The 135,255-nt window shown below is 41.1% G+C and overlaps 1 protein-coding gene across 2 annotated transcripts; it reads left to right on the top strand.

The window, feature by feature from the left end:
• The first annotated feature begins 33,019 nt into the window (after positions 1–33,019).
• TNFRSF21 (TNF receptor superfamily member 21) lies at positions 33,020–110,512 on the top strand. Of its 2 annotated transcripts, none has more exons than XM_054491952.2 (6): positions 33,020–33,583; positions 55,190–55,841; positions 57,354–57,848; positions 88,270–88,535; positions 106,699–106,927; positions 109,069–110,512. In XM_054491952.2, the coding sequence occupies exons 1-6, from the start codon at positions 33,488–33,490 to the stop codon at positions 109,296–109,298; spliced, it is 1,968 nt and encodes a 655-aa protein (XP_054347927.2). In that variant the 5' UTR covers positions 33,020–33,487; the 3' UTR covers positions 109,299–110,512. The 2 variants fall into 2 exon arrangements, with proteins under 2 accessions (XP_054347927.2, XP_054347928.2); XM_054491953.2 differs by having other exon boundaries at positions 33,031–33,583; positions 106,819–106,927.
• Positions 110,513–135,255: the final 24,743 nt, after the last annotated feature.

Below are 135,255 nucleotides of genomic sequence, written 5' to 3'. Positions count from 1 at the left end.
ATTTAGAGACTGTCTTGTCCAAATGCTTTATTTTAGAAACATATTTTAGACTCAGAGAAACTTATCTAAAATTAACAAGCTCTGGAGTTGGAAGCAACAGAGGCATATCCTAGTTCCCTTACTCAAGGGTGGGTATGTAGGTGTGTGTGTGTGTGTGTGTGTGTGTGTGTGTGTGTGTGTGTGGCTGTGTGCACATGTATAGGCATTAGAGGGGATGTGTGGTGGCAGGTCCTGGTCTAGACAGGGAAGTGAAGAAGGTCAGCCGCAATCCCACGTACCTGGGTTTTGTGGCTGCTGGAACACTCCTGCAGGAGCTGAGACAGCAGAGAATCCAGGCCATCTGGCCACAAACCCAGCAGCAGGGATCCCTTCCTGTCTGCTCGAGGGTTAAGCTTTGCCATATTCCTGCTCCTTTCAGTCTCGGCTTTTACTGCTCCTGCTACTTCTATGGACGCAGAAGGTTAATAACTTGAAAGAAACTAACTCATCAGTGTTTACAGCTTCTGCTGACTCTCAGGCTTTCATGGTTAAGGTTCCTGACTTCTGATTCTCTCTGGGGTTCCTTCAGCTTGTGCCCATTGCTGGCTCTCTTTCCTTCTGTCTATCCTTCACACCCCTGAAGACAGAGGGACTGGTTGGTTCATTTAGTTTCATAGTTATTTCTTATGGACAAAGTTCTTATGCCAGCCACTCATGAAGGCTGCCACCGGGCCTGTGGATCAGTTGTCCTAGGGCCCATCCCACATGACCAGGATGGCGATAGTCTGCCTTCTTCAGAAGGGACTATGGAGATGGCAGGCCCTAACACGTGTCAAACCTCCTCTCCAAGCAGACTCTGTTAGTGACTAAGGTGGAGCCTAAATTCAGGCATTCACATACCTCATTCAGTGTTCTTGTGAGGCCCGTCCCGCCCGCTCCCTAGTTCTTCAAATCTCTTCCTCACCAGTGTCCTGCCTCTTAGCTCCTCATTCTCCTGGGGCATCCTGTTGTTTCCCCTCTACTGCAGAGCAAGGCCCCCTCTCCCAGACCTTGGTATTATTGAAAAGGATCTACTTAATTAATTATAACTGAGAATGGCTCACTCTATTTCTTTGGGTATTTATATTTTTAATGATACCTTAAGCTGAACAAATTCTCCTCTAATGTGATATTTCAGACTGTGCTAGAAGGAAAGAAAGATTTGGGAGGGAGCACATTTCCCTGGACTACTCCAATTATCATATAAACAAACAGTCATTTATTCTCCGTGTCAATCAATGCAGTTCTGAACTTCTATTAAGTATCTCACTATCACCTCTATTTCTTGATGATGATTGATAAATTAATGAGTTTTTTTTTTTTTTTTTTTTTTTTTTTGTGAGCCACACAGAATAGGGATATTGGGACTGGCAGAAATAATCACATTTTATGCTCTGAAAGAGGCTCAGAAGATACAAAATAAAGGACAAGAAAATCTTTTTATAAAGGGGAAATGTTTCTAATTTAAGGATTCTTAAACTTGCCATCACCCATTGCACTAAAGCAAAGCTGTCATTCACATATCTGGAATTAGTTCTGTATTCTCAGGGAGTTATTCTTTAGTCAATAATTATTACCCTAGTGTCTACTACAGACTGGGTGATATTCAAGAAACGTCAATTAGTATCTTATACTGAGTAAGGAGCAGCCATGGAGATACCCATTGTAAATATTTTTATTTTTACATTCACTTGCATTTGTCTTAAATGAAATAGAGAATATGTTTATGTACATATGTGGTTATATATTTATTAATAGTTTATTTATCTTAACTTCAAGTTATATTAGCAAGATTTTTATATAACTAAACATGTAAAAAGATGTCATTCTCAAAAGATAGTATTCTAATGACTATATAATATTCTATCGTTTCAATAGACATGATCATTCCCCCCGTTAATATTAGGGTTGTTTTAATATTTTCACTATTGCTATGATGCTACAATTATCCTTCTACATAAATCAGTATTTACATTTATTATTATTCCTTAGAATATATTCCCAGATCTGGAAGTACTGGACCAAAAAGCATGAAGGTTTTTAAAGTAAGAAAGTTATCTTTGATGTTAGTTGTAAAGAAGCTGCAATGGCAGACATAGAAGCAATGCCAGAACCCTCTTCTCAAGTCTGGAGAAAAATGCATTAGTAGTATTGAGTTTTCTCCATCATGGGAAGGAAACCTACTTTTAAGAAGTGACTTCCAGCTCACACCTATAATCCTGTAATCCCAGCACTTTGGGAGTCTGAGAAGGGTGGATCACCTGAGGTCAGGAGTTCAAGACCAGCCTGGGCAACATGGTGAAACCCCATCTCTGCTAAAAATACAAAAATTAGCTGGGCCTGGTGGTAATCCCAGCTACTTAGGAGGCCGAGGAATGAGAATGGCTTGAACCCAGGAGGCAGAGGTTGCAGTGAGCCGAGATTGTGCCATTGCATTCCAGCCTGGGAGACAGAGTGAGACTCCATTTCAAAAAAAAAAAGAAGTGATTTTCACTTTAGCCTACACTTTTTTGTTCAAGAAACATGTAACTGGGGTTTGGAGTCCTTTAATATCATTAACCACATTTCACTGTCACATTAACATTATTCTCCTGTCAGTGGACTCTGTCTACTCTTAGAATAAAATCCCGAGGCCTTTCATGACTTGAAACATCCACATAATCTGGCCCCTGCCTGCCTTTCCAGCCATACATGTGACATTTTCTCCTTCCTTACTCTGCAACCACACGCTCCTCCTTCAGTTCCCGAGTGTGCCAACCTCTCTCAAAGGCCTTAATCTAGTCATTTCTCTCTGTCTGGAATGTTTTCCCCTCATGCTCTTTACATGGTCTAGCTCTTTCTTTTCCTACAGAGCTCAAGTATTTTTTCTCTCTTTTTTTTTTTTTTTTTTTAATTTCAGTAGCTTTTTGGGGACAAGTGGTGTTTGGTTACATGAATAAGTTCTTTAGTGGTGATTCCTGAGATTTTGGTGCACCCACCACCTGAGCAGTGTACACTGTACCCAGTGTGTAGTCTTTTATCCCTCACCACTCCTATCCTTTCCCCTGAGTCCCCAAAGTCCATTGTATCATTCTTATGCCTTTGCATCCTCATAGCTTAGCTCCCACTTATGAGTGAGAACATACTATGTTTAGTTTTCCATTCCTGAGTTACTTCACTTAGAATAATGGTCTCCAATTCCATCTAGGTTGCTGCAAATGCCATTATTTTGCTTGTTTTTAAGGCTGAGTAGTATTCTATGGTATATGTATATGCCATAATTTCTTTACCCACTTGATTGATGGGCATGTGAGCTGGTTCCATATTTTTGCAATTACAAATTGTGCTGCTATAAACATGCATGTGCAAGTATCCTTTTCGTATAATGACTTCTTTTCCTCTGGGTAGATACCCAGGAGTAGGATTGCTGGATCAAATGGAAGTTCTACTTTTAGTTCTTTAAGGAATCTCCAGAGTTTTCCATAGTGGCTGTACTAGTTTACATTCCCACCAGCAGTGTAAAAGTGTTCCCTTTTCTCTGCATCCATGCCAACCTCTATTATTATTTGATTTTTGGATTATGGTCATCCTTGCAGGAGTAAGGTGGTATCACATTGTGGTTTTGATTTGCATTTCCCTGATCATTAGTAATGTTGAGCATTTTTCATGTTTGCTGGCCATTTCAATATGTTTGTTTTTTGCAAATTATCTATTCATGTCCTTAGCTCACTTTTTGATGGGATTGTTTGGTTTTATCTTGCCGATTTATTTGACTTCCTTGTAGATTCTGGATATTAGTCCTTTGTCAGATGTATGGATTGTGAAGATTTCTCCCGGAGTAAACATGTCTGTTTACTCTGCTGATTGCTTCTTTTGCTGTGCAGAAGCTTTTTAGTTTGATTAAGCCCCATCTATCTATCTTTGTTTTGTTGCATTTGCTTTTGGATTCTGGGTCATGAAGTCTTTGCCTAAGCCAATGTCTAGAAGGGTTTTCCCCATGTTATCTTCTAGAATTTTTATAGTTTCGGGTCTTAGATTTAAGTCTTTGATCCATCTTGAATTGATTTTTGTATAAGGTGAGAGAGGAGAATCCAGTTTCATTCTTCTACTTGTGGCTTGCCCATTATCCCAGCACCATAAACTCTGAAATCCCTGGAGACCAACACAGTGACTAGCATGTACTAGTAGGCACTTGATAACTATTTGTCATTACATTTCTAGTGAATTTTACCAGTTGTGGCACTGGGACAAAGTGTCCTATAAGACGAGCTATTCAATCTAAAGCCAGATTTTAAAGGCAGAAACTTGGCCTTCAGGCCCAAGGTTGAAGTTGATCTGCATTACCTGGTGTGGTAGCTAAACAATGTCCACCAAAAGACATCCATGTCCCAATTCCCAGAACCTTTGAATATCTCAAAATGAAACACTGAGGTTTGCTTGGCCAAACAGCCAGTCAACAACCCACCCAAGGGTTGGGGTAGCTGTGACCTAGGTGTAAAGGCCTGAACTCCAATTTTTAAGTGCTTGTCTCAGGAGAAATCTGAACTGCAGAAGGCACAGCATCCACTGAAGCCCAAATAAAACCAGCAGAAGAACCTTTGTGATTACATTTACGGCCCACTGGATAATCCAGGATAGTCCCCCCATCTCAAGGCTCTTTACTCAGTTATACCTGCAAAGTCTCTTTGGCCTCATAAGATCAGATGCTCAACTCAAATCTGGGTATAAATCTGAAATGGATCTCAACATGTGCTCTCTGTGAGCTGGTTGTTAGAGAGTGGCCTAGAGTAATTGAAACAATATAGATGATGGCATCAGCCTTTGGTTTGAATCTGAGATTAGGCATTTACTAACTAGCTGGGTAGCCTTGGACCAGTCATGTAACCTAGCTGAGATGTAGTTTTCTTATCTGAAAAATGTCAGTAATATCTACCATGCAAGATAGTTGTGGAGAATAGAAAGTCTACTAATAATGTGCTGAGTACATAGTAGCTTTGCAAAGTGGTGATTATTATTATTACTGGGGTCTGTTCCAGAAAACCATTGCCAGACTCATGGATCAGGGACTAAGATTTGTCTTAGGTTGGTGTGCCTGCTCCCCAACCCCAAATACCAAAGAGAGAAGCAGATATCAGAAAGGGAGATACTAAGGGATTATGTCCATTACTCTGCCCCCTCCCCTACTCCCGGTTTCAAACCCTGTTCAGCACCATCAGGCAAACCATAAAATAGGAAATGTGTGTATTTCCCCACCTGGTAGAAAGCCTATGAAACTTCTGTGCAAAAATTTACCTTTTAGTCCCATTTTCTTCACCTCTAAAATAAGGTTAATAATGGTACCTCCCATACAAGGTTATTGTAAATACAAGAATTAGATCATGTGTGTAAAACACATACCAAGGAACCTGGTATAAGGTAAGTGCTTGATAAATGTTAGCTGTTGCTGTGGTGGTAGTGGCATTGGAATCCCAGAGGTGCTAATAATGAGGAGGAGGATGGTGATGATGATGATTCAATGAGAGTGGCTTCCTGGTTAAATTCAGCAGACACCTTGGCAATTGACAGCTCTCACACGGCCTTAAGGCAGAAAATTCTCTCTCTCTCTCTCTCTCTCTCTCCCCCTCTCCTTAAAACAACACAAATTTATTCTCTTACAGTTTTAGGGGTCAGAAATTCGAAATCAGTCTTATTGGGCTACAGTCAAGGCATAGGCTGGGCTGCATCCTGCTGGAGGCTCTAGGGGAGAATCCATTTCCTTGCTTTTTTCAGCTTCCAGAAGCCACCTACATTCCTGGATTCATAGCTTTCCTCCTCTGTCTTCAAAGGGCATCACTCTTGTTGCTGCTTCCATCAACATATCTTCTTCTTCCTTTGACCTTCTATCCCCTGTCTTATAAGGACCGTTGAGATTACATTTATAGCTCAATAGATTACCCAGGATAATCTCATCTCAAGATCCTAAGCTCAGCTACACCTGCAAAGTCTCCTCAACTCAGTTACACCTGCAAAGTCTCCTTGGCTATATAAAGTAACATTCATGGGATCTGGCCATTTAAGACGTGAATATTTTAGGGGGAGGTTATTCAGTTTACCATAACCATCCATGGTCTGTCTCCACTTCCACACTTCCTCAGGTAGCCTTCAAAATCTGTCTTTGTGAATCTTCCACTGCATACACCCTTAACACCCTTGCCCTGACCCCTTTCTGTTATAAGCTTCACCCCTGTGTAACCTAGCCCTCCACCTCCTACATGTCTGCACCCAGGCAGCTCAACAAGTCTGGACTGAAACACAATTGTGCTAGTGGGTCCCACTTGACATTTTAAACCCCAGCTCTCAGGCAGGCTCTCAGTGCTAAGGCAGAATTCTTGACATAGGCAGGGCACAGACAGGCTGGGGTGAGGTAGAATAATTCAGGCTTGAGATAATTCACAAAGCCAATGAATGACAGATAGGGAGGGTTAAACAGCGGTAGGAAAATCCTATCTGGATTTAAAAAATGAATTTTGAGGAACATTTGCCCTGATTGTGAAGAATTTGTGTGTGAAGGCTTCTTGGTGATGAAATTCTAAGGCAAAGTGAAAAAATTGTGCAGCCAGCCCAAAACAAAGGAATCAATTCTAAGTCTGCTAAGAAGCTTGTGGGAAAAGGTCTTGTAAGTACAGGGCTTAACTTCTTATGGGGGAAGACAGAAAATGGTAAGATAAACACAGAAGGAAAAAATGTAATGCCAGGTAGAGAAAAATGCTGATAAAGACAAAATAGGAAAGTGGATGGAGAATGACAGGGATTGCTATTTTAGAAGGGGGGCCAGAGAGGGCTTCTCTGAAGTGATGGCTGTGAGTGGAGGATACAGTGAAGGAGTGAGAAAAGAGATTAGCAGGCAGACAGAACAGCAAGTGCAAAAACCTTCAAGGCAGGGTTTGCTTGGCAAGTTTAAGGAAGAGCATGGAAGTCAGTGTAGCTGGAGCAGAGTGAGCCTGGAAGGGAGTGATGCATGAAGTTGGAGGGAATTCCAGAGGTCACACCATGGCGGGGCTTTGAGGACTTCATGTCATTGTTTGGCTGCTCCTTTGATGGGGGAGACAGATGCCCTTCTCCCTGTATCCACAGGAGAGTCATAGTGCATTCAGCAATAGCCTGCTCATGTGTTACCTCTGCCGAGAAGCCCACTGGTATCTCCTAGAGGCATTACTGACAGACCTCCTGCATTCTCCCCTGGCTCTGGGAGTATGTGATGGAAAATCAAGTGTTTTTCTTACACACCCAATATAGAATACATCACCTCTGGTCACCAAAATGTGTGTGGAGATTTTTTTTCTCATACACCAAAAGCAATTTTCCAGTGAACACTGTTAAAGCAAACTAAATATGGGCTGAGAAGGACTCCATAATTTTATATTTGAGACCTGGTGGATGAACTGTAACCTTATTAAGATAAGCAGACAAGTTGAAAACCTAACTTACGACTATGTGCCTGTAACAATAGCTGAGTCTTGGCCAATCCCAGAGGCCATACTTCAACCACTCATAGACTGCTAAGTGTTCAAATAAGGCAAACACCAACCTATAACCAATCCAGCTGTTTCCGTACCTCACTTCTGATTTCTGTACGTCACTTCCCTTTTTTGTCTGTAAATTTGTTCTGACCACGAGGCATGCTTGGAGTCTCTCTGAATCTGCTGAGTCTGAAGGCTGCTCTATTCTCAAATCATTCATTGCTCAATTAAACTCCTTTAAATTCAATTCAGCTGAAGTTTTTCTTTTAACAACAATTTAATTCAATAATGACACTATCTACCTGGAATTGGAGTCAGATTCCACAGGTTAAGAGCGCAGTCCCACAAAACTGCCCTCCAACTTCAGATGCCCATCGCAAGTAGTAGGTCACCTATACTTCTGACCAAATGGCTGTAAATCAGAATTCCTCCTCCTTGAGTTGGATTAATTTGCTAGAGAGGCTTACAGAAGTCAGGAAAACACCCTACTTAATCTACCCATTTATTATAAAGGATATTACAGAAGATACAGATGAAGAGCCAGATGGATGAGATGTATACATAGGGCAAGGCATGTGGGAAGGGACACAGAGCTTCCAGGCCCTTTCTGGGCAGGAGCCTCTACCTGTTCAGCCACCTGGAAGCTCTCTATACCATGGTCCCTTTGTATTTATATTGAAGCTTCATTACACAGGTATAATTGATTACATTTCTGGTCATCGAGGATCCATTCAACCTTCAGCCCCTCTTGCCTTCTCTGATATCAGGGGATGGGGCTTAAAGTTTCAGCCTTTACTCATATGGTTGGTTCCCCTGGCAAACAGCCTCCATCCTGAGGCTATCCAGAAGCTCACCGTAAGTTGCCTCACTAGAACAAAAGATGCTCCTATTACCTAGGAAGTTCTAAAGGATTTAGGAGCTCTGTGTCAGACACTCCTATCAATCAGGAAATTACAAAGGTTTTAGAAGCTCTGTGTCAGGAACTAGGGGTCAAAGACCAAATATTAGAACAAAAGATTCTCCTAGCATCTCTATCTACAAGATAGAGCACTTCTATCAAATCAGGAACAGAGACCAAATACATGTTTCTAACTAGATTGCGGTATCACAAGTACCTTACCTTGGGGGAAGTTATCACTTCTCAAGATCACAGTCTTTGCATAGGACAAAGTTACCTTCCTGTGAGAGTTGAAATGACCCATCCCTCCCCAAGCCCCAGTATCAGAGTCACCACCACGTAATAGGATCTTTTAGAGGATTTGCTTTTTCCTCTTATATTTGAAAAACAATTTTGCTTCCTTCTCCATTGTCTGGTTCTGTTTACATCTTATATTTTTGCCTTTTTATATAATTCACATTCTTGGCATTTGGGGTGGTAAGGAGTTCACAAGTATAGGAGGGGTCAGGGAGGAGGAGGGGTGAGAGAAGAGGGAGGAGCTTGGACAAAGAAGCTGAGAGCATAAGATCAAAAGAAGAGTAAAGAAATAAAATAGAAAAAAGAAGGGGCAGTCTGATCCCTGGGAAATCAGCTCTCACGCCATTGCTGTCCATGGGAGTGGGCCTCCTTGACTCCTGCCTGCTATAGCTAAAATGCCAGAGGGCTGGGGGGCTCATATTTGAGAATACAAAGGGGAAAAATGAGCCTCATGTTTTAAATGCAGTCATTAAACTGGTTAACATTAAGGACTAAAAAGGCAAAACCCAATATTAACAATAACAATAATAAAGATAATATATAAGTTTTTTTTTGATGGATCTCATCACTCTGGTGTTTTTTTTTATTATTATACTTTAAGTTCTAGGGTACATGTGCACAATGTGCAGGTTTGATACATAGGTATACATGTGCCATGTTGGTTTGCTGCACCCATAAACTCGTCATTTACATTAGGTATTTCTCCTAATGCTATCCCTCCTGAGGCCCCCAACCCCTGACAGGCTCTGGTGTGTGATGTTCCCCACCCTGTGTCCAAGTGTTCTCATTGTTCAGTTCCCACCTATGAGTGAGAACATGCAGTGTTTGGTTTTCTGTTCCTGTGTTAGTTTGCTGAGAATGATGGTTTCCAGCTTCATCCATGTCCCTGCAAAGGACATGAACTCATCCTTTTTTATGCCTGCATAGTATTCATGGTGTATATGTGCCACATTTTCTTAATCCAGTCTATCATTGATGGGCATTTGGGTTGGTTCCAAGTCTTTGCTTTTGTGAATAGTGCTGCAATAAACATATGTGTGCATGTGTCTTTACAGTAGCATGACTTATAATCCTTTGGGTATATACCCAGTAATGGGATTGCTGGGTCAAATGGTATTTCTAGCTCTAGATCCTTGAGGAATCACCACACCGTCTTCCACAATGGTTGAACTAATTTACACTCCCACCAACAGTGTAAAAGTATCCCTATTTTTCCACATCCTCTCCAGCATCTGTTGTTTCCTGACTTTTTAATGATCGCCATTCTAACTGGCATGAGATGGTATCCATTTTGGTTTTGATTTGCATTTCTCTGATGACCAGTGATAATGAGCATTTTTTCATGTGTCTGTTGGCTGCATAAATGTCTTCTTTTGAGAAGTGTCTGTCCATATCCTTTGCCCACTTTTTGATGGGGTTGTTTTTTTCTTGTAAATTTGTTTGAATTCTTTGTAGATTCTGTTTAATAGCCCTTTGTCAGATGGGTAGATTGCAAAAACTTTCTCCCATTCTGTAGGTTGCCTGTTCACTCTGATTGTAGTTTCTTTTGCTGTGCAGAAGCTCTTTAGTTTAATTAGACCCCATTTGCCAATTTCAGCTTTTGTTGCAATTGTTTTTGGTGTTTTAGTCATGAAGTCCTTGTCTGTGCCTATGTCCTGAATGGTATTGCCTAGGTTTTCTTCTAGGGTTCTTATGGTTTTAGGTCTAACATTTAAGTCTTTAATCCATGTTGAATTAATTTTTATATAAGGTGTAAGGAAGGGATCCAGTTTCAGCTTTCCACATATGGCTAGCCAGTTTTCCCAGCACCATTTATTAAATAGGGAATCCTTTCCCCATTTCTTGTTTTTGTCAGGTTTGTCAAAGATCAGATGGTTGTAGATGTGTGGTGTTATTTCTGAGGCCTCTGTTCTGTTCCATTGGTCTATATATCTGTTTTGGTACCAGTACCATGCTGTTTTGGTTACTATAGCCTTGTAGTATAGTTTGAAGTCAGGTAGCATGATTCCTCCAGCTTTATTCTTTTGGCTTAGGACTGACTTGGCAATGCAGGCTCTTTTTTGGTTCCATATAAACTTTAAAGTAGGTTTTTCCAATTCTGTGAAGAAAGTCATTGGTAGCTTGATGGGTATGGCATTGAATCAATGAATTACCTTGGGCAATATGGCCATTTTCATGGTATTGATTCTTCCTATCCATGAGCATGGAATGTTCTTCCATTTATTTGTGTCCTCTTTTATTTTGTTGAGCAGCGTTTGTAGGTCTCCTTGAAGAGATCCTTCACATCTGTTGTACGTTGGATTCCTAGGTATTTTATTTTCTTTGTAGCAATTGTGAATGGGAGTTCACTCATGATTTGGCTCTCTGTTTGTCTGTTATTGGTGCATAGGAATGCTTGTGATTTTTGCACACTGATTTTGTTTCCTGAGACTTTGCTGAAGTTGCTTATCAGCTTGAGATTTGGGGCTGAGACAATAGGGTTTTCTAAATATACAATCATGTCATCTGCAAACAGGGACAAATTGACTTCCTCTTTTCCTTATTGAATACCCTTTATTTCTTTCTCTTGCCTGATTGCCCTGGCCAGAACTTCCAATACTATGTTGAATAGGAGTGGTGAAAGAGAGCATCCTTTTCTTGTGCCGATTTTCAAAAGGAATGCTTCCAGTTTTTGCCCATTCAGTATGATATTGGCTGTGGGTTTGTGATAAATAGCTCTTATTATTTTGAGATATGTTCCATCAATACCTAGTTTATTGAGAGTTTTTAGCATGAAAGGTTGTTGGAATTTGTTGAAGGCCTTTTCTGCATCTATTGAGATAATCATGTGGTTTTTGCTGTTGGTTCTGTTTATGTGATGGATTACGCTTATTGATATGCATATGTTGAACCAGCCTTGCATCCCAGGAATAAAGCTGACTTGATTGTGGTGGATAAGCTTTTTGATGTGCTGCTGGATTTTGTTTGCCAGTATTTTATTCAGGATTTTCACATCAATGTTCATCAGGGATATTGGTCTAAAATTCTCTTTTTTGGTTGTGTCTCTGCCAGGCTTTGGTATTAGGATGACGCTGGCCTCATAAAATGAGTTAGGGAGGATTCCTTCTTTTTCTATTGATTGGAATAGTTTCAGAAGCAATGTTACCAGCTCCTCTTTGTAACTCTGGTAGAATTCGGTTGTGAATCTATCTGGTCCTGGACTTTTTTTGGTTGGTAGGCTATTAATTACTGCCTCAATTTCAGAGCCTGTTATTGGTCTATTCAGAGGTTCAATTTCTCCCTAGTTTAGTCTTGGGAGGTTGTATGTGTCCAGGAATTTATCCATTTCTTCTAGATTTTCTAATTTATTTGTGTAGAGGTGTTTATAGTATTCTCTGATGGCAGTTTGTATTTCTGTGGGATCAGTGGTGATACCCTCTTTATCATTTTTTATTGCATCGATTTGATTCTTCTCTCTTTTCTTCTTTATTGGTCTTGCTAACGGTCTATCAATTTTATTGATCTTTTCAAAAAACCAGCTCCTGGATTCATGGATTTTTTGACAGATTTTTCGTGTCTCTATCTCTTTCAGTTCTGCTCTGATCTTAGTTATTCCTTGCCTTCTGCTAGTTTTTGAATTTGTTTGCTCTTGCTTCTCTAGTTCTTTTAATTATGATGTTAGGGTGTTGATTTTAGATCTTTCCTGCTTTCTCTTGTGGTTATTTAGTGCTATAAATTTCCTTCTACACACTGCTTCAAATGTGTCCCAGAGATTCTGGTACATTGTGTCTTTTTTCTCATTGGTTTCAAAGAACATCTTTATTTCTTCCTTCATTTTGTTATTTACCTAGTAGTCATTCAGGAACAGGTTGTTTGGTTTCCATGTAGTTTTGTGGTTTTGAGTGAGTTTCTTCATCCTGAGGTCTAATTTGATTGCACTGTGGTCTGAGAGACAGTTTGTTGTGATTTCTGTTCTTTTATATTTGCTGAGGAGTGCTTTACTTCCAATTATGTGGTCAATTTTAGAATAAGTGCAATGTGGTGCTGAGACAAATGTATATTCTGTTGATTTGGGGTGGAGAGTTCTGTAGATGTCTATTAGGACTGCTTGTTGCAGAGCTGAGTTCAAGTCCTGGGTATCCTTGTTAACCTTCTGTCTTATCGATCTGTCTAATATTGACAGAGGGATGTTATAGTCTCCCATTATTATTGTGTGGGAGTCTAAGTCTCTTTTTAGGTCTGTAAGGGCTTGCTTTATGAATCTGGGTGGTCCTCTATTGGGTGTATATATATTTAGGATATTTGGCTCTTCTTGTTGAATTGATCCCTTTACCATTATATAATGGCCTTCTTTGTCTCTTTTGATCTTTGTTGGTTTAAAGTCTGTTTTATCAGAGACTAGGATAGCAACCCCTGTTTTTCTTTTTGCTTTCCATTTGCTTGGTAGATCTTCCTCCACTCCCTTATTTTGAGCCTATGTGTGTGTCTGCATGTGAGATGGGTCTCCTGAATACAGCACAATGGGTCTTGACTCTTTATCCAATTTGCCAGTCTGTGTCTTTTAATTGGGGCATTTAGCCCATTTCCATTTGAGGTTAATACTGTTATGTGTGAATTTGATCCATCATTATGAGGTTAGCTGGTTATTTTGCCCATTAATTGATGCAGTTGCTTCATAGCATCAATGGTCTTCACAATTTGGCATGTTTTTGCAGTGGCTGGTTGTTTCTTTTCATGTTTAGTGCTTCCTTCAGGAGCTCTTGTAAGGCAGGCCTGGTGGTGACAAAATCTCTCAGCATTTGCTTGTTTGTAAAGGATTTTATTTCTCCTTCACTTATGAAGCTTAGTTTGTCTGGATATGAAATTCTGGGTTGAAAATTCTTTTCTTTAATAATGTTGAATAAGAATGTTGAATATTGGCGCCCACTCTCTTCTGGCTTGTAGGGTTTCTACTGAGAGATCCACTGTTAGTCTGATGGGCTTCCCTTTGTTGGTAACCTGACCTTTCTCTCTGGCTGCGCTGAACATTTTTCCTTCATTTCAACCTTGATGAATCTGACAATTATGTGCCTTGGGGTTGCTCTTCTCAAGGAGTATCTTTGTGGTCTCTGTATTTCCTGAATTTGAGTGTTGACCTGCCTTGCTAGGTTGAAGAAATTCCCCTGGATAATATCCTGAAGAGTATTTTCCAACTTGGTTCCATTCTCCCCATCACTTTCAGGTACACCAATCAAACGTAGATTTGGTCTTTTCACATAGTCCCATATTTCTTGGAGACTTTGCTCATTTCTTTTCACTCTTTTTTCTCTAAACTTGTCTCACTTTATTTCATTAATTTGATCTTCAACCACTGATACCCTTTCTTCCACTTGATCAAATTGGCTATTGAAGCTTGTGCATGCATCACGAAGTTGTCGTGCCATGGTTTTCAACTCCATCAGGTCATTTAAGGTCTTCTCTACACTGTTTATTCTAGTTAGCCATTCGTCTAACCTTTTTTCAAGGTTTTAGCTTCCTTGCAATGGGTTCAAACATGCTCCTTTAGCTTGGAGAAGTTTGTTATTACCGACCTTCTGAAGCCTACTTCTGTCAACTCGTCAAAGTCATTCTCTGTGCTGCTTTGTTCCGTTGCTGGCGAGGAGCTGTGATCCTTTGGAAGAAAAGAGGAACTCTGGTTTTCAGAATTTTCAGCTTTTCTGCTCTGGTTTCTCCCCATCTTTGCGGTTTCATCTACCTTTGGTTTTTGATGTTGGTGACCTACAGATGGGGTTTTGGTGTAAATGTCCTTTTTGTTGATGTTGATGCTATTCCATTTTGTTTTTGTTTTTTAGTTTTCCTTCTAACAGTCATATCCCTCAGCTTCAGGTCTGTTGGAGTTTGCTGGAGGTCCACTCCAGACCCTGTGTGCCTTGGTATCAGCAGTGGAGGTTGCAGAGCAGCAAATATTGCAGAACAGCAAATATTGCTGCCTGATCCTTCTGCTGGAAGCTTCGGCCCAGAGGGGCACCTGCCTATATGAGGTGTCTGTTGGCCCCTACTGGTAGTTGTCTCCCAGTTAGGCTACAGGGGGTTCAGGGACCCACTTGAGTAGGCAGTCTGTCCTTTCTCAGAGCTCAAACACAGTGCTGGGAGAACCACTGCTCTCTTCAGAGTTGTCAGACAGGGACGTTTAAGTCTGCAGAAGTTGTCTGCTACCTTTTGTTCAGCTATGCCCTGCCCATCGAGGTGGAGTCTATAGAGGCAGTAGGCCTTGCTTAACCGCAGTGCCTCCACCCATTTAGAGCTTCCCGGCCACTTTGTTTACCTACTCAAGCCTCAGCAATGACAGACACCTCTCCCCAAGCCAGGCTGCTGCCTCACAGTTTGATCTCAGACTGCTGCGCTAGCAGTAAGCAAGGGTCCGTGGGCATGGGACCCGCCGAGGCAGGCATGGCGGAGAATCTCCTTTTCTGCTGGTTGCTAAGACCTTGGGAAAAGTGCAGTATTTGGGCAGAATTGTCCTGTTTTTCCAGGTACAGTCTGTCACAGCTTCCCTTGGCTAGGAAAGGGAAATCCCCTGACTCCTTGCACTTCCTGGGTGAGGAGATGCCCTGCCCTGATTCAGCCCGCCCTCAGTGGGCTGCACCCACTGCCCAACCAGTCCTAATGAGATGAACCAGGTACCTCAGTTGGAAATGCAGAAATCACCTGTCTTCTGTGTCGATCATGCTGGGAGCTACAGACTAGAGCTGTTCCTATTCTGCCATCTTGGGACCAATTGACCCACTCTGGTGTATTTTTAAAAAACAGTATAAGGCCAGGCACAGTGGCTCACACCTGTAATCTCAGTACTTTGGGAGATTGAGGCAGAAGGATCACTTGAGGCCAGGAGTTCAATACCAGCCTGGGCAACATAGGGAGTCTGCATCTCTGCAAAAAATTTTAAAAATTAGCTGACCATAGCTCATGCCTGTGGTCTCAGCTACTGTGGAGGCTGAAGTGGGAGGATTGTTGGGCCCAGGAGTTTGAGGCTGAAATGAGCTGTGATTGAGCCACTGCACTCCAGCCTGGGCAACAGAGTTAGACCCTGACTCAAAACAAAAACAAAAACAAACAAACAAATGAAGGGTACAAATTTGCCAGCTAGGCAGACCTGGGTTCAAGTTTTTTTTTCTTTTACAAATTTATTTATTTATTTGTAGAGGCAGGGTCTCAATATGTTGACCAGACTTGTTTTCCACTCCTGGCCTCAAGTGATCCCCCCACCTTGGCCTCCCAAAGTGCTAACAGATTTGAGCCACTGCACTGAGGCTTAAATATATTTATTATTAAATAACAGATAAAATTGTGTGTATTTGTATTTACAACATATTTTGAAGTATGTATGTATATATGTATATATGTATATGTATGTGTATATATATATATGTTTATACACACACACACACACACATATATATACACAGTGGAATGACTAAATCTAGCTAATGAACATGCATGACCTCACAAAGCTGTCATTTTTGTGAAGAGAATACATGCACACTCAGCATTTTTCAGGAGTACCATATATTAATAACTGTAGTCACTGTGTTGTACAATTGATCTCTTGAAATTATTCCTCCTATCTAAATGAAATTTTGTATTCTTTTACCAACATTCTCCAACCCACCCTCCCCCACAACCCAAGGCCCTGGTAACTTCTATAACTTTCCACTTATATGAGATCAACTGTTTTATGTTCCACAAATGGGTGAGATTATGCCGTATTTGTCTTTCTGGGCTTGATTTATTTACCATAATGTCCTCCAGCTTCATTTATGTTGCTGCAAATGATAAGATTTTCTTCTTTTTTATGGCTGAATAGTTTTCCATTATGTGTATTTGCCGCATTTTCTTTATGCATTCATCCACTGATGGACACTTAAGTTGATTCCATATCTTGGCTATTGTGAATAATGCTGCAATAAACATGGGAGGGCAGACATCTCTTCAACACACTGATTTCATTTCCTTTGGATATATACCCAGTAGTGGCATTGCTGGGTCATAGAGTCATTCTATTTTTAAGTTTTTAGGAAACCTCCATGCTTTTTTCCCATAATGACTGTGTTAATTTACATTCCCACCAGCAGTGTGCAAGGGTTTCCTTCCCCCACGTCCTGGATAACACTTGTAATCTCTTGTCTTTTTTATGCTAGCCCTTCTAACAGGTGTAAACTGATGTCTCACTGCAGTTTTAATTTGCATTTTTCTGATGATATGTGATGTTGAGTACTTTTTTCATATAGCTGCTGGTCATTTGTATGTCTTAAGAAATGTCTGTTCAGATCTATTTGACCATTTTTAAATGGGTTGTTTATTTTCTTGCTATTGAGTTGTTTGATTTTCTTAGATATTTTGGATATAAACCCTTATCAGATGCATAGTTTACAAGTATTTTCTCCTATTCTGTAGGTTGTTTCTTCACTCTGTTGATTGTTTCCTTGGCTGTGCAGAAGCTTTTTAGCTTGATATATCCCAATTGTCTATTTTTGTTTTTGTTGCCTTTACTTTTGAGGTCACATCCAAAAAGCTGTCACTCAGACCAATGTCATGAAAGTTTTCCCCTATGTTTTCTTCTAATAGTTACATAATTTCAGGTCTTACATTTAAATGTTTCATCCATTTTGAGTCTATTTTTGCATATGATATGAGATAATAATCTAATTTTATTCTTCTGCATGAGAATATTCAATTTTCCCAACCCCATTTATTGAAAAGAGTGTTCTTTCACCCTTGTGTGTTCTTGATGCCTTTGTCAAAAATCAGTTGCCTGTAAATACATGGATTTATTTTTGGGCTCTCTATCCTGTTTCATTGGTTTCTATGTCTGTTCTTGTGCCAATACCCTGCTCTTTTCATTACTGTCTCTTTGTAGTGTAATTTTGAAGTCAGGTAGTGTGATGTTTCCAGCTTAGTTCTTTTTGTTCAAGATTGCTTTGGCTATTTGGGATCTTTTGTGGTTCTGTATGAATTTTAGGACTTTTTTTTGCTCTTTTAGTGAAGAATGTCTTTGGTATTTTGAGAGGGATTGCACTGAATCTGTAGAATGCTTTGGGTAGTACAGACATTTTAACAATATTAATTCTTCCAGTCCATAGAATATATTTTCATTTATTTATATCTTCTTCAATTTCTTTTATCAAGGTTTTATAGTTTTCAGTGTAGAGATCTTCAATCTTTTTTGTTCAACTATTCATAACTTTTCTTGTAGGTATCATAAATGGGATTTTTTCTTGTTCTTTTTTTTCAGGCAGTTTGCTGTTGGTGTGTAGAAATGCTGTGTGTTGATTTCATATACTGCAACTTTACTGAATTCATTTATTGGTTTTAACTTTTTAATGGTGTCCTTAAAATTTTCTATATATAAGATCACGTCATCTGCAAGTGGGGCAATTTAAGTTCTTCCTTTCTAATTTGGATGCCTTTTATTTCTTTGTTTTATTTAATTGCTCTGGCCAGGACCTCCAGTACTAAGTTGAATAGAACTGGCAAGAGTGGGCCGGGCATGGTGGCTCACGCTTTAATCCCAGCACTTTGGCAGGCCGAGGCGGGTGGATCACAAGGTCAAGAGATCAAGACTATCCTGGTTAACACGGTGAAACCCTGTCTCTACTAAAAATACAAAAAATTAGCCAGACATGCTGGCGGATGCCTGTAGTCACAGCTACTCGGGAGGCTGAGGCAGGAGAATGGCAAGAACCCAGGAGGCAGAGCTTGCAGGGAGCCGAGATCACGCCACTGCACTCCAGCCTGGGCGACAGAGTGATACCCTGTCTCAAATAAACAAACAAACAAACAAAAAAACTGGCAAGAGTGGGTATCTTTTCTTATACTGGATCTTAGAGGGAACGCTTTCAACTTTTCCTCACTGAGTATAGTATTAGCTATGGATTTGTCATAAATGGCCTTTGTTTTGTTGAGGTACATTCCATCTATACCTAATTTGTTGAGAGTTTTTATCATAAAACGGTGCTGAATTTTATCAAATGCCTTTTCTGCATCTATTGAAATGATCATACAGTTTTAGTCCTTCATCCTGTTAATGTGATGTATCATATTTGTTGACTTACATATGTTGAACCCTTCTTGAATCCCTGGGATGAATCCCACTTGTTCATTACATTTTTATTACTTAAATGACTCTGGATCCAGTTTTTTTTTATTGCTAATAAAGCTGTTTCTCTGTTCATTTGTCAGAGGCTTTAACTGCTCCCTTACCAATTAGAAAAGCTGACAATATTGCTCAAGAGAGTAGGTGTAGTACCTGTTTACCCACAGGATCTTCTACAATAACCAACAACCAACAATCTATTACTGTGAGGCAGTTCTCTGCGTGTTAGCTAAAGAGATGAGCTATACAAAGCCACAAGACTTAGGTCCAAATTTTGTCCCCATCAGTGCCTTATGTTTGTCACAAAATCTCTTTAGGCCTCAATCTGCCCATCTACAAAATGGGAATGATGATACTAATAATGCATATTGCAAAAGTGTGCTGTGTGGATCAAATGAGATAATGTATGTAAAGGACTTATATGGTGCCTGGTACATAGTAAATGTTTCATAGATGCTGTGATTAGTAGTACTTCAAACTATAGCATCCTAAAGCTTTTCCTAGCTCTCATCATAAATGGAGTCAGATTTCTTCATTTGGAGTTATCAAAAGGGAAAAACTACTCCTTTGTTTTGAAAAATGTCTAATTGAAATGCAACATCCATGATATCAAGACAAAGGAAACCAAGGAACTCTGTATAACAAAGTGAAACTTTCTTCTCTATCATATGAAGGTTTTTCTATGCAAAGTAATTTGGAATTTTCTTGGGACAGATCCCAGATGGGTTTGGGGAAGTCCCGGATGCTGAGAAGAAGAAAGATGTAAGGAAGAATTCTATAGAGAGGGCAGACTGGAGAAAAACTGTGAGAATCTTCAGGAGAGAGAAGGTTGTTTCTTCCAGACTCTCTTTATCAGGCAGATGGTTCTCAGAATAACGGCATCTAATCTAACTTTCTGTCGAGCCCGTGATCTTAACCACTAGACTGCAGAGCCTCCCTCTGCTGGAAATCCAACTTCTTTTTTAGGCTTTCCCAGGTGGTCTCTCAGCTGAAATGAATCCTTACTTCATGTACACTGGTATTGCACTATTTGCATCTCATAAAATGCTTAATTATTCAATCATTCTACAAATCTGTATTGCATAATCTATGTGCCAGGCTCTATGCTAGACATTCATTACAGAACATGAAAATATAAATGTATTTATATATATGGCTGTCTTCCCAATATTTTTGCCAGTGCCCAAAGGTAGAATTTACCTTTATACACCTTTGTATGGCACACATTTCATAGCAAGTCCTCAATAAATGTTTGCTGAATTGAATGGTATCAATAATAGAAAAATATTAAAATGAGTTTTGCTTGATAATTTCAACTGATAGAGATTCCACACACAGAAAATGGAATAAACAAAATCATTTAGTAGAAAAATGCAAGGTATTCTCTGGGGACAATGTTTTCTGTAGCTGAGAGTGGTGGATGATGAGTTTGAAGCTATATTGTGAAGAGCCTTGAATGCTACATTGATAATTTCATACATAGTTTTTCAATCAGTGGGGAGCTATTGAGGGTTCTTGAGCACTGTGAGAAATAATCAAGTCCGTTACTTAGGAAGATTAATTTAGCTATGGTGTTTAAGTATCTTAGAGGAGAGGGACTAGTGAGAAGTAGCCCAGGTATAAAGCTAATGAATTTAGCTAAGCAACGTTGTTAAAAATTTCAGTGAGTTTGTTGCTAGAAAGAAATGGAAAGGCATATAAAGATATAAGAGTCTTTGTTAAAATACGGGTCTTAGCAGCAGAGTAGAGGTAGGAGGTATGAAAAAGCAATGAAGGAGGAGTCAGAGACAATTCTGGGAGCCAGGCCTATGAGTGGGGAAGAAATGTGTTGTCACTAAAAACAAACAAACAAATGAAAAAAACAAAACAGAAACAGTGACCGCAAAAAGAGCTGTTGGCTTATTTAGAGCTGTGGCCTTGTTAACAGGAGAAGGGCTTCAGAGATGTTGAGTTTTTTTTTTTTTGATGGAGTTTCGCTCTTGTTGCCCAGGCTGGAGTGCAATGGTGCAATCTTGGCTCACCGCAACCTCCGCCTCCTGGGTTCAAGCGATTCTCCTGCCTCAGCCTCCTGAGTAGCTGGGACTACAGGCATGCACCACCACGCCTGGCTAATTTTGTATTTTTTAGTAGAGATGGGGTTTCTCCATGCTGGTCAGGCTGGTCTCGAACTCCCGACTTCAGGTGATCCACCCGCCTCGGCCTCCCAAAGTGCTGGGATTACAGGCGTGAGCCACTGTTCCTGGCTGAGATGTTGAGTTTGAGGGCCATTTCCATATTGCAGAAGTGGCATTGAGCAAACCACTAGAAATGAAAATGGGTCTTGACTGAAAGAGCCAGAGGTGAAGAGCTGAGAGTTAAAGGAATAGCAACATTGCTGAAACTGTAATAATAAATGCATAACCATGGAGAGAAGGCATGGAGAGAAAAGAAAGGGCTGAAAAAAGAACATCAGGGGATGTCTATATTTTTAGGGAGAAAGAAAACTGAAACAAAGAATAAGGCAGAAACAAAAAGAGAAAATTAGACACCTTAAGGTAATGCTACAGCAGCGAAAGCCAATAGATGGCAATGCATACTCTAGAGGGAAGATGGATTCAGCAGCACAAATGCTGAAGGATCTGTGCAGCAGGAGCACTGGGGACATGACGGGGTGTGGGGGGTGGAGACTGTGGTTTGATGAAAGGAAAACCAAACTCAAGAGAGATAAGAAAACTGACTTGGAAGAAAACAGTTACTTTTTCAAAAAGTTGGTTGCTAAAAAGAAGAGGAAAGACCAAGGAGTAACTTGAAGAGGTTGAAGGGTAAAGTGTAAGGGATCTTACACTTTTATTTGTTTACATGTTTGTTTATTTATTTATTTGAGATGGAGTCTCCCTCTGTCACCCAGGCTGGAGTGCAGTGGCACAATCTTGGCTTACTGCAACCTCCACCTCCCAGGTTCAGGCAATTCTCCTGCCTCAGCCTCCTAAGTATCTTGGATACCAGGCGTGTGCCACCATGCCCAGCTAATTTTTTTGTATTTTTAGTAGAGATGGGGTTTCACCATGTTAGCCAGATGGTCTCCATCTCCTGGTCTTGTGATCCACCTGCCTTGGCCTCCCAAAGTGCTGGGATTACAGGCATGAGCCACCATTCCAGGCCTACTTAGACTTGCAAAGAAGGAAGTGGAGGGAGCTTACACTACAGAATCATGATCATCAAGATTATCTGATGAGAGTGAAAGGGCAAAGGAGGGTGGGCAGAGGAGTTGAGAAAAACAGAAGGTTGGGGCAATCAACATGCACAATGCCATGAGAAGTCAAAGACAAAAGCTTGATTGTGGCCGGGTGCAGTGTTCATGCCTATAATCCCAGCACTTTGGGAGGCCAAGGTGGGTGGATCACTTGAGGTCAGGAGTTGGAGATTGGCCTGGCCAATATGGTAAAACCCCATCTCTACTAAAAATACAAAAGTTAGCCAGGTATGGTGTCGTGTGCCTGTAATCCCAGCTACTCTGGAGGCTGAGGCAGGAGAATTGCTTGAACCCAGGAGGCAGAGGTTGCAGTAAGCCGAGATTGTGCCATTGCACTCCAGCCTGGGTGACAGAGTGAGACTCCGTCTCAAAAAAACAAACAAACAAACAAACTTGATTTTCACTGAGCAGTGAGGATCAAGTTCAGTTAAATAGCTTGGAGTTCTGTTAGTGTAGACAAGACTTCTTTAACAAGCCTGATGGTTCACAGGGTAAGATCTGAGAAAATAAAGGCAGGGCTATGCCAAACTGGATGAACCTTGTAAGATAGGAATGGTAGGCCACAGGGAGAGGACTTGTAGCATGGCTCTGGGGCAAGTGACTTGACAATAGGAGAAGGGATAACTAACAGGGAAAGCAGAGAGATAGACAGATTAGAAACCATGATGAGAATACATGTCAGGCTCAGCAGGGCTGAAGGACAGAGAAAAGGGCACAGTGTTTAGTTAGATAGGAAACATCTTAGAGTGTCAAATGGCAAAGTCATGTCTTCCTTGTTTCTGCACCTTCACTTATTTTGCTTCATTGGCTCAGAAACCCAACTGACTTCTTCCAATACAAAATTTCCTCATATTCAAGAATAACTATTCTGCCTTCCCTAAGTAATCCAACCCTCAGTAATCTTTTTTTAAAATCCTTCTATACATGTGTAAGTTGGGTCACATATCTCGGTACTAAATTATGGGTCTGTATACTGTATGCTTTCATGTATGTTAATCTCATCAATCTGGTTTTGTTGAAAGCTTCTGGAAGGCAGAGACCTTGCCTGATATTCTGCTTGCAACTCTGCCTCTTAGCACAGCACTGGGCCAAAGCAAGCCCTCAGTAACTACTTGGTGATTGAGCAGATGAAAGGAGATCAGAGAGAGATAACAAGTAAAAAGGTTGGAGATGCCAATGACTTGATAACTCCTGAACTGGACAAACAACTCCTGAACATAAGCTAATTATGTTCCATGATCCTTCTACACTTCAAGGCATCTGTTTGGACCTCCCACTCCTCAAATAATTCCTTCTTCAATCTACTCTTTTCCTACTTCAAACAGCCCACAATTCTCATAACCAAGAGAAATATACCACATGATCCAATTAGTATCCTAGCACTTCAGTGACAGAAAAGGATCATAAAAGATCATTTAGTCCACATTTATCATTTTTCACATGAGGAAGCTTAAAAATCCAAGCAGATACAATGAAGTGCGGCGACTTGTCCAAAATCACACCACTGGTTAATGCCAGAGCCAAGACCAGAAGTCAGATCTCCCGGCTATTACACCTTTTATGACATCACATTGCATCAATATCTGAGTAAGCAATTTTTCTATTCATCTTAATCCTAAATTCTAATGTGTCTGAAGAAGTTTCAAACTTTCCAACCCAGTGTTTCTTCTCTAATCAGAGTAGTTTATAAAAGACTATCCTTTCAAAAAGGGATTCCAGAAAGGAAGTTAATTTATCAAGTAAATACTAAGGGACAAGCCCTGTGCTGGAAATTTTATAGATTTTGTCTCATTTATTCCTCATATCTCCACTATGAGATAGTTTTTAACTGCCTTACGAGTGAAGAGATGCAAAAAGATTAAGATACTTGCTTAAATTTACACAGTTAATAAGTAGTATAATGGAGATTTGATCTAATACCTGGTGGCTCCCCAAGCCCACTGCCTTTTGAATAAACTGTTAAAATTTCTTTTAGCAAGAGCAGGGAATGGTGTAGAACAAGATCTATTTTCACACCAACTCTTGCAATAAGGGACAAATGATTTAAGATTGTGAGAAAAGCTTATGGCAAAATGAAAACATTACACATGTGGACTCCAAAGCAGATACAGAATGGACAATTCCAGATGAGCTCTCTTTTCCACAGTGCTTTACCTTTTGCAGCTTCTTTCCTAAAAGAAGGGAAATAAATTGCCCCACTGTTCTTGGGAGTGGGACAGAGGTATCTTATCCTCAAGGGATTGGCCATCTTAGTTTTCAAATTATTCCTTTCTTATCATCCAAGAGAGAAGGAAGCTTCTGGAACTGTGCCTGCTTTGCAATTCTATCCCTATTTTATCTTATCCAAGAGTGCCATCTTTGTAGCATGTCACCATGGAGACTTGATCAAACTCATGCTCATGCACTTAATCTTGCAATCTGTTGCTGACTGGCTGATGTTCCTTCTTAGGCCAAAGAACAGCAGGTTCTTAAATGAATTCTTTTAAAGAACCAGAACTGCCGACAAATGTTTAACCAAAGTCTGGTACATAGCACTTTAGTAATACACAATATTAAATCTGTTGTTGTATGGATAGCACAACTCAGGATGCTTGAATTAAGACCTGGAAAAAGAAAAGGCACATCGTGTGTGTTAACTCTTACGCTGCTTGTCAGACTTTCCAAGTTTGTTTCATTCAACAAATATTTATTGAGCTAGGTAACTATCTCAAATCTCAACTATGGAGATATGAAGATAACTAAGAAATGGACTTTGACCTCAAAGAGCTCAAAGTCTGGCTGGGGACACACAGAAATAAAGTAACTATAGTATAATATCATGTATGCTATAACAGAGACACATGGAACACACGAGAGGAACAACTAGTTCCAAATGGAGGTAGAGTAGGTGAAGAGAGAGCATTAGGAATGGCTTCTCAGATGAGGTGCTATTTGAGTTTGATCTTGAAGGGTTGATTCATGGGAAGGGAAATGAAAACAAAACAACTCCCAACAAAGGCTTGGAAGCACAACAGGAAAAACGTAGTTAAGGAACAGAATAATCAAATGGGATTAGTGTGTAGAATTTGGGGTAGGGATCCCTGGGGATTGGCAGGCAGTGGGGATGGAAAACTAAACTGGATATAGGAAGTAAAGGCTCTATGTGCCATATTGTAGCAATGCAGAGGGTTGAATCATAAGCAGTGATCAGAATATGGGTAGTTTTATTAGGACTTTGAGCGTCAAATTAAGAATAATGATGATTCTGCTGGATTTTTGGTGGGGGAAGAACATGATCAGTTTTGTATTCTGAAAAGCTCATTTTCCTTAGCATATGAAGAAGAGATTTTTGCAGGACTAGGAGGTCCAGACAACACTAGAGGCAGGAAGAACAATCATGAGGTTTGTGTACTCATCTAGGAAAAAGACCTAGAGCAGAAGTGATATTGTGAAGGGGTAGGGGACACAACTGGTAGGGATATAATTAAATTACAATCGATTGAGATAAAATTATCAGGTCTTGGTGACACATGGAATGAGAGGGATGATGGATAATTAAGTCTTAGCCAATGAGAAGGCTTCCCAGAAGGCACATATGACAATTCAGCTTGACCAGAACTTCAGTCACATGGCCATGCATAGCACAGTTGGAAGCTGGGAAATGTAGTCTTTTTTTCTGGGGAGCCATGTGATCAGTTGAAAATAGGTATACACTTATCAGGTGGGATAAGGGCAATCTCTACCACCCATATCTGTATTATAGCTGCAGTATTTTAATCATCCTTTTACTTTCTCTCCTCTGGAGATTTTGAAGGTGAGACTCTTCAAGGGGAGATATTGTTATCTGCAGTAGCCAATAGTGCCAGGCACACAGTAGATACATAAATACTTAGTACGCATTGCAATGAAACAATCTTGCCATTGCTTTATTTCTTTTTTTCTTTTCTTTTCTTTCCTTTTCCTTTTCTCCTCCCTCCCTCCCTCTCTCTTTCTCTCTCTTTCTTTCCTTTTTTTTTTTTGACAGAGTTTCACTCTTGTTACCAGGCCAGAGTGCAGTGGTGCAATCTTGGCTCACTGCAACCTCTGCCTCCCAGGTTCAAGTGATTCTCCTGCTTCAGCCTTCTGAGCAGCTGGGATTACAGCTGCTTGCCAGGATGCCTGGCTAATTTTTGTATTTTTAGTAGAGACGGGGTTTCACCATGTTGGCCAGGCTGGTCTCGAACTCCTGACCTTCCAAAGTGCCGGAATTACAGGAGTGAGCCACCATGCCCAGCCTTGCTTAGACATATTTCAAGTTCTTCCATTTGAATTTAGCTTCAGCTAATTCATGCACTTTTTCTATGCTCACACCTTTTCCTGTTGGGAACAGGCTCCCAAAATCTGGTCATAAACTGGCCCCAAAACTGGCCATAAACAAAATCTCTGCAGCACTGTAACATGTTCATAATGGCCCTAACGCCCAAGCTGGAAGGTTGTGGGTTTACAGGAATAAGGGCAAGGAACACGTGGCCCGCCCAGGGTGGAAAACCGCTTAAAGGCGTTCTTAAGCCACAAACAATAGCATGAGCAATCTGTGCCTTAAGGACATACTCCTGCTGCAGTTAACTAGCCCAACCTATTCCTTTAATTCGGCCCATCCCTTTATTTCCCATAAGGGATGCTTTTAGTTAATCGAATATCTATAGAAACAATGCTAATGACTGGCTTGCTGTTAATAAATACGTGGGTAAGTCTCTGTTTGGGGCTCTCAGCTCTGAAGGCTGTGAGACCCCTGATTTCCCACTTCACACCTCTATATTTCTGTGTGTGTGTCTTTAATTCCTCTAGTGCTGCTGGGTTAGGGTCTCCCCAACGGAGCTGGTCTTGGCAAGTGGCATCCATTGTGGGGCTTGAATCCAGGTCAAACGGTCGCCGGAGTGATGGTTGGAATGGAAAACTAGCTGGAGGATACCTGAGTACTCTTAAAGCAATCCCCATGGAGAGTAAGAAGGGGAGCTAAGAAGCGTCAGGGTAACAATGGGACAGGTGTGGGGTCTGGTTCGTTTCACCTTGGAACTTTTTCACACTGATGATGAGGAGGAACGAGAGTATAATGAAGTAACAGAAGAGGTTACAGACCAGGTTTATTTGCCAGCTAAAGCTAAAGCGGCAAAGGAGGGAGAGGTTCATCCCTACCTATCTGCACCCCCTCCTTATTATTTTGAAGAAAAGACCCTCCAGATCTTTGTTTTCCGGAGGACACTGGACAAAAAGTTGTTGCCCCAGTGACTGTTAGTGCAGCGCCTTGAGCCACCGCTCTTAGTTCTATTCAGGCAGGAATTCAGCCTGACGAGAGGGTGATTTAGAGGCTTGGCAGTTCCCTGTTAGAATACATCCCCCAGATCAACAAGGAAATATTATAGCTACATTTGAGCCTTTTCCTTTTAAATTCAGGAAAGCACATTTAGTTGATTATATCAAGGCTTGTGATGGTATTGGAGGTAATCTGCATAAAGCTACTCTGCTAGCACAGGCAATGGCAGGACTGAGAGTGGATAAAGGAAATACTCCATTTCCTGGACTTTGTTTTAACTGTGGGAAGCATGGTCACACTAAAAAAGAATGTAGAAAAAATCAGTGAGTCAGGCTGTCAGATAGGGGAAGAAAGAAAACTGCTGATCCTGAAATATGTCCAAATTGTAAAAAAGGAAAACATTGGGCTAATCATTGTCACTCTAAGTTTGATAAAGATGGTAATGCGATTTCGGGAAACAACATGGGGGCCCATCCCGGGCCCAGTTCTAAACCGGGGCATTTCCAGCTCAGGCCATTCCCTCACCCCCGTACAATGTCTGTCGCCTGCCATAGCCGGTAGTGCCATGGTAGATTTATGCTGCACAAAAGCTGTGAGCCTTCTGCCTGGGGAACCCCCGCAAAAGGTTCCAACAGGAAGCTGTGGACCCTTGCCAGCAGGGACGATAGGATTACTTTTAGGAAGGTCTAGTGTAGGTTTAAAAGGGGTACAAATACATACAGGAGTCATTGATTCAGATTACAATGGGGAAATTCAAATTGTTATATCTACTTCTGTTCCCTGGAAAGCAGAGCCAGGAGAGTGTATAGTGCAGCTTCTGATTGTGCCGAATGTGGGAATGGGAAAAAGTGAAATTAAATGAACAGGAGGATTTGGAAGCACAAATAAACAAGGCAAAGCAGCTTATTGGGTAAATCAAATTACTGATAGACGGCCTACCTGTGAAATAACTATTCAGGGAAAGAAATTTAAAGGCTTGGTAGATACAGGAGCGGACATTTCAATGATTTCTCTATAGCACTGGCCATCCATGTGGCCAATTCAACCCACTCAATTTAACATGGTTGGAGTTGGTAAAGCCCCTGAAGTATATCAAAGTAGTTATATTTTGCATTGTGAAGGGCCTGATGGACAACCTGGGACTATTCAACCAATTATAACTTTCTGTACCTATAAATTTATGGGGAAGAGATTTATTACAACAATGGGGAGCACAAATTCTAATTCCAGAACAATTATATAGCCCTCAAAGTCAACATATGATGCATGAAATGGGGGTATGTACCTGGCACAGGACTAGAAAAAAAATTTGCAAGTTTAAAAAGTTCCCGCCAAAGATTAGGATATCATTTTTGATGGTGGCCATTATTAAGCCTCCAGAACCTATACCTTTAGAATGGTTAACAGATAAGCCAATTTGGATAGAACGATGGCCACTAAGTAAAGAGAAACTGGAGGCTTTAGAGAAATTAGTCACTGAACGATTAGAATATGGGCACATACCTCCAGCATTTTCTCCTTGGAATTCTCCAGTTTTCGTAATTAAGAAAAAATCAGGTAAATGGAGAATGTTAACTGACTTAAGAGCTATCAATTCAGTTATACAACCTATGGGAGCATTACAGCCAGGATTGCCTTCTCCTGCTATAATTCCAAAAAATTGGCCTTTAATAGTCATAGATTTAAAAGATTGTTTCTTTACTATCCCTTTAGCTGAGCAAGACTGTGAACGGTTTGCATTTACAATTTCTGCAGTAAACAAATGCAGCCTGCTAAGAGTTTTCATTGTTTTACAGATGGGTCTAGTAATGGTAAAGCTTCTTATTCTGGATCAAAAGGTAAAGTTTTCAGACTCCCTATACTTCAGTTCAAAAAGTGGAGCTTGTAGCTGTAATTGAGGTATTGACTGCTTTTGATATGCCTATTAATGTGATTTCTGATTCTGCTCCTATAATTGGGGCATACTGCCCTCAAAAACCTATTTGTAAACAGGATTGGACCCAGTTAGAAAAAATGAACCTACTTGTTTAGGAAGATTGCATTGCAGAACAGCCAGAGGTGCTGCACAACGATTCCTATGGAATCATTATTAATTGGTCCCCTAAGGGGATATTTAGCTTGAATTGCACCTCTCAGTCTGTGTGCCATGGCCACACTATGTTCAGATGATCTGAACAAAATGGTCAGATGGTAGAAATGATAAGAAGTACAGCAAAAGTTCCTATTATCTGGAACCATGGCGGTATAGCAGCACCTCAACCTCAAATGATATGGCCTGCTCTAGGAGCTTAACATAAGCATTTAAAATTAAAAGAACAAATGTTTACAGCATCCCAGGCACACCTGACTTTAATGCCAGGAACTGGAGTGCTTGAAGGAGTTACAGACAAATTAGCAGCTAGCAACCCATTAAAATGGATAAAAACACTTGGAAGCTCTGTGATTTCAATGACGATTGTGCTTTTAATCTGTGTTGTTTGTCTTTGTATAGTCTGCAGATGTGGATCCTGACTCCTGCGAGAAGTAGCTCCCCGTGACAAAGCTGCCTTTGCTTTTATCGATTTGCAAATCAGAGAAGGGGGACATGTTGGGAGCAGGCCCCCCAAAATCTGGCCATAAACTGGCCCCAAAACTGGCCACAAACAAAATCTCTGCAGCACTGTAACATGTTCATAATGACCCTAACGCCCAAGCTGGAAGGTTGTGGGTTTACAGGAATAAGGACAAGGAACACCTGGCCCACCCAGGGCGGAAAACCACTTAAAGGCATTCTTAAGCCACAAACAATAGCTTGAGCGGTCTCTGCCTTAAGGACATACTCCTGCTGCAGTTAACTAGCCCAACCTATTCCTTTAATTCGGCCCACCCTTCGTTTCCCATAAGGGATGCTTTTAGTTAATCGAATATCTATAGAAACAATGCTAATGACTGGCTTGCTGTTAATAAATACGTGGGTAAATCTCTGTTTGGGGCTTTCAGCTCTGAAGGCTGTGAGACTCCTGATTTCCCACTTCACACCTCTATATTTCTGTGTGTGTCTTTAATTCCTCTAGCGTCACTGGGTTAGGGTCTCCCCGACTGAGCTGGCATTTTTCTGTCAACTTTCTGTCATTCCTTCGTAGATCGGCTCAGGATGTTTGTCATGCAGCAGTCACTTCTCAAAATGTGGACAATTGTTATTTTCACTATAAAGAATGAGTACTTAGATTTTTAAAACATGAAATTTTACTAGACCTTCTGAAAGTGTGCAGGATAAGTTAAAAAAATAAGAAGGCAAGATGGTAAATCTGGTGATTTCATCAGTATCCAGATGTATATATCAGGTTTTTAACAAGAAAGACAGATAAAATAGAAAAAAATGAAAGGTTAGAAAAGCATTAATTGGAATGTACTAAGGAAGAGGAAAGAATTAGCAATGATTTTCGAAGTTGGAAAACTAGGAAAATTGTACAACATTGGCAGAAAGAGAGAAAGTCCAAAGTTAGGATGGAGGGTGGAGATAGAGTAATTTTTATGGCAAAGATGACATTGGATTAACTCATTTAGGCCTTACTTTAAAATTTAGCTATAATTATGATTTATCAACACATATCTCCTCTTTCCTTGGAACTTTGGAAGAAACTTCCTTATGTATCATTGAATTTTATCCTTTCCCAGAAAACAGACATGTCTAAGTTACCATATTGAAAATGTGGCAATGAATTATTTAATGGTTGTAGCATTGTTACTTCAAAATGGAAGGCATGTATACATTTCAATTCAAAGTAATAAAATTTCACACTGCATCTAGATTCAAATTATCTATAATCTATCACTTTATAGAGGGACATGTATTTAAATGTTAGTAGTAAACAGAATTGAGTAAATTTTTTCATCTCTCAAAATGTATATTAAATTTCAACTTGATGTGATCAATGGAACACCAGGAATTCATGAAGTTTCAAAGTGGTCCAAGCACAAATAAACAATTTTTTTTTTAGTTTTAGGAAGACAAATAGTTGAGAGAACTTCTTATACCTGCATAGTAACCCAGACACTAAACTCTAAAGTTGCCCAACTCTTTAGAGCAAATCAATCAGATATTACCACGAAAAATGTGAGTTTGGATGCAACGAGTAAAATGGACTAAATAAAAACGTATTTGAAACAATTCCTCCTCTTTAATAGTTATGTAACTTCTTAAAAAAAAAAAAAACCCAACCTTATAATAGTATTGGCCAGTCATTTGAATTTTTGAAGAAAAAATTGATACTGTTATGCATGAAAACACAGCAACTATCCCTCACTCTTTCAACTTCTGAAAATATCTAGAGAGTGGCAAGTCCAACCATCATCCTCTCCCCAAAACTCCATAATTAGTGGTAATATTTTCTAGAACTTCTTTGAATTTCACTAGAGGTTATATATTGTAGCTTTTTTCCCACTCTAACATTTATAGACAATACTGACAAATGTTTGAAATAATAGATTGGAATTAACCCTCATATTAATTTTAGCTTCTACCAAAGTGTGCATAGAACAAAGAATCAAAGGACAACATGTTAACTAATAAAGCAAATAGTTGGTACCTATGACTTAGCAAGTTACCTTCATTAGCACTGGGTGTTGGATCTTGAAGCTGATAGTTTAAAAAGTGTGATTCTTTTGAAATGGGACCAAAGAAGGCTAGGATAAGCCCAGCATCATAGGGCTCCCAATTGAGGGGTGTGGACTGGATGGCTGAAGAGGTAATATCAATACAGTGTGTCATGTGCTGTCAGTACCTAGATGATGGATAACACGACACCAGAAATGGTGGCCACAGTCAGGAGACTCAGCCTTCCCCCAGGTGAAACAAAGAAAAGGATAACAGGTGCTCTCTTACATTCAGAAGTGTGTGAGATACCAACATCCACGAGAATATTCCACTTCTCCTTCTGAAGCAGAATGCTACCTATTCCACCACCCACATCCTGACAAGGCCTTTGGAAATCAACTAAAAAATTTTTAGCATTATTTTTTGGGGGGAGGGTGATTAAAAAAAAATCTCAGGGATAATCCGATTCAAAACTCTTGATTTTTAAATTAGGAAAATGCATCTTTTGATACATTTCAAGGAGTTCAAAAGTCCCTCCAAGACCATCCATGGACCCAACACCAATGACTCTGGGTTTTAAATCCTTTTAGTTTGGATTTCCTTAATTGCATTATAAGCCCAGAGGTTCTCAAACTTTGCCCCATATTAAAATCGCCTTGAAAACTTAAAAAACAAACAAACAACAGCAACAACAAACCTCAATGCCCAGGCCAGATCATGTCCTGTTCCAATTAAATCAGAGTCTCTAGAGGTGGGGCCCAAGAATCAATATATATGTTTTGAACTCTCCAGGTGATTCCACAGGGCAGCAAAGTTTGAGAAGCAACACACAGGTCTCCTTTTTTGTCACGCAGTTGATCTATGTGCTCTGTGGTCTATTCACTATCGCTCTCTGATTTAATCATCGTGTCCGAAACAATGGAAAGGCGTCTGCAGCTGAAATAATTTACTTGGAATTATCTTGGAAAAAATAAGTAAAGTTAGATCAGGGGTGAGATGCTTTCTCAGAGCTTTCCCTGGGTCAACAGGCGCGTGCAATTTCCTCAGCGAACGCCAAGGGGCACCCTCTCCCTCCCCGCTCTACCTGGAACGCCTTCCCCTTTCCAACCGCACAAAGAGCCCGGCCTCTTCCCGGGTGACATCACAAAGGGCCGGTCCCCCGCCCCTTCGGCGCCACCACGTGTGTCTCTGCGCCCGGTGGCTACCGACTCAGTCTCTCGCCAGCCAGTCTGGGCAGCGGAGGAGGGTGGTTGGCAGTGGCTGGAAGCTTCGCTATGGGAAGTTGTTCCTTTGCTCTCTCGCGCACAGTCCTCCTCCCTGGTTCTCCTCAGCCGCTGTTGGAGGAGAGCACCCGGAGACGCGGGCTGCAGTCGCGGCGGCTTCTCCCCGCCTGGGCGGCTGCGCCGCTGGGCAGGTGCTGAGCGCCCCTAGAGCCTCCCTTGCCGCCTCCCTCCTCTGCCCGGCTGCAGCAGTGCACATGGGGTGTTGGAGGTAGATGGGCTCCCGGCCCGGGAGGCGGCGGTGGATGCGGCGCTGGGCAGAAGCAGCCGCCGATTCCAGCTGCCCCGCGCGCCCCGGGCGCCCCTGCCAGTCCCCGGTTCAGCCATGGGGACCTCTGCGAGCAGCAGCACCGCCCTCGCCTCCTGCAGCCGCATCGCCCGCCGAGCCAGAGCCACGATGATCGCGGGCTCCCTTCTCCTGGTGAGCGCTTGCGTGGACCGGGGGTGGCGGCGGCGCCGGAGCAGAAGGAACCGCTCTCCGGGAGCCGGGCGGGTCTCTGGGCCGGGGCTTAGGGAGGCGCGGGGCCCGGCCGACTGGGTTACGGGCACTGAGGGGTTTGCAAGGCAAGGCAACACACCAGAGGGCCTCGACTAGGTTATTTGGGGGAATCTGAGGGCTCAGCCGGGGCTCGGGAATGAAGACGAATTGTTTTCCTTGCAGTCTGGCTTTGCTGGAGGAGACGCTAGAGGTAGCCGCCCGGCTTCTGCGCATTTGAGGGCTTTTCCCCCTACTCGGCCTACCTCGCGCTCCCCACGCCCGCAGCCACAGCCCCCCACCCATCGGCCACTGCCCCTCTGCGTGGTGTGGGGCCTCGCCGCGGTGTGGGGCTCCGAGGGCCGGCCGAGGCCGGCGCTTTGTTGCAGCTGCAATGTCATGTCGGGATGGTACCGCAGTGGAAGAGAGTGGTACCGGTGCGCGCCGGACACCGGAGACCTCCGGGTGCTGTCGCGCGGTGCATTCCCGAGCAGGGCGCAAGCCGCCCCCTCCTCAATCCCTTTACCCTCTCTCTTCCCTCTTGGCTCGGGTGGGGTCTCAGGTTCTGCATGCCGAAATATCACCCTTAGACCCACTCTCCGGCGCCTCCAAAGCGCCGGCTTCCAGCCAGCCAGCGCGCTGGCACTGGAATGGGGGGAGGGGGAAGGAGATGTGTGTAAAGGAACATGAATTTTCTACAGTCTTTCCGATCCCTCGTTTACCTGTGGCTAGGCAGGTGACCCTGCAGGGTGGTGCAGTCTCCCTCATCACCTAAGCTGCATCCACATCTCGGGTCAATCATCTTGACCAAAAACTTACCCTCAACTTCCCCCAAATTCCCTCCCTTTATTTCCAAATATGGGGGTGAAGGGGCAAGTTAGGTGGAAGAAAATTTGAGATCAAACCCTTGAGCTTCCCTTGCCTATCTTTTATCCCTGCAGGAGGGATGGAAATTCTTAGCTAAAAACCGAATAAAAAAAAAAAACCCCAAAAAACAAGAGCTTGTTTTCACGGCAGGGCTGTGTAAGGGAAAAGCAGGCTTGCTGTCTCCTTCCCCAAAAGGGCTTAACGCCTGGCCAGCCAAGAACTGCTTAGATCTCAGGACATTGCAGTTGCTATGGCCTGGGAATTCATCCTACAGACACTCTGGTTCCTTGTGTGTGTGTTTTAAGAGGAAGAGAGAGACTAAAGAAAAGTTTGTTACTGTTAGCATTTATAATGAGGCAAGTCCCAGTCTCCCTTCAGAAACTCTTTTCTGCCCACTTATTAATGGCATGGCCAAGGTTTATATCTTTGAAACAAGTATGGTGGATGGTAAGCAGTAGTCGGGGAGTCTCTTGGGACAATGAACCTGGATTGACAGTCTTGGTGTGGAGAGAAACACATATAGGGTCCATGGGAACACTGATCCTAGTTCAGTGGAGTGAGAACTATCATCATTTCCGTTTTCACGGCCTTAGATCCACTACTATCCACTACTATGTTTCGGGTGCTTCCAACACATCTGATTATTATATGCCTCATAGAGTCCATTCCCAGATTAAATCTTAAGTCATTGTGCAATACTCCATTTATTTTACCTTTCAGCATGAGGTAGGTAATTAAACAAAGGTCTTGATGTAATCAAAGGGTAGGTTGCTTTAACCGAGAAAGGGCCCAGCTCCTTTTCTTGAATCATCAGGCTAGGCAGCCTGTCTTATGCCTGTAATCCCAGCGTTTTGGGAGGCCAAGGTGGGAGGATTGCTTGAGTCCAGGAGTTCGAGATTTGCCTGGGCAACATAGTGAGACCCCATCTCTACAAGAAATTAGGTGGATGTGGTGGTGGTGTGCGCCTGTATGCCAAGCTACTCAGGAGGCTGAGGTGGGAGGATGGCTTGAGCCCAGGATGTTGAGGCTGCAGTGAGCTGTGACCATGCCACGGCACTCCAGCTTGAGTGACAGAATGAGACCCTGTCTCCAAAACCAAAATAAACAATAAGTTATCACACTCAACCTACCTTAAAAATTGTGCACTGGATTTGCAACTAAAGACCTGACAATTTAAGTTTGGCTACTTTGAAAAAAATAAAATTTATAATGGGGCTTAGGAGCAGTCTCAAGCTGATAACCAGTACAGGATTCCTTATTCTTCTGCTAGCTATGCTAAAAAGACTTCAGGTAAATTCATGGAATAGCATGAGGTTGAGCCCTTCATCCTGACGGGTGACTGGAGGGTGTGCCATGAATCAGTAGAGACTATGCTATAATCCCCATCCAGGGTGGGGAGGAAATGCCTTTTGTCTTTCACATTCTTATACTGCATGCCCAAGTCCACAGGACAGGCTTTGTTAATGTGTAAAATGATGATCTCATGATACTGTTCCAAGAAGTATTTATCCCATTGGGATCCTTGGCCATGTGAACATGACGGACACCAGGTACTGGAGCCTGGGTGCACGTGGCAGGGTACTCAGAACACTACTGGGGGAGGTGGGCAAGTTAGTGGCCTGCCTACGTATTACAGTTAGATTAAAAAGTAATAATCCCAGTAAAGTGTTCTATGTATTATGTCTTTTAATGCTCTTCTTTCAAATATCTCCCTTTTTGTGTGATAATATTTATTGTCATCATTTTTGTGTTGTGACTTTTTGTTTGTCATGACCAGCTAACTGCATGAAAAATAGCTTACTATAAGCTTATAAAAATACAAATATATAGGTACACAATATGATATAATATATACACACGTATATAGCCATTGTATATGTATAGAGACAGCAATTGCTACATGCCAGGTGCTTTGTATACAGTATCTCATTTATTCATAGCATCTTTGTGAAGCAGATGATATTATCTCCTTTTTATAGTTGAGAAAATGGAAGCTCCCAGAACTTCATTGGTTTGTCCCAGGCCACACAGCTTGCACGTGATATTGCTGGGGCCAGAACCCAGGACTGCCTGGCTCTTCAGCTCATGTCTTCCCTTAGCGCTGTGCCACACTGCGTGTTTCACAAGTCCAAATTGCTTGATAATAAAATGTAACAACAGAGAAGGCTCACTGGGGAAAAGTTAAGGAGGTGGTTTGGTTTGTTACAGAACGTGAATAAGAATTACAGGAATGCCTTTGGAAGGAAGTATTCTTGCTGCTTGCACTTCTATTTCTGATGAGTGTCTGCATGTTAATAGAAAGTAAAACATACACTGAAAGACAAGAGCTGGGTTCAAAAGTCTGGGACTCAGGTGGACAAAACATTCTTGTTGCTCGACACCCAGTAAGTCTGGTGTGCATGGTTGTGCTTTGTCTTCATAATCTAAGCTTACCTTCCACCATCTTGACTTTACCAATTGTACTATTCTGCCTGAGACACTCACCTTTGCTATATCATATCTCTGGAAGGCAGAGACAAGATCAATGAGAGCTTTAGGTTTGTGCCAGTGATAAGGAATGCTCTAGAATGGCTTGCCCAGCGTGACACTACTTAGTCAGAGATGCCCCTTGCCCTCGGGGAGCTCGCTTTAACTGCATAGATAGGATTTTGGCAGTGAGGCCGTCAGAAGAGAAGGGAGCCATAATTGGTAAGGATATGAGTTCTGAAGTTTTAGAAAACACTCTGTTGCAAGCATTATGAATTCCACATAGAGGGCTATTTGCTGTTATAGCCTGTCCAGCTGTGCGTTTGCCTAGAAAGTGCCAAGTAATAGTGTTTTTCTCTGTTACTGAAACTCCATGTGTAGCTTAGTGCTACCTCCTGACCATCATTTATCAAAGTACATTACCTGGTACATTGGCAATTCACTTTGGCTGCTTGGGCAGGTGTGGAGTGGTCTGGTGGGGGCTGAAGTTCTGAATCATGTCAAGACTTGGTGGCAAATTCAAGCAGAACTTTAAATTAGAGCTGATATTACATCTAAAAGATTTTCTCCCTCTTATATATCTTAGCTCTACAATCCTAGAATGTGAAAGCTGGAAGGGAGCATAAAAAATACTGATTTAACACCCTATATTTTTTGGTTGAGAGAAAAAAAATGCTCTACTGGGGAAGTGACTGCTTTTTCATGTTTACAAATGAAACTGCATCGAGCACCCTTTCTAAGTGAGGCACTCTTCTGGGCAGTGGGAACCCAGGGATGAATTGGGATTTGGATCTTGCCATGAAGGTACAATTTGTATGGTATATAAAATGAGCATGGCCATCACCAGTGCTGGTTGGGTTTTACTCACTCATATGGAATCAGTGGATGAATGTAGTATACTTACCTTAATACACAAAATATGATTGATGTTAAAATCTTTAAAATACCTGAAGTAACTTTGGCTCTTAGTCTGAGAATAAGAAAACAAAAAACAAAAAAAACACAACTCTTTCAAATCTGAGAATGACATACATTATCCTCGGTAGAGAAAGCAACTTCTAATCAGAGAATGGGGAGCGCAGAACCTGTGCTGGAATGCATGAGTCCTGACCGACCCCATGAGTTATCATTACAGTCAAAATGTGTGTAATGGAATTGAGCTCTGTCATCTGAACTGTTTCTGAAGACATATGTTTGAATCTTCCTCAAGTCTAGTCCAAAGCAAACACACCTCTAGTGTAAATAAACTACACAAGTAAATCAAATCAGCAATAAAAAAAAAAATTCCTTGTAAATGGGATTTAAGGACTACCTTAAGTTGGGAAGGGAAAAAAGGGAGACTTGAAAAGGCATATATCCACCAAATGCCTGCATGACATGTTTTAGTGTGGCTAAATGTAGACAAAGTCTATCACGCAGGATATGGTAAGCACAGTTAATGCTGTATTTTCTGGGGCAGTTTGCAGACAGTCCTTTACTCCAGGTGTGTTCTTATTGGGTCGGAACAAATAGGTGGGAGCTTCTGGGCTGGCTCTGGCAGGTGGTCTTTGTCCTTTCTGCATTGTAGACCAGAATGTGGAGACATCACACTTTAACTTTGCAGGCAACTATATCCACGAAGATGAGAGGTGAAGCCTCTTTGGAGGCTGCATAGACAGTTTGCAAATTAATTTTGTGTTCAGCTGGTCCTTCATAAAGCATGTAAACTCTAACTGTCTTAAATAAACATCTTTTTTTTTTTTTTTGGGTTTTTTTTTGGTGACACAAAATGGTCAGGTGCATTATCAGATCATTACTATTCAGGGGCTGGCATGAATTGAGTGACTTTTCCTTGTGCTTATTTTCCAGTAAGCACTAATATTCTGTTGGCTTTCTTTCCCCAAGCAGGCCTGGCAAATTCCGGTGATGCCAGGTCACCAGCAACTTCTTGGCAAACTCAGGTGCTTCTCTTCTGTGACAAGAAGAGCCCAGGTTATCTCAGAGCTTTGGGCATGTGTCCAGTGATCACTTGGAGCTGACTCAGTGTGGACCATTAGGCAAAGATATGTCTGTTTGACAGAATGACAATGGGAGCCATAATAGGAATCAATTTGGTTCCCAAAGTTGAATCCTCATTTAGCATTAGCAGAAGGCTGGGCCTTGTGGCTGTAGCAGCAACAGCTGCTGAGCTTTGATTATTTAGGATAGGGGCAAGATCATGAATAAATACTGGCCTTGCCCCAGTGTTTGTGTTTGTCAAATACCAAAAAATAAAATGAGAATCCTAAATTGACTTGCGCGCTGCCACCTAGCTTTCTTACCACCTTCATTTCTAGCCTGAATCCAAGAGGAGAGGAGTTTGGGTAGAGGTTATAACCTGGGAGGAACCTGGCAGATATCAGTGAGTACAGGCAGGACTGAGGGCTATACAGAGGTGGGTGGGGTTCACTGATACTTAGGCTGTTGACTCAAAGCAATCGTAAGCAATAGTGATCTCAGTGAGATCAGTGAGCAATAGCGATCTCACTGTTCTTGAGAGGTGCTAAAGGCCACCAGAAGATTTTCTTATCAGTATCCTGGCTTTGGAGATGACAGATGTGTGCAGTGGTGGGAAAGTTGCGCTCAGAGAGATCTCAGGCAGGTGTAGGACTGAGCAGGGTGTGGTTGGGGATCAGGATGTTGCCCTGTGGCTTCATATTTAAAAATTATACCTAAGACTTTGTGCTACATAAAAATAAAAACAAGAAGAGTAAAGGGGGGCACTTAGTAAGCTAAGTCATAGCAAGGCTCATTATCTAATCTTTATATACTTTTCTATTTGTTCGTCTGCTGTCAGTACTGCTGTGTGGCTCTGTTGCTTGGCACCCTTGCAAATCTATCTGTTTTGGGAAAAGGAATATGAGCTTAATGGATTTAGGAGAGAGGAGAGGAGTGAGTCCATGAGTCCTGGAATCAACTGAGAGCAGCTGTGGATTCAATAGGGCTTCAGCTCTGAGAGCCCAGAGGGGAGGAATAAGCAAGTGGGTGTTAATATTAATCATTGATATTGCTATCACTGGCTCTTATTTATTGAGTACTTATCTTTGACATTGTGTTGAATACCTTCTACAAATGATCTCAGTACATGTGACAAGTCTATGAGGTAGTAGCATTAGCCCCATTTTACAGATAAGAGAATGGAGTTTGAAAAATCTTATGGTCATGCAGTTGGCAACTGCTGGAGAGAGGATTTAAATCTAGGTCAGTGTGGCTTTGTGCACACTGCTTTTTCTGCAAGTTGTTGGTAGCAGAGAGGTCACCTTGATTTACCAGAATTTTGTTTTCTGTAAAGAGAATGACTTTACCCAAGAGTTGGACATTCTCTTTCCAGAAATTTAATGAGCAGTTCTACTCCACGATGGTGCTTGGAAGTTTAGCTAAAACTGCTGGTTATAAACTGAGAGCAACCTGTGTGTGGATTGAAAGGGGAGGGTGTGCAGTCATTGGTAAGCATTTTCCTATGGTGTGACTCTGACGGGCGAGGGTGCCATGGCTAAGATGGAAAGATACTCCTGCAAATTGAAATGTTATAAATAGGGAATGGATGCTTTGCTTTCCTGCTACTTGGGTCATTTTGAAAAATATTTGTTTAGTGAGTAACGGTGTGACATGGGTTCTGCTTAGCAATGTAGTTTCAACTCACTTATCCTGAGAACTTGAGGACCTTTTAGGGTTTTCTTTGCTGTCAGCCTAGTTATTTGTATAGGATAAGTGCACGGGCTTATACCATCTGTTATTAGTATTTCCTTTTTTCACTTTTCATTTCAGGTCTCTTAGAAACTGGTTTAACTCCGTGATTTAAGGGGTGTCAGAGGTCATGTGTTTGTGTGTGGTTTATCATACTGAGTGGTAGCACTCGCTTAAGTAAGCTTTTAAACATCGCTTCGTAGGTTGTAGAGACTGAGTAAACTAGGAAAAGGCAAAGGGTGAGAGGAAATTATTTAATCATTTGTCCTGGAAAACAGGCTGGAATTCTGGTCTCCCAAATAACCTTTGGGACAAGACCGTTGTTTGATTTCATCCTATATACGGCCAGGTCAGCTTGCCCAGGATTAGGAGAGGTAGGGGTGTTGGGAAGAAAGAAAGAGATTCCAAGGCGAATGGTAACAGGTCCCCAGAATAATTTAGCTGGATATTTTTGTTAATCCGTTTTGCGATGCTATAAAGGAATACCCAAGACTGGGTCATTTATAAAGAAAAGAGGTTTATTTCACTCATGGTTTTGCAGGCTGTACAAGAAGCATGGATTTAGCATCTGTTTGGCTTCTGGTAAGGCCTCAGGAAGCTTTTAGTCATGGCAGAAGGGAAGGGCGGCTGGTGTGTCACATGGTGAGAGAGGGAGCAAGAGAGAGAGAAGGAAGTACTAGGCTCTTTGAGCAACCAGCTCTGGTAGGAATTAACAGAGAACTCAGTTATCACCAATGGGACAACGCCAAGCCATTCATGACAGATCCACCTCGTGACCCAAACACCTCCCGTAAGACTCCACCTCCAACATTGTGGATCACATGTCAACATGAGATTTGGAGAGGACATACATCCTAACTATATCATGATTCAATCTTTGCTATTCCTTTATGTGTAGAAGTCCATGACTCCTCTTGGGTTTAAACCTTGCAGACCTGGTCAAGGAAAAATAACAAAATAGACAAGGTTTGTATGTGTTTCCTCATTTGAAAAGCTCAGGGCTAATACTGTTTTTCAGCTTCTCAAAGACAATATGCTCTTCATCATTGTGTTTCTGGCTCCAAGTCCTGACACATAGCAGTTAAGCAATAAATGATTAATGAATTTCAGAAGGATCTTGATTTAAACTAACTGTTCATTCATTCTAGACAAGTTAGAGGGTAGTTGGAGCTAGCGTTACATCTCAGTACTTTGAACAACGAAGGATAGATGAGTTATTAAGAAAGAACAATTTAAACTTATGTAAGTTGTCAGACTAGAAGAACCTAGTGGGTGTAGAATTCTCTTTATGTGTCATTTCAATTCAATTCCCTTTGTTTACAGTATTTATGTATAGTTAAAACTAACGTGTATGTACCTGCTCGTGTTCTGCTTTTCTTAGTGCAGCTATTTTCTGTTATCTTACAGAGATATATTTATATTTTATCCATTTAATAAAATTTATGGGGCATCTATTAAATGTCAGGCATTGCTAGACTTTGGGTATATGATATGAAAAGCTATTCATGGGCTTTCCTTCTTGGACGTTGTAAAAGGGGTGATGCTTAATAAGAACCAGCCTTTTAGAGAATAGAAGAAAAAGTATGCCAGGAGGAAGGAACAGTATGTGGGATGGCCCAGAGGGAGGAAAGAGCCTACATTTTCAGAGAATAGAAAGAGTACGGTGGTTGGTGCTCAGTGAATGGGGACAATGGATCGAGCTTGAAAAGGCAGGCAGGGGCCATATCATACAAGATCCTTTAAGGGATCAGGACATCACTCAGAGTGCAGTGGGAAGCAGGGTAATAATATGACTTGAATGCAATTAAAAAAATAAAAACTCACTGGCAGCTCTGTGGAGAATGGATTAGAGAAGGGGAGCATAGAAGCTGGAGGCCAGTTAGCACCTTTTACAGTAATTCAGGGCAGAGATGATGGTGCTAGAGCAGTGACAATGAAGATGGGGATTACTAGATAGAAATTTTGGAGAGATTTGCTGATGGCGAGATAGGAAGGAGCAGGTGATATTGAAAGCAGTGATCAAGGTTGATTCCTAGGTTCCCACATTGAGCAGTCTATTGTGGTCTGATTACTTTGAAAGGGAAGGCTTGGGGAGCAGTGGGTGAAACTGAGAGGCCTTAAGTTTGGATGCGTATTGAGTAAGTTTGAGGTGCCTGTGATTCACGTCAGTTCAAGCCTTTATAGCTGCCACTTTTTAATAGCTCTATCCCCTCCAGTTGGCACTGTGTTGAGCCATTCTACTGTTGTTGGATGCTTGGCTTGCTGTCTCTTTGGTCTTCCACTGCAAGCAGCACTAATGAAGTTGTCCCTGTATAAACCAATTGCTCTTTTTCCTTTTTGGTTGTTTCCCCAAGGTGTGTTCCTCAAAGTGGAATTGCTGGGTCAAAGGAAATAAATGAACAGTTTTATGGCTTTTGCTGCACATTGCCAGATTGTAGTCCAAAAGAACTGAATTTGCCAGATTGTAGTCCAGAAGAACTGAATTAATTTAGAATGCCACCAGCCACCTATAAATGTGCTTTCTAGCCCACAAGCCTGCCAATATTGGAGTTTATGATTTTAATTTATTTATGGTGCTTTAATATAGATACGTGAGGGTCCTTGGGTGCAAATTTGAATTTCAATAGCTCCTAGGGATATCAAACATTATCCATAGGATGATCACCTTTGTAATTATGTACTCATGTAGCCCTCTGTTATAACTATTGAGAAGGAGTTATGTTAGCCACATTTGCATGAATTCTTTATATACATTTTTAGTTTTATAAGCTTTTATTAGCAGTGTATGCCATATTTTACATTCTACTTTTAATATTATTATATTTAATAACATAAAAGTTGAGATTTATGTTTTTATTTTTGAGACAGAGTCTCGCTCTGTCCCCCAGGCTGGTGTGCAGGTGGTGTGATCTCGGCTCACTGCAACCTCTTCCTCCCAGGTTCAAGTGATTTTCCTCCCTCAGCCTCCTGAGTAGCTGGGATTACAGCGTGCACCACCCTGCCTGGCTAATTTTTGTATTTTTAGTAGAGGCGGGGTTTCACCATGTTGGCCATGTTGGCTGGTCTCGAACTCCTGACCTCAAGTGATCCTCCTGCCTCGGCCTCTCAAAGTGTTGGGATTACAGGTGTGAGCCACTGTACCCAGCCGAGATTTATATTTTTAAATCTTTTTCTTTGTTTGTGTCTGAGAATATTTTGTGTCTGAGAATATTTTCATTTTGTTGGTGCTGTTTATTTTAACAGAAATTGATCTCTTTGCAATGAACTATTCTGATAACTTTGAATTTTCTATGTGATGTTTTAAATGTTGGGTTTGTTGACTTTTTGGACTTTAGTGTCATATTTATGGTAAGAACTACATTAGTATGTTCTGCAAGATAGTAATACTCATTGCATGAGGAAAGGGTTTTATGGTCAAATATGTTTGGGGAGTGCTAGGTTCAACTAAGTCACCATTTCTGGCAGCTGTCCTGCCGGGCCTGCTGGAGCCTTCAATAGGTTAATATTAATTGTGCCTTTCTGAGAGAAGACTCTAATCAGGAGCACTTTCTAAACTTTTAGACCGGGGGCTGGTAAACTTTGTCTGTGAAAGGCCAGATAGTATATATTTTCAGCTTTATGGGTCATGTGGTTTCTGCTCTAACTACTTAATTCTGTGTTTGAATGGTGAGAGCAGCCCTAGGCAATACCTAAGAGATTGGGTGTGGCTGTGTTCCAATAAAGCTTTATTTGTGGACACTACAATTTGACTGTCATATAATTGTTATATGTCACAAAATATGATGATTTGTTTGATTTTTTAAAAACTATTTAAAATGTAAAAACCTTCTTAGCTTGTGAGCAATACACAGGCAGGTGCTGGCGCTTACTCTTTAAATTTTTATTTATTTATTTTAATTTGGGACAGGGTCTTGCTCTGTCACCCAGTCTGGAGTTCAGTTGTGTGATCACAGCTCACTGTAGCCTCACCCTCCTGGGCTCGAGCGATCCTCCTACCTCACTCAGCCTCCTGAGTAGCTGGAACACCACTATACCTGATTCCGTTTTTTTCTTTTTTTTTTTTTTTTTAATTTTTTGTAGTGACAGGGTCTGCCTATGTTGCCAGACTGGTCTCAAGCTCCTGGGCTCAAGCAATCCTCTCCCCTTGCCCTCCCATGTTCACTCTTTTAAGACCATAGAATCATTAATATCTCATGGGACTAGATCAGGGAAACTCACTGTGGGAAATGCTTACTTAAATTCTGCCCCAGTTATCTAAAGTACTTATTAATAGTAAATCCTTTCTGCTCTCTTGTGTTTTCTCATTTGCTATATACCAAGTTTTTATTTTAAATGTTTTGAAAATGCTAGTGGGCCCATGTTTCTCTTTTAACTCTTTACTGTGCAGTCTGTATTTTTTGTTTCGTTGTTTGCTCTAAGTCCAGGATGGTTTGTTTCAGGATTATAGCTTTTAAAAATCTGAAGTCTTTGATACACTTCTCAGGAATTGAATACTTGCGTTTTAATTGGGGTGTTTTAAAAGATTGTCTTGGCCAGGTGCGGTGGCTTACATCTGTGATGCCATCATTTTGGGAGGCCGAGGCAGGCGGATCACTTGAGGCCAGCAGTTCAAGACCAGCCTGGTCAATATGGTGAAGTCCCGTCTCTACTAAAAATATAAAAATTAGCTGGGCATGGTGGCACACGTAATCCCAGCTGCTGGGGAGGCTGAGGCACTCGAATTGCATGAACCCAGGAGAGAGAAGTTGCAGTGAGCCCAGATCGTGCCACTGCAATCCAGGCTGGGTGACAGAGCGAGACTCCGTCTCAAAAAACTCAAAAAAAAAAAAGTAAAAAGAGAAAGGATTTTCCATCACTCGTTAGAAAATTTGAAAATTAAAAGTAAAAAACTAAAAGATTGTTAAAATATAGTACATTGTTAAGTTGGCAGGAGTGATAATTAAGGTAACATTTATGGAATGCTTACTATGTGTCAGACACGTTTTGCCTGCTTTATCTGTATTAACAATTAATTCTCAAAACAGTCTTTGAAGAGTAGGTATTGCTAATTAACTCCTTTATACTAATGAGGAAGCAGAGACACAGAAGTGAGCCATTTGCCAAGGCCACCCAGAATTAAGGATTAAAAAAAACCCAACGTGTTTTTCTACTTGCACACAAGGCTCAACACAACACCTTTGACACCAAATTCTCCAGCGGACACCAACTGAGTGCCCTCTAGTTCAATTCAGTTCTGACCTATCTACCCGGAAGTAGTGTCGGATCCCACAGTTTAAAGACTCAGTTCCAGGGGACTGCCCCCAATATCTGATGTCAAGCATAAGCCGCAGGTTATTTTGCCTGTGCTTCGGCCCGACCGACTGTAAATCAAGGTTCCCACAACCCCTTCCTCAGGTTTGATTAATTTGCAAGAGCGGCTCACAGGACTCAGGGAAACACTTTACTTACTCAGCCTCATGAGTAGTTGGGACTACAGGCGTGTACCACCACACCCAGCTCCAGTTTCTTGATAAAAGATATAATAAAGGCTACAAATGAACAGCCAGATGGAGGAAATGCATAGGGCAAGGTGTGTGGGAAGGGGCATGGAGCTTCCATGCCCTCTTTGGGTGCCCCATCCTCCAGGAATCTCCAGGTGTTCAGCTGTTCAGAAGCTCTCCAAACCCCAGTCCTTTTGGGCTTTTATGGAGACTTCATTACTTAGACATGATTGATTATATCACTGGCCATTGGTGATCAGCTCAACCTTCAGCCCTTTTCCCCTTCTCTGAGGTTGGAGTGGGGTTGAAGGTCCCAACCCTTCCATCATACCTTGGTCTTTCTTATGACCAGCCCCTATCCAGAAGCTACCTAGCAGCCCCCAGCCACCAATCATCTCATTAGCATGTAAAAGACACTATTATGGCTGTCTTTTACAGCTGGAGATTTTATGGTTTTAGGAATTGTGCACCAGAAACCAGGGACAGAGACCAAATATATATATTTATTATATCACAGTATCACGCCTAGTTAGTACCTGGTAGATCTAGGCTGCTTGGCACACTATAGGCTAAAATATTAATAGGTTTTGTTTATGCGTGCTTTTATGCTGGAGTTGCTGCACTGGCCAGAGTCATTGGTTTTGCCTTGGTTCACATGCTTTTCTTTAAATCCTTAGTGAGCACAGAGTAACATTCCTTCTGCATCTTTCCTCCTGTCTTTCATGGAATGCCAATTCATTTACTGCTTAGTGACTAAATAAATGGGTAGCCTACTCTTGGCTTCTTCATGTATGCAGAAGTCTTAGAAATAGTTATTTCTAAGGACACGGAAGGAGATGAGGTTCTGTGGCCCCAGGACTGAGTGCTGCTGAGTGTACACGCTCCTGCATTGCAGGTTCCAGGGAAAACAGCACCTGAGTTAAGTCTCACATGGCTTTTCCTTTTTCAGTGTCCCCGGAGCTTGCCTCCTTCCAGTACTGCAGTCAGCACATTCTAGCCTTGGCATCCTCTATATTCGCAGCTTTAAAAATGGTCCCTGCTTTTGCCTTAGCAACAGAAAACTTTTTTTTTTTTTTTTTAATCAGAGAGGATAGTAGGAAATGCAAGAGTTGACCAAATTTATATAACTGGGAACAGTTCTGTCTGTGATTTGTGGAAGCTCTGTCCTTGAAGCTTTCTTCTTTGTGCATTCCTTTTCCCCCGCTTCAAATATACAGAATTCTAAACAGCCAGTGTCTTGATATTACACATTTAATGTGATGCTCAAAATAAAATGATCAGAAATTCTGGAAGGTCCCGCTCTGCCTGGCTTTTGCCTTTAGATCATCTGTTATCATGTTTTAGATTCACCATCTCAGGAATAACTTGGTTGCATTATCATCTCTACAGTAACGGGTTTCCTCTTCAAAATATTAGTTTTATGCAGCATTGAAAAATTCTACAACAAACTCATAGGCAGTCTCTCTGCCTGCCCTTTATGAATAGAAAAAAAGTTTACTTCCGCCTTGACTTTGCTCATTTTCTGCTAAAAATTAGAATTTGATAGGGAACAAGAATGACAAAAATACGTTGTTTGAAGAATGAGGTCATGGAGTAAGAATTGTTAAAGAATAAATATGAATCAACATTCTGACATGTCTTTGCAAATCTGGGTGCTTCTTGTCCTTAGTCAGGCCCATCTCTGTGTCCTAGAATAGAAGTGACAACAGGAGAGGTGTGGTGTGGCTCACCAGGGTGAATGCTGAGACCCAGGGAGTTTTTACTGTTGGTTATTTAGAGCTACCTCCTCCCTCTTTTGAAATTTGTGTTGTTCTGGGTTTACCTTTTAATCATTCAGTAGGCATTTATAGTGCTCATAAATCCTGTACAGTTTGGGATATTTGCCTCATTTATCCATTGTTGGTGAAATAAATGTCTTGGATAAATGAAATTTTCCAAATAACTAAAGTTTAAACTAGGATGGTGCATAGCTAACTTCTGGAGGATAATCTTATTATGCTGCTTATAATTCTAATCACCAAGTTAGTATCATCTTTTTTTAAAGAAATAAGAGGGGAGGCTGGGCACAGTGGCTCATGCCTATAATTCCAGCACTTTCGGGGGCTGAGGTGGCAGGAATGCTTGAGGCCAGGAGTTTGAGATCAGCCTGGGCAACATAGTGAGGACCCCTGGCCCCCTCAAAAAAAAAGAAAGAAATGAGGAGGGAATGTTTTAACTCTCTGATACATTTGCTTGTCACCTTAAGCACCCTGCAGAGTGTAATTCTTGTAAGCCATTTGTAGTTCTGTTAAAACAGAGTGATGTCTTCAGGGAACTTTGGAGATGAAATGAAGTATCTGCCCTTGTATTGAAGGGTATAAGGCCAGACTGCTTTATCTCTTGAGTTATTGTGGCTACATTGTGGAGGCTTTGGGCTTTCTCCTGCTCGCTTTTAAACCTGTGCGCAGCCAGGCGCGTTGGCTCACGCCTGTAATCCCAGCACTTTGGAAGGCTGAGGCAAGCGGATCACGAGGTCAGGAGATGAAGACCATCTTGGCCAACATGGTGAAACCCTGTCTCTACTAAAATACAAAAAATTAGCTGGGCATGGTGGTGCGCCCCTGTAGTCCCAGCTACTCAGGAGGCTGAGGCAGGGGAATTGCTTGAACCCAGGAGGCGGAGGTTGCAGTGAGCTGAGATCATGCCACTGCACCCCAGCCTGGCGACAGAGCAAGACTCCGTATCAAAACAAAACAAAACAAAAAACCTGTGCACTCATCTTTAACAACCTCCTCTACCACCACTTCTAATATGCTGGTTCTAATTATTTATGGTCTGTAAGTCCATTCATTCATTTATTCAACTAACACTTGTCAGACATTACCATGAGTTGGGTCCTTGAGGGCGTGGATAGCACCAGTAAGTGAAATAGACCTGATCCTTGTCCACATGGAGCTTGTGATCCATAGGGGAAGACATGCTAAAAAGAAAAATGGGTAAGTACAATATTGTGGTAGCCATACTGGGGGAAAAATGGGAATGAGGGATCTTGTGAAACCTGTTTTTATTAGTGGAGAAGTGGTCAGGGATGGCATTCCAGAGAAAGTCCTATCTTTGTTAAAGACTTTGCCTTTCATCCTAAGTCATGTGGGAAGTGATTGAGAGTTTTAAGTAGAGGATGAAAGGATGAGATTTGGTGTGTGAGTTGGAGTGGGTGTCAAGAAAGGAAGCCAAGATCTCAGTACTCATTGCTAAACTTTCAGAGGTCTGACGATTCTTGTGAGTGAGCTTCTGCTCTCTGTATTTTTTGACATTTCTTTTGACTGCCCTGTGCAGGTGTTGACAGACTTTCTCTATAAAAGGCTGGATCTTATATTATCTCCAGCATGTAGTATATATAGTGTATTCTATAAAGGGCTGGATAATATTTTAAGTTTGCAGGCCATAAGGTATCTTTTGGAACTATCCAACTCTGCCGCTGTAGCATGAAAGCAGCCATAGTCAATACCTACATGAATGGCTGAATTCCAATAAATGTGTTTATAAAAACAATTGGCATGTGGGATTTAGTTTGCTGACCCCTGGCTTGGAGAATACTTTGCTTCTTATTCCCATGATCTTCGTTATTGAGGTAGTTGTGCAAGGGAGGAAATGCAATCTATGTGGTCATCCCTGACTTTGAGCTGCTTATAATCATTATGGGAAGATAAGTATATACACTTAAGTGGCCATCAGCAAACATTACAAGACGATATGTAATTAGGCACCAATATGATGAACAGAAACAGGAAATGTGATGAAGAGTTCACTCATCTACTTGGAATGTGGGTGTCTGGGAATAGTTTTAAAGGCTTTACAGGGAAGGTGGAGCTTGACAGAAATAATTGTAAACACTTAGAGGGTTAGAGGTGAACACAACCTAGTCCAACTTGCAAATTTTAGTGATGCAGTGTTAGAAGATGAACAAAAGCAAATCACAGAACACTATGTATGGACAGTCCCCTTTGGATATGTAAGACAAAACAAAACAAAAATCAATGGCAACAGCCAATTTAAGGTATGCATGCATGTATGTATGTATTATGTGTAAATGCTCAGAAAAGGGTCTGGAAAGATGTGCACCAAAATTCACAGTGAGTCTCTCTGGAAGTAAGTGGATTTGAGCAGACACTTAAATGTTTTACTTTATAGTTCCTAATTATTAGAATTATTACATGAATGTTTATTTTCATCATAAAAAATACTAATTAATACAGGGCAATATTAAAACAATTAAAAGTGCCAGATTGGTTAAGAGGTTGAGAGAGTAGTGCAGAAGTGTGATTGGGCAGTCTCCAAAATGTGTCTCAGAATCAGAGAAGATTAGAGCCCTTAGTTCAGGGTGTCCAAAACTTGGATGGGCATCAGAATCACTTGGAAAGCTTAAAAAGAAAATGAACCAAAGCTAAAACCAAATAAATTCCTGGCCTCACTGCAGACCCACAATGATCTCAGATGATGGCGCTGGGATGTGATTTTTTTTTTTTTTTAAAGCTTCCCAGGTAATTTTGATGCTGCCTTTGAGATCCGAGGCTTTGGTGAGCCTCTGATCTAGTTTATCCAACTCTGTACAAATGAAGGAATTAAGGCTCTTGACCAGGTAGGACTCAGCCTCAGATATTCTGGCTCCCACTCTCTTGCACTTTTCAATGACTGTGTCCCCTGATTCAGGTGTTTTCCTAGCATTAGCTTTGGGTGGCATCTCAACTTGTTGTGTTATACAGAAACCATTCTTAAATGCCACTTTTGAATGGGGTCCACCTCACCCCCATTACTCATTGTTTCACTCCCAGATCATCACTGGGAATGATTTCTACAGTGTTTTAATTTTCTTAGAGATCAGAGGGTTGCCACTAGGTGAGTGGGAAAAGCCCTAGTTTTAGATCGTGAGTTGATTAAAAGGCCTTAGGAAAATGGCTTTTCTCAGGTGCCAGCTGAGTCTCTGTCAAGAGAAAGAGATGTTGCCAACTCTTCCTCTCAGCAGGGTTTCACTCAGGTGAAAGAGCCCATGGAGCAGTCCCTCCAGCTTTGTAGCACAGATTGGGTTAACTGTTTACTTCAGAATTGGAAGAGGCCTTCGAAGTCCTGCTAGTTCAGTGATTTTCAGACTTGTTTTAGGAATAAACCCTCCTGCAAATGAATTCTTACTTGGAAAGCCCCATTAGCAAATTGGTAAAGTGGAGATGCTTGGTTTAGGCAGAGATGGGGGGCTTGGAGCCTACCTCCCATCCCTCCCTGGTCCAAGGGGCATCCTGAGAGTTGTGTTCTGTCCAGTGCTCTCTTAAGTCCTATTTGAAAACCACTGATTTCTTCCCCTTTCCCCTTCCATATGTAATCATTCACCAAATTCAGCAGACCTGAGCCCTCAAATCTGTCACCTTCTCTCCATTTCCACATCCGCCACCCTAGTCCGAGTCACCACCACCTTCCATGTTGGTTTTCACCCTCTAACTGGGTTTCCTCGTCTACTCTCCCGCATACCCCTTTCACCCTCTGCTCTGAAGCAGATAGCTTTTTGATTCACAGGTGCAATTATATGCCTTCTCCCCCCACCTATCATGTAAACATTTAATGACTTCTCATTGCATTTTGAATTAAGATCAGCACATGGAGCCTCTTCAGAGGTAACTGTGGCCACTCTATTGCATCTTGAGATAGAGCCACAAGCTTTTTAGTTCCTGTGCTGAGCTTCCTTCTGCTTCACACTTTTGATCTGGTGTTCCCTCTGCCTAACCCCCTTTCACTGCTTCTTGCCTGGAGTTAATTTCTGCCTCTCCATCCTTAAGAGTGATATCAAAATGTTTCTCTAACTTCCCTGAGCTAGGAAGCACCTGTTCAATTCCCTCTCATAGGATTCTGTATTTTTCTTTCTCAGCAGTGATCTCAATTCTAATTGAGTAATTACTGATGTATTCTGTTTTTGTTCATCCCAGCCTAGAATGTAAACTTCATAAGGGCTGGAATAGAGTTCTCAAGGTTCTATCCTCAGCCCATGGCATGCTGTCTTGCACACACCTATTAGGTCTTCAATAATTATTTGTCCAATGAATTCATAGCGTCTAGTTTTTGCTAAATCTCATTTCTCGTGTTCAGCCTGGGCCCGACTGTGGAGGGATCATTGTTTGTTGGCTCTGCTTGTGGGAGCTGGAATTGTCTCTTGCTGTATGAGGTAATTTAAAGGTCCTTTTTTAGAGACACATTGTCTAAAGTGGGTTACCCAGTATGATACAGTTTAAACAGGGCCAAGTTTTGCTTTAATTAGAAACTTGATCTGTTATTCCAAATGAACAAAGAGCTCTAAAATCCACTTACAGTCTGAGAAAGAGTGTTGGGGCTGTGGGGTTTGGAGGTGTGTTTTATGTATAGCTAGGAAAACCTTTTTGGTTTTACTTTAGATTTAGAAGTGCATATTTTGGGGGAAGTATAGAAAGCTGTAGGAAGCCTACCCCAACTCCACACCCAAATCCGCACATGTTTGCTATTCATGACCTGCTGTGCTCATTCTGCAGAGCCACCCTTGTGAGTGTGTGTGTGGCTGTGTCTGACTGCCTATCCTCCCGCACAGGTAGGGAGGCTGACTTAGGTCACACAGCACATCAGAGTGGTATTCATCACCGACCACCGCTCCCTGCCCAGATCTTGGGTTCAGTTCTCTTCTTTCTTAATTGAAGTGTAATAACCTGCCACTTGGGTTACTAATACAGCTTTGAAACTTTCAGAACGCTGCAGCTATCTAAAACTGCTTTTGCATGTAGACATGCCAGGAAGTACAGAGCAGAGCCACTTTTGCAACCTCTTGGGTTGGGTGTTTAGTAGGGAGATAGGGTCTAATCCTGTTGTTGATATTCTTTTGTTTCTTTTTCTTTTTTTTTGAGATGGAGTCTCACTCTGTCACCCAGGGTGGAGTAAAGTGGCAGTCTCGGCTCACTGCAACCTCCGCCTCCCAGGCTCAAGCAGTTCTCCCACCTCTGCCTCCCAAGTAGCTGGGATTACAGGCATGCGCCACCACATCTGGCTAATTTTTGTATTTTTAGTAGAGACGGGGTTTCACCATGTTGACTAAGCTGGTCTTGAACTCCTGACCTCAAATAACCTGCCCACCTTGGCCTTTCAAAGTTCTGGGATTACAGGCATGAGCCACTGTGCCTGGCTGGTATTCTTGGCAAATGTAACTTGGGCTCCACAGGATGGGTCCTTTTATCCAGTGCATCTGCTGTGCTCAGAAAAAGGTGTCTGTGGCTTTTTTTCAAATAGAAGGAACAAGAAAATGAAAGGTAAAGTCAGAAGGGATAAGGGAAGACATTACAGAATTTATCATCAAGCAGGAGGTTTTTTCCAGGTTTCAAGATGAGGTTAAGTTTCTTAACAAAAGAATCAACAACTGTCCTTTTTTTGTTGGGGGAGGGTCTCGACAGAAAAAATGAATATACCCTCATAAGCTGAAAATTTGTTTTCATTATTGTCATTTAACTAGATGGGCAGCTCTGGGATAGGGGAAGGGACTTCAGGGAAATACTTTTGATTCAAATAGTTAAGTTTTGGGGTGGGAGAGAATTAAACCTTGAATTAAGTGTCGAGGTGCTAAAAAGACAGAAACTCTGATCACTGTGAAAAAAATTCTTGATTTATTCTCTTAGTCACTGGTATAGCAGCCAATTTAGAAGGAATTTGCCCTGCTGAGTAGCTGGTAGTTTGAGGTAGCCATTATTTCCTTGACACATAAACTTTGTGCATTTCATAAAGGATAGTGAAAACTGTTGGAACTTCTCAATATTCATTAATGCAGAAAAACTTTCTCTTAATATTCTTATTCTCCCACAATCTCTTCTCAGAAGGACCTCAGGATTTAGTCCCACGAATATAATTTCCTTTCCCCTAAGTGCCTGTTTACTCCCTCTTGCTGGGTCTAGCTTTGTGCTTCCTTTCCTGGGTGGCTGCAGGCCCATCTTTCGTAGCTATGGTCTTCAAAGGCTGAGCAAACAGGGTGTGAATCTAAAAGCATCAACTCTGTTGTTTAAAGCACATTACAAAAATGCCAAGGGCCTGCCTCTGTTTTGACAAATAAATAAAATTTAGCTTCATGTAGGCAAAGCGTCTGAAAAAATCATGTCATGACTGTCAGGTCATGCCAAGCAGGCAATCTGATGCGTGGAAGTGGCAGCTTGAATACATGCCTTCCTGGTTCTCAGTTGCTTGGTCCTAGCATCATGAAATGGCAGCTTAACGTTGGGGTTGGGGAAAGGAAGATAACTATTCAGCAAGTTATTTTCCTGTTGCATTTGGATTTTGACTAGTATATAATTTTTCTTTTTCTTTTTTTTTTTTTTTTTGAGACAGAGTTTTGCTCTTGTCACCCAGGCTGGAGTGCAATGGTGTGATCTTGGCTCATTGCAACCTCCGCCTCCTGGGTTCAAGCGATTATCATGCCTCAGCCTCCTGAGTAGCTGGGATTCCAGGCATGTGCCACCAAGCCTGGTTAATTTCTTATTTTTAGTAGAGACGGGGTTTCACCATGTCAGCCAGGCTGGTCTCGAACTCCTGACCTCAGGTGATCCACGTGCCTTAGCCTCCAAAAATGCAGGTGTGCAAAAATTACAGGTGTGATGTAATGCAAATTTTGCAAATGCAAAAATTACAAGTGTGAGCCACTGCGCCCAGCCATATATAACATTTTAAATCTCAGCTACAAAGTGTTTTCACATACATATTTTCAACTGATTTTTACAATCAATTTTACAAATCCATTTTACAAATGGAAAAAAAGGAAGCTGAGGCAAAGGTCAGGCAATGAAACCAAAGCGTCACAACCAGTAGATCAAGCTATAGGGTGGGATCCAAGTCTTCGTTTCTCTCGTTCTACGATGTTGCAGCATGCTGTCAAGAGGATGCAGTCCTGGTCGGATCTTTAACAGGAATGATGATGGTGGTGCTGGAATTGTTCGCCCTTTTTCTCCTCTGCTCCTATGTAACATCTTCTTGGTTTTTGTTCCTTTCCCTCCCCTTCTGTTTCTTTCAGCTTGGATTCCTTAGCACCACCACAGCTCAGCCAGAACAGAAGGCCTCGAATCTCATTGGCACATACCGCCATGTTGACCGTGCCACCGGCCAGGTGCTAACCTGTGACAAGTGTCCAGCAGGAACCTATGTCTCTGAGCATTGTACCAACACAAGCCTGCGCGTCTGCAGCAGTTGCCCTGTGGGGACCTTTACCAGGCATGAGAATGGCATAGAGAAATGCCATGACTGTAGTCAGCCATGCCCATGGCCAATGGTTGAGAAATTACCTTGTGCTGCCTTGACTGACCGAGAATGCACTTGCCCACCTGGCATGTTCCAGTCTAACGCTACCTGTGCCCACCATACAGTGTGTCCTGTGGGTTGGGGTGTGCGGAAGAAAGGAACAGAGACTGAGGATGTGCGGTGTAAGCAGTGTGCTCGGGGTACCTTCTCAGATGTGCCTTCTAGTGTGATGAAATGCAAAGCATACACAGACTGTCTGAGTCAGAACCTGGTGGTGATCAAGCCGGGCACCAAGGAGACAGACAACGTCTGTGGCACACTCCCGTCCTTCTCCAGCTCCACCTCACCTTCCCCTGGCACAGCCATCTTTTCACGCCCTGAGCACATGGAATCCCATGAAGTCCCTTCCTCCACTTATGTTCCCAAAGGTAACTTAACCTCATGAATTATTTATTTGAGGAAGGCTTTGAGCCCAGTGGAGGTACCAAGAGTGGGCTTGTACCAAAGATGTTTTCTCCATTTTGTGTATTCCAAAATCACCCCTTGGAGAGAGGCCTTCATATGGTGGCTAATTAAATCTGGCTTTTTTGGACTTATTAGAAACATGTAGACTCAGAATTTTTCTATTAGGGGAGATCAAATATCTAAAAACTAGGTCACATCAAGCTATAAAATATGAACCAAGAGAAACAAGGACAGCTTGTGACCTTATGTAAGTTACTTAATCTCTTCAGGCCTCAGTTTCAAACTTGTCAAACAAATGAATGATTTAGATGTTTAAGGTTCCTTCCAGATCAAAAGTTTTCCAACATGGAGTCAGTCCCAGGTAGACATAGCCAGGAGCAGAGAAAGAGGGAGAAAGGGAGAAAATACCATTACATCCGGAAGCGAGGGATGAATTTTGAATCCAGGTGGGGCAAAGAATGGGTAGGAAAGTTAGAAGCTCAGGAAATAAGCAAATTTGTATCAGATTGAAGGTAACTAGCACTCATGCCTGGAAAATAATAACTTTATTTTTTCCCAATGATTTTAACTTTACTCCTTGTATCAATTATTCAAGTTTTCCATCAGAACCTCAAGCAGAATATAAAATTTATCCTTTATTTTCAAATCCTTTTTGATTTAATGTAATTTTCATGAGATGATGACCAACTTGAGTTGTTCCTCCTAGTGTCCTCTCATGCATGATTACATTTAGCCTTCATGATAACCTTGTGAAGACAGCCATCTTACAATTGCCAGTTGAAATGAAGAAACAGCCTTCAAGAGCTCAGATGGCCACTCTAGCTTTGCTTAGGCCAAGTCCTGTCTCTTGGGACTCAAAATTCCCATCTCTCTTACTTCTTAATGAAAATTACTTGCGGAGGCTTCTCTGAGAGAAGTCTGCTAAGCTGCCAGCCTAAATCTTGTTTAATCTTTTGATAACAGATGCTCTTATTCACTGACCTGTCCCACCAAGTCTTTCACTAGTCAAATTTGCATTTGAATTCTTTTCTTTATCTTAGTCATATTCTCAGTTTTACCACTGCATCATAAAATAGTCAAAAGGTGGGAGAAGGAGGATGGACAAAAGAATTAAATTTGAACTGGTTCTTTGAAAACTCAAAATAAGAATTGATTAGATCTGTGCACATATAATTGCCTGCTCAATATGTGGAGTACAGGAGAAGCTGCTGTCAAGCTCAGCTCTTGGATCCTTAAGGATGCCCTTGATTTTGGTGTAAGAAAGTGAGTTTAGTGGTTCAGTTCCATTTTTGCCTTCCACATGAAGGTGCCATTAGGGTCTTTATGAAAATGTGCCACACAATTTATTCTTAAGCCCCAAAGGTCATCTCATCTTTGATTATCTGGCCTAGCTTGGAGATGACCAGGGAAAGGAGGGAATGTATAGATCCCCAAATATGGAAAAGCTCTTCCCCCCTCCTTACTCTTTTTTCTAGGCATGAACTCAACAGAATCCAACTCTTCTGCCTCTGTTAGACCAAAGGTACTGAGTAGCATCCAGGAAGGGACAGTCCCTGACAACACAAGCTCAGCAAGGGGGAAGGAAGACGTGAACAAGACCCTCCCAAACCTTCAGGTAGTCAGCCACCAGCAAGGCCCCCACCACAGACACATCCTGAAGCTGCTGCCGTCCATGGAGGCCACTGGGGGCGAGAAGTCCAGCACGCCCGTCAAGGGCCCCAAGAGGGGACATCCTAGACAGAACCTACACAAGCATTTTGACATCAATGAGCATTTGCCCTGGATGATTGTGCTTTTCCTGCTGCTGGTGCTTGTGGTGATTGTGGTGTGCAGTATCCGGAAAAGCTCAAGGACTCTGAAAAAGGGGCCCCGGCAGGATCCCAGTGCCATTGTGGAAAAGGCAGGGCTGAAGAAATCCATGACTCCAACCCAGAACCGGGAGAAATGGATCTACTACTGCAATGGCCATGGTGAGCCTTCTCTCTTTTCTCCTTACTCACAGATCTCTCTGCCACTTTTTCCCTAGTCCCTGTTTTCTGAAGGAATGGGAATGCGTAGTTTGTGGAATCTCCTTTGTAGACCAAACACTACTTGATCTAGTCATGTTATAGAAAAAGAGATTGACCATCTCATTAGAAGTAATGCATTCAGAGAGAATAACCTCTCTTCCTCCTTTTCCCCTGGTACCTTTAAAACAGAAGAATGTTGCGGAATCAGAGACCTGAGTGACTCCTAGGGACTTTGTTTGACCTTGTCATTTAACAAATGAGAAATTTGAGTTTAGCGAGGTTTGGCAACATTGATCCAAACAAGAGGCTCGTTGTTTTTGAGGACAGATGGGACGAGACTCCTGACTGTTGGAGCATTTGCTTTTCCTATACAATTAGGCTGTGAAGCAAATGAAGGGGACAAAACCCAACTTGTCATAAGTTTGCCTTTTTCAATCAGAACCTTGCTTTTAGATTCCTAACAATTTCCTCACATATATATTTTCCCCACTTAAATTTTTAGGATCCCATGTCTATCAGGAGGGTAGGATGGTCTTTTGGATTGTAGACCCCAGAAGCATAATATGTCAGTCATCATCTGAGGCTCAGCATTACATCTCTTTCCTGGTAGTCAGCATGTGTTGAATACAGGCTGGAATATTTTGGCCTTTCCTCTTTTGAGGGCAAAAAATAGCTTATAGAACTTGTCCCAGAGCTAAGTTTGATCTGAAGACTACAGTTTTCAGACTGTGCAGTAACTTCCCTTCTTTAAATCCTAAATGAAACTTCAGCCCAGTTTTGATAACCCCATTCAGGTGTGTCCTCTCCCCTCAAAGAGAAAGGGGTATATTTGAGGTATATACCCCTCAAAGGGTATAGAAAGGGGTATATTTAGAAAGGGGTATATTTTTCTAAAAAGCAGTTTGGCTTTTTGTGGTCTTACAAATATTTATACCATTTGGCATGGCAATTCCATTCTTGTGAATATATCATAAAGGTATAATCAGAAACACCAAAACAAAGATGTAAGCACAAAGATCTTAAACTTTTAACCCAACATCATGTCTCATAGCAATGGAAAACAACAGAAGGACAGTTTTAGGGAAAAACTAAGTAAATTATGGTGTATTCATAGAATGGAATATTATGTTGACATTCAAGATTTTATGAAGTTTTTGATTTTAGCCAGGAAAGTGTTTATTTTAGCCAGGAAAGCAGATAATCCTGTATAATAAGATCTTTTCCTGGTCCTTGTCTGTTTCACACTGAATTGTTCATGAGGATAAGGTGGGAAGGAAATGGCTTAGCCTTGGGTTGTTTTCTATCAGAGGTCTTCTAAAACCTCACTTATCCCTGCCTACCCTCAGTAGAACAAGCCATGCTCCCTCTAGGTTAAAGGAAAAAAACAAACACCAAACTACATACTTGGTAGAATATAATCCCAACTCTTATTAAACTTGAGAATAAGACTGAATGGAAATATGCCAAAGTGACAATTTTTTTTTCCCCAGTGTGGTGGGATTTATGTGTGGGTTTCTTTTTTCTTTATTGGTTTTCTGTACTTTCCCCAAGTTGTCTGTACTAAGTACATGCCACTTCTATAATGAAACATTTAGAAAAAGTTAAAAAAGTCTTGCAATTCATTTTGCTTCCCCTTATTGATTTGTGTAAATCAAGTTTGTCCAACCCATGACCCAGGACAGCTTTGGCTTCGAATGCAGCCCGACACAAATTCATAAACTTTCTGAGGGTTGTTGTTTTTTTTGTTTTTGTTTTTTGAGACAGAAGTTAGCTCTTGTTGCTCAGGCTGGAGTGCAATGGTGTGATCTCAGCTCACCACAACTTCCACCTCCCAGGTTCAAGCGATTCTCCTGCCTCAGCCTCCTGAGTAGCTGGGATTACAGGCATGTACCACTATGCCCAGCTAATTTTGTATTTTTAGTAGAGATGGAGTTTTTCCATGTTGGTCAGGCTGGTCTCGAACTCCCAACCTCAGGTGATCCGCCTGCCTCGGCCTCCCAAAGTGCTGGGATTACAGGCGTGAGCCACCTCGCCCAGCTTTTTTTGTTTGTTTGTTTTTTAGCTTATCAGCTATTATTGGTGTATTTTATGTGGCCCAAGACGATTCTTCTTCCAGTGTGGCTCAGGGAAGCCAAAAGATTGGACACCAATTATGTAAATGGTCAAAAGTCAAGTGAAAGTCGGGCAGGGGCAAACATCCTATTTGGGTCTTATCAGACTAAGCCTGCATAAACTTGAATAAGACAACTATTTACTGGAAGCCTGTCTGGGGAAAGTTTCAATTCCCCCTTCTTTTTAATTTAAAAAAAAAAAAACTTTTCATTTGTACATAATTCCAGACTTTTGAAAAGTTGCAACAACAGTACAAAGAATACCTACATACCTGTTTCCACATTTATCTGTTATTAACATATTGCTCTTTTGCTTTATCATTTGCTCTCTCTACGTAAAAAATACACCTATTGGCCCGGGCGTGGTGGCTCATGCCTGTAATCCCAGCACTTTGGGAGGCTGAGGCATGCAGATCACCTGAGGTCAGGAGTTTGAGACCAGCCTGGCCAACATGGTGAAACCTCGTATCTACTAAAAATACAGTAATTAGCCAGGTGTGGTGGCACACTCCTATAGTCCCAACTTTTCGGGAGGCTGGGGCAGGAGAATCACTTGAAACTGGGAGGCAGAGGTTGCAGTGAGCCAAGATCGTGCCGCTGCACTCCGGCCTGGGCCACAGAGTGAGACTTCATCTCAAAAAAAAAAATAAATCACACATAGATTTTATATTATAAAATATGTATTATAGAATAGCTTATTATATATTATATAACATGTAATATATAATATATAATTATGCGCATATATACACATACATACATGGAAAAAATAATTTTTCTTAATTATTTTATGGCCTTTTATCCCCTGATACTTTAGCATGTATTTCCCGACAATAAGACTGTTCTCTTCAGAAAACATACTACAGTTTTCAACCTTAATAAATTTAGCAGGGTTACAATCCTTTGCCTTTCATTTGGCAATATTGTATGTTGACCCAATAAGGCCCTTGGTAGATAATATACTTTTTTTTCTCTAGTGTAGGATCCAGGCTAGGATCAGAATTGCATTAAACTGCCCTGTAAGTGGCTAGTCAGGATATTTGCTCTGTTGCAGATTTACCCAATTAGTGGAAAACCATGTGAACATCCTGATAGATAATTAAATATCTGGAACTGTCCTCTCATTATTCACTTTATTACAAAAGCAACTCCATTCCTTTAGTAGTTGCATTTATAGATTATGGTCAGCTACATTTTTAAACTCTCTTTTGCAGTCCGGTTTTTAAAATTCTTGAGAACACAGCAAGTTGTAGAGTAAAAACTGGTCCAGCGGCAGAAAGCAATTTAATATAATGACCTTAGACGTTCTTATGACCATCGTAACCTTATAAACTAGTATGCCTGTGTCCTTAAAACAATATCCTATTTTGTAAAAATAATGGAAGTGCCAAATCAAACAAAGCCTGATCCTACTCGTCTGTGAAAGCAGTACCTCAGCAATATGCTTTTCAAACTAAATTACAGTAGTTTCATTGAGGCATAACTATCTCTTCCAATAGTTTAGGTTTGTTCCTCAGATTTTTGCATTGGGATATTTTATTTAAGGTGTTTTTCTAAGGAAAGTCTTTTCTTTCCAAATTGCTGGTCTCAAACATGCAACCGGGTAAAATCCTATTACAAAGAGAGGTTCTGTTTAGTAAAGCCATTCCAGGTGCTCAGAGAGGTCTCTAGATAAGGGCTTTGTTGGTCTGATTGCATTGAGTTCCGGCCAGCAGATAATCCTGTATAATAAGATCTTTTCCTGGTCCTTGTCTATTTCACACTGAATTGTTCATGAGGATAAGGTGGGAAGGAAATGGCTTAGCCTTGGGTTATTTTCTATCAGAGGTCTTCTAAAACCTCGCTTATCCCTGCCTACCCTCAGTAGAACAAGCCGTGCTCCTGGATGCCATATACATCCTCCGAACTTTGAAGCTAGGCCATTGGTTTCTGTCTTTCTTGCGAACAAAAACTTCTTTTATTATTCAGCTCTACTCATCCATCTTTGTCTACCATGGACTTATAGTTTTTAAAGTTGAACTCCAGAAAGCTACAATCCTACTTTCATGGAGTCCTAGTATTGGAAACATAAGATGAGGCCTCGCATGGCTAGGAGATGGAAGAATAAAGGTGCTGTGGTATTTTGTACTCTTTCTTCCTTTCTGAAGTCAGAGCAATTTTACGTTTGGTAGATGTTGGTATATGTTTGGGGACTGGACTGTGGTTCCATGTAATATATCTATTTCTGCAACAGGAATTGGAAGTATCTTCAGAATATTTACGTATAAAAATATAGTTAAGAGGTTGAAGTGTCAGCAAGATAAGAATATTGTTAATAATTTCATGCTTTTATCATTTTTTGAAAATGTATTTCTTTTTGTTGTATAACCTCAATGTAATGGGGTAAGTGGTGGGGGAGGGTCCAAAAATTTCAATTTAATTAAAAATTAAGGATTTATGTGGATTCACATTAATTGAGAGGTTACATGGAAAACATTTTTTTATTTGATCTGTTTTGTCACAAAAGAACAAAAGTAAAGATAGTAGAATTTAATCCCTATACAATTGGCCATACATCGCACTGAGAAAAGTCACCAATGATCTGAAAACAGTCACTTTGTTCATTTCCTCATAGCTATGGAGGCTACAAAACTGTATTCCAGTCCCAATTGAAAAACAGGGTAGCTGAGAACAGAAACCAATTGCTGTTTGCTCATTGCAGTTTCTAATTTGTACCGTTACTATTTCTCTTTCCCTTCTTTCTTCCTCTCCTTCCTCCCTTCCCTACTTTCCTCTTATCCTTCTCTCCCCCATTCTTCCTCCCTCTTTAACTATTTGCAAAAAGTAGGAAGTCTTGTTCTCAGCAACTAGCGGGCCTAGAAATTTAGAGGGGAAGTTTGAAAAGCAGGTGAGGAGTAGGAATTGCCCTGAAAGTACTTATGGATGAAGAAGCTCTGCAAAGTGACAAAAGGAACAAAACATTGGCAGTTTCTGGCTTGGATCATATTTCCTTTTTCCTTCAGACTGTGAAGAAAAGTGAGGGAAAAAAGGTGAGAGACAAAGGAATTGGATATACCTAGTTTAAACTTGCTCAGTTTCTGATTAGCACATTCTTCAGTGCTCTGCCTTGAGGAGACACTGTAGTAAGCATTTGATAGAGACAGTGATCCCTCTCCATGTAGTTACTTGAGGCACATGCCATAGATAGGCAGCATCTCCTTTAAATCAACTGCAACAGGGATTATGAAATCAGTTGGGGCAGGCATTATTTCTCAAGCAGATTGTTTTGTATCCTCTACAGCAAAAGGGCAAAGGTCTTATTCTGTAGAACTGGATTATAAGATGCAATTTCTTCATTCCTTTAGCTCTCGCCATCTGTCACTGTTTAACTCTTTGTGGCTATGTGGTTTGTCTCCCCACATAGCTTCTAAGTTCTTAGAGAGAAGACATTGGGTCTTACTGTATGTGCCCTGTGCCCGGAATAGGGTTTGAGGAGGGGTGGTCCAGAGCTGAGCTGGCACATATGGTAACCACTAGCCTCATGAGCTATTTAATTTAAAACTAAAATTAACTAAAGTTAAAAATTCAGTTCCTCAGTTGCACCAGCCACATCTTAAGTACTCAGTAGCCGCACATAGCTTGTGGTTACCATATTGGATAGGACAGATAAAGGACATTGCCGTCATCATACAAAGTTCTCTTGGATAGCACTGGTGTAAAGCACCCATAAACTAAGTAATCTACATATACTTTTTAAGGCCGGATTGTTTTAAAGACATTGGATTGGTTTTTTTCTTGTTGACTTATACTGATGTTGGTGTTAGGGATTTAAACATAGAGACCTTCAGGTGGGTTCTTTATACTAAATTGCCATAGATGGTAAGAATTATTTTTCAGAGCTAAAGGAAGCTTCCATAATAGCACTGCTTTAAAATATGCAAAAACTGACTAGGAAAAGATTGCTGACATCCCTCATCTGATTTGCTTATTTGAAAGTAAAACACATCAGCCCATGGACACTGGAGAGCAGGGTGATGCCAAGAGAGAGAACCCTGCTAATTCAAAGGCCGAGGCAGCTTCGTAAATGCTTAGGTGCTCGTGGTTAACTAGTATGGAAATGGATTAACCTTGTGGGTGGCGTTAGCAGACAAGCATGAGAAGCTTGTAGGAGTAATGTGGTTGGGCTGAAGTGGGAGTGAGGGAGGCAAAGGAGATGAAGCTTTTGGGTAAGAAAGAAGCATCATAGACTAGAAATTCCATCCATAAACCTGGGTTCTAAAATTCTGGATTTGCCATTTCCTAGTCATGTACTCTCAGTTAAGACCTTTTACTTCTCTGGGCCTCTGTTTATAATGTTAGAAAATTTTAAAAAATGCATTAGAATATGCAGTTAGGAACAAAGACTCTGGAGTCTGGTTTCCCTTTGCTTACCAGCTGTGTGAGCCAGGGCAAGTTACTTAACCACTCTGTGCTTTAGTTTCTTCATGTGTAATACAGGGATACTGATAATACACAGGCTGCAGTGAGGATTACATACATGAGTGTGTGCCCAGTGCTTGGGACATTGCTGGCCACGTGGTCCACAGTTCACAAGTGATAGCAGTGATGAGGATGAGGGTGCAGACGCTGGAGATGATGCAGAGGATGGATCATCATCATCCTCACCACTGACATCATCACCTCCTTCCTCCCTGACAGACTCAGTTTGTTTCCTGATTAAGTCACAGAAATGACCACTAGCAAGAAAGAAACATTCTCCTTTAAAATACTATACTTAGGGGTTGGGTGCAGTGGCTCACGCCTGTAATCTCAGCACTTTGGAGGCCGAGGCAGGCTGATCACTTGAGGTCAGGAGTTCAAGACCAGCCTGGCCAACTTGGCAAAACTCTGTTTCTACTAAAAATACAAAATTAACCAGGCGTGGTGGCGGGCATCTGTAATCCCAGGTACTTAGGAGGCTGAGGCAGGGGAATCACTGGAACTTGGGAGGCGGAGGTTGCAGTGAGCCAAGATCATGCCACTGTACTTCAGCCTGGGCAACAAGAGAAAATCTCCATCTCAAAAAAAAAAACAAACAAAAAAAACAAACAACTGTACTTAGGTAGGAGCAACACTGCCACCTTAAAAGAGCTTATTAGGAACATGGGTTTCCCTCCATACCAGATATGATTATTAGCTTAATTAATTTACACATGTAGGCAGTGCCCTCTCAAATGGGCAGAGACTCTGAGATCATCAAGCAAGACTCTTCAGTGGCTTTGGACTTGGATATAAATCTATGCTGTCCAAAACAATATTTTCCCTAAGCTATCTATACCATGGGTCAGCAAGTTAGGAGATATTTTAAGAGAATCTAGGAGATATTTTAGGATTATAGGTTGCAACTACTCCACTCTGTTTGAAAGTGTAGTAGTATGAAAGTGGCCAGAGACACCATGTAAATGATGGGTGTGGCTGTGTTCCAACAAAGCTTTATTTGCAAGAACAGGTGGTTTGTCCTGCAGGTTGTCGCCTACCAGCATCTGGTCTATGCCATAGACTTGTCATCTCTTAGCAGCTTCTTCTCTTTCACCTTCTGCTGGCTTGCACAGCTTGGATAAACAGTTTGATTCTTGGAGCCTTTCTCGAATTTCAACAGTTCGAGCTCAGTTTTTCCTCTAGCAGTAACTGTTTGTAAGTCTGCTGAAGGGGTGGGTAACAAAGGAGAACCATCAGCTATGAGCGGGAGCAAGGAAAAGGTGGCAGCTGTCCTTGTATTTTCTCTTAAAAATTGTTCTGTGCTTCCTCCATCTCCTAACAGATGTCAGCTTTCACCAGGAGACTCCATCTTATGTATGGGTCCACCTCACAGGTGTACCTGCCATGTACCTGCTACAACTCATCTCTTTGCCACCCTGGAGCCATACAGAAGAGGGGAGGGGGTCTGGGAGAGCTCAGATTCAAATCTATTTGGCTACTAAAAGGCTGGATGATCTCAGGCAAGGCACTTTCTCTCTTTGGATCTCGTCTTTCTTTGTAAAATCAGGAGACTTGAATCCATCACAGAAGGGCCACCAGATTTTGATCAGTGTGACAATTTATCTGTGCCTTATCTGAGTGTGCCTACTGTCTTGCTGGTGTCTGTCAGGAGAAACACTGGCCTGAGGGGTCCTGCAATGTGCTGTAGGGTGGAGAACACTGCGCTGCCAGTCAGACGGAAGAGGCCAGGCTCAATGCCAACCTGATGCCACTGAAAGATTGTGTGCTCACCGCAACATTAAAGAGCTTTCCCCCAGGCTTATGAGAGTGTGAGGGCAGGTTAGTGAAAATTTCTATTTAAATTAGGTCACAGGGTTGGGGGAAAACCAAGATAATGTGTAATAACTCTGTGTGCTTTTAGGGAGAATGTGAGACATTTTTTTTTTCTTTTTTTAAATTACACTTTAAGTGCTAGGGTACATGCACACAACGTGCAGATTTGATACATAGGTATACATGTACCATGTTGGTTTGCTGCACCTATCAACTCATCATTTACATTAGGTATTTCTCCTAATGCTATCCCTCCCCGAGCCCCCCGCCCCACAACAGGCCGTGGTGCGTGATGTTCCCCGCCCTGTGTCCAAGTAATATCGTTGTTCAGTTCCCACCTATGAGTGAGAACATGCGCTGTTTGGTTTTCTGTCCTTGTGATAGTTTGCTGAGAATGATGGTTTCCAACTTCATCCATGTCCCTGCAAAGGACATGAACTCATCTTTTTTTATGGCTGCATAGTATTCCATGGTGTATATGTGCCACATTTTTTAAATCCAGTCTATCATTGATGGACATTTGGGTTGGTTCCAAGTCTTTGCTATTGTGAATAGTGCCACAATAAACATATGTGTGCATGTATCTTTATAGTAGCATGATTTATAATCCTTTGGGTATATAACCAGTCATGGGATTGCTGGGTCAAATGATAATTCTAGTTCTAGATCCTGGAGGAATCATCACACTGTCTTCCACAATGGTTGAACTAATTTACACTCCCACATTAGGAGTGGGAATATAGGAACGTAAAAGCATTCCTATTTCTCCACATCCTCTCCAGTATCTGTTGTTTCCTGACTTTTTAATGATTGCCATTCTAATTGGAGTAAGATGGTATCTCATTGTGGTTTTGATTTGCATTTCTCTGGTGACCAGTGACGATGAGCATTTTTTCATGTGTCTGTTGGACGCATAGATGTCTTCTTTTGCGAAATGTCTGTTCATATCCTTTGCCCACTTTTTGATGGGGTTGCTTGTTTTTTTCTTGTAAATTTGTTACAGTTCTTTGTAGATTCTGGTTATTAGCCCTTTGTCTGATGGGTAGACTGCAAAAATTTTCTCCCATTGTGTAGAACAGGCTGCCTGTTCACTCTGATGATAGTTTCTTTCGCTGTGCAGAAGCTCTTTAGTTTAATTAGATCCCATTTGTCAATTTTGGCTTTTGTTGCCATTGCTTTTGGTGTTTTAGTCATGAAGGCCTTGCCCATGCCTATGTCCTGAATGGTATTGCCTAGGTTTTCTTCTAGAGTTTTTATGGTTTTAGGTCTAACATTAAATCTTTAATCCATGTTGAATTAATTTTTGTATAAGGTGTAAGGAAGGGATCCAGTTTCAGCTTTCTACATATGGCTAGCCAGTTTCTCCAGCACCATTTATTAAGTAGGGAATCCTTTCCCCATTTCTTGTTTTTGTCAGGTTTGTCAAAGATCAGATGGTTGTAGACATGCGGCATTATTTCTGAGGGCTCTGTTCTGTTCCATTGGTCTATATCTCTGTTTTGGTACCAGTACCATGCTGTTTTGGTTACTGTAGCCTTGTAATATAGTTTGAAGTCAGGTAGTGTGATGCCTCCAGCTTTGTGCTTTTTGCTTAGGATTGTCTTGGCAATGCAGGCTCTTTTTTGGTTCCATATGAACTTTAAAGTAGTTTTTTCCAATTCTGTGAAGAAAGTCATTGGTAGCTTGATGGGGATGGCATTGAATCTATAAATTACTTTGGGCAGTATGGCCATTTTCACAATATTGATTCTTCCTATCCATGAGCATGGAATAGGCTTCAATTTGTTTGTGTCCTCTTTTATTTCGTTGAGCAGTGTTTGTAGATCTCCTTGAAGAGGTCCTTCATATCCCTTGTAAGTTGGATTCCTAGGTATTTTATTTTCTTTATAGCAATTGTGAATGGAAGTTCACTCATGATTTGGCTCTCATTTGTCTGTTAATGGTGTATAGGAATGCTTGTGATTTTTGCACATTGATTTTATATCCTCAGCTTAAGGAGATTTGGGGCTGAGACGATGGGGTTTTCTAAATATATAGTCATTTCATCTGCAAACAGGGACAATTTGACTTCCTCATTTCCTAATTGAATACCTTTTATTTCTTTCTCTTGCCTGATTGCCCTGGCCAGAACTTCCAACATTATGTTGAGTAGGAGTGGTGAGAGAGGGCATCCTTGTCTCTTGCCAGTTTTCAAAGGGAAAGTTTCCAGTTTTTGCCCATTCAGTATGATGTTGGCTGTGGGTTTGTCATCAATAGCACTTATTATTTTGAGATACATTCCATCAATACCTAGTTGATTGAGAGTTTGTAGCATGAAGGGCTGTTGAATTTTGTCGAAGGCCTTTTCTGCATCTATTGAGATAATCATGTGGTTTTTGTCGTTGGTTCTGTTTATGTGATGGATTACGTTTATTGATTTGCATGTGTTGAACCAGCCTTGCATCCCAGGGATGAAGCTGACTTGATCATAGTGAATAAGCTTTTTGATGTGCTGCTGGATTCAGTTTGCAAGTATTTTATTGCGTATTTTCCCATTGATGTTCATCAGGGATATTGGTCTAAAAGTCTCTTTTTTTGTTGTGTCTCTGCCAGGCTTTGGTATCAAGATGATGCTGGCCTCATAAAATGAGTTAGGGAGGATTCCCTTTTTTTCTGTTGATTGGAATAGTTTCAGAAGGAATGGTACCAGCTCCTCTTTGTACTTCTGATAGAATTCAGCTGTGAATCCATCTGGTCCTGGACTTTTTTTGGTTGGTAGGCTGTTAATTATTGCCTCAATTTCAGAGCCTGTTATTGGTCTATTCAGAGATTCAACTTCTTCCTGGTTTAATCTTAGGAGGGTGTATGTGTCCAGGAATTTATCCATTTCTTCTAGATTCTCTAATTTCTTTGTATAGAGGTGTTTGTAGTATTCTCTGATGGTAGTTTGTATTTCTGTGGGATTGGTGGTGATATCCCCTTTATCATTTTTTATTGTGTCTATTTGATTCTTCTCTATTTTCTTCTTTATTAGTCTTGCTAACGGTCTATCAATTTTATTGATCTTTTCAAAAAACTATCTCCTGGATTCATTGATTTTTTTGAAGGGTTTTTTGTGTCTTTATCTCTTTCAATTCTGCTCTGATTTTGCTTATTTTCTTGCCTTCTGCTAGCTTTTGAATGTGTTTGCTCTTGCTTCTCTAGTTCTTTTAATTGTGATGTTAGGGTGTTGATTTTAGATCTTTCCTGCTTTCTCGTGTGGGCGTTTAGTGCTATAAATTTCCCTCCACACACTGCTTTAAATGTGTCCCAGAGATTCTGGTATGTTGTGTCTTTGTTCTCGTTGGTTTCAAAGAACATCTTTATTTCTGCCTTCATTTTGTTATTTACCCAGTAGTCATTCAGGAGCAGGTTATTTAGTTTCCATGTAGTTGTGCGGTTTTGAGTGAGTTTCTTAATCATGAGTTCCAATTTAATTGCACTGTGGTCTGAGAGACAGTTTGTTGTGATTTCTGTTCTTTTATATTTGCTGAGGAGTGCTTTACTTTCAATTATATGGTCAATTTTAGAATAAGTGTGATGTGGTGCTGACAAGAATGTATATTCTGTTGATTTGGGGTGGAGAGTTCTGTAGATGTCTATTAGGTCTGCTTGTTGCAGAGCTGAGTTCAAGTCCTGGATATCCTTGTTACCCTTCTGTTTCGTTGATCTGTCTAATACTGATAATGGGGTGTTAAAGTCTCCCATTATTATTGTGTGGGAGTCTAAGTCTCTTTTTAGGTCTGTAAGGACTTGCTTTATGAATCTGCATGCTCCTGTATTTGGTGCCTGTATATTAAGGATAGTTAGCTCTTCTTGTCAAATTGATCCCTTTACCATTATGTAATGGCCTTCTTTGTCTCTTTTGATCTTTGTTGGTTTAAAGTCTGTTTTGTCAGAGACTAGGATTGCAACCCCTGCTTTTTTTTTTTTGCTTTCCATTTGCTTGATAGATCTTCCTCCATCCCCTCATTTTGAGCCTATGTGTGCATGTGAGATGGGTCTCCTGAATACAGCACCACAATGGGTCTTGACTCTTTATCCAATTTGCCAGTCTGTGTCTTTTAATTGGGGCATTTAGCTCAATTACATTTAAGGTTAATATTGTTATGTGTGAGTTTGATCTTGTCATTATGATGTTTGCTGGTTATTTTGCCTGTTAATTGATGCAGTTTCTTCATAGCATCGATAGTCTTTTTTTTGCAGTGGCTGATACTGGTTGTTTCTCTTCATGTTTTGTGCTTCCTTCAGGAGCTCTTGTAAGGCAGGCCTGGTGGTGACAAAAATCTCTCAGCATTCGCTTGTCTGTAAAGGATTTTATTTCTCCTTCACTTATGAAGCTTAGTTTGGCTGGATATGAAATTCTAGGTTGAAAATTCTTTTCTTTAAGAATGTTGAATATTGTCCCCCACTCTCTTCTGGCTTATAGGGTTTCTGCCAAAAGATCCGTTGTTAGTGTGATGGGCTTCCCTTTGTGGGTAACCTGACCTTTCTCTCTGGCTCCCCTTAACACTTTTTCCTTTATTTCAACCTTGGTGAATCTGACAATTGTGTGTCTTGAGGTTGCTCTTCTTGAGGAGTATCTTTGTGGTCTCTGTATTTCCTGAATTTGAATGTTGGCCTGCCTTGCTAGGTTGGGGAAGTTCTGGATAATATCCTGAAGAGTGTTTTCCAACTTGGTTCCATTCTCCCCATCACTTTCAGGTACACCAATCAAACGTAGATTTGGTCTTTTCACATAGTCCCATATTTCTTGGAGGCTCTGTTCGTTTCTTTTTACTCTTTTTTCTCTAACCTTGTCATCTCGCTTTATTTCATTAATTTGATCTTCAATCACTGATACCCTTTCTTCCACTTGATTGAATCAGCTATTGAAGCTTGTGCATGCGTCACGATGTTCTCGTGCCATGATTTTCAGCTTTATCAGGTCATTTAAGGTCTTCTCTACACTGTTTATTCTAGTTAGCCATTAGTCTAACTTTTTTTTCAAGGTTTTAAGCTTGGGATAGGTTCAAACATTGCTCCTTTAGCTCGGAGAAGTTTGTTATTACTGATCTTCTGAAGCCTACTTCTGTCAACTCCTCAAAGTCATTCTCTGTTCAGCTTTGCTCCATTGCTGGCGAAGAGCTATGATCAGATGCACTCTGATTTTTAGAATTTTCAGCTTTTCTGCTCTGGTTTTTCCCCATCTTTGTGGTTTTATCTACCTCCCTTTGGTCTTTGATGTTGGTGACCTACAGATGGGGTTTTGTTGTAGATGGCCTTTTTGTTGATGTTGATGCTATTCATTTCTGTTTGTTAGTTTTCCTTCTAACAGTCAGGTCCCTCAGCAGCAGGTCTGTTGGATTTTGCTGGAGGTCCACTCCAGACCTTGTCTGGGTATCACCAGTGGATGTTGCAGAACAGCAAATATTGCTGGTTGATCCTTCCTCTGGAAGCTTCATCCCAGAGGGGCAGCTGCCTTTATGAGGTGTCTGTTGGCCCCTGTTGGGAAGTGACTCCCAGTTAGGCTACACGGGGGTCAGGGACCCACTTGAGGAGGCAGTCTGTCCCTTCTCAGAGCTCAAACGCCATGCTGGGAGAACCACTGCTCTCTTCAGAGCTGTCAGACAGGGACGTAACTCTCCCCAGTAAAAACTTTCTTAAATTACATGTTTACCACAGATCAGTGCATCTTTGTAATTTGTTGGGACTATGTGCTTAAATTTTACAAGATAATCTAAAAGTGATACTTGCGAATGGAGAAAACTGTCACTCATATATGGGTGGAGGCTGGAGTTATAGAAATAATTTATTTCACTTCTAGAAAGGCAATGTCCAAGTCTGGCTTCACATGCAGGTTACAGGCTAAGTGCTCTGCTGGGAAGAAGGTGGCTTTCCAGGGGCCCAGGCAGAGCTCTTGTCCACAAGGTATACCTTTAGCCATGACAACCACAAATTTCTTCCTTTAAAAATGCTTATGAGAGATATTAAATTAGAGAGGAATTATTCTCTGTCTTAGATGATATTTCTCCCTCTTTGTTCTGCTGTTTGGTACACTATATATTGGTTGAGAGTTATTGTTATCCATATGTTGCATTATTTGCCTGAAGAGACACTAAATGGTCAGTCTGCCCAATTCTGAATTAGTTGGAATTTGGCTAAAGCAGGGAAATAAATTATATGAGGTAAACATGTTATCCTATTCTGAAATGATGGAGGGAAGTTTGGGATAAGTTTGTAACCAGGTTCACCCTTAAGGAATCTCAAGGCAAAGGAAAAACTAGAAAATAATCTTTACAAAGACTTGTTATTCAACTGCTTAACTTGTGATGTTTTTATTTAATTATATATATTTGAACACCATGTTCAAGGCACTGTTCCAGGACTAGGGTTTACTAGGCTTTAGTAATATAGTGTTTGTTTTCATTTTAGTTTTTGGAAAATTTACAAATTGGAGAGCAATGAAGATCATGGGCAATGTGTGTATGTGTGTGTGTGTGTTTGCGTCTGTGTGTGTCTGTGTGTGTGTGTTTCTGTGTAAGTCAGGGTTAGAGGAGATTCACTTAGTCCAGTCCTCACATTATACAGAAGATGAAGCTGAGGCACAAGAAGGAAGGGTGACTTGCCCGAAGTCACATGGTCAGTAGGGTTAGAGGGAAGCCAAGGCCTGGCTCTCTAATTCTCGAGACAGTGCTCTTTATATTTGACATGTTGCTTTCCTGGTCAAAGGACTGCAGGGTTCTTCTGCTCAGTACAGAGGACATTCTTGTTTGTAAACAATTACTCAAGTTTCTTGAATGAGAAAACACACAGGCGATTGCAAAAACCTAGAAGATAAATAAGGATATTGGAGACTGAGGTTTGGGGAAGCAAAGGAATGAAGGAACATAGCCCTTTGGCCCTTATCAGGGGCATAGGGTAGATGAGGAGGTGGGGATGGAAGGCATGTCTCAGAACCTGACCTGCTGTCTCTCCCTGGAGAGCCTGGATGACACTGGTAATGGTTCCTAGATGATAATCAAGCCGGAAGGGGAAGTGGTATATGTCTACAGAACTGGTGGCTGTGAGATAAATTAGGCGATCTTGGCTCCAGGTGAAAACAACTTAAATTCTTAAACTCTTTCAACACAAATGAAACCTTCCCACCTTTCCCTTGAAGAGACAAAGCTGTTCTTCTTCATGTCTCCTTTCCTTGAACCCTCTTAGAGACTTGAGCACCTTTCTGGCTGCTTTTGACATTCCCTGACTTTAACTCAGTTTTTCTTGAAAATGTTCTTGTCCAGGATAAATCTATAAGAAAGCTCCTCTAGGAGAGCCTTATTATTGGTGAGGGAAGGGAGAGAAATAATACTTCCTGTTTACTGAATGCTTATGATGTTCCAGGCACTGTTCTATGGAATTAATATATATTTTCTTGTTGAATTCTCAGAATAACCTTATGATGTCAGGATCATGCCAGTTTTAACACATTAGGAGCAGTGGCACAGAAAGACAAAGTAATTTGACTAAGGCCACACCATGAGTCAGTGGGGAGCCTGGACTGGCTCTCAGGCATGTGGCCTTGGATCCTGAGCTGGGAACTAGTGCATACACTGCATCTCACTCTTACCCTTCCATCCTTTGGAGAAGGAGGAGTGGAGGTGTGGACAGACGCTTGAAACCTAGACCATCACAAATATACTGTTGCAACATATTTCTCCTCAATTTCTACTTGTTTCCCTTTCTAGGACCCCATGATGAGGAGTGGGGGTTGATGGAGAGACATATTCAAGATATTTATATTCAAAGAAGCAGCCAAGATTCAGAAAGATGGGGTTGATAATTTTTACTTCACCCTGGGAGGCAGCATAGTGCAGTGAAAGGTGAGGGCTCATGCATCAGATATACCTGGGTTTTGAATATCAGTCCTGTCTATGCCATGGTGCCAAGCCTGTGTCTCACCTGTAATGTGGATGTGACTCCTGTCTCATGGGATGTCAATGCAGATTGAATGATATAATATGTAATATTGATAAAATTGCCAGCTTGGTTGCCCCTTTTTCTTCCCCACAAGGTCAGGGAGATGAGCCATACTGAAGCTGGGGTGAGGCGGAGGGACATTGTATCAGATTTTCAACCCAAGTAGAAATCCATCTAGGGTCAAAATTTATAATGAGTCATATAGGCCAGAAGAAGTGGTTGCAGAGGCAACAACTGCACTAGGAACTTTGACTATAAAGTGCCTTAAAGATTGACCAGTACAAGAAGAGTGGAGAAGAAAATCAGAGTGTGAGGCCAAGTGCAGTGACTCAATGCCTATAATCTCAGCACTTTGGGAGGCTGAGGTGGGGTTAATCACTTGAGGTCAGGAGTTCGAGACCAGCCTGGCCAACATGGTGAAACCCCATCTTTACTAAAAAATACAAAAATTAGCTGGGCGTAGTGGTGTGTGCCTGTAGTCTCAGCTACTCAGGAGGCTGAGGCAGGAGAATCACTGGAACCTGGGAGGCAGAGGTTACAGTGAGCCAAGATCTCACCACTGTACTCCAGCCTGGGTAACAGAGTGAGACTCTGTCTCAAAAACAAAAACAAAAACAAAAGAAAAAAGAAAATCAGACTGTGGCATGGGTAGTCTGACTCTAACAATATTAGAGGCTGGAAGGAAGGAAATTTACTCACACAGGTCTGCTCTCGTAGGGTGGGGAGCACCTGCTAAGTTGATAGGGTGGAGCCTTGGGAGGTGAAAGAAGGGAATATTCTGTGTACAAGTGAAAAAGCAAACCTGCTCATTGGGAGATGTGTGGAGTAGGGCAGCTTTGGCTTGGGAGGGAAGCTGTGCAGAGGGAAGGACGCTGTGGGCCTGATTTTGCTCCCCTTAATGATAAAGGTCTTGGATTCAAATATTTATAATGTCTCTTTTCATCTTAAAATCCTTTCCTTCAGAGATGCAAAAACTGAAACTTGCATTGAAAACAACCTACAACCAACCCCTTCTGTATATTAGGATTGAAATTCAAATACTAAGTTAAAGTACAGACCAGCTGGCTTGGTGGTCGAACCTCTTATTAGCATAACTTTGATGTCCCAGTTTGAATGTAAAGACGGTTCTTTGGGGAAATAACACTGCTTAACAAACAAGACATAATTTGCTTAGCATATTTATTTATATATTGAACTAAGTTATATTTTAGGACTGAGTTTCTGGTGATAACATTTTTTATTTCTTCCATCCTATCCCTTATCCACAATGTACTACTCAAACAAAGCAAATCATAACATCATCCCTCTTTCCCTAGCAAGCCAGCAAAAATGGTTTTACTCAATAACAGCCCAGTTCAGAGTTCTAAGTTCTTATGAATCCCAACAACAGGCTTAGAAAAAAAAATGTTTCCTTCCTTCCCCAAGTATGATTCCTCTTTTAGGATTGGTCAAATGTGGGAGAATTTGTCTTTATTGGGGGTTGTGAAGAAAACCCATCTCCCAGACTCTCAACCCTGCAGACTTCTCCCTCTTTCTAGGGTAAGCAGTAAGGGCCAGTCCAATAGTGAGAGTAGATTTGCAATGCAGTGCAATCGTAGGAGTGGAATTGCATGTTTCTTATACGAAGATTTCCTAGAGGTTTCAGTGGTTAGGTGACAGAAGCTGATCAACTGGAAGCTATGCTGTGGATATATTTGAACAATATTAATAAACTCTTCAATCAGGTATCAGGAATAGCTTAAGAAAACTTTCATCTGAATTATTAAAACCACCATATGCAGTGTTTGGAAATGAACAAATCAAGTGTGTTAGGAATGATGTTACGTTAGCACTTTGCCACTTTGGTTTTGCTTAAAATGGAGTTATGGGGTGTTTGCTACTACCGGCATAGGCAAGATCAGGAGGTGATTTGGGATGCAAAGATGACATAAAATGTGATTACTACAATATACATTTTTAACCTTGATAGGAAAGGCTTCTTCTGCTACATTGGTTTCACATTCTACTTTTCTTTAACAAAGATTGATATGCTTCCTGAGTGCCATGTCCTGTTCTAAGTTTTTATAAATATCAACTTCATTTTCATAACCCTATAAGGAAGGCCACTATTATCCCTATTTTACAGATGGGGAAACTGAGGTTTGAAGAGTAACTTCTCCAAGTTCACATAGCTAGGAAGTAGCAGTGCCAGGTTTTAAAGTCAGGCACTGATCTAATGCTAGACACTGTCCCTTAATGATCAGAATCTGGATTTTCCCATAAATTACTTGGTGCTAGAAAAGTCTAACTTTTGTGGTTGATTTAAAACAAAACAAAACAAAAAACTGTGCTCAGTCAAGAAAAAATTATTACCTTAGCAAAGCCCAGCTTGTTCTGAAATAAAACGCCTACAAAATTGTCATCAACAGTAAGTTTTCCTCTGTAGAAATCACTTAGATTTCCTACTTGTTCATAAATTGCTTGAAATAGAAAAATTCTAAAGCCAGGCACCCAATGGCTGAAGGCTCTACAAGGCTGTTTTAAGAAATAGAGGCTGTTTCAAGTAAGTCAGAGGTGATGGAGTCCTTCTAATCTGAACTCACTTCTGTTTAACTTGGTGTTTTTCTCATCACCAGACAGCAGTGGCAACAGCAGCAGCGGTTGCTGCAAGCAAAGCTTTCCCTCCTTTGCCACATAGACTTTTTGACTTAAATTCCAGACAGTCATCTTGTCTGTCAGCCCAAATTTCCTATGGGAAGTAGACTTGAAGTGTAAACACCATGAAGCGAGGCTGAAGGGAGCAGGTTATTCCCTTTAAGAGGCTGCTATGTCCTAGCGTTCCAGCTCTGGGCTGACAGCCGCAGTCATTTTCCAGCGGCGGGGTTGGACTGTTCTCACCCCCACCCCCATCCCACTGCCTTTTCCACCTCTGAGTCCAGGAATGCCATTTCCAGTAGACAGCACCTTTCTCTTTAACCTCTTAGGGTGTTGGAGGATTATAAAGCACCCAAAACTGTTGGCAGGAGAAAAGCCTCTTATGCTTGTAGCCTAAAAAGCATTATCTTATGCGCAAGGTGGCCAGAGGCATGGCCTTCGACCTTGGGAGTCAGAGACTGTGATTCTCCTCAGACTCAACCTCTAGTGACTGTTCTCTAGCCTTTAGGGTGAAGCTATTAATTAATTAATTTATTATTTTTTGAGACGGAGTCTTGCTCTGTCACCCAGGCTGGAGTGCAGTGGCGCGATCTCGGCTCACTGCAACCTCTGCCTCCCAGGTTCAAACGATTCTCTTGCCTCAGCCTCCTGAGTAGCTGGGACCACCATGCCCAGCTAATTTTTGCATTTTTAGTAGAGACAGGGTTTTGCCATGTCGGCCAAGCTGGTCTCAAACTCCTGACCTCAAATGATCCGTTTGCCTTGGCCTCCCAAAGTGCTGGAATTACAGGTGTGAGCCACCGCACCCGGCCTAAGGTATTTATTTTTAAAATGCATATTTCACTCTATGTTTTAACTAACAGCTTTTAAATTTAAGCTGTTTGGGATATTGAAAAGCAAATCAGCATTTCTCCCACATAGGACTCAAATACAAATAGGAAAAAAGAAATCTAAAAATGTATGTCCTTGAGTCAACCTGGTCAGGTATTATGTAAGCAGATTTTGCAGAAGAAGAGGAATTTCTGGAATTCTGCTGATGTTCTTCATGAGTAATTGGTGGCTAACATGGCAATGTATGTATAGAATTGGACATATTAGGCTTATTGATGATGTGTCAAATTTTAACAAATAGGTAAATTCAAATTTATAAGTATAAAAAACCTCTTAACTATATTTCACCAAATCTGACACACAATTAATTATGAGACCTACCACTCTTTTATACACCACTAAGAGAAAAAGGAAACACTACAACCAAACTATGAAAAGTCATTGGTTAAAATATACATTCAGGTGTCTTAGAATTAGTAAATATGGCAATCTTTCAGCTGCAGTCTCACCTTTTTTCCATAGAGTGTGACAACACGATTCTAATACCACTGTTCAGTTCTCAGTTTTCCTCTGCTTGGCCTATTGGCAGCAATCGACACTCTTGCCTCCCTTTTCCTTAAACACTTTCTTCCCTTTGCCTCCGAAACACCACATTGTCCTGGTTTTCCTCCTCCATCTTGGGCTGTTTCTTCTCTGTCTCCATGGCGGGTTCCTCCTCATTTTCCTGACCTCTAAACAGTGGAGAGCTCCGGGATTCAGTGCTTGCACCTCTTTTCAATGTACGTACTCTCTCTCCCTTGGTGACCCACGACTTTAAATACCATCTATCTGCTGGTAATTCCCAAGTGCATATTCCAGCCTGGACCTTTTACCTGCACTCACGATAGAAATATGCTCCTGCCTGCTTGGCAGACCCAGATGTTTAACAGGCACCTTATGCTTAAGATGTCTAACACCAAATTCCAAACCATACCTCCACATCAATTGCCCATCACAGAAAGTGGTCCCCTGTCTTCCACTTGCTCAGGCCGAAACCTTAGCATCCTTGATTCCTTTATTACATTCTCACCCCATATTTGACTCATTAGCAAATCCTGTCTGTCAGCTCTACCTTCAAAATACATGCAGAAGTCCACTACCTCCCATCACCTCCACAGCCACCACTTTGGCCCAGACCACTATCACCTCCTTGCTGGATTACTGCTGTGGCCTCTAACTGGTTGCTCCATTTTTATCTGTGCTCCCTTCAGTTTATTCTTGGCACAACAGCTGGAATGATACTGTTTAAATGTAAAGTCAGATTGTGTCATTTCTCTCCCCAAGGTCTCCTGTGACTTTTTATTGAATGCATAGTACAGCTTAAAGGCCGTCCATGCCAGTACCCTTCCTGCCATTGCACCTGCTGCTCCCTTTGCCCAGAACCCTCTTTCCGCAGATAATCTGCACAGCTTTCTCCATTAGGGGCTTGATGCTACCTCTGTGAGGCTTCTCTTAGATGTGGCAGCCCCATCACCTCCTACCCTATCCTCTTTCCCTGCTTTATTTTTCTTCTCAGCTCTCCTCCCTATCTAACACAGTTTATGTTTTATTACTTCCCCCCAATGGAATGTAGCCTTCACAAAGAGAGGGATTTTGTTTCACTTGGCATTTATTTACTGCCGTATCTCCTGTACCTTGAAAAGTGTCTGGCACAAAGTAGACGCTCAATAAATTTTTGTTGAATGAATAAGTTAACAGCTTCAGATATTTGGGATAGCTTCAAAAACAGAGTAAGATAAGCAGGAAGGAGGGATTTTTTTTTAATTTTGTTTTTTGCCCAGTGGAATGAAATAAAAGATTATTCATTTTCCTCACAGTATCAGTGATATTTCTTCCATTTGGAAAATTGTCTACTGTTTTGATAGTTTATCGTTAGAAAACATGTTGTCCATTTACTTCAAGAGATCTTTGCACAGTGTTTTTTGTTTTTTTTTTCTTTTTCTTTCTTAGTAGTCCCCAAGGTTCGTCTGAGCTTACGGTTATTGTCTATTAAACCTTCAACTAGATAGTGATAAATTCTGCTTCAGAAATAATTTTTTGCAGCTAAAGTAAAATCTAAACAGATCTTCTAACTTTTACACCTCAATTAGGGAAGGACTACTTTTAACCTGGGGCATACAAAGTTCCTAGCACTAATAAAGCAGTTTCCTGTGTAGTGGATGCACTGGAAGTTACTGCTGTTGGTATACAAATTTTTAACCATGCTATCGTATACTGGTTACTACGAAACACAGGTACATGTGGGTATGTTGCTTTTAGGAGCACTTACTCTGTTCTTAGGCTGGAGAGACCACAGCTTGGACAGCTGATCCCAGCAGAAGGATTTTGCTGCAGTGGGAGAATCTGGGAGAACTTAACCGCTTGTGAGCTCTGGCCACTAAAGTGGACGTAGTGGATCACTCTCAATGGGAAGAGGGCACTGGCAGAGGGAGAGGCCCTTGTACAAGAACGGGGTCCCTGGGAGCCCAGGTTTCACCCAGTGGTGAGCATAGAACACCATAGAACCGTTGTCCTTTCTTCTCATTATTATAGAGGCTGTAGATCTGGCAGGGCCACAAGGCTAGGGTGTGTGTGGGCCTGGGGCCACTCAGGTTTTCAGTGGCTTAGGTTACAGAAGCGAATGAGATGACAAATGGTGAGGAGGCTCAGTCAAGAGGGCAGGGATGACAAAAAAAGACTCTCATTCATTCATCCAAAGATATTTGTGGTATTCCTCTGACAGGTGCTAGGGATACTGCTAGTCAAAGCAGTGTGATCTTGCGCTTGGCCTCAAAGGCATCTTTGAGGACAAGACCATTGTATGTGGAACATCGATTCCAGTAATGCTAAAGCCAGGCTTTTATTCCAATTTCTGACTTTGACATATGTTGCTTTGTATAGTTGCTTTATGTGCTGTGGCCATCTTTGTCCCTGTATCTGCAGCTTGTAAGGTTATGGACACAGTGCATGCCTGTTAGGAGCATGTCTTTTAGGGAGGTTCGGGGGGGTGTTATAAGGGAGGTTGTCTTGAGTTGATGTCTCCTGTCTTCCATGTGTACATCTCAGGAGACTGCTGTGTGTGTGTTGAGAAACTGGCACGGGGATAACTGTGGAGTGGTCTGTCCTGGGAGGAGGTTGTGTATTAATTGCCTCCCTGGGAATTTTCTCATTATTTGTCCCTTTACACCTCTCTTTCTAGAAGAATAATGAGAACTGACATTACATGTAACAAGATGTGTTGGGAGTGCTTGAATCTTTTTATATGATGAGTTTGATACCATCAAAAAGTTTATAAACCTGTCTCTTAGATGCACCCATTCTGCACGAAGCCTGGTTGTGCAGCATGAAACTGAGTGCTATGTTGTGTAGTTCCAGGCAGCCTTTGCTTCCTCCAGCTTTGTCTTCACTGTCCTTTATACCTCATCCAAGAAGGGCTTTGATATGGGTTCTCAGTGATGACATTCATTCCAGATATTTATCTCCAAAAGGAAAACAGCCTTCATATTTTCTCTAATTATAAAGGTCAATTTGGGTTTTTATTAAAAGAGAAGGAACCCATTTTTGCATCCTGAAGCTGATATTTAGCTTTTAAAAAATGAGCTTCAAATTAGGATTGTACCCCAGATAATATGTAATTCAAGATTTTATAATGAACTGGAAATTGCCATTTCTTCCATAATAACCCAGTTTATCAGCTCATACCTCAGTTCTTGAGCTCTCCCGCTGGGGATCAGGTCAGTACCAGCTCACTTGGAAGAACCCATTGAGTACTGCTGTGATGCCCTGCATGTGGCACAGGTGGTAGCAGCAGCATTTTTCCTTCCACATGTACCCTCCTGTGGATGACTTCAGCGATCTCCTAACATGTACGTGTGAGGTTCCAAGAAACACAGGAAGCCAGGAGTCTGGTGCTTGGCTTCATTGTTCAGCACCAATAATCCCAGTGCTAAAACCTGTGTTTGTACAGAACTATTCCCATCTTTTAGGTTCATTGGCCCAATGACACTTGTCCAGGCAGAAATGGAGGGGCAGGGGAAGGAGAACCGAATTGTACTGATGTGCCACCCTAGAAGTCTTTAATACTTGGTCACATAAATCTCCTTAACCACTCTACCAGATAAGAGGTGGTGTTTCTATTTTACTTAAGTGAAAAGTGAAATCTGAGAGGTTGTCACTTGCTCAGGGTCACACAACTATCAAGTCACAAATCTGGAGTTTGAAACCCTATCTTGTGACTACTACTGATAATCTTCCCACTACCTGATCCTTCCCATCCTCATGCTTTTCTCCAGGGGCCAGGGCCACCTTCTCAGATAGTTCCTGACTAGTACAGCCTCGGATGTATAGGGCTTGATTCCTTTGATGACCTCCCCAGAAACTTCATCCATTCTCCAGAGCTCCAGGATCTGGCACCACGGGAAAAGGCAATGTTGGCAGGGCACGGTGGCTCACACCCGTAATCCCAGCATTTTGGGAAGCCTAGGAAGGTGGATCACTTGAGGCCAGGAGTTCAAGACCAGTCTGGCCAACATGATGAAACCCTGTCTCTACTAAAAATACAAAAATTAGCTGGGCCTGGTGGTGCACACATGTAGTTCTAGCTACTCGGGAGCCTGAGGCCGGAGAATCTCTTGAACCCAGGAGGTGGAGTTTGCAGTGAGCCAAGATTGCACCACTGCACTCCAGTCCAGCCTGGGTGACTGAGTGAGACTCCGTCTCAAAAAAAAAAAAAAAGGCAATGTGATGTTCTGTGCCCCTGTCTATCAGCCCCTCAGTGGGTTGAGGGTTGTGTTACTTTTCAATGTAAGGAAAAAGACACTTGGCATCACATCCAGTTAAACAATTTAGATCAATTCAACACATAGCTACTGTCACCAATCTTGACAAAAACCCTGGGAACTCCAATGGGACAGATGACTGGGCATCCTGCCAAGCAGAGAGGTGGTCTCCATGTCACTTACTGTCATTTCACATTGAGGTTAATAATTGGAGTGGGAACTTTCATTGTCTTCTGAGTGTGGTTTCTTTTCTTTTAATGAAATGCTTTTCTAAATCTTTATGCTATTTGACAGTCCTACCAAGGTCTCTTTAAATTGCTGTAATTGCAGGAGCTGGGGAACTACAGCCCATGGGCCATATCCAGCCTACTTTTTTTGTAAGTCGAGTTTTATTAGAACACAGCCACATTCATTTGTGGTGTTGGTGGCTGCTTTCATGCTCCAACAGAGCTGAGGAGTCATGACAGAGACTGTATGGTTTTCAAAGCCTCAAATATTTACTGCTGTCCTTACAGGAAAAGTTTGCTGACTTCTCTCATTCTCTCTTTTTCTCTTTCTTTTAGAGTATCAGAATTTTAAAGAAAGGAAATAAAGGGTGCAGTGGCTCACTCCTGTAGTCCCAGCACTTTGGGAAGCTGAGGTGGGCAGATCACTTGAGGTCAGGAGTTTGAGACCAGCCTGGCCAACATGGCAAAACCCCGTCTCTACTAAAAATACAAAAATTAGCCGGGCATGGTGGTGAACACCTGTAGTCCCAGGTACTAGGGAAGCTGAGGTGGGAGAATCTCTTGAACCTAGGAGGCAGAGGCTGTAGTGAGCTGAGATCACAAGAAAAGAAATAAAGTCCCTGGGGAAACTGTTCCAGTGTCTATTAGGTGGTGCAAAAGTTACTGTGGTCTTTGCCATTCTGGTCACCAAAAAAAAAAAAAAAAAAAAAACACAATTACTTTTTTTTTTTCTTTTTTTTGAGACAGTTTTACTCTGTTGCTTAGGCTGGAGTGCAGTGGTACAATCCTGGCTGACTGCAACCTCTGTCTCTCAGCTTCAGGCGATTCTCCTGCCTCAGCCTCTTGAGTAGCTGGGGTTACAGGTGTGCACCACCACACCTCGCTAATTTTTTGTATTTTTAGTAGAGACAGGGTTTCGCTATGTTGGCCAGGCTGGTCATGAACTCCTGGATCAAGGGATTCACTCACCTCAGCCTCCCAAAGAATTACAGGCATAAGCCACCCATCCAGCTCACGATTACTTTTGCACTAACATATACTTCATCAGTAATAACAGATCAGGAGGCAGCACACACACTGTGGCCAGCCTTGAGTGCGTTCCTCCTCGGCTGGATGGCCATGCCTGAGGAGAATAATTCCAGCAAATAATAATGTTCCTCCACTGCATCACATTCCCTATGAACCACAATCGAGGCACCACTAACTGGGTGGGTGACCTTGCACTAGTCACCAACCCCAACATGAGATTTCCGTGCCAACAAAATTGAACACTTAACCATGTGTATTTATGAAGTATATATAAACACATCTTATATATGTGTATGTTATATAGATAGTTTGAAAAGAAATAGTAAAATAAATCTCAAATAAAAGTAATAACATGAAAAGAAAACCCATTTCTCCGCTGTCCAGCCTAGGAAACAGAACTTTATGAATACCTTTGAAATCCCTTCTGTACTCCTTCCCCCTCCCCAAAGAGGTAACTATCTCAATTTGGCAAATCATCCTCCTGCTTTTCTCTGTAGTTGTTTTCTTTTGCCTAACACTTTTTCCTACACAAGGAAGGCATTCAAAGCCCCAGTCTGGTCTCCTCACTGGGGTTTTGTGATAACGTGCTAGACTAAAAGGTTGGTATCCCCTGAGGGAGTCATTGATTTATCTTTGATTTATCAACTCCACGGTGGGAGAGGACAGCAGTGAAGAACATTGGCAACCCCAGCCAGTTCATGGAGTTGACTCCATGTTTTCATAGTAGAGAATCTAGTTGAGAGAGAGAACAAGATGAAACCTGATTTGTAGGCCTTAAATTTAGCTTCCAGTCCATTTTAGTTTATGGGAAATTTCATTGTATCTATTCTTTGTGGGTTTTTTTTTCTTTTTTTCTTTATTTTGTGGCTTAAAAAAAGGATAAATACAGTACTGGGTTTTGGAAGAAGGAGTGGTTGTTAAACTTAAACCTTTTAAACTCTGTAATTACTTCGTAAAGACTGTGTATTTGCATCTGAAATGCATTGAGCCTTAAGTTTAGTGCTCTGTATATGGAGCTTTCATAATGATGGGAACACTTCCAAAAATAAATTAACTCTATAGAAAATGTTAATCAGCTTATCCCCAGTGACCCTAGTGAGTTTCTCCATTGTACACATGAGGAAATGGACATGACAGTTAGAGGTTTGCCCAAAGCCACTGTCATTGGCATTATGAAGATTTAAGCAATGGTCCTACTTACCAGAAAACACGGTCATGTTTACATGTAAGACGCTGTGGACCTTAGTCAAAATGATCTAAATGAAGATTCAGGGACTAACAAGACTTTTGGTGTTTGGAAGAGTCTACCGCACCAATCACAAAGAGCTGGCTTATTCCTTAAAGTTACCTGCAGGGTTTTAAATCAGATATGGGTTTTCTGAGGAGTCTATTTGCTTGAAATCAAAAGCTCTGTATCTGACTAAACATTGCTCAGAAAACTGAAAAGCAATTGGTTAAAGTAACTTCACACTGCCAGGGAAAACTGTGTTAGAAGTACAGTAATGACTCAATTTGTGGCGTCCTTTTTTTATTTTTTGTGGCATTCTACTTTTTTTTTTTAGATAGAGTCTCCCTCTCTCACCGAGGCTGGAGTGCAGTTGTGTAATCTTGGCTCACTGCAACCTCCCCTCTGGGGCTCAAGCAATCCTCCCATCTCAGTCTCCCAAGCGGTTGGGACTATAGGCCTATGCCACCACACCCGGCTAATTTTTGTATTTTTTGTAGAAATGGGTTTTCACCATGTTGCCCAAGCTGGTCTCGAACTCCTGGACTCAAGCGATCCACCTGCCTCAACCTTCCAAAGTGCTGCATTACAGGTGTGAGCCACCCTGCCCAGCCATTCTACTTTTATAGTTGACAAGAAAACAGCCTTCTACTAGGAAGCTATTTTTGAAAACCGTTTTCAGTGGATTGGTTCAGAATGTGTACACAGTCTTCCATATCATCTGCCTCAATAAGATTGCCTGGCAGAGTAAGAATGCATGTTGAGGAGCCACAGCGTCCTTCGTTTTTACAGAAACTTTTATAATTATTATTGTTTTTATTGGCAATAATCGATAGCTCATTTTATAAATATTTTCTTGAACAACTGATGGGTGCAAAAAAATTTTTATTTTTTTCTAGGAAACCTTTGATTGAGAAATCAGAACAGTAAGCCCCTCTTTATTCTTCTCTTTTGCTTTCTCTCCTAAGCCTCACTTGGGAATGTGACCCTATTTTTTTTATTGAGTAGTAAATATTTTTAAGATATCGTTAACTATAACAGCTATGTTATCAGGGCAGGTGAGCATGGCCTCATTCAAAGACATGATATTGGCCAGGTACGGTGGCTCACGCCTGTAATCCCAGCACTTTGGGAGGCCGAGGCAGGCAGATCACCTGAGATCAGGAGTTCGAGACCAGCCTGGCCAACATGATGAAACCTCACCTCTACTAAAAATACAAAAATCAGCTGGGTGTGGTGGGTGTCTGTAATCCCAGCTACTTGGGAGGGTGAGGCAGGAGAATCCCTTGAACTCAGGAGGTTTAGGTTGCAGTGAGCCGAGATTGCGCCATTGCACTCCAGCCTAGCTGACAAGAGCAAAACTTCATCTCAAAAAAAAAAAAAAAAAAAAAAACCAAAGACATGACATTGATTCAGAGGACTCACTCACCCATGGTAGTAAAATACCAGAGCCCTTACTATAAGGGTGATATATGCATCCCACGTGTAAATCCTGGCAAAGCCAATGTGTAACTGCAGAGAGAAGATGCCATAAAGAGAGAGACACCAAAGTGAGCTACTCAGGGAGAGCCTCCCCTCACGAAGGGTTGGTGCCAGGTTCTTATCCTGAGTTTTTGGATCTTGAGATTTGATTTTTGCAGTTCACCAATTTCATCATCACCATTTCATCTGTTCATCAGATCTGGGGACCACAGATGCACACTCACTGGGTTTTCAAGTGACTGCTGAGCCAGGATGACAATATATTGAATCACTGGGGACAGCTGTCTGTCAGAATAACCAGCCATGGTCATTATAAGCCAAGGCATTTCCTTCGTCTTGGAAGTACCATCGATACTGTCACATTTCATAGTGGTTACACATACAGGATTTGAATTACAAAACTGGTGAGTTGGGTTCAATAACCAACTCACCTACCTTTGTGATACTGGGCCAGTAGCCTAACTTTTCTAACTGTATTTTTTTCTTACCTGTGGAATTGGAATATTAATGCCTTATAAAGATGTTCAGTGAGCTAATGCCTTAACATAATACCTGGAAGATAATAGCTATTGTTATTATACAGTCATTTTGGCTGCTGTCTTCATTATAACTGTGCAAGTCAAGTTGGAAGACTGAATAATGAATTAGAAAATTGCTTGTTGAACATGAGTTTGAGCACAAGTTAGGTGTTCTTCAGGAATGCTTCTATTGGCCTGGAACAGCTGGGCACACTGTTAGTTGATATAAAGGACACCATTCCCAGAATTTGGAAACCTTTTACCTAGACAGTTCTGGGTAAAGTCCATTGCAGTTTTAATTTGCAGCTTCCCTTTTTCTGAATGTCATGAAGTCACCATGTTTTTAGATGGGAGCCTCTAACTTACTTGGTTACTATTGTATTTAGTACAGTAGTCCTCCCTTATCCACAGTTTAGCTTTCCAAGGTTTCAGTTGCCTGTGGTCCACTGTGGTCCAAAAATACTAAATGGAAAATTCCAGAAATAAACAATTCATAAGTTTTAGATAATGCACTATTCTGAGTAATGTGATCAAATCTTACATTCCCGTACCATCCTGCTGTGTCCCGCTGGGGAAGGGAATCCTCCCTTTGTCCACCATCTCCATGCTGGAGACCTCACCTGCCTGTGAGTCACTTAGTAGCCATCTAGGTTATCAGATTGACCGTCTCGGTACCCTTATTTTACTTAATATTGGCCCAAAGCTCAAGAGGAGTGATGCTGATAATTTGGATATGCCAGTGGCCATAAAGTGCTTCCTTTAAGTGAAAACATGAAAGTTCCCCACTTAATAAGAAAAGTCAATTGTATGCTGAGGTTGCTAAGATCTACAAGAAGAAGGAATTTTCTATCCATACATTGTGAAGAAGGAAAATGAAATTCATGCCCAGTATGTATAGGGCTCTGTACCATCCATGGCTTCAACGCATCCACTGGGGATCTTGGAACTTATCCACCCCTCTCCTTCAACAAGGGTGTATTACTATAGTAACAGAGGAATCACCTTGAATACCTTATTTGGGTTTAGCTTTCAAAACATCTTTTTGGGTCTGATTTATTATAATTCCATGATCACTCCTTCTTCTGGTTCCACACTCAGGAAGTGGAATTTGTATGAGGGTACCAGCGAGTCCACAAGATGAGCTGCTTGTGCCAAGTGCTTAAGGGAGGCAATGCAGTCCTTTGACATACAAAGACAGGAAAGCGTGCCTCTTCTAGTTTATTCATTAAAGCAGAGCTGCCTTATGTAAGAAGCTTCCCTTACAAGCCCTCATTTGTTTTTTATTTTTTCTCTGGTGTAGGTATCGACATCCTGAAGCTTGTAGCAGCCCAAGTGGGAAGCCAGTGGAAAGATATCTATCAGTTTCTTTGCAATGCCAGTGAGAGGGAGGTTGCTGCTTTCTCCAATGGGTACACAGCCGACCACGAGCGGGCCTACGCAGCTCTGCAGCACTGGACCATCCGGGGCCCCGAGGCCAGCCTCGCCCAGCTAATTAGCGCCCTGCGCCAGCACCGGAGAAACGATGTTGTGGAGAAGATTCGTGGGCTGATGGAAGACACTACCCAGGTAATGGAGCCCTGGTTGTGTGTCTTTACCACTGACCTATTGCCCCTATGCTTCAAATTTTATCAGTTGTATGGGAACAAAGAAAAATAACATATTCGGTGTATAGGCGCACACACACACACACGCACACGCCTGCACACACATACATACACCCTACCTTCTAGGACGGGGGTTCTCAGTGGCCGTCCATTAGAATCATCTCGAAAACTTTAAAAAAAAATACTGATGCTCAGACCCTACCTGCAGACCAGTCACATCAGAATCTCCAGGGGGCAGAGTATGAATCAGTATTTGTAAAAGCTCTCTTTGTTACCCCATTTACAATCTCATTTTGCATGACACACTTTGAACAAAACCAAGAAAAAATACTTTTTACTATACCGCCTCTCCTCCAGAGGGTGTTTTTGTGATGTGGCTTATGAAGGCAGCATTCTCGCCTCCTGAGGATGCAGGTGGTGCTAGCGGCAGTTGATGACAGAACTGATTCTCCTCCTTGGGTTGTTCCGTGGCGCACATCAGATGGGAACTGAGGGGACCCAGGAGTGTGATTTCTTTATAGCTAATAAGCCTTGGCTTTGGAGCCAGACAGCACTGGATTTGAATCCTGGCTCTGGTACATATTAGCTTAGGTGATGAAGGGTAAGTTACTTCAACTTTCCTTGCCTCTGTTATTCACATTTGCAACCCTGCTATATAAGATTAAGATGAGAAATAAAGCATATAAAATGCCTGACTCATTGCAAGTGTTCTACAAGTGGTAGTTACGACCATGATGTAACTCATTTTACTTAGCCTTTCTTTAATTGTATGTACTTCCCTGAAAGGCCATGAATAAAATTCAGATTTGGATATTGAATCATATTTTCCACAGACTTCGATTCAGGTTTCAGAACATATTCCCAAAGTAAAGAAAATGCTGCCACTAAGACTAGATAAAACCCACTTAAGATTTAAAGGGCTGGTCTGTGTTATTATTCCAGTGGTCTAAATTTGTTACCTAAAAGAGCTAGGTAGAGATTTTTTATGACATCAATGCAGTTTACTATCATTCTGTATCACATTTTGTGTATCAAAGGATTCCATTTTACATACTTTATACTTATGCTTAAGTATACTTTATGTACTTAAGAAGTCCAAATGCTTTTATCTTTTTATACTGATAGCGCAGTAATTCTTGACAATTGATGTAACCATTTATCAGGCGAATCTTTTATCCAAGTAACTGGATAATAACAATTTATAGGTGCTAATTGACTTTGAAGGTGGTCTTTTAAAGCTCCTGGCATATTTTTAACTTCTTTGAAATGTGGAATTTTAGAAAAAAATACTTATTAATAGACCCAAGTGATAAACATTCAAAGGCATACACCAGTGTCTTATGACTTTCTAAGAAATAATTTAGGTGTGAAATATTATTCACAAGTAAAACTAGGCTTTAAGTAGCTGGATTTGGGGGAAAGCGAGGGAGATGTTAACCCTCCAATTAAGTAAAATGGCGGCGGTTTGAATACAGGGAGTTTAGAGGCAAAGCATTGCCATGCATTCTTAGAGAATGGCTTTAAGGAGAGAGCTGGAAGACAAGCCTAAGGCTCAAAGAAGGATTTAGATATGTGAGAATAAGTCGTCTAATGTCCTTGATGATGCCTAAAAGAAAGAAAGAAAGCATATGACTGATGCAAGGTTAGGATTTGGTTAACCCAAACCTATGGTGGGCCAATGGAAAAATAAGAAGGTGAGAGTGCATGTCAAAAAGAGTGATTCATAATAAAATCATTAGGTCAACGAATGAGAGAACAAAGCACCTTCTTCCTAAATGCCAAACTCTTGTACACTTTAATTCTTTCCTTCCCCTTATCTCTTCTATAATACCAAAAGATTCTAATAGTAGCTATTTTTTGTTGTTTATTTTTTGAGAACAGTAATGTCAAAGCACTCTACAACTTTCTCTTTGGTTCTGCTATAGCCTTTGAGTTATGATGGAGGCTGAGAAGGCAATATTAAATTTTTGATTTCACGTTTTAACAATATACATCAATGTCTAGCACCGTTTTGGATCCAGCTCTAACTCTAATTTTAATAGCCAATGAACATGGATTTCTGGCTGCCAGTTCTTATTACAGGTTGAGTATCCTTTATCTGATATGCTTGGGACTGGAAGTGTTTTAGATTTTGGATTTTTTCAGACTTTGGAATATTTGCATATACATAATGAGATAGTTTGGGGATGGGACCCAAATCAAAACATGAGATTCATTTATGTTTCACATATACCTTATATACATAGCCTGAAGGTAATTTTATACAAAATTAGAAAAAGTGTATGCATGAAGCAAAGTTTGTGTTAAGTACTCGTGTGTGGAATTTTCCACTTGTGGCACTATGTTGGTGCTCAAAAAGTTTTGGATTTTGAATTTTTGGATTAGGGATGCTCAAGTGGTAATTGCACAGTATGTTACTCTCTGTCCGTAGTTTATTTCTGAAATTTGTCCCATCTAACAAGAGAATCAGAAGGCAGGGGGCTTAATTGAGACTCCTTATTCTCATCCTGTGATGGGCTTGTACTCCCTGTGTATGGTGGTACTGCTGGGGATTTGGGGCCTTGCCCCGGGAGTTAATGGACTCTTAATGGGTAAAAATGACCATTTTTTTTTAATGGTCAATGTTTTTTCTCTTCATAAGCCTGAAAGTGGCTATGTTATGTTCCACTAAAAGGATTAGCCCTGGTGTGGCTTTTTGTTGCCTCTGTCAAGAACAGCCGGTTCATTATTAACCATGGTGGCCTATTAGCCATTTTTAAATTAAACCCATTCAGAGTCTGACTCTTTCTTTATCTGAGGTATGAGCTGTATTTTTCATCACCCTCTTCTTTCAAGTTCGACATCTAAACTGAACCCAGCCTTCCAGAATCATAGCTATTCTTCCCTTCTGGGACATGAGCATTTGGAATAAGCAGCAAAACAGTGGGATAATAGTTGTAAGTTATTGCAGTTTTGCCAAAGCTATTAAAAAACAAAACACTGCCCTAATACAGCATTCTAGTTTGTATGTTATCTCTTTTTCCACCCTTTTACTTTGATTTTTTTCTGTCTTTATTTAAAGAATGTCTCTTATAAGAAGCATATATTTCAGATTTTTTTCTTAAATCTAGTCTGATAGCTTTTGATAATTAGAGAATTTCAGTGTGTTTACATTTTTATGTAATTATGTAATTGCTTTTTAAATGTAATTTTTAAAATATAATTACTCAAATATTTGGGTTTAAATCTACCATATCTTTGTTTTCAATTTGTCCTGTCCTCTTTTTTTTATTTTTTTCTCTCTCCATCTTTTCTTGCTTTCTCTTGGAATAATCAACTATTTTTTTCTTATTCCATTTTTCCTCATCTGTGAGCTTGTTAATTTCACATTTTTTACTTCACTTTTAATGGATACCCAAGGGATTACAACACGCATGCTTAAATTATGAGATATAGGCAATAAATGTGTACTTTTTACCATTTTACAGATACTACAACCTTAGAAGACTTCAATCCTATTTATCCTCCTCTTATACTTTGCTTTTGTTTTCATGAATTTTAATGTTACACTTTTAATACTGCTAAAAGGCAGAGTTATTGCGGTTTTACACAGTCAGGAGTCACACAGATTTATCTGCATATTGATCTTTTCCATTCTTAATACTTTCCTCCTGGAGCTTCAACTTCTACCTGAGATAATTTTTCTTTTGCCTAAAGAATACTTCTCTGTGTAGGTTTCCAGCAGTAAACTCTATTTTTTGTGGTCTGAAAAGTGCCTATTTATAAATAAATAAATTGTATTATTTCACCTTAGTTTTTGAAGGATAGCTGGAAATACAATTCTAGCTTGCCAGTTATTTTCCTTTAGTCCTTTAATGCCTGGGTTTAAGTTTCCCCTGCTAACCAGCAAAGGAGAGGATGTGATTTTATTTTTAAATCTACATTACATAACACAGTTTGTGCACGGTATTATAACAGGCACTTTGGGCAATGCAAAGATGAGTAAGACAAAGTCAATGCCATCAAGGAAGCTTACAGTTGGATGGAAGGAAGAAATTTACACATACTTATATAATCTAAAGGAGTAAATCTAAGAGGTCAGGAGGAGGAATGTGCTGAATCGCCATCTAACCAGCCAGTAAGGCTCCGATCAGAACATCAGTATGGAGATGTGTGCCGGGTTAAATCCCTGTCCTGGCAACATAGTCATTTTAGGGACCCTGAGTAAATTACTTGGCCTCTCTGCCTCAGTTTCTTCATGAGACAATAGGAACAACATGAGTGCCTGTCCTATGGGTTACTCTGAGAATGAGGTGAGTGTGACCCACTGTAAGCATTTGTCAGATGTTGACTATTAATAGTTGCAATTATTTCCAGGCTCTGGAGGCAAGAGAGATGGAAGAATGTTCCTAACTAGCTAAAACTTATACACATAATGGGTCTTTTAGATGCTGAATACTGAGGGTCACTTAGTGTTGGGTGGGGATGTCCACCCAATTCCAGGACTGCTGAAAGCAGGTGGCCGAGCAGGAAGGCTGCTATCTGGGTTCAGTGCCTCAGAGCTGGAAATCCCAGCTAACTGTAGCTATGTGTTGCTTACTGCCTGAGCACATGTTCCTAGGCTGGCTGGAAAGTTTTCTCTAGCAGGGGAGATAATGGTCTGCTTCCTCAATAGCTGTCAGAAAAAGAGAAACAAAACTGAGCAAGTGAATTTCTGGTTTTCCATGGTTTTTTTTTTCGCTCCCCTCTTTTATTTTAGAGCCTTTGTATGTGCAGAGAGACTTAACCAGTGCACTCTTTCCCTGCGCCTTGGATAGGGTGGGAGGAAGGGAGTCTGTTTCTTCTCCATAGGAAACCCTGGACAAACAATTTCTCTAACTCTGAGATTTTTCCATTTAAAATGGGAATTACAGGACCTGCCCTTGACGCTCTGAGTGGTTATCAAAATTAATTTTGATAATCAAATTACTGTGGGCCATACTAGAGTGAGATATTAAAGTGATGCTTAGCAGCTAGGTTCAGAAGTATTATATCTGTGATTAGAGTTTCAGCATCCCTTCATTGCTTCCTGAGAGAAAGGGGCAGAAAAAGAAATTTTATAGATACTTAAAAAATGATGATATTAAAAACAACCACAACAATTTAAAATAATATAAATTGTTACTTTAGCTGTCTGCTTTGATCAGAGATTCACAAATATAAAGGACTGATGTTAACCAGGCAGCAGAGTTGAGAATCGATGCTCTACTTCTTATCTCTCCTTCCATAAGATTAAGCAGATTAAAACTACACTATAATTTAACAACCAGTGGACCCACCGCCAATGTTTTGTGGTGGTGGTTGTTGATTTCTATATAATAGAATGATTCTTTGTTAGGATATTTTAGTCCTTTCCAGAACCACATAGGGGACCTATGTCTCAGGAACAGAGCATTTGTGCACTTAGGCACTCTCTCTCTCTCTACTATAGTAGACTCTGTGTTGGATCCTGGATGGCTTTGCTCTGTATAATCAACTCGGAGAATCCCAACAGCTAGAGAAGTACTGGGCCTTCTATTTTGGTGAGAACAGCACTCCTGCCTCTGCTGCAGAGGGAACTACAGTTACTGATTTTTTGCTTACCAGCTGCAGGATGCAGCTGTCCTTATCTACGGGTCTGACTGAGACCAGCTATTTTCAGAAATTTAATACAGTGAGGGCGAGTTGAAGCAAATACCAGCTGTACATTAACTGTTGGCTTTTTGGCTACTCAAATTAGTCTTTGTCATTAATTTTCCAATTTGTCATCTCTTAGAAATTAGGGATTCTTGTCCTAAGACCTGAGGACCTAAGGTAACAGCTAAACTTGCATGTATCTAGCAGCTGCCCTCTGCCGTGTTACTATAGCATGGAGGGTTATTTAAGGTCAAGTTACTTAATTCATGGGGTGTGACTGCAGGCTCTGGGGAACTTCTGGGGTGGTGAGGAGAAAAGGACATTATAAAGGGATTGCTGACACACATAGAACCAGAACATTTAATGATGCTTGTGTTTAAAGTTGTCATTGTGCACAAAGGAGCAATGTTTATAAATAGGCTTTAGATTTTTAATTACATTTCAGGCTGTTCTATTTATTATCATAGTCCAAGGTTTCATTCAGTTAGTTGACAACCATTTGTCAAACACCAGCTGTGAGCCTGGTACTGGGTAAAGAAGAAAAGTGGTCAGTGCCTTTCAATAACTCACTTGTGGTGATGGAGACACATGTGCAAATAATTATAATTCAGTGTGATAAGCAAATGTTATAATAGAAGTGTGCATGAGGAATTATAAGCATCAGGGTGAAGGAGTACTCAACCTGCCAAAAAAATACATAGAAAGCTAGAGCAGATATATATTTGTCCATTTGAAAGTCACTTAAAAAAATCAGACTAGTTTTTTTTCAAGACTATATTTTGGTCTTCTTTCTTGAAACTTTCACATTTGGTTTCTGCCTAGGAAGCCCCACCTGCTTTTTCATATTAAGGGCTTCTCATATCTTTGACTCTGCAAAGAACGTCTGTTTTACTTACATCCTTGTTTTGCTCAGTAGCAAGCTTTTTAGAAACCCTTAACTGTTCTGTAATATTTAAGGTATAGAAATAAGGTTTTAATGTCCCATTTCATGTCCCGTGCTAGATATCGAACTTTGAATCTCCAGGAACTACTAGAAGGAACTGACAAATTCAAGAATTTGACTTTGTCCCTCTGAATCAGGTTTGAATTTTGCTTTTGCCACTCACTGTGTGACCTTGGGCAAATCCTATACAGTCTCCAAGCCTCAGTTTCTTTGTAAGTGCCTTGTAAAGATCTTGCTGAGAACTAGAGGTGAGTTTAAATGCCCAGTCCTGCACTTGACATAGAGCAGGGGGCTCAGTAAATCTTAGCAACTATTTTCTGTGTTGGAAATTGAATTCTACATTGTCCTTTTCTTGACTTGACAGCAAATGCATTATGTTTTCAGTAAATGCACATTAAGTTGAAAGTGAATCAGCATTTTCTAAATATGTGTTGTGTCCCAAACACTGTCTGGGTGCTCTATAGCTGGTTTATTTAGCAAGCTTCACGGTCCTGAGAAGTATAGGTGGGTATGTTCTAATTAAGATAGTGATATGGTTTGGGTCTGTGTCCCTGCCCAAACCTCATGTTGAATTGTAATTCCCAGTGTTGGAGGTGGGGCCTGGTGGGAGGTGACTGGATCATGCAGGCAGATTTCCCGCTTTGGCGCTGTTCTTGCAATAGAGTTCTCATGAGATCTGATTGGGTAAAAGCGTGTGGCACCTCCCCCCGTCACCACTGCTCCGACCATGTAAGACATGCCTGCTTCCCCTTTGCCTTCTGCCATGATTGTAAGTTTCCTGAGGCCTCCCCAGTCATGCTTCCTGTGCAGCTTGCAGAACCGTGAGCATATGAAACCTCATTTCTTTATAAATTATCCAACTTCAGGTATTTCTTTGCTATGAAAACTGACTAATACAGATATATTACTATATTTCATTGAACCCCGTGTCAATTGTAAGATATACCATTGTCATTATGTATTACTGAGAAAGAAATAAAATACTGCTAATTATAATTGTAAGAGACACCCCTATTTCAGAGATGTTAAAATGTGAAAAAAATATGCATCATAGAATTAAAAAAAATAGTAGTTGAGCTTGCTGTATGCAGATCATAAGGAGAAAAGTCTAGGAAACAGATTCTTGGGGTCTTTATATTAATGTACACTCCCTCCCCAACACACACACACACACACACACACACTCTTCTTATTAGTATTGCCTTTAAGGTTGAGATAATTCAACACAGACAATTTATTTAGTAGATTATCAGAGCACCCATTATGTATTGAGCCCTGTACCAGGCACTGAGATACTAAATGAAACAAAACAAAACACAAAGCAGAATCATCCCTTAGGATGCTGACAGTTTTATAGGAGGGATAGATATGTGAGCCAGACTTGAGAATATATTCTGTGAAGCTGCTATACAGAGGGATGGAAGTGGGCTTTAATTTTTTTCTGAGACAGAGTGTCTCACCGTTCAGAAAAGGCTGGGTCTATTAGTGGATGACATTTCCCACCCCTTTAATCTACACCCTTTACTGGCTTTCTCAAAAAGTGCATTGGGAGGAAATCAGAATCAATACTGTGAAAAGAAGCTTATTTTCTCCATCAATTACCAGTGCAGGAGAGCACATTTTCATTTTTTCTTTTTAAAGCCAAAACACCGATTTGGATAAAGTTGAATAGCTTCCAGCTTTGGCCTAGCTTCTCCACTCTGTGTTTGTGAAAGTGTCCCTTATTCTGTTATAACCCAAGTGTCAATGACAGGTACACTTGCTGATGAGGAATTGCATCATGGTCAGCAGTAGGTTTTATTTTATATCAGTTAATTTCAAGGTTTTCATCACTTGTTTTTCACCATTTCCTTGGGAGAGACTAATGTCATTCCTGATTTTTTAAGAAACAATTGCCACAGAGGAAACTTTGATTGATCTACAGTTGGACTTTCAGAGGACAGGCTGAAATTAAATGCCCAACAACAAAAATGACTTATCACCAAAAAAGTACTAGAAAAAAAAATTGGGGGAAATGTTTTGTTTTTATAATCACAACAGTAGAGAATAACATAAAGCACAGAAGCCATACAAGAACAATGCAACTACTTAACAATAAATAAACAAGCCAGAGTATACCATATATAAATCAAAAGACAAAATAATCACTGGTCGGAATTGTTTGAAACATAGGGTTCAGTTTCTTGAAAAATAAGGAGTTTTTACAAATTAAGAAAAAAATGTGCAGTCTTGTGAACAAGACAGTTCACAGAGAAAGAAATACTGAAGACTTTTTTTTTTTTTTTTTGAGACGGAGTCTTGCTCTGTCGCCCAGGCTGAAGTGCAGTGGCACCATCTCGGCTCACTGCAAGCTCCGCCCCCCGGGGTTCACGCCATTCTCCTGCCTCAGCCTCCCGAGTAGCTGGGAATATAGGCGCCCGCCACCAGGCCTGGCTAATTTTTTTTGTATTTTTTAGTAGAGATGGGGTTTCACCGTGTTAGCCAGGATGGTCTCGATCTCCTGACCTTGTGATCTGCCCGCCTCGGCCTCCCAAAGTGCTGAGATTACAGGCGTGAGCCATCGCGCCCGGCCTGAAGACTTTATAAACATGCAGATTTTTAACCTCTCAGGCTGGCATGGAGACCTATGATTCCACATCTAGGAAGGTATCTTACACATGTTCACATGCATTCAGAATGATGCAAGTACACGTGTATTCATTGTAGTGTCATGTGTAATAGCAAAAGAGTGAGGAGATCTACAAATGCCCTTCACTAGAGGACTGGTTATGTAAGTTATTGAACATCCATACAATGGAACAGCATGCACTTGTCAGAAGAAGTGAGTCAGCTCTTCATGTGCTAACCTCAAGAAGGGTTAAACGAAAAAAGGCAAGGTGAAGAATAGTACGTAGGATGGGGCACAGTGGCTCACTCCTGTAATCCCAGCACTTTGGGAGGCCAAGGTGGGCAGATCACTTGAAGTCAGGAGTTTGAGAACAGCCTGGCCAACATGGTGAAACCCCATCTCTACTAATACAAAAATTATCTGGGCCTGTTGGTGGACGCCTGTAATCCCAGCTAGTCAGGAGGCTGAGGCACGAAAATCAATTGAATACAGGATATGGAGGCTGCAGTGAGCTGAGATTGCACCACTGCACTCCAGCCTGGGAGACATGAAAAAAACAAAACCAAAAAAAAACAGTATTTACATTGTGCCACCATACTGCAAATATATATACATGTATATATACACGCACACACACAGTATATACAAAGATGTTAAAAATTGTTTTAAAAAATAAGGGGGGTGGAGAACATATGTACTTGTTTATTGGTATAGGTATAGACTATCTCTGGAAGAGTATATTGTGACTTGGTAACAGTAGTTACCACCACGGAGGGAAGCTGAGTTGCCGAGACTTGGAAGTCAGAGGTTAAAGTCAAAGGTTAACTTAGACTTGTAGACCATATGCATTGTGATTCTAATGGCATGAATCTAATGAATGGACTTATTATGCAATGCTAATTTAATCAGATTTAATGAGTTCAAAAAGCCCAAGTCATAAAGATGAACTTAAGCCTTCTTACTTCAAGGTCTTGAGTTTCCTATGAAATTACTTTCCATCCTCCACCGTGTCTTACGGCAAGCTTTAAAAAGGTTTGTGAAACTTTTTCTCATGGATAGAATTATCAAAAGGCTTTTTTGTGGGAAAGATTTTCCAATAGAAGTTTAGGGAAACCTAAGGAATTTCCAACGGAGCCTGATCTCCTCATGTTCCGATGGTGATGAGCTCTTAAAAGTCTTGGCAATATATTCAAACGTGAGTGGGCTCCAACTCTGAGCCAAGAGAACCCACTTATTCACTGTCCTCACTTCCTCTTTTTGAGAAAGCTAGTCAGTGAGTGAGCTCAGGGCGGCAACACCACTACCGTCGATGTCAGCAGCCTGGACAGCTTGCACACACCCGTGCCGGCAGCGGGGCGGGGCTGCCCCCCCTTTTCCCTCCCTCCGGAGCCAGCTGGTTCTTACCAGCTTTGGCAGCTTTGTGCAGCACTATTTGTTGTGTTGTGGCTTTTCTCCTGTACATACAGGAAAGGCACAGCTCTCTTGCTTAGGGCAAGGATTGGCTATTGACACTTTGACTTAAATGGGGGTGGATTTATAGACTTTGGTGCTCAATTTTGAAATTAACTCTTAGAAGTGATGAGAATTCTAAGACGAGGTATATACAGAAAATTATAGCCAACTACCTTGATTTGAGTTTGGGGTATTTAAGCGAGAAACCCACCGTGACCAGCTAACCTAGTCTAACTTCATATGCCTTAAGTAAGGTTGCAGTTGAAACAAAACCTTTTCATTATTCTGTGCTTAAACAGATCTAGGGTGAGTGGGAGTGTTTTTTAAAATAATTCCCCAGTGGTTTTGGCATTTTTTTGGCCAGGTTAATCCTGAGACTCCCCTGATGGTGGGTGAATTTGTTCTGCAGGCTCTGCATTGGCTCCCAGCTTAAAGTTCACTCACCTATGCCATCTCTGTGGTCTGGCTTGGGGGTTCCCAAGGAAGCTGAGCAGAACATCTTGGTGTTGTGCTCCTGTTCCTTCTTCCATCCCATGACATCCAGTGATCCCAGGGAGCTCTAGACAGCAGATGGCCCTCGCCGTCCACTTGGCAATTGACAATTTAGATTTAAGTGTTGGTGCTGTTCCCTACTTATGCAATGGAAGCACCTCCTTGCTTCATGTACTAAAGTCTGGGCTGTGCAGGAGAAGAAGAAAGAAGGAAAGAAAACAAGAGGTTTTAACTCAACAATCAGAAGCCCAGGAAAAGTTTGGGGAATTTTTGTCTTAAAGTTACTTGACTCTTGGCCCTTCTCTTTAATTTTTTAAAATAACATTTTAAGAGAAGACGTACAAAGCAAAGAAAATTTGGAAGCACAGTACAAAAATAATAAATCTACCATCTAGATTCAATAGTTATTCACATTTTGGCATATTTGCTTTATCTATGTATGTATACGTTTCCAGTCCATAGTCCCATTTCGAAGACTTTCTCTAAATTTCTTATAACTGATAATCCTTCTTTCAAGCATTTAGAAATCAGCATTTTTCCATTTGCCTCTTAAGATTTTTGTTTGCAAAAAAAATTTGGGTATATTTGGGTTCTACTTGCCAAGACCCCTTACTCTGGATTGAATTGAACAAGAATTCACACTCAGAAGAATAATTTTAAAATCATTGCCTCTCATCATCTGAAACTTTTTTTTTTAGGGTGATGTATTTGTTTTTATTTTTTAAGGGAGAAATCATTATATGCAAGTATTCTACAGTGTCCGAACTTAGGAATTGAATAGATTCAGATAAATTGTTTTGTGATCAGGCTGGTAACCTCATTATATGAACCCTCATTTATATCTGAAATCCTGGAACCACATAGATTTGAATAAGAAAGCATTTCTTATTATCTGAATTCCTCTTCTCTAAAGACCACATAGATTCAGATATCAAGAAATACTTTTCTGGCAAAGAAAATTTGCCTTTTTTTCCTCCCAGAGCCCAATCTTATATGCCTGTATAGGCCTATAGAAGGTCTTGAAATCTAATTTGATTTTGATTATGTGGGCAGCTGGGAGAGCAGGGGAAACAGGCTTGAGATAATATCATAATTCTTAAATAGTTGTAATTTTATATTTATTTGCGACTAGAATTCCTTTGAGATAAACCTTTAGTAGAAATTGAATTTGTTTGTTTTTTTTTTTAACCAGCCACTGGTCTGTTGGGATCTGAAATATTTTCAATAGAAAACAAAGTTATTGACTACAGTTGAGGTATATGGTATTTACAGAATCTCTCATATTTATCTTAGGGCGGTCATCCAGCTGGAGTATAAGTCTGCCATTGAGTCCCAGGTACTTGCAGATCTCACCTCTACTCCCTTCACTCTGGCGGAGGGGCTCGGGCAATGCCTTGTGGTCATGTGATCGCTTATAATCAGTTTACAGGGTTTGTCAATTTGCTCTAAATGCTGTGGGATCTAGACAGGGAAGTGGCAGCAAAGAGGGTAACTTTGAAACTAGACAGACTTGGTCTTGAATCCTGGTTCTATGGCTTGGGGCAAGTTATTACCTCTTAGAGCCTCAGTTTCCTCATCTGTAAAATGGGGCTAATACAACTTCCTTAGCAGCAAACGAATCACAGATATTTTCTGCTGAATCACCTAGCACAGTATTGGCAATGGCTTATTTCTTCAGGTCTCTTTTTGTTACCTCATATGGAAAAGCAGTAAGTTTCAGTTAGATTTAGCAAATGGGCTTTTAAAAACCATTATTAAAGTGATAGAGATTTTCACAAATGTAACATAGAACTCTTCCTTCTTTCTAAGTGTTGAATGAGGTCTGGAGGGAAAATTAAATCAAAACAGTGACTTTACTGTAAGGAGCTTTCTGCTGGGGACTATCAGGCATATCTAGTTATATTAGGGAAAAGGGGCCTGGTGGTATTGAACCATTTTAGCAGGCTGGCAAAGAGCATCCAGGCTGGGCAATTAATGCTTCATTTCAGGGGGTCACTGATGCATCAAAGTCATTAATTAGTTTTATGAAAACAGATTGTGCAATCACAGGGAGATTGTAATTGGGTAGTAATTGAAAATAACTTTGTGGTAAACTTTCGTTGAGTAGGTAGTTCAGTTGGGGGTAACTTGGAAGGGGAAAGAGAATTGGAGTGGGGGATTAGGGCATGAGGAGAATGAAATAGCAACAGCAAGACAAGCAATGTCTTCTCTCTTTTCTTGCAATGCTTTTTCCAGGATTTTCATGACTTTGATTTTTAGGAGCTGACTATGGGGAACATGAAGTACATGCCACACAGATGGCAGTTGAGGCTGGAGTTCTCGCCTATTCCTGCTCTCAGAGTCTACTCAGGAATGCTGCCAGATCTTGCTGCCTCAAAATCTTATTTCATTTATCTACCACCCTTCTCATGAATAAAACTTGGAAGGATTTTCCTTTACCATCCATGGCTCTGCCATCCCCGGGGCTAGGGGAATACTGCAACCTCCACCAGTGTGTCATCTCAGGAAAGGCCAGTCAACAGGGAAGTCATTTTTCAGTTCGATATTAGAAGTGGAGAATTATTTTTGAGCTTCAGTTTCCTTTTTTTTTTTTTTTGAGATGGAGTCTTGCTCTGTCGCCCAGGCTGGAGTGCAGTGGCGCAATCTCGCCTCACTGCAACCTCCTGGGTTCAAGCGATTCTCCTGCCTCAGCCTCCTGAGCAGCTGGGATTACAGGCATGTGCCACCATGCCCGGCTAATTTTTGTAGTTTTAGTAGAGACAGGGTTTCGCTGTGTTGACCAGGCTGGTCTTGAACTCCTGACCTACAGTGATCTGCCCATTTGGCCTCCCAAAGTGTTGGGATTACAGGTGTAAGCCTCTGCGCCCGGCCTCAGTTTCCAATTTTGATTTGGTTAAGCACCCAGAGTGGGTACTTCAGTTTTTTAGAAGTCTGGTTGGTGCGGGAATGTAGGGTTGGCAAGGGCACAGCTGGAAATGGGGAAGGGCAATGATGACAGTCATGGTTCATTGTGGTACAATCCAGATACAAGTTAAATCATTATTCTCATAAACACTGCTACCAAACTCAGTAGCCCAGAGATGTCCAGATTCCCAAAGCAGTAGTCTGTTTACCTAATCCATTTGGATGGTTCCTTGTACTCAGTGGTAGAGGTGCTCGGAAAGGAAAATTGTTAGGTCAGCAGCAGAGCTTTAGGTGTGACTCAGCCTTGAGTAAGTTGAACCATTTATCTTTCTTCCCTTATCAGTTTGGACTAATAAGTATCTGGAAGGACTAAGCGTGTTTGCATGGAAACTAATCAGAAGGACATTTGGAACTTGTTTGGCTGAAAGAAATGCCACGCTCTTGAAGTTCACAAAATAGAATTGTTCTCTTTTGGGCTGCTTTGGGAGCACTCCATGCCCCCTACCATTTTGGTCTATTTACTGTCCCCACCTCATTTCTCAACGTGAGTCTTCCAAGTTAGGATTATGTCATGGCAGTAGGCAAAAAGAACTGTAGTTTTCAAGTTTCTCCAAAGGAGCTTCAAATAAGTGACAGATACACTGCCTTTACAGGCCACGTTTTCTTAATATCTGCCTTATTGAAATAAGTTAGGGCATATATGAATGCCATGTCCATGAACATTTCACAAAAGTATAGACAGGAGCTCAGCCACATTGATAATCTTCCTGCTACCCTGTTTCTTGGCTACCCATATAAATAAGAGCTGCTGCAGCCACAACATTTTCAAGGTAGCGGAAGGAAAATATACTTATCGGTGGTGACTGCTTTTATAAACAACATTTATTGATTTTCTAGCTGTAAAAGTTAATATATCTTTTTTTCTTTCTTTTTTTTGAGACAGAGTCTCACTCTGTCGTCCAGGCTGGAGTGCAGTGGCACGATCTCGGCTCACTGCAACCTCCATCTCCCTGGTTCAAGCAATTCTCCTGCCTCAGACTACCAAGTAGTTGGGATTACAGGCGCCTGCCACCACGCCTGGCTCATTTTTGTATTTTTAGTGGAGACAGGGCTTCACCATGTTGCCCAGGCTTGTCTTGAACTCCTGACCTCAAGTGATCCACCCACCTTGGCCTCCCAAAGTGCTAGTATTATAGGTCAACTGGTTATGGTCAATTGAAATGGGAGGATGTATATATAAAATATTAAATGGAACAACAACAAAAAAAATAGGTGTGAGTCACCGCGCCCAGCCTAATATATCTTTATAGAGAATTTGAAAAGCTCAAAGAATCTTAGGAAATAAATTATTTTATTTTATGAGTATCTTGGTAAATTTATGCTCAAAGTTTTTATAAGAGGATCCTCTTCTCTGGAAATACGGCTTTCTTGTTTAGAGTATTTGTTTTCTCTTTAGTATCTAAATCTTATTGTAGGTGTTCTTCATTGGCTATAAACTCAGAATACTGAGCCATGAACTTTCAGAATTAATAAAACAAGGAATTAATTTATTCCACATATTCTGATGACTCACTGTTCTGATTAGAAAGCAGAAGTAACACAATGCCTAGTACGGTAGCAGTACTGCAAACCAGCTTTGATGGATATTAGATATATTATGGTAAAGCACGGAAAGAAATTTCTATGAGCATTTTTTTTTCTTTTGGGAAAAAATGAAAACTTTAGATGAAGTCAGAATGCAACCAGCTACTGTTGCACAAAGTAAGAGATACTTATAGTTAGTAACTGCGTAGATTTTCTAGAAAGATGATTTTTAAATGGTCTCTGGCTTTAGTGATGATTGTTAGCTCTGTTGTGATGCTAATACCATTTGTAGGGGCATTTTCATATTCACCTGACTCATTGTTAATTACAGGAGAGCATCAGTTCAGCATTCTGTCTTTCCAATTATGTTGGAAATCATGTGCTCAAGTTTTACTAATAGGACCTTTTGGTGAAATTGGGGGGAAAATTAAACATTTCAAGTTTTCAAATGAATTTAGGAAACAGGTGGGTGGACTTTTTAGTTCGTTGGCATGTGATTTGTGGGTGGAAATTTCCTTTTAAGCAGGAACAGTGTACTATATTGACTGACCATGTCTTCCAATGTATTGTCCCTGAGAACTAGGATGTAGACAAGTGTTCTTGGTCTAACTGAGTGAATTAAAAAAGTGTGTTGGCGTGAATGGCCATGTGCATTTTCAAGGAGGAGGGGCACGCGCCAGGGCCTATGGAATTAACATTTTACAAGCATATATGTAACATCTGTCTGTAGATCAGAAAGGGACTGCTAGGTATGCATGTTTCCCAAGTCTGAAACTTGCCCTGGAAGCAGCAGCAGGGTGTGAGTGGTGGTTCAGAGGAAAAAACGCTGTTGGAACATTAGACATGTGCCGTAATCAGTTATCTTCACAATCTGCAATCAGTTGCAAGAATTTCTCAGGCCTTAAAATTTGTAAAAGAAGCAGTTGTGTTTGCTTTGTGCCTTATATAACTATCCCATGTAATACTTTGAAATATCAACATCTTCGTTGAAGAGCTTGAAAACATTTTACTTGAAGTGTGTGAGTGAAGGGATGAGGATTCTAAGGAGTGGTGATTAACAGCTTGGGGAGAGTGCCCATCATTCCCTGAACCCTGCTCTGTGTGATCTGGCCAGCTGGCTCCCAGGTTTTTTTATCCATGCCGGAAGAGCCAATAAAAAGATAAAGTCAATTACTAGGAGAGGCCACAAATGCCTGCCAGAGTTCTGACGTATTTTCTCAAATGAAAGGGCCAAATAGAGATGTCAAGCAGGCCTGAGTTGAGCACTGGCTTTCTCCCAGTAGCTGTGTGCCCTCTTTGGGCCCCAGTCACTTTACTGGTAAAATGAGGTCACATCACCTATCACTTCCCCCTGTGTCCACTGTACACCCCCAGTACAAGCCACATTCATACTGTATGTAGCCTCTGTAGGAGCGTCCTAACTGCTCTCCCTACTTTGATTCTTGCCTCCCTAAAATCCATTCTCTACCCACCAGCCAGAGTGATGGTGAGGCTCACCATCTTTATCTGAAACCATCTTGTGTGTTTGTTATTGTCTGTCTGACCTCCCCACTCCAGAATGCAATCTTCACAGTCTCTGTTCTATCCTTTCGGTCATCACTCTCTTCTCCCAGCCACTGACACCTCTCATTTTCTCCTGTTCTCATTCTTAATTTTAGCAGTTTTTTTCCTGAGCTAGTTTGAAATGGGAGTCAGAAAACCTGGGGTCTAGTTTTAGTTCTGTGACTTCTCTGTTGGCCCTTAGTTAAGAGAGTCACTTCACTTCTCCAGGCCCCAGTTTCCTTCCCTGTGAAGCTGAGTGTAAGAGTCAGCAAGCGCTGCAGTAACAAAGGACCGCAGACTGCATGGCTTAAACAACAGAAATTGGTCTTCTCACAATTCTGGAGCCTCAGAAGGCCAAGACCAAAGTGTCTTCTGAGGTTTCTCTCTTGGCTTGTAGATGGCTGCCTTCTCACCATGTCTTCACTGTGTCTTCCCTCTGTGTGCGTCTGTGTCCTCATCTCTTCTTTTTATTAAAGACACCAGTTATATCGGAGTGTGGCCAACCCTAAAGACCTCATTTTACTGTAATTACCTCTTTAAAGGCCCTCTCTCACAGTAGTCACATTCTGAAGTACTGGGGGTCAGGGCTTCAACATGGAGGTGGCATAATTCATTCAGCTCATAGTACTAAATTATATCTAAGACTCCTTTCAGCTCTACAAAATTATATTTTAAATTGGGGGTCTTTCTCCTTACACCCATGTTCCCTTCTACTCCCCTGAGATAATAGCTTGGTTCATATGCCTCCCAGTTTTTAGTACTCATGCATATCCTCACTGTATTTTTGAAGGGTTTAAAAGTCTGTGTGTGTGTCTAGCAATCATATAAATAAGTTAACGTCAACTGAAATGGGAGGATTATATATAAAATATTAAATGGAACCAAAAAAATAGCCTTTGAGGAGGGATTTTGATTTTACTGTTTTTTTTTCTATATATAATAATAAAAAAAAATTCCCTCCTACAGCTGGAAACTGACAAACTGGCTCTCCCCGTGAGCCCCAGCCCGCTTAGCCCGAGCCCCATCCCCAGCCCCAACGCGAAACTTGAGAATTCCGCTCTCCTGACGGTAGAGTCTTCCCCACAGGACAAGAACAAGGGCTTCTTCGTGGATGAGTCGGAGCCCCTTCTCCGCTGTGACTCTACATCCAGCGGCTCCTCCGCGCTAAGCAGGAACGGTTCCTTTATTACCAAAGGTACAGGCATCGCAGCAGACCTCACACACGCACTTAAACCCCCAAAAGAGCCCCTGGGATTTGTCCCTCCCCGTCCACAGTCCAGTTGTAGTTGAGAGTTGAGTCATCTGAATTACCTGCCCAGGAAGACCAGTCCAAAACTTCAAGATACGCTGGCCCGAGAGAAACCTCGCCATTGCCATTGGCTGGCGAAGACACGCCTCCGAAATCTTTACAGCTCACACTGCGTAGTGGAGAGCTATCGGCCACCCTTTATCCTCATGATGCTATCAAATGTGTATTTCGGGGAAGGCCTGATAAAATGTAGTCTGGCAAGATTTTTGAAAATTATTTACCAAGCTTGCTGTATCCAAAGATTTAAAGTTGAACTTAACTTGAGAGTCAGAAGTACAGGTTTTAGGTCGTGCGCAGCAGCTCGCGCCTGTAATCCGAGCACTTTGGAAGGCCGAGGTGGGCGGATCACTTGAAGCCAGGTGTTCGAGAACAACCTAGGCAACAAAGAAAGACATGGTCTCTACAAAAAAATTAAAAATTAACCAAGCATAGTGGTGTGCACCTGTAGTCCCAGCTGCTCCAGAGGCTAAGGCAGGAGGATCCCTTGAGCCCAGGAGTTTGTGCCACTCTGTTACCTGGGTAGCAGAGCAAGACCCTGTCTCAAAAACAAACAAAAAAACCCTAAACCAAAAAAACCTATTTCATTGAAATATAACTTGACTACTGAGTTTTTTGGTGCCACCTTAAATTTTGCACCAGGGGTGAGTGCCTCATTTGCCTCTTCATAAGCCCAGGCTCTGGCTGGCACCATATCCATATGGTAGGCACAATGTCCAAGCTTGAGCGTCATTGATAAAGTGGTTCTAGCCGGGCACGGTGGCTCACGCCTGTAATCCCAACACTTTGGGAAGCCGAGGTTGGCGGATCGCTTGAGGCCAGGAGTTAGAGATGAGCCTGGCCAACATGGTGAAACCCCATCTCTACTAAAAAAAAAGAAAAATTAGCCCGCTGTAGTTCCAGCTACTCGGAGGCTGAGGCAAAAGAATCACTTGACCCTGAGAGGCGGAGGTTGCAGTGAGCTGAGATCGTGCCACTGCACTCCAGAATGGGTGACAAGAGGAAAACTTTGTCTCAGAAAAAAGAAAACTACAGGTTTTAGTGACTTAAAAATACCCTAAAATTCACTTTGTTAAACTACATTGCAAATACCAATATTTTAAACATTATGGATTGGTAGTTTTGGCAAAGAATTTGCCACTTTTAATTTTTAATATCAGGGTAGGGAATTAGCATACACTATTTATGACAATTTTTAAAGAAATTTTCTAGTTTTGGGTAATTCCAGTTATATTTTAGTGAAAGGGTTATATTTGATATTTTATGTATTCATAAAATGTTATATTTACATCTTTATAATTTATATACTTTATATATTTATATTAATCTTTTACATTTACATAAAATATTTATATTTTAGTTTATATTTTATGTTATATATTATATTTTAGAAAAAGTGCTTTATAATAGTAATAAAAGTTATAGTTCCTCATCCCGATGTTAGGTATGACCTGAGAAGAAATAATATTTTCTTATTTATGTGCTTTTACTCTCTCAGCAGTTTAGTTCTAAAATATTACAATGTAATCAGAAAGTCACATAAGTAGACTACATTGTCTTGGAATTTTTGATCATTTGGAAAAGGGGTGGGCCTATGTATATCTTAGTTTAGTAAACACATTACAGATAGGGAAAGCAGTAAAGGTTTTTTAGTTGTTTGTTTTTGTTTCTTTGGTTTCTTTAAGTATCTCACCATTCACCTTCTGAATTCTAAAATAATTTAGAAGTTACATAAGTCTAGGCAAATGTCACATTAATGATACCTCAGCAAGCCATTCAAGCAAGACCTTGTCTGATCTCTACCAGGCAAGTCTTGTTTGCTATCTTACACGTGCAATGCAAGTAAAAACTCTTGTGTTGTTTCGAATGTGCCAGAGGATCACTCACTCTCTCACTGTAATGGAGGATGGAGAATAATAGGCTGAGGGGGGAAATAGATGTCTCTCTCTCTAGTACCCTGCTCTCCTTCCTCCAGGCCTTGCCAGTACAGTCACCTTACAGCTGTCTTTGCTTCCTTCTCTTCTCTGCAGAAAAGAAGGACACAGTGTTGCGGCAGGTACGCCTGGACCCCTGTGACTTGCAGCCTATCTTTGATGACATGCTCCACTTTCTAAATCCTGAGGAGCTGCGGGTGATTGAAGAGATTCCCCAGGCTGAGGACAAACTGGACCGGCTATTCGAAATTATTGGAGTCAAGAGCCAGGAAGCCAGCCAGACCCTCCTGGACTCTGTTTATAGCCATCTTCCTGACCTGCTGTAGAACATAGGGATACTGCATTCTGGAAATTACTCAATTTAGTGGCAGGGTGTTTTTTTAATTTTCTTCTGTTTCTGATTTGTGTTGTTTGGGGGGTGTGTGTGTGTGTGTGTGTGTGTGTGTTTAACAGAGTATATGGCCAGTGCTTGAGTTCTTTCTTTCTCTCTCTCTCTCTTTTTTTTTTTTAATAACTCTTCTGGGAAGTTGGTTTATAAGCCTTTGCAAGGTGTAACTGTTGTGAAATACCCACCACTAAAGTTTTTTAAGTTCCGTATTTTCTCCATTTTGCCTTCTTGTGTATTTTCAAGATTATTCTGTGCACTTTAAATTTACTTAACTTATCATAAATGCAGTGTGACTTTTCCCACACACTGGATTGTGAGGCTCTTAACTTCTTAAAAGTATAATGGCATCTTGTGAATCCTATAAGCAGTCTTTATGTCTCTTAACATTCATACCTACTTTTTAAAAACAAATATTATTACTATTTTTATTATTTTTTGTCCCTTATAAATTTTCTTAAAGATTAAGAAAATTTAAGACCCCACTGAGTTACTGTAATGCAATTCAACTTTGAGTTATCTTTTAAATATGTCTTGTATAGTTCATGTTCATGGCTGAAACTTGACCACACTATTGCTGATTGTATGGTTTTCACCTGGACACCGTGTAGAATGCTTGATTACTTGTACTCTTCTTATGCTAATATGCTCTGGGCTGGAGAAATGAAATCCTCAAGCCATCGGGATTTGCTATTTAAGTGGCTTGGCAACTGGGCCACCAAAGAACTTGAACTTCACCTTTTAGGAATTGAGCTGTTCTGGAACACATTGCTGCACTTTGGAAAGTCAAAATCAAGTGCCAGTGGCACCCTTTCCATAGAGAATTTGCCCAGCTTTGCTTTAAAAGATGTCTTGTTTTTTATATACACATAGTCAATAGGTCCAATCTGCTCTCAAGGCCTTGGTCTTGGTGGGATTCCTTCACCAATTACTTTAATTAAAAATGGCTGCAGCTGTAAGAACCCTTGTCTGATATATTTGCAACTATGCTCCCATTTACAAATGTACCTTCTAATGCTCAGTTGCCAGGTTCCAGTGCAAAGGTGGCGTGGACTCCCTTTGTGTGGGTGGGGTTTGTGGGTAGTGGTGAAGGACCGATATCAGAAAAATGCCTTCAAGTGTACTAATTTATTAATAAATATTAGGTGTTTGTTACTTAAGTAGTCCGAGTGTATTTAATCATTAAATTTCTTGCTTTGTACATGTCCTCTAGTTGTGAGTCTTGGATTAGTCTTTTGCAAAAGTATGTGTGTTCTAAAAACCTCAGCTATTCTAATCTGTAAATCTTGGAAATTAGCAAAGATTTCAGGCAGGGCATCCACTTCCAGTTTCTCACTGAAAGAGGAACTTAAAATTGCTAAGGTCTGGTTGTTGGAATTCTATAGAGCCACAGTTCCCAAGCAAAGGGAGACATGCAATGAATATGATATGATATATGATATGCTATAATGTATTCTACAGTTTTATAGATTTGTGTTTGGAAAGGTACCTGGAGGTTCGTAGGGAAGGACTTTAGTGAAAACTACCAAGCATTTCCTAGTCTTTTGGGTTAAATCTGAGAATTCAGTTTTTGAGATTGTCCTTATAGGAAATGGGTAGATACCTCATTGTTCCCGAATAAGTTCAGAGGGCTTTCATGGTCTTGAGGCAGGGTGAGATCTCATGTTGATAGAATATATTGTAGCATATCATATATCATATCATATTCATTGCATGTCTCCCATTGCATGTCATCCCGTGGCTCTACAGAATTCCAACAACCAGAACCTTAGCAATTTTAAGTTCCTCTTTCAGTGAGAAACTGGAAGTGGATGCCCTGCCTGAACATTTGGACACCCACGTCAGCGACATTAAAGGGTTTTTCTGGTTTCATCCACTTCCACATGGTTGGTTTCTAGACAACCATCCTGGTATTTAATTACACGGGTTCTTACACCAGGTTTCCCCACCTTTTGTCAATAAAAGATAGGAACTCTATCAGGAAGGAAAGCAAACTAGAATGGGTCACAGATGGTAGTGGAGGAGACAGAGTTTGCATTTCAGAGGATCTCAGAACTGCCACTAATTTCATGTGGGGGTAGAAGACACAAAGAATGAACGAATTGTTATTATGGTTAAGTTTGTGGGTTATTTGTACCTTGTGTCTTGGGATGCTTTCATTAATAACTCACATTTACACAGGTTTATACTTTACAAAGTGATTTTTATATTACCTTATTGAATCCTCACAACTATAAGGTAGGTACTATTATTGTGTCCATTTTATAGATTAAAAAACAGGCTTATAAAGGCTAAAGAACTTGCCTAAGGCCTATAGCAAAGTTGTAGAGATCAGACTTGAATCCATGTTTTCTGACTGTCTGAATCCAAGACTGACTGTTCCATGTATTTAGGACCAGTGACCGGAAATTCCTTGTTGGCTGAAATAGTGGGCAGAGATCACAGTGATTAAATTTATTTGGGTTATAAGTAAAGCCCTGCATGCAAGTTCAGTCAGTACTTGTGAAAGTATTGGAATGAGGTGACATGTGTTGATGATCCATGGGGAAGGAACATAGGAGATGTGGTTAAATGAAAGCTTAATATTGAACTAACATGATATATAGCTTTTCTAAAAAGAATGGAACCTCCAGCCGCATTATTAAAAAATAAGAAGTTCTGATCAGAGCCGATGATAGTGTCATTTGTATACTGTGTGGCACACTTTAGAGCTTTCCTCTAGCTTTGGGCTGTCTTACTTTGAGGAGTATGGCTGAAGTGAAAGGTTTCCAGTGTGTGGGGGGGACATAGGGGGATACCAAGAAGAGTAAGAAACAGAATCAGGAGCAACTGTTGGCAAGTCTAAGCCTGACAATGAAGGCCAGGCAACAGGGGAAAGATTAGCTTCAGTTATTTGAAGGGCTAAGGAAGAGATGATGTATTTTTCTCTAGAGGGTAATATACTTTCCTCTAGGCTGGTGTAGGCTAAGTACAATTAGACTGAGCTGCTTTTCAAATAAGAGAATGATTCCTGCTCTGGGAAAAAGTTGGGCCTGCATCAGTGGTTCTCAAACTTTCATGTAAATAAGAATCATCTGGGAATAAGCAGTCAATTAAAAAGGCAGATTCGGAGAATTCAATTCAGGTTTGTGGTGAATTCCAGAATGAGTTTCCCACACTTAGAGAAAGTGCTTTAGATCGTTGCCACTGTGGATGAGGACTGGCAGTATCCATAATACAAGGAAGCATTGTGTTAGGCACGCAGAATTTGAGGCCACTGTGTTGTGCTCCCTAAACTTGAATATGCAACTGAAACACCTGGGTATCTTAAAGGCAGATTCGGTTTTAATTGTTTTGTGGGACTGGGCTGAGGCTGCATTTCTTTCTTTCTTTTTTTTTTTTTTGAGACGGAGTCCCTCACTCTGGAGTGCAGCGGCAATGATCTCAGCTCAATGCAACCTCCACCTCCCAGATTCAAGCAATTCTGCCTCAGCCTCCCAAGTAGCTGGGACTACAGGCGCCCGACACCACATCTGGCTACTTTTTTTTGTATTTTTAGTAGAGACGGGGTTTCACTATGTTGGCCAGGCTGGGCTCAAACTCCTGACCTCGTGATTTGCCTGCCTCGGCCTCCCAAAGTGCTGGGATTACAGGTGTGAGCCACCGCACCCAGCCTGAGGCTGCATTTCTAACAAGCTCCTGGGTGATGTGGATGCTCCCGGTCATGAGATAACACTGGGTAGCCTGAAACAGGCCAGTTATGCCTCAGTTTCATGCAAAGGGTAGCACTAATACGGGAGATTATACCACTTCCATGTGAGAGAAGTAAACAAATTCTGATGACCCAATGAGATTTCCAGAACCAGACAATCTTGGGCAAATTCTACAGTAGTGGGTCTTAATTGTCACTGCACATTGAAATCAGCGGGAAAACTTTGAGAGACCCAATGCCCAGGCCATATACAAGATCAACAATGACAGAATCACGATAGGACTCAGGCAATGGCACTTTTTTTTTTTTAATTTTAAATTTTTAAATTTTTTTTCATTTGGGGGTAAGCTTTAAAAAAAAAGGTTTACTTTAGGTTCAGGGGTCCGTGTGCAGGTTGTGTGTATATATATATGTGTGTGTGTGTGTGTGTGTGTGTGTGTAAACTCTTGTCACAGGAGTTTATTGTACAGATTATTTTGTCACCCAAATAGTATACTAAGCCTAGTATCTAATAGTTATTTTTTTCTGATCCTCATCCCCGGCCACCATCCAACCTCAAATAGGCCCCAGTGTCTTGTTCCCCTCTTTGTGTCCATGTGTTCTCATCATTTAACTTCCACTTACAAGTGAGAACATGCAGTGTTTGGCTTTCTGTTCCTGCATTAGTTTACAAAGGATGATGGCCTCCAGCTCCATCCGTGTTCCTGCAAAGGACACGATCTCATCCTTTTTTATGGCTGTGTAGTATTCCATGGTACCACATTCCATATGTACGACATTTTCTTTATCCAGTTTACCATACATGGACATTTAGTTGATTCCATGTCTTTGCTACTGCGAGTAGTGCTGCAATAAACATATGCATGCATGTGTCTTTGTGGTAGAATGGTTTATATTCCTTTGGGTATATACCCAGTAATGGGATTGAGCAGCATTTTTTAAAGCTCTCCAGGAGATCCCAGTGTATAGTCAGCTTGGAGAATGATGTATTTAAAGCTTAGGAACAGAGCCTTTCTCAAGCCTCACCCAAGATCTGATGAACAAACCTTCCAGGGAGTTAACCTGAAGATCTGTAATTGAAAAGTGATTTTGCTATAGCCAGTCCTACTTGACTCTTCATGTTTGCTTTACGACCCATAACTTTACTGTAAGATTTATGTGATTATGCTAAGAATTGATACACACCAAGCACTAATGAGGTAACACCTTAAAGCTCAATTGCATTGATGAACCTACCTGCAAGTACAGTAATCAATTCTTCATGGTTTTTAGCATAATGTATAGGGTATTATTAGTCAAGAATATTTGGGAAATGATGTTATTCTGATTTAAGTTACTATATATTTGATAGAATGCCAATTTTCAAAGAGATATAGTGAGATATAATGAGTGATAAAACTGCCCTGACTATATTAGAGTCTCAGACTGCGCCATTTGGAGCAGCAATCTCATTGTACGATACTGCAGATGTAACAGGTACCTATGCTGGCCTTTGACTTGAGAAAGAAGATGTGATCTCTTGTTGAGCAGAATTGAGGTCCTTACCTTGGAAGGAGCCTTGGACATCACCTGGAGAACCCTGCAGTTTTCTGGTAGGGGAGCTAGACTCACATCTGCTAGTTAGTGGTGTAGTCTGGTCACCTTAGCCCCTATCAGCACTCTTTTTTGATTCCAAACTATCTCTTTTTGCTTCTTTTCTTACTACCTTTCTTGAAAGTAAGTAGAAAATGAAATCCACTCATCTGAGTAAGGATTGAGTTTTAAAAAGGCTTTTATTGTACTTGACTTTGAAGTAGCTGTTTACATGAAACACATTTGGATTTTGGAGTCTTGCATTTCCAATATAGATATTCATAGACTAGCTTGCCAGGATTCATAAGAAACATGCCAATGGGCACCTCTGGGAAGAAAAATGGGCTAGCAAGGACGTAGAAGGCAAAGAAGGACATGTTCTTGTCATGATTTGTTCTATTGAGCATTTTGAGTAGTACATCATTTGTATATATTATTGAATTCAAAAAGTTGTAAATAAAAACTGTAGAATGTTTCTATGGCATCCAGGAAATGTGCACTGATGAAGCCCAAGGTAAGAGTCATATGCACTAGACTTAAAATGCTAGCAATAGCTTTGTGAGGAGCATTTTGGCAAAATCTGCAAAGGGAATCAGCCTCTTGCCCTGCTCTCCAGGAGAAGTGGCCACCTTCCCCATCCCTCCACATCCTCTTTATGAGAATTTGACATCCTTTTCTTGGGCTTAGATCACAAACATAAAAGTAATACAAAGTTCAAATGGAGAGAATTCAAAGTTCGAAATTTAGGGAGATGGGGCAGAGTAGCTAATTTCTGGCCAAAACATCTTTTTATATTTCTTAGCACAGAAATCTCTCATAATCAGGCTGGGCGCAGTGGCTCACGCCTGTAATCCCAGCACTTTGGGAGGCCGAGGCAGGCAGATCACCTGAGGTGACCAACATGGAAAAACCTTGTCTCTACTAAAAATACAAAATTAGCTAGGCCTGGTGGCTCATGCCTGTAATCCCAGCTACTCGGGAGGCTGAGGTGGGAGAATCGCTTGAGCCCGGGAGGCAGGAGGTTGCGGTGAGCCTAGATCATGCCATTGCACTCCAGCCTGGACAACAAGAGCGAAACTCTGTCTGGAAAAAAAAGAAAAAAAAAAAGACATCTCTCATAATCAGTGTCTGTGAGGAAAAATATCAAAGATTTCTTAAGGATCCTTCAGCAGTTCATCTCTCCAAAGGAGATACTTCTGTTCTGCACTGGCACTGTCTCATTGTCACTCATCTACTGCTTTATCCACAGCAACATGCCAAACAGGAAATCTCATGGGGAAGGAGAAGGCAGAAAGGCAGCTCATTTCCAAGAATCCTATGACAATTGTTTCTCACTGCTTCCAGAAACTTAGAACGGCCAATTTCATAGCATTGGTTTTTTGTTGTTGTTGTTGCTGTTTAAATATAGTGCACTTACCCACAGAAACATTCATTTCATCACTCCACTCATCTATCTATGAAATATTTGAGCAACTACCAGGCACTATGTTAGAAGCTAGAAGTACAAAGAAGAATTTGATACAAGATTGTAACTACCAATGAGAACAAGGCATTAATTCACTGCTATATTCTCAGCATCTAGACTCATGCCTGGAACATGGTAGGGGTTCAGTCACTACAATGTTGAATAAATAAATGAGTGCATGATCCTGGCTTCAAGAATTCACAACTTAGAAAGAGAAACAGATTTATGAACATCATCAAATGTATCCGAGTGAAATGATAGTAATATGAAGAGGATATTAGGAAAGCCAGAAACTAAATATGAATCAAGGAAAAGTATTGCAAGATCCCTACTGTAAACCTTCTTTCTTATTAATCTTAAAGAAAATTGCATCAAAAACAAAGGGCTGACAGTTGCAGTTCCATGCATTTCAAAGCTTGAGGAAGGAAGATGAAAAGGGGAAGAAAACAAAAGGAAAAATATAGGCATAAGGTAGACATGATTTTATAAGCAAGGATTTCGAATCTTTTATAAATTGGTTGTTCCACCATTTCCCGGGCTTATTGTTTACTATCATTACAAGATAAGACGTGAGGCCCAGTCATGCTATTCCTTTGTGCATATCACATACTCAGAGGATAGAAAGGTTGTATGTCCCCTCATGGAAAGACTCTTCCTATAAAGTATTCAAAGCACTTGGCATTATTCACTCTTCAATCTTAACCTGAATCTTATGATGTGGGGTCTGCTATTTCCATTCTACTAATGAGGAATTTGAGGCGAAGAGAGACAGTGACTTTCCTAAAGTCACACAGCTAGTAAAGGGTATAGCCAGGAAGGCTTGTTACAAAGATGAGTGAGCCAGGCATGGTGGTAAATCCTGGAGACAAAATAGCAAATGAAGTGGATCTGATTCCTGTTTTCCTAGAGCCTCTCACCTGGACTCAACTGAAATTGAATTTTGGGGTAGGGAGGCTTTTTCCTTAGTAAAATATTTTGTACTTTTAAATAATTTAAGACACACAAGTTTCAAAAATATCACAGTGAGTTTCTATTTCCTTCACCTAGCTTTTTATTTTAATAGTTTCTCTATTCTTCACATAGCTTTTTCTAAGAATAATATCTTGTGTAGCCATAGACATTATCAAAATCAGAAAATTGACATTGGTACAATACTACTAACTGAAACTACAGAACATAGTTCATGTTAGTTTTTAACCTGTACTTTTTTGGGGGTGGATATGAAATGTTATCACATGTATTGATTCACTTGGTAACCACCACCATAATTAGAATATGGAACCATTTCTTCACACAAAGAAACTTCCTTCTGCTAACTTTATATTCATACCTTACTTTCCACCGTAAACCCGGCAACTGTGTCCATCACTATAGTTTTGTGATTTAGAGAATGTTAAATAAATGGAATCATACAGGATATAGCCTTCTGAGATTGCCCTTATTTCACTCGGCGTAATTCCCTTGAGATCTGACCACAATTGTTTTGCATATCAGTACTCCTTATTCACGATTTTGAAATTCTTCACCTGGATGGGGCTAGAGAGAACTTGATGCTTTCCCCAGAATGAAGAGTCCCAATTTGTATATCAGTGTTAGGAAGAAAACAAAACAAATACTTAAGGTGAGATTTTCACGGACTTAAAGAAAAAACAAACAACTTTTATTTTAAGTTCAGGGGTGCATGTGCAGGTTTGTTAAATAGGTAAACTTGTGTCATGGGGTATGTTGTACAGATTATTTCATCACCCAGGTATTAAGCCTATTATCCATTAGTTATTTTTCCTGATCCTCTCCCTCCTCCCACCCTCCAACCTCCAATAGGCCTCAATGTGTGTTGTTCTCCTCTATGCATCCATGTGTTCTTATCATTTAGCTCCACTTATAAGTGAGACCATGTGGTATTTAGTTTTCTGTTACTGAATTCATTTGCTAAGGATAATGGCATCCAGCTCCATCTATGTTCCTGCAAAGGAGATTATCTTGTTCTTTTTTGTGGCTGAATAGTATTCCATAGTGTACATGTACCACATTTTCTTTTTCTTCTTTTTTTTTTTTCTATTGAGATGGAGTCTCACTCTGTTGCCCAGGCTGGAGTGCAGTGGCATGATCTCAGCTCACTGGAACCTCCGCCTCCCAGGTTCAAGTGATTCTGCTGTCTCAGTCTCCCCCGAGTAGCTGAGATTACAGGTGTGTGCCACCATGCCTGGCTAATTTTTGTATTTTTAGTAGAGATGGGGTTTCACCATTTTGCCCAGGCTGGTCTTGTACTCCTGACCTCAAGTGATCTGCCCACCTTGGCCTCCCAAAGTGCTGGGATTACAGGCATGAGCTACTGTGCCTGGCCTTTATCATAGAATGATTTGTATTCCTTGGGGGATATACTCAGTTATGGTATTACTGGGTCAAATTGTATTTCTGCTTTTAGGTCTTTTAGGAATCACCATACCAATTTCTACAGTGGTTGAACTAATTTACTCCAACCAACAATGTTTAAGCATTCCTTTTTCTCCACAACCTCACCAGCATCTGTTATTTTTTGACTTTTTTAATAATAGCCATTCTGACTGGTGTGAGATGGTATTTCGTTGTGGTTTTGATTAGCATTTCTCTAATCATCAGTTATGTTGTTGAACTTTTGTTCATATAATTGTTGGCTGCATGTATGTCTTCTTTTGAAAAGGGTCTGTTCATATCCTTTGCCCACTTCATAACGGTTTTTTTTTTTCCTTGTAAATTTACAAAAACAGAAGCATAGATCAATGGAACAGAAGAGAGAACCGAGAAATAAGGCCACACACCTAAGACCATCTGATCTTGGACAAAGCTGACAAAAACAAGTAATGGAGAAAAGAGTCCCTATCCAGTAGATGGTGCTGGAATAACTGACTAGCCATATGCAGAAGATTGAGGCTAGACCCCTTCCCCACACCATATACAAAAATCAACTCAAGATGATTAAACACTTAAATGTGAAACCCAAAACTATAAAAACCCTAGAAGACAACCTAGGCAATACCATTTTGGACATAAGAACAGGCAAAGATTGCATGGCAAAGATAAAAAAGGTAATTGCAACAAAAGCAAAAATTGACAAATGGGATCTAATTAAACTAAAGAGCATCTATACAGCAAAGGAAACTATCAACAGAGTAAAGAGACAACCTACAGAATGGGGGAAAATGTTTGCAAACTGTGCATTTGACAAAGGTCTAATTTCCAGCATCCATAAGGAACTTGAACAAATTTCATGGACTATTTTAAAAAGTGTGTCATTAATATAAAAACTATTTATATTAGCAGTATTTAATCATTAACACCTGTAAAGAAAAAGAAAAATAGAAGGTAAATGTTCTTACTGAGATAGCAGAGCTTTAAGATTCATTTTCATTTTAAGTTTATTTTATTTTGCCAGTGTATTAACATTTAGAGGTCTGTTACACTAACATTAATTATTAATGTTTTCATTTCCATAATAGTTAAGAGCTTTTTCAAGCACTCATGTCTGTAAAAAATATTTTAAAGTTTCTTTTGTTGTAGCAGGAAAAAAAAAGAAAAATTGAGTTTGTTCTTTTTAATTGCTGAGTAGTATTCCATGGTATAGATGTACCATAGTTTCCTTGACCATTCAAACTTTGAAGGACATTTGGACTGTTTCCAGTTTCTGGCTATTATAAATAAAGCTATGAACATTCGTATACAGGTTTTTGTGCAGACCTAAGTTTTCATTTCTTTAGGGTAAATACACCTGAGTTTTTTGGAGTGTATGTTTCATTTCTTTAGGGTAAATACACCTGAGCTGATTGTTGGGGAGTGTTGTAAGTGTATGTTTAACTTTATAATAGACTGTCAAGCTGTTTTCACAGTAGTGGTACTATTGATACGGCTCCGATGAGTGGAGGAACACCAGGGGTCTTGTCTCCAGTCTAACTGGAAAAAACGACACAGACACACATGGAGTGGTTTTAAGGAGTGGAGAGTTTAATAGGCAAGAAAGAAGGGGGAAGAAAGAAAGAAGAAACTCCTCTGTATAAAGACAGAGGGAGGGGGCCTCCAAAGCTGAGAGAGGGAAACCTTAAGTGCCACGGATACCAGCCAGTTTTATGAGTAGGCTGGAGGAGGCGGTGTCTGATTTGCATAGGGCTCAGGGGATTGGTTTGACCAGGCATGTCATTCACGTAGCCAGTGAACGACTCTAGCCTTTTAATATGCAAATGCAGGGCGTAATGATGTTCCACACACTTGGGGATATGGGGGTTGGGCATGTTGCTCGGAACATGTGTGGCAAGGGCAAGAAGGCCGAGGGAATTGCCATGTTTGGGTGGACCCAGTTTCTAATGGCCTGTATTTGCATATCAAAGGTTGCCAGCCTGGCCCTAAGAGCTGCTTTTAAAAACGAAAACTTCCCAAGGATCCCTTTTCCTCTCTAGCTGCCTAAAATAATTTCTTAATAACTACTACAACAGTATTGTATAATATAATCCCATATTGATGTATAAGAGATTCACTTGCACTGTATCCATGCTAGTCTTTGGTATTGGCAATATTCTTTATTATAGTCATTCAACTAAGTGTGTAGTGGCACAAACTTAAATTTATAAAGCTATGGGCTGGGCGCAGTGTCTCACACCTGTAATCCCAGCACTTTGTGAGGCCAAAGCTGGAGGATTGCTTGAGTCTAGGAGTTCAAGACCAGCCTGTGCAACATGGCGAAATTTCGTATTTTAACTAAAAATACGAAAAATTAGCTGGGCATGGTGGCGCACGCCTGTAGTCCCAGCTACTTGGGGGGCTGAGGTTCAAGGATCCGTGAACCTGGGAGGTCGAGGCTGCAGTGAGCTAAGATTGCACCACTGTATTCCAGCCTGGGCAACTGGAGTGAGCCCTTGCCTCAAAGAATAAAAAATAAAAAAGTTATGAAGACATGCAACTAAGTAAGAATTTAAAATTGAAAAGTGCTATCTTAGCCAGGTGTGGTGGCTCACGCCTGTAATCCCAGCATTTTGAGAAGCTGAGGCAGGCAGATCACCTGAGGTCAGGAGTTTGAGACCAGACAGGCCAACATGGTAAAACCTCATCTCTACTAAAAATACAAAAAATATCTGGGTGTGATGGTGGACTGAGGCACCAGAATCGCTTGAACCTGGAGGCAGAGGTTGCAGTGAGGTGAAATTGTGCCACAACTCCAGCCTAGGTGACAGAGCCAGACTCTGTCTCAAAAAAAAAAAAAAAAAAAAGAAAGAAAGAAAAAAGAAAAGTGCTATCTCTCTGATGCTTACTTCTATTTAATTGCTACAATTTCATTCTTATTTTCTTAAAAAAATTCACTTTATGTGTGTTAAGAACACTTAACATGAGTCTACTCCCTTAAAATATTAAGTGTACAGTATAGTATTGTTGACCATAGGCACAATGTTGTACTGTAGGTCTCTAGAACTTATGCATCTTGCGTAACTGAAACTTTAGGCCTGTTGATTATTAATTCCCCATTTCCCCTTGGAAACACTATTCTACTCTTTGCTTTTATGAATTTGACTGTTTTAGAGTCCTCTTATAAATGGAATCATGCAGTATTTGTCTTTCTGTGACTATTTCACTTATCATAATGTCCTCATGGTTTATCCAGGTTGTCGCACACTACAGAATTTTCTTCTTTTAAGGCTGAATAATATTCCATTGTCTATATATGCATTTTCTTTGTCTATTCATCTATTGGTGGACATTTAGGTTGTTTCTGTCTTCTGGCTATTGTATGAATAGTGCTACAATAAATATGGGAGCACTAATGTCTCTTCAAGATCCTGATTTCAATTCTTTTGGATAAAGACCCAGACGTGGGATTGTTGAATGACAATAGAACAGTAGAACAATAGTTCTATTTTTAATTTTTGAGGAAACTCCATACTGTTTTCTATAGGGGTTGCATCATTTTGCATTCCTATCAACAGTGTAAGAGGGTTCCAATTTCTCCACATCCTCCTCAACAATTACCTTAAATTTTTCCATAACAATCGTCTTTATTTCCTTCTCCTGCCTGATTGCCCTGGCCAGAACTTCCAACACTATGTTGAATAGGAGTGGTGAGAGAGGGCATCCTTGTCTTGTGTCAGTTTTCAAAGGGAATGCTTCCAGTTTTTGCCCATTCAGTATGATATTGGCTGTGGGTTTGTGATAAATAGCTCTTATTATTTTGAGATACGTCCCATCAATACCTAATTTATTGAGAGTTTTTAGCATGAAGTGTTGTTGAATTTTGTCAAAGGCCTTTTCTGCATCTATTGAGATAATCATGTGGTTTTTGTCGTTGGTTGTTTATATGTTGGATTACGTTTATTGATTTGCGTACGTTGAACCAGCCTTGCATCCCAGGGATGAAGCCCACTTGATCATGGTGGATAAGCTTTTTGATGTGCTGCTGGATTTGGTTTGCCAGTATTTTATTGAGGATTTTTGCTTCAATGTTCATCAGGGATATTGGTCTAAAATTGTCTTTTTTTGTTGTGTCTCTGCCAGGCTTTGGTATCAGGATGATGCTGGCCTCATAAAATGAGTTAAGGAGGATTCCCTCTTTTTCTATTGATTGGATAGTTTCAGAAGGAATGGTACCAGCTCCTCCTTGTACCTCTGGTAGAATTCGGCTGTGAATCCATCTGGTCCTGGACTTTTTTTGGTTGGTAAGCTATTAATTATTGCCTGAATTTCAGAGCCTGTTATTGGTCTATTCAGAGATTCAACTTCTTCCTGGTTTAGTCTTGGGAGGGTGTATGTGTCGAGGAATTTATCCATTTCTTCTAGATTTTCTAGTTTATTTGCATAGAGGTGTTTATAGTATTCTCTGATGGTAGTTTGTATTTCTGTGGGATTGGTGGTGATATCTCCTTCATCATTTTTTATTGTGTCTATTTGATTCTTCTCTCTTTTCTTCTTTATTAGTCTTGCTAGCGGTCTATCAACTTTGTTGATCTTTTCAGAAAACCAGCTCCTGGATTCATTGATTTTTTGAAGGGTTTTTTGTGTCTCTATTTCCTTCAGTTCTGCTCTGATCTTAGTTATTTCTTGCCTTCTGCTAGCTTTTGAATGTGTTTGCTCTTGCTTCTCTAGTTCTTTTAATTGTGATGTTAGGGTGTCAATTTTAGATCTTTCCTGCTTTCTCTTGTGGGCATTTAGTGCTATAAATTTCCCTCTACACACTGCTTTGAATGTGTCCCAGAGATTCTGGTATGTTGTGTCTTTGTTCTCGTTGGTTTCAAAGAACATCTTTATTTCTGCCTTCATTTCGTTACGTACCCAGTAGTCATTCAGGAGCAGGTTGTCCAGGGCAATCAGGCAGGAAAAGAAAATAAAGGGTATTCAATTAGGAAAAGAGGAAGTCAAATTGTCCCTGTTTGCAGATGATGTGATTGTATATCTAGAAAACCCCATTGTCTCAGCCCAAAATCTCCTTAAGCTGATAGGCAACTTCAGCAAAGTCTCAGGATACAAAATCAGTGTGCAAAAATCACAAGCATTCTTATACATCAATAACAGACAAACAGAGCCAAATCATGAGTGAACTCCCATTCACAATTGCTTCAAGGAGAATAAAATACCTAGGAATCCAACTTACAAGGGATGCGAAGGACCTCTTAAAGGAGAACTACAAACCACTGCTCAATGAAATAAAAGAGGATGCAAACAAATGGAAGAACATTCCATGCTCATGGGTAGGAAGAATCAATATCGTGAAAATGGCCATACTGCCCAAGGTAGTTTATAGATTCAATGCCATCCCCATCAAGCTACCAATGACTTTCTTCACAGAATTGGAAAAAAACTACTTTAAAGTTCATATGGAACCAAAAAAGAGCCTGCATCGCCAAGTCAATCCTAAGCCAAAATAACAAAACTTGAGGCATCACGCTACCCGACTTCAGGCTATACTACAAGGCTACAGTAACCAAAACAGCATGGTACTGGTACCAAAACAGAGATGTAGACTAATGGAACAGAAAAGAGCCCTCAGAAATAATGCCGCATGTCTACAACCATCTGATCTTTGACAAACCTGACAAAAACAAGCAATGGGGAAAGGATTCCCTATTTAATAAATGGTTCTGGGAAAACTGGCTAGCCATATGTAGAAAGCTGAAACTGGATCTCTTCCTTACACCTTATACAAAAATTAATTCAAGATGGATTAAAGACTTAAATGTTAGACCTAAAACCATAAAAACCCTGGAAGAAAACCTGGGCAGTACCATTCAGGACATAGGCATAGGCAAGGACTTCATGTCTAAACCACCAAAAGCAATGGCAACAAAAGCCAAAATTAACAAATGGGATCTAATTAAACTAAAGAGCTTCTGCACAGCAAAAGAAACTACCATCAGAGTGAACAGGCAACCTACAGAATGGGAGAAAATTTTTGCAATCTACTCATCTGACAAAGGGCTAATATCCAGAATCTACAATGAACTCAAATAAATTTACAAGAAAACAACAAACAACCCCATCAAAAAGTGGGTGAAGGATATAAACAGACACTTCTCAAAAGAAGACATTTATGCAGCCAAAAGACACATGAAAAAATGCTCATCATCACTGGCCATCAGAGAAATGCAAATCAAAACCACAATGAGATACCATCTCACACCAGTTAGAATGGCAATCATTAAAAAGTCAGGCAACAATAGTTGCTGGAGAGGATGTGGAGAAATAGGAACACTTTTACACTGTTGGTGGGACTGTAAACTAGTTCAACCCTTGTGGAAGTCAGTGTGGCGATTCCTCAGGGATCTAGAACTAGAAATACCATTTGACCCAGCCATCCCATTACTAGGTATATACCCAAAGGATTATAAATCATGCTGCTATACAGACACATGCACATGTATGTTTATTGTGGCACTATTCACAATAGCAAAGACTTGGAACCAAGCCAAATGTCCAACAAGGATAGACTGGATTAAGAAAATGTGGCACATATACACCATGGAATACTATGCAGCCATAAAATATGATGAGTTCATGTCCTTTGTAGGGACATGGATGAAGCTGGAAACCATCATTATCAGCAAACTATTGCAAGGACGAAAAACGAAACACTGCATGTTCTCACTCATAGGTGGGAACTGAACAATGAGAACACATAGACACGGGGTGGGGAACATCACACACCGGGGCCTGTTGTTGGGTGGGGGGAGGGGGGAGGGATAGCATTAGGAGATATACTTAATGTTAAATGACGAGTTAATAGGTGCAGTACACCAACATGGCACATGTATACATATGTAAACATGCACGTTGTGCTCATGTACCCTAAAACTTAAAGTAAAATAAAAAAAAGACATTTAAAAAAAACCATCTTGACAGATGCAAAGTGATATTTCATTGTGGTTTTGATTTGCATTTTTCTGATGATTAATGACATGGAACATCTTTTCATATACCTGTGGACCATTTGTATGCCTTCTTTAGAGAAATGTCTCTTCAAGTCTTTAGCCCGTTTTTAAATTGGGATATTAGTATTTTTGCTATTGAGTGGTAGGAATTCCTTATATATTTTGAAAATATATATTTTGAAAAACTCCTTCTTGGATAAATGGTTTGCAAATATTTTCTTCCAATCTATAATTTGCGCTTTCACAATGTTGATGGTTTTCTTTGTTCTGCAGAAGCTTTTTAGTTTGATGTAGTCCTACGTGTCTATTTTTGCTTTTGTTGCCTGTGCTTCTGATGTCATATCTATGCAATGAATGCCAAGAACAATGACAAAGGGATTTTTCCCTATATTTTCTTTGTTTTTCTTCAACTTTAATTTTAATTTCCATGGTACATGTGCAGGATGTCCAGGTTTGTTACATAGGTAAACGTGTGCCATGGTGGTTTGCTGCACAGATTAATCCATCACCTAGGTGTTAAGCCCAGCATCCATTAGCTAGTCTTCCTGATGCCTTCTCTCCCTCCCCTGCCAACAGGCCCCAGTGCGTGTTGTTCCCCCCATGTGTCCATGTGTTCACATCCATCAGCTCCCACTTATAAGTGAGAACATGTGGTGTTTGGTTTTCTGTTCCTGTGTTAGTTTGCTGAAGATAATGGCTTCCAGCTCCATCCATGATGATCTCCATCAGATCATGCAAAGGATATGATCTTGTTCCTTTTTATGGTTCCATAGTATTCATGGTGTATCTATACCACATACCACATTTTCTTTATTCAGTCTATCACTGATTGAAATTTGGGTTAATTTCATGTTTTTGCTATTGTGAATAGTGCTGCAATGAACATATGCGTGCATGTGTCTTTATAATAGAATAATTTATATTCCTTGGGGTGTGTACTCAGTAATGGTATTACTGGGTTGAATGGAATTTCTGCTTTTAGGTTTTCGAGAAAACACCATACCAATTTCCACAATAATTCAACTGATTTACACTCTCACCAACAATATGTAACCATTCCTTTTTCTCCACAACCTCACCAGCATCTGTTATTTTTTTACTTTTTAATATAAAAGCCATTCTGACTGGTGTGAATGATATCTCACTGTGGTTTTGATTAGCATTTCTCTAATGACTGGTTATGTTGTTGAACTTTTGTTTATATGATTGTTTGCTGCGTGTGTGTCTTCTTTTGGGAAATGTCTGTTCACGTCCTTTGCCCACTTTTTAATTGGGTTGTTTGTCTTGTTCTTGTAAATTTGTTTAAGTTCCTTGTAGACTCTGGATATTAGACCTTTGTCAGAAAATTTCTTGCAGAAATTTTCTCCCATTCTGTAAGTTGTCAGTTCACTCTGATGATAGTTTATTTTTGCTGTGCAGAAGCTCTTCATTTTAATTAGATCCCATTCGTCAATTTTTGCTTTTGTTGCAATTGCTTTTGGCATTTTCGTCATGACATCTTTGCTGTTGCCTATGTCCTGCATGGTATTGCCTAGGTTTTCTTCTAGCAGTTCTACAGTTTTTGGTTTGACATTTACGTCTTTACTCCATCTTGAGTTAATTTTTGTATAAAGTGTAAGGAAATGGTCCAGTTTCAATTTTCTGCATGTAGCTAGCCAGTTCTCCCAGAACCATTTATTAAATAGAGATTCCTTTCCCCATTGCTTGTTTTTGTCAGGTTTGTTGAAGATCAGATGGCTGTAGGTGTGCAATCTTATTTCTGAGTTCTCTATTCTGTTCCATTGGTCTATATGTCTGTTTTGGTACCAGTACAACCCTGTTTTGGTTACTGTAGCCTTGTAGAGTAGTTTGAAGTTGAGTAGCATGATGCCTCCAGCTTTGTTCTTTTTACTTAGGACTCTCTTGGCTATATGGGCTCTCTTTTGGTTTCATATAAATTTTAAAATGGTTTTTTCTAGCTCTGTGAAGAATGTCAAGGATAGTTTAATGGGAATAGCATTGAATCTATAAATTACTTTGGGTAGTATGGCCATTTTCACGATATTGATTCTTCCTATCCATGAGCATGGAATATTTTTCCATTTGTTTGTGTCCTCTCTGATTTCCTTGAGAAATGATTTGTAGTTCTCCTTGAAGAGGACCTTCATTTCCCTTGTTAGCTGTGTTCTTAGATATTTTATTCTATTTGCAGAAATTGCAAAGGGGAATTCATTTATGATTTGGCTGTCTGCTTGTCTGTTGCTAGCGTATAGGAATGCTAGCAATTTTTGCACTTAGATTTTGTATCCTGAGACTTTGCTGAAGTTGCTTATCAGCTTAAGGAGGTTTTGGGCTGAGATGATGGAATTTTCTAGATATGGGATTATGTCATCTGCAAACAAAGATAATTCGACTTCCTCTTTTCCTATTTGAATACGCTTTATATCTTTCTCTTGCCTGATTGCCCTGGCCAGAACTTCCAATACTACATTGAATAGGAGTGGTGAGAGGGCATCCTTGTCTTGTGCCAGTGTCCAAGGAGGATGCTTCCAGCTTTTGCCCATTCAGTATATTGGCTGTGGGTTTGTATATATGGCTCTTATTATTTTGAGGTATGTTCCTTCAGTACCTAGTTTATTGAGCATTTTTAACATGAAGCAATGTTGAATTTTATTGGAGGCCTTTTCTGCATCTATTGAGATAATCATGTGGTTTTTGTCTTTACTTCTGTTTATGTTATGAATTATATTTACTGATTTGCATATGTTGAACCAAACTTTCATCCTTGGGATGAAGCCAACTTGACCATGGTGGATAAGCTTTTTGATGTGCTGCTGGATTTGGTTTGCCAGTGTTTTATTGAGGATTTTTGTATCAATGTTCATCAGGGATATTAGCCTGAAATTTTCTTTACTTGTTGTATCTCTGCCAGGTTTTGGCATCAGGATAATGCTGGCTGTATAAAATGAGTTAGGGAAGAGTCCTTCCTTTTCAATTATTTGAAATAGTTTCAGTAGAAATGGAACCAGCTCCTCTTGGTACCTCTGGTAGAATTCATCTGTAAATCCATCTGGTCCTGGTCTTTTTTTTTTTTTTTTTTTTGGTTGGTGGGCTATTTATTACTGCCTCAATTTCAGAATTCATTATTGGTCTATTCAGGGATTCAATTTCTTCCTGTTTCAGTCTTGGGAGGGTGTATGTGTCCAGGAATTTATCTGCTTCTTCTAGATTTCTCTTGCCTAGTTTATGTGCATAGAGATGTTTATAGTATTCTCTGATGGTTTGTATTCTGTGGGGTCAGTGGTGATATCCCCTTTATCATTTTTTATTGTGTCTATTTGATTCTCCTCTCTTTTCTTCTTTATTAGTCTAGCTAGTGGCCTATATATTTTATTAAGTTTTTTTCAAAAAAACAACTCCTGGATTTGTTTATTGTTTGAAGGTTTTTTTGTGTCTCTATCTCCTTCAGTTCAGCTCTGGTTTTGGTTGTTTCTTGTCTTCTGCTAGCTTTGGGGTTTATTTGCTTTTGGTTTTCTAGTTCTTTTAGTTGTGATGTTCAGTTGTCAATTAGAGATCTTTCTAGCTTTTTGATGTGGGGCATTTAGTGCTATAAATTTCCCTTTTAACACTTTTTTAGCTGCGTCCTAGAGATTCTTGTACATTGTCTCTTTGTTCTTATTAGTTTCAAAGAACTTCTTGATTTCTGCCATGATTTCGTTATTTACCCAGGAGTCATTCAGGAGCAGGTTGTTCAATTTCCATGTAGTTGTGTGGTTTTGAGTGAGTTTCTACTTTGAGTTCTAATTTGATTGTGCTGAGTCTGAGATACTGTTTGTTATGATCTCAGTTCTTTTGCATTTGCTGAGGAGTGTTTTACTTCCAACTATGCAATCAATTCTAGAGTCAGTGCCATGTGGCAACGGGAAGAATGTATGTATATTCTGTTGGTTTTGGGTGGAGAGTTCTGTAGATATCTATCAGGTCCACTTGATCCAGAGCTGATTTCAGGTCCTGAATATCTTCGTTAATTTTCTATCTCAATGATATGTCTAAAATCATCAGCGAGGTGTTGAAGTTTCCCATTGTTATTGTGTGGAAGTCTAAGTCTCTTTGTAGGCCTCTAAGACCTTGCTTTATGAATCTGGGTCCTCCTGTATTGGGTGCATATATATTTAGGATAGTTAGCTCTTCTTGGTGAATTGAACTCTTTACCATTCCTTTCTTTGTCTTTTTGATCTTTGTTAGTTTAAAGTCTGTATTGTCAAAAACTAGGATTGCAATCCCTGCTTTTTTCTGTTTTCCATTTACTTGGTAAATTTTCCTCCATTCCTTTATTTTGAGCCTATGTGTGTCTTTGCATATGAGATGGGTTTCTTGAATACAGCGTACTGATGGGTCTTGACTCTTTATCCAGCTTGCCATTCTGTGTCTTTTAATTGGGGCATTTAGCCCATTTACATTTAAGGTTAATACTGTGTTGTGATTTGATCCTGTCATTACGATGCTGGCTGGTTATTTTGCAGATTTGTTTATGTAGTTGCTTCCTAGTATCACTAGTCTGTGTATGTCAGTGTGTTTTTTTAGTGGCTGGTAACAGTTTTTCCTTTCCATATTTAGTGCTTCCTTCAGGAGCTCTTGCAAGGCAGGCCTGGTGGTGATGAATTCCCTCAGCATTTGCTTGCCTGAAAAGGATCTTATTTCTCCTTTGCTTATGAAGCTTAGTTTGGCTGGATATGAAATTCTGGGTTGGACACTCTTTTCTTTAAGAATGTTGAATATTGTCCCCCAATCTCTCCTGGCTTGTAGGGTTTCTGCTGAAAGGCCCATTTTTAGTCTGATGGGCTTTCCTTTGTGGGTGGCCTGGCCTTTCTTTCTGGCTACCCTTAACATTTTTTCTTTCATTTCAACTTTGGAGAATCTGACGATTTTGTGTATTGGGGTTGAACTTCTCATGGAGTATCTTACTGGGTTTCGAATTCGAATGTTAGCCTGTCTTGCTAGGTTGAGAAAGTTCTCATGGATGATACTCTTTTTTTTTTTTTTTTGATTCAAAATCTCACTCTGTTGCGCAGCTTGAGTGCAGTGGTGCGATCTTGGCTCACTACAGCCTCCACCTCCAGGGTCCAAATGACTCTCCTGCCTCAACCTCCTGAGTAGCTGGGACTACAGGCACATGCAACCTCACTGAGCTAATTTTTATATTTTCTTTTTTTTTTTTTTCCCACTCGGTCAATTGCATTTCTCATACAAAGCTGAAAAATGCTCTCTTGTAATTTTCATTTTATAATAGCAATTCTTTTTTTTTTATGAAGTATTTATTGATCATTCTTGGGTGTTTCTCGGAGAGGGGATATGGCGGGGTCATAGGATAATAGTGGAGAGAAGGTCAGGAGATAAACACATGAACAAAGGTCTCTGGTTTTCCTAGGCAGAGGTCCCTGCGGCCTTCTGCAGTGTTTGTGCCCCTGGGTGCTTGAGATTAGGGAGTGGTGATGACTCTTAAAGAGCATGCTGCCTTCAAGCATCTGTTTAACAAAGCACATCTTGCACCGCCCTTAATCCATTTAACCGAGTTGACACAGCACATGTTTCAGAGAGCATGGGCTGGGGGAAAGGCCATAGATCAACAGCATCCCAAGGCAGAAGAATTTCTCCTAGTCAGAACAAAATGGAGTCTCCTATGCCCAACTCTTTCTACACAGACACAGCAACAATCTGATCTCTCCTTCCTTTCCCCGCACTTCCCCCCCTTCTTTTCAACAAAACCGCCATCGTCCTCATGGCCTGCTCCCGATGGTCGCTGTCTCTTCGGAGCTGTTGGGTACACCTCCCAGACGGGGCTGCCTGGCAGAGGCGCTCCTCAACTCCCAGACGGGGCGGCCGGGAAGAGGCGCTCCTCACTTCCTCCCAGACGGGGTGGCGGCCAGGCAGAGGCGCTCCTCACCTCCCAGACGGGGCGGCCAGGCAGAGGCGCTCCTCACTTCCTCCCAGACGGGGTGGCGGCCGGGCAGAGGCGCTCCTCACCTCCCAGATGGGGCGGCCGGGCAGAGGCGCTCCTCACTTCCCAGACGGGGTGGCCAGGCAGAGGTGCTCCTCATCTCCCAGACAGGGCAGCCAGGCAGAGGTGCTCCTCACTTCCTCCCAGATGGGGTGGCAGCCGGGCAGAGGCACTCCTCACCTCCCAGACGGGGCAGCCGGGCAGAGGCGCTCTTCACTTCCCAGACGTTGGGCGACTGGGTAGAGGCGCTCCTCACTTCCCAGACGGGGCAGCCGGGCAGAGGCTCTCCTCACATCCCAGACAATGGGCGGCCGGGCAGAGACGTTCCTCACTTCCTATACAGGATGGCGGCCGGGCAGAGGCGCTCCTCACTTCCCAGACGGGGCGGCCGGGCAGAGGGACTCCTTACATCCCAGACGATGGGCGGCCAGGCAGAGACGCTCCTCACTTCCTAGACGGGGTGGCGGCGGGGCAGAGGCTGTAATCTTAGCACTTTAAGAGGCCAAGGCAGGAGGCTGGTAGGTGGAGGTTGTAGCCAGCCGAGATCACACCACTGCACTCCAGCCTGAGCACCATTGAGCATTGAGTGAGCGAGACTCTGTCTGCAATCCCAGCACCTCGGGAGGCCGAGGCAGGCAGATGACTCCAGGCCAGGAGCTGGAGACCAGCCCGGTCAACACGGCGAAACCCCGTCTCCACCAAAAATACAAAAACCATTCAGGCGTGGCGGCGCGCGCCTGCAATCCCAGGCACTCAGCAGGCCGAGGCAGGAGAGTCACAGGAGCCCGAGGCAGGGAGGTTGCAGCGAGCCGAGATCACGGCAGCACAGTCCAGCTTCGGCAACAGAGGGAGACCGAAAAAAGAAGGAGAGGGAGACCGAAGAAAGAGGGAGAGGGAGAGGGAGAGGGAGAGGGAGAGGGAGAGGGAGAGGGAGAGGGAGAGGGAGAGGGAGAGGGAAGCAATCTATATTCTCAGTAGAGATGGGGTTTCACCATGTTGGCCAGGCTGGTCTTGAACTCTTGGCCTCAAGTGGTCCACCTGCCTCAGCCTCCTAAAGTGCTGGAATAACAGGTGGAAGCCACTGTGCCTGGCCTCCTGGATGATATCCTAAAGTATGTTTTCCAACTTGGTTCTGTTCTCCCCCTCTCTTTCAGGTACCCCAGTCAGTAGTAGGTTCGGTCTTTCCTCATATGTTTTGTTTGTTCCTTTTCATTTTTTCTCTATCTTGTCTACCTGTCATATTTCAGTAAAATAGTCTTCAATCTCTGAGATGCTTTTCTCTGCTTGGTCTATTTGGTTATTGATACTTGTTTGACTGCATTGTGAAGTTCTTGTGTGTGTTTTTTAGCTTCATCAAGTCATTTATGTTCTTCTCTAAACTGGCTATTATTCTGGTTATCTGCTCCTGTAATGCTTTATCATGATTCTTAGTTTCTTTGCATTGGGTTAGAACATGCTCCTTTAGCTCAGCGAAGTTAGTTATTACCCACCTTTGGAAGCCTACTTCTGTCAATTCAGCCATCTCAGCCTCAGCCTAGTTTTGTGCCCTTGCTGGAGAGGTGTCATGATCATTTTGAGGAGAAGAGGCACTCCGGCTTTTTGAGTTTTCAGCATTTTTGTATTGATTATTTCTCCTCTTTGTGGGTTTATCTACCTTCAATCTTTGAGGTTGCTGACGTTTGAATGGGGTTTTTGTGGGGTCTTTTTTGTTGATGTTGTTCTTGTTGTTGCTTTCTATTCTGTTTTTCTTTTGACAGTCAGGCCCCTCCTCTGTAGAGCTGCTGTGGTTTGCTGGGGGTCCACTCCAGATCCTAATCGTCTCAGTCCCTCCCACACCTGGAGGTATCAGCAGTGAAGGCTGCAAAACAGCAAAGATGGCAGCCAGCTCCTTCCTCTGGAAGCTTTGTCCCAGGGGATTGATCTAATGGGGGCCCAAACGCTCCTTTAGGAGGTGTCTGGAGACCCCTGTTGGGAGGTCTCACCCAGTCAGGAGGAACAAGATCAGGGACAAGCTGAAAGTCTGAAAGTCTAACTGTCCCTTGGCAGAGCAGGTGCACCGTGCTGGTGGGAACTCCTCTCATCCAGACTGCCCATATTCTCCAGAGCCAGCAGGCAAGAAAGGTTAAGTCCACTGAACCACAGAGACCATGGCCGCCCTTCCCCCCAGGGGCTCTGTCCCAGGGAGATCAGGGTTTTGTCAGTAAAATCCTGGCCGGAGTTTCTGAAATTCATGCAGGGAGGCTCCTCCCAGTGAGGAGGGATGGATTGGGATCCCACATAAAGAAGCAGTCTGGTCATGAACTGTCACAGCAACTGTGCTGCACTGTGGGGAATTCCTCATGGTTTGGACTGCCCAAACTCTCCAAAGCCAGCAGGCCAGGACCCCCAACTCAAGCTGTAGAGATGGCAGCTGCCCTTCTCCCCCCGTTGGAACTCGGTTGTCTCAGGTAGTCTCCAGCCTGCTGCCGCTGGCTGGCTGGAATTCCAAGCCAGTGGGTCTTAACTTGTGAGGTGCCATGGGAGTGAGGTCCACAGAATGATGCCACTTGGCTTCCTGGTTTCAGCCTCCTTCCTAGGGCAATGCACAGACTGATCTCTTGCCTCACCAGAATTCCTGGGGCCAGAGTATGCAAAAACTCCTGGGTTTCTGTGCATGTCTGAGAAGCTGCCAAGAGCCTGCACAGCTCTGGGCTTCGGACCTAAGGCCCTGGAGGTGGGGGGCAAGCTCACAAGGAGATCTTCTGATCCAAGGGTTGCAAAGATCTGTGGGAAAAGTGTGGTTTCCCGGGCAGGGTGGCACAATCACTCACTGCCTCCCTTGGCTGGAGGTGGGGACTTCCCTGGCTCCATGCCACTCCTGGGTGGGCTGTCACCCCATCCTGCTTTTTCTTGCTTTCCGTGGGTCACATTGACTGCCTAGTCAGTCCCAATGCCAGAACTTGGATGCCTCCATTGAAGGTGCAGAATTCACTCACCATTTTCATTCTTCTCTGTGAAAGCTGCAGACCACAGCTGCTTCTAACTGGCCATCTTGGCCTGTCTCCCACTCCTAGATCCCTGTATTTTCTTCTAGGAGTTTTACAGTTTAAGGTATTATGTTTAAGTCTTTAATCTATTTTGAGTTGATTTTTGTGTCTGGGTGTAAAATAAGGGACCAATTTCATTCTCATATTTAGAGATGTCTTGACCAACGTGCTTTTTTAGGTTCTGACAGAGGGAAATTTCCCTGTTCAAGTGGGTCCAGGTCAGTGTCAAAGTATAGAGCTGAAATCACTCAAGATTTCTCACAAGGTGTTCTGGGAAAGTTTTGGTGAGATGTTTAGAGTGTTCTACAGGAAAAACTTCAGTAGGCCAATACATTTGAAAAAAGCTACGTACTCTGACCCCCTCCACCTTCCTTGAATATTATTATGCTCATTAGTAGCATATTAATGGACTCAAAAAGTCCTGTCATGAAGTCATCTGCTTGACATTATTTAGCACAGCATTTCCCAAATTCACATGATTATGACATACACACTTCCTAACAAATACATACTTTACAAGTAATCAGTTTGTTTTTTTACAAAGGCCTATTATCTCATGGAATAGTTATTTTCTTCAGAACAGAGTCCAGGTAACACTGAGCTACATCATAACATTTAAATAAAGCTGGATTTGGGGTAGAAGTCCTGGGCCCACAGCAGCTATTGGTTAAAGCCAGGAAGGTCAGAGTATATTCAAACTAAATATCGGAGTAAGGTAATACCCCAGCAGCTAAGGAGGCTCTGAGAGTTTCAAGGAAGCAAGAGGCATGAGACAGACACTGTTACCATG

The sequence above is a fragment of the Pongo pygmaeus genome, chromosome 5 (genome assembly GCF_028885625.2).
Source record: "Pongo pygmaeus isolate AG05252 chromosome 5, NHGRI_mPonPyg2-v2.0_pri, whole genome shotgun sequence".
NCBI classification, from domain to species: domain Eukaryota; kingdom Metazoa; phylum Chordata; class Mammalia; order Primates; family Hominidae; genus Pongo; species Pongo pygmaeus.
This window is presented reverse-complemented; position numbering and strand designations above follow the sequence as displayed.

Bases quoted from the DNA above. Each gene is read 5' to 3' on its own strand.
- TNFRSF21 (XM_054491952.2), top strand. From the start codon at position 33,488: ATGGGGACCTCTGCGAGCAGCAGCACCGCCCTCGCCTCCTGCAGCCGC. The intron at 55,842-57,353 runs GTAACTTAACCT...TCTTTTTTCTAG, and splicing joins CTCCACTTATGTTCCCAAAG to GCATGAACTCAACAGAATCC. The intron at 57,849-88,269 runs GTGAGCCTTCTC...TCTCTGGTGTAG, and splicing joins CTACTACTGCAATGGCCATG to GTATCGACATCCTGAAGCTT.